Raw genomic sequence first — 144179 nt, forward strand, 5'->3', positions numbered from 1 at the left:
GTGTGGCGACTTGGGTGAAGTTGTTCGGGTGAACAAGATTGGGTGAATGGGTGGACGTGTGGATGGGCGATTGGGTGAGGGCGTGCCATGCACGACGAAACGAAGGATCGTGCCGATGGGAGACTTGGGTAGGGTGTGTCGTGCACAACGAAACGGTGAAGTGTTGGAGTTGTGAACGGAGGTGTGACTCGTGCGGAGGCACCTGTGTGTGGCAACTTGGTTACGACAAGGCACACCCAAGTTGGGCAAATAACAAGATCGTCTGATGAGGTGAACGAAGGGTTGGTGAGTCATGCGGCAACCGTGTGGAGGCACCGACGAGCTGGGCAATCGAGTTTGCCGAAGTTGGAAAATTGGCTAAGTGTAAATTTGGGGTTTCCCAAGATTTAACTTTTATTTATAAAAGAAGATTATATATATTGATTTGGGTAGACTCATATTGCAGGGAGTTGCCTTCCCTTTATACTGTTGTGCATTTCTCTTGTATAATTTTGTTTATGAGAATGTTATGGGCTTTCAATGTATAAAGGACAAAGATAATACTTGGTAATGAAAAATAAACAAAGTATGTAATGTTAGGCGTAGTCTACAATTGGAAGTATTGGTGAAAATAAAGCGATTGGTAGTGCTACACCTCACTATAGTGCGGTTGGAAGAGTACCACCAGTGTAGGGGCGTGACAGCTGGGGTGGGGCAGAGGGCGAGGTGATTCCTAGAATCACCCTGCCACCCTGGTGGGCTGTTGTGCCGTCGAGGTGGGGTGGAGGCTGTCTGCAGCCCTCCACCCCACCCCGATGGCCCATCGGCCCGCGGGGTTGGCACGGTGATTCCTGGAATCACCTCGCCACCCGCGTGGGCCGCAGGGCCACCGTGGTGGGGAATTTCCACACCACCCTCGCAGGCCGTGGGGCTGTAGGTGGGGATGGACCATAGGGTGGGGCAGAGGCTATCCACAACCCTTCGCCCCACCTCGGCTACCCAATGGCTTGCACCGGTGCTAGGGTGCCCTCTGCCCCACCCTGGCGGCCCAACAACCCGTGGGGGTGGTGGGGTTATTCTGGGGTAATAGAATTTAAATGTATTTTAGATCCCATTATTTTATATTTATGGTCATTACTAAAACATGTTGAATTTATACTTAGGAAAGAAAAATGTTATTCTACCAAAAACATTAGTGTGTTTTTTTCCTCATAAACAACTATTTTTTTGCACATAAAAATTTGGTTTTACTAACATTTTTTAAAAATGTTGAAAATTGACCCTAAAAAAAAACCCATCGTTCCAGTATCAACATTTTTCGTTTTCATGGTGTTTTTTGCACGAAAATTTCATTTTCACTGCCATGTTTAAAACTGTTCAAAATTGACTCTAAAAAAAAACCATCTTTCCAGTATACACACTTTTTGTTTTTAGCACTATTTTTGATGTTTTTTCAGGGTTTTTTGGCCAGAGTTCCCATTTCAAAGTTTACATTGTTTTTAGCCCATTATGGTCTTCATGCGCTTCTCCGATGAAGACCAATATAGGGCATAGAGGGATGCCAACTATCACTACAAGATATCCATCTCCCACAATGAGCACGAGCTATGAGGAATGCCCATCATCTCCTGTAGAATTCCTTCTCCACACACAAGTCTAGGGCTCCACAAACTGCTCATGGTTTCTCAAACCCTTAACACCACTACCATTATGTCTTACTCAGCCACCACTAGCCTATCCGACCACCACTGGATGGAAGCCACCACCCCCAAGTTCTCAGGCCTCTAACTAAAGGATGTCACTACACCCTATCACAGCAAGCCACTACTTGCCTCACTGAAGGCCCCAACCTTCAAGCTCCCCTATGGACCCAATTTCATAATGTTTCATACTAGATCCACTTCTCTTTGCAATCAAACACTTGTGAGCCTCATATCTTCCATTTTCATACTGGATTCATAATAAACAATATTCTCATATATCAAACTCTAAATACATTCCCTCGAACACAATCTCTGCAATACAAACTCAATTAATGCATCAATTCACATAATCAACATGTGGCATCAAACTCAAACCCCAAAACAACATACAATAACTAACATAATCTAGTATCCATACACAACACATCGAATTATGCTACAACAATAAAATCTCTAATGGAACCCCTGCAACACAAACATATCGACAATTTGAATTTTGATCCATAATATCTATTGCATCAACTACAACAACAATTTCATCTCCAAATTAGCACAATTGACATCAATACAATCTATAACACAAGAATGTTAGACATCTAAACACACTACATCTCCATCATCTTCTAACATATGCTCCTATTCAGATCTCTGATCTACATTCTATCTCTACATTCTTGTAGCTTACTCTCTCATTCTATCTAACCCCTTCTATTGCACACTCTGGCCTTTTTATCAATGATGAAAGATGCAATCAATACAAAGCACTAATCCTCATTCTCTTGACTTGATCACCTTCTAGAATGTATACCAACTAAAATCGACTCTAGCCACCAAATACCATATGCAAAAACCATAGGAAATGCCCTTGGAATTGATTGGAATGTGCACCCAATTCAGGAAATCCATCTACATGTAGTAACACACCCTATGCATTTAGGACCCACATTATAATGAAGGTAATTGGATCTCTGAATTGCATTAAATGCATATTCTCCTCTTATTCACCCACATTACCCTATTCACCTCCTCTTTGTCCATAACCTTGCTTCAAAACTCCAGAAACTATCAATATTCCTCTGTAAACATATCCAAAACCTATAGAGCCTCTGAAAACATTAGGAACACCTCAACAAAATGTCATAAAACCTCTAATCATCATGAAAACTCCTCCAAACTTGTTGACATCAATGCCAACACAATCAACTCCATGGTTGATTCCTAAGATATACATCCTAGGTTGACACCAATGCCAACACCATGAGGCCAACATGCTCCCACTTTGGCATTGATGTCAACCTAAAAGCACAACACTAATTTGAACTCCATACATCTCCAACTAGCTGGTCTCAATCTTGCTCAAGTGGTTGTGTCACTTTGCCCCTTTGACATTAATGGCAAAGGGAAGACAAGTATGGATGAACTACATGCTAAACACTGCTGATATTAACTTCTACATGGATGAAACCTGATCAACACCTCATGCCAACAAGACACTACCTCATGCCAACAAGACAACACCATGCCAACAAACCAACAAGTCAACACCATGCCTCTATTCTAACACCATGGGCCTCCTTCTTCTACTAGGCTGAACATGCTCCCCCTAAACATGTAATGGGGCTACTAATATATATCCATGCCACTGTAGAAACACTTTTTCTACACTATAATAATCCTCCTTGCCACTTGCAAGAGATTTCTCCTCATGGACCAATACTTCAACCAAATTTGACCCAATGATATACAATGAAAGTAAAAGGCTTCATAGGCCTAATACATGAAAACATGGATGATCTATCATGGCCATACAATACCTCCAAAAAACTAATATATGGTTGAAACACAACTCCTCTCTCATGCATGAACATCACTCATATGACTCAACCAATGGCCCATAAGAAAAACATGATAGTACATGGCTACAATAATGACTCCAATCTCATACATGGATGAAACACATGACATCTACCAACCCAAACATAGCTATAATAGCTCTCATCACTCAAAATAACTCACTTCAACACATGCTTGACATGACCCATGACTCTATCTCTTGACTCTAGAACCAATCCAAGTTGGGAAAATTTTAAGAACCACCCTAAATTTATATGTATAATAAATGGGCTAATCCCCATGATACATAGGAAAAATGGGAGGTGATTTTATCAATAATATAATATGTATATATAATTTTTTTGGTGAATCTCTCACCAGATTATATTATATTGTATAGTGATGGAGAATCTTTCACTGAATTATAAAATCTTGTAAGATCTTGGCAAATCTTTTACTGAATAATAGAACATTGTGAAGTCTTGGCGAATTTTTTGTTAAAGTATGAAACCATATATGATAATGAGAAAACATATTCATTAAACTGTAATATACTAACATACATGTTTGGAAAAAGAAACATAATTTTCTCTTCCTACAAACAATATTCCAAGTTTCAGTGGCCATGTTTGTCAAGGTTCTTACAATACACTCTTTCATATCCTTCTATTAGTTTTGATAATATTCCACAACAAAGTTCTTGTAGGTGTTGATATTGATAACGAGTTCTATTAAGGTAGGAGAGATTAATCTTTTCTCTACAACTTTTGTCAAGCTTCACTTTTTTCAAGTTATCAAATCTCTTTCTTATGCCATAGACTCCAACTGCGAGATAAAAAAAACACATTAAGTTTGTTTACCCCAACATGCCAACAAGTAGCAAGCCCCAACTATATTATATAAGAAAGTATTAGGTATCCCGAGGGCTTGAAGGGGATCTAATTGAAAGAAGTGACCATTGTGAGAATCCTTCCAATCAATATATGAATATATAAATGTAGATTTATTATTATTTTAATTGGGAATCTTCAATTAAATAATAAAATTTAATTACGTCTCTCCCAATCTAAAATGCTTATTAGCATAATTCACTACCCTCATAGGTCTCACATTTTTTAATAGTGTTGTAACATGTAGATTAATTTCTTTTTTGGTGAACAATCTCCACCTTTTAGGAAAATATAGTGCAGTGGCTCCAACCCCTACAGATCATTAGGACAAACTAAGAATAGCACAGAAGATGAAAGGTTTTACAAACCAACTTATTTTTCAAACAAATAATCCAACATTAGTACCTAAACTTTTTTATGGAGATATCATATTGAGAATGCTTGCAAAATGGTGAGAAATCTTCTGTGACGGTGATGCGGAAAGAGTGATAAGGTTTCATTGTTTTGATTTTTTTTTTGTCAAATCAGAAAAAATTAAAAACCAATATTAATGGAGATATTGGTATTTTTTACTAAATTTTGTGAAGTGACTAAATCTAGTGTTAACCATTCACCCTAAGATGTTTTTACAATATAATTTCCTAAGTCTATTTAATATCCATCTTAACTCCACATCTACCACTCTTAGGGGGATGAAATCTATTTATCCCTCTGAGCACTTGGTAGACCTAGAATTAAAATGGATTTAAGATGATAGAATTTCCCCTTTAAATAGTCTATGCTCACATGAATACCATGGTATTACCATGGGTCAATACCATGGGTTATCATAAACCTGGAGCTTAAAAATTACTATTAGTAATTTATAAAAATTACTATTAGTAATTTATAAAAATTAATAAAATTAATAATTGATTTTTTTTTTAACCAAGTTAAAATGTTTAACACACATTAAATTACAACATCCATTTTTACTCATTCCAGGTGAATACCATGTGCCATTTATATTTTTATTAATATTAATATTAGGGTTAATAATGTTTTTTTGCTTGGTATTAATAATAATCTATCCCATGGTATTTGGTCCATAGTATTTTGCCCATAGGTTTCACCTAAATATAACACATTTTTTGAGTGTTTATAAGGTGACTTATGGAGTAAATATAAAAAAATGTTTTATTTGTTTACCATACCTTTTGTTTATTTATATTTTTATTAATTTACCATACGTCTTTTACAAATATGGTATTTGGCCCATAGGATTTACTTAAATAAAACCTCCTTTTTGAGCCTTCATAAATAGAAAGAGGGTTATGGACTAAATATAAAAAGAGGTTTTATTTATTTACCATACAACTAGTTTATTTATATTTTTATTTATTTACCATACCTTTTGAGTAAGTATAAAAAGAGGTTTTATTTATTTTCCATACCTCCACTTTATTTATATTTTTATTTGTTTACACCCTTGCATGTATATAAGATGACTTATGGAGTAAATATAAAAAATGTTTTATTTATTTACCATACCTCTCATTTATTTATATTTTTATTTATAGGATTCACTTGAATAAAACCTATTCTTGAAAATTAGGGCGAATGGAAGGTTGTAACTCCTAATTTCAAGGGCTAAATTTACCTTTTTACCCTCTCCCTTAAAATAAGGTGGGCTATTTGAGGCTATTTGTAAAAATGTACTATGCTACAAAATATTCGCCCACTAAAAATTTGAAACCCCTTAATTTCGCCAAAGGGCGAACATTCGCCCCTAAAATTTTCCATGAATCCAACAATAACAAAATGATGAAAACAACATATTACATGGCTTCACAATGAGAGTACATGGTTGAAAATGATGATTACAATGATATCCAAGTACATGGTTGTTACATCAATGCAATCAAGGTGGTTACATGGCCAAAATAATGTCTCCTCCTAATTCAAGCCAACATCAAATGCTACTGAACTGATGTGTTGAATAAAATTCATGTACATGGGCCATTTCAACGATTTTATAAAAAAGAACATGTAGAAACATATGATTTAAAGTATCACCTTTATCTACACATGAATGAATCGATGATCTTCTTCTATGCATGGGTGTTACATATGATTTTCAACCGATTTTTCAAAGTAAAAAAATACATATGAATGGATGAAAACGTATCCTTTCACTCATGAAAACATATGTAAGGCGCTACCAAAAAATGAGTGAAAAACATATGTAAGGCTGCAACATGTCCATATTTGTGGCATGCATAACATTCTAGGTCATCGATTAAAGGAATAAAGGGGATTTGATTCCTTTGAAATTTGACAGATCTGCCACAATATTTAACCCTAGGAGTGAAAGATATTCTAGTGGTAGATTCTCCTTGAGGTTCTCTTCTCGAATGCTGCTCGATTTTTTGCTTCATTTCTCCTTTTCTACTCTTGTTGCTACTATTGTTTTCTTCCGACCTTTTTGGTCTTGCATTTTTGTTCTTTCGTGCATGTGAGTTGGACTATCTCTTTTGAAAACCTAGACCAGATCTATTCAATGGAGATATTTAGTTTTCAATCAAACTATTCAAGTCCTTCATAGTCTTTTCTTACTTCAATTGATTATTTTTTCTTCAAGCTTCTTTCTCAACTTGACAACTTCACCTTCAAGCTATTCATCTTGAGCCTCCTTTTCTTTTTGCTGACTAGACATAAAATGCTCAATCCTTTTAGCCTCTTGAAGTTGGATCTTCAATCTAACTTCTTCCCTCAACTCATTTTCTTTTTCATAAAAAATATGCATAAACTTATCTTGCTCCCTACATGCAACTACCAGTCTACTAACTTCATTGAATAATTTCTCTTTTACATCCACAGTGGACTCATAATCAACTCTAAGAAGCTTAACATTTTCCTCATCATCACTAAGAAAATTAGCATGACTAGAATAATAAATTCATTAGTATTTGTACCTTAAGATCCATTCTGCTGCAATACTTTTGGTTCTTATTTTCCGATTTCTTATGATTTGTTGAACTTACACTAAGGGGATGAGGCTCTTCTAGCTGAGATATTTTCTTTTAATAATCCTTCTTTTTATTCTTCTCACTCTTCTTCTCAACCTATCCATTGCTGCTGCTATCACCTCCAAACAACACTTGCAGTATGTCCCAAATCTCCTTGGCAGTTTTTAGATCTCCTATTTTCTCCAAGTCTGCATTATGGAGATTCTTATAAACGATGCATCTCGCTCGAGAATTCTATTTCATTAATTTAGGTGAAAATGGATCCTTGCCATATCCTTCACATACCAAACTACAAATGTTACATCCACAAACCAACAATTGAGATTTAACATTCTCATGCCATACTTTGAAATTTGTAGCAGTGGCGACAAATACTCTTGGAGGATTCATTCTGATATTTTTTTTTCAAATTTTTACCAACACTTCTAGGATCTACTCTCTAGTGATTATTCTACAACTAAGAGCCTCACTATGATACCACTTGACATAAATTTGAGGCTCTGATAGTACTTGTTGGAAGATATCAACAATACTTGGGGGGTGAATCAATATTGTGCTCTATGATCAATTTTTACCAATTTTTTCCTTTTATTACACAATAATTGGGTCATCAATCTTTAGTAGCACATCACAATATAAAATCAACCAATAACATAACCATGATCATATAAGAAACACATAAAAGCATATAACCATGAGATCATCAAAGCAGATAAACATAGAAGCAACCAATAATAACATCACACATAAGGGGATACATGACATAAGGTGGAAACCCAAAGGGTAAAAAACACCATCGACAGATAGTGTTTGTCTTCTTCTTATTATTAATATTCAATAATATTATTTACATATGAATCACTAGCCACCACAAGTGTACAAGCCACAAATTGCCAATCACACAAGCCGCTCCTCGCTCCATGCCACTAGTACGAAATTTTTAGGCCACTACTTGCTGAAAACCACCACTTCCTCGACTTTGCGGGCCACTACCCATTGGAAGCCACTAATCCCAATAAGTCTCAATCAACCACCAATGGATTGTCTAACCACCAATGGATGGAATCCACCACTCCCAAGTTTGTAGGCCTCTACCTGAAGGATGTCGCTACACCCTGTCACAACAAGCCACTACTTGCTTCACTGAAGGCCCCAACATTCAAGCTCCTCTGTGGACCATGTTTCATAATGTTTCATACTAGATCCACTTCTCTCTGCAATTAAACACTTGTGAGCCTCATTTCATACATTTTCATATTGGAATCACATCACTAATCCTCATTCTCTTGAATTGATCCCCTTCCAGAATGTTGGCTAACTCAAATCAACTCTAACCAATAAATACCATGTGCAAAAACCATAGGAAGTACCCTTGGAATTGACTAGAATGCACGCCCAATTTGGGAAATCCATCTATAGGTAGTAACACATCCTCTACATTTGAGAACTACATTATAACCTAGGTAAATAGCTCTGTGGAATTCGTTGTAATACATTTTTCCCTCTTATTGACTTGCATTACCATATATTCACCTCCTATTTGCCCATAACCTTGATTCAACACTTCCAAAAATTGTCAATATTCCACTTTAAACATCTCCAGAACCTGTAGATCCTTTGCAAACATTAATAACACCTTAGTAACATGTCATCAAACCTATAATAATCATGACAATTTCTCCAACCTTGTTGACATTATTGGCAACATAATCGACTTCATAGTTGATTCCTTAGGTAGACATCAATGGCAACACTAAAAGGATGTGATTGAAGAATATGATGTGTGAACTAGAATTTGGGATAAAAAGGTTTTATTATAATTTTCTTGACAATGACATGGCTTTGGGGCTCTATCCTTATGGTGAGGGAAAGAATTGTAACACTTGACCCTAGTGTATGGTGGTTATTGTGTGAGTTCTAACTATTTTTTAGTTACTTGAGATGTGCCCTTGCTAATTATTTTGTTGAACTTAATTTAGTAATAGATGTATGTCTGTTTACTTAAGGTGACACAAAGTGAGAAGATACCTTCATATAAATCTATTAGTAAATGGATATTATTGATTATGCCTTTGACTACTACTGGTGATATTGATGAATATTATTGTCTTAGAAGATTTTGGGAGATGATGGCTATCCTTAGTGAATTGTTGATGAAGAAATCTTCACATTGAGCACTGAAATATGTATAGACTTATCTTTTTATTATCATGAAATATACATTCGATGGGATGTGGTGAGTTTTTATTATTTTTTTGTTTATTTATTTAAGTGTGGTTCATAGACCTTGGAGATTGGTGACGTCTACATCCACATAATATTTGTACTTGGAATATCCACCCGAATGGGCCACTTCCTATCGGCTAAATAATAGAGCCTGACCCCGAGGGTGTCAAGAGAATTGAACCCATGACCTCTCAATAACAAAGGTGCTTTAATGACGGGGAATTGATAAATTGAGCTAACCCTGGGGGCTCAGTTTTTTATCATTAATTATTGTTAAACATTTTTATTTTTGGATTACCCTAATCTAGGAATGTTGCTCTTTGTTTTAGTTACTGTTTGGATAGACAATGTGTGCCTTATGATGATAATTCGATGATAGATTTTTGGACTCCTCAATCCATAGATGGTTCCTTATTTTATATTTAATTGCATCTAGGTGCATGTGTGACTTGACAGTTATATTTTTGACAACTTATGGTGAGAAATCCTTACTTGATGTTGTTAAGAAGTTAGACTATAAGGAATGTTTACACACATAGTTAAGATGGTGTTCCTTAATTTTCATGATGATTATATGGTACATGTTTTATACAATTGGAAAAGGACAACCCACTATAGGACTAAAACATTAAAAAATGATAGGGAATTTTCCCAAGTTGAAATGGAGTTCATGTTCAATGAGGTTAACGACTAATCACAGTGATTAAAAATATTTGGGGAAAGGGAAAATACTTGGTAAATGTCTATTAAAATTGCCTAGTATAAAAAGGGATAACAAGAAGATCTAATTCACATTTTACCTTCTTGTCATTTGTAAATCTACTCAAGAGTAATTTCATCCCATGTGGGATCTACTAGGGTAACTAGGAAGGCCAAAGGACAATATTGGGGATCTTTGTTACATTGAGAAATTAGAAAACACATGCCTACCTTTAGAGAGGGGCTAATTGTTGTTGGTAATTGGGAATTTTGTATTGAGAAATCTATTTGTTATTTTTATGTATTTATGGGTACTAATGCTCATTTGTACCTAGTCAATTATTTTATGAGGGCCCTTAGGATTCCATTATTGAGCATTATGCCTAACCAACTAGGGTATTCATTGGGGGATAAGGTAGTAGAAACATATTCACATAAATGCACCGTTATTATGTTACTTGACTAGCTGGAGTGTGCATCAAGGGATTGAGTGGTAGTCATATCCATGTACACTATAACTTGGCGGGGTATGGGAGTGTTGTAATTTAAGTAGATTTTCCACCATGCTATGGATGATTAGTTAGAGGATTGCTATGTTTTCTTGTTATTATAATTGTTTTCGACATCACATGTTTTTCGTTGGTTGATTGTAGAATGAATTGAATTATGATTTTTATTTTAAGATATTGTTCATACTACAATTGTGGATGATATACCTAACTTTGTTAATGGTGGATGTATGATTTGTATGTTTGTGGGTATGCATTCTTGTAAATTTTTTCATTACTAAGATATTGTTGAAAATATTGAGAAGGTTCGTTAATTTGTTTTATAAAGTATTTTTTAATTTATATCTATTTATCTATTTTTGTGTTTACTTATTCGTTTTTAAATAACTGACTTTTAAATTATTGTTTTCATTATTTATTTATTTGTTTATTACATTTAATTGTAATTTATTCAAAGTTTTAATTGTAACTATTAAGACATTTTAAATTTATATGCAACACTGTGCAATTTTTCTTGGACTTGATATAAATGCATTACTATTTCAAATATTCTTTGGAATTAACATAAAATTCATTTAGAACTCTAGGTACATGTGTTTAGAACTTGAAATTCATATTCATAGTTGGAATGTTGGGAAACAAACGTAGACACTATTAGCATACAAGCACTACCTCTTGCATGTATTTTCTCAATGCATTATTTTTTTCCTTGGATTCACTCTTATTTGTGAGAACTATCTAGGGATATTTTTTGATGGGTTGCATAACATCATAAACTAAGCAACCTTATCTAAAATTTAGAATATCACAATACCTTCTTTGTAACTTTTAAGACATTTTAAATTGATATGCATCATTCTGCAATTTTTCTTTGACTTGATATAAATGCATTACTATTTCAAATATTCTTGGGACTTAACATGAAATTAATTTGGAACTCTAGGTACACGCATTTAGAAATTGAACTTCATATTCATTGTTGGAATGTTGGGAAATAAATTTGGATCTATTAGCATAGAAGCACTAGCTCTTGTATGTATTTTATTAATGCAGTGTTTTTTCCTTAGATTCACTTTGATTTGTGCAAACTATCTAGGCATATGTTTTGATGAGTTACATTGCATCATAAACTAAGAAACCTTATCTAGAATTTAGACTATCGCAATACCTTGTTTGGATTAAATTGTGCAAGGCATTTTCCTTGATTTCATGCACATTTTGATCTATCTAGACAAATATTCATGTACTTGATGTGTATAATACAATATCCTAAAACCCACTCAATAGATAACTAGAAGAACATGTTGAGTAAATTCCTTGTTAGAAAAGAGGGTACTCTCAATTGAAGCTAGATCATGCTCATGAAATCATAGGGTAATTAAATTATTAAAATTGTTACTTCATTTTTATTAGATGATGATACCTTCAAGGACACTACATTTAACATGGAAGGATGTTAACCAATAATTTTTATCATTAGAAGTACCTATTGATGATTCATCTATATATATATATATATATATATATATATATATATATATATATAGATATATAATTCACTTTGACTACCTTTATCCAAGATTTCTAAATAGAAGGGGAGAATGCCCATGGAAAGACTATGTTTTAAAATTGTTAGGGGTCTATTTCATAATCTTCCTATCATGCATTGATAATAGAGATGACTAGATAATTTCTTCCGTATTGAACCTCTATTTAAGTAGGACTAGGTGAAGTTAATAAGAATGGAGAGGGTTCCAGAAGTTGGAGCTTCCACATGAAATAAATATCCCTTTATGTAGCTTTCCAAGAAAATTATATTTCACCTTAATCCACATTTAACTTTGCATATATTTAGTTGTGTTGTGTTTTAGCTTCTACAACAACTCTCCTCAATTTCTCTTAGTTTCTTGAGACTGGGAGAATTGAGGGGCCCACCTAGTAGCGACATCTCAGAAGTTACCTTAGAAACCATAAATATAACTTGTAAGTTATGATCAGCTCTTTGATGGTTTGAGATATTGGAGGAATGCTTATGAGTTTGATTAAGACTTGATGGCTAATCCAAAAATAGTGAGGAGCACTAAGCCTTAGTCCAAAAACATAGAGGGACCTTGCAACTATTAAGCCTAGTAAGGTGACCTTTAGGGAAAAGTTTCAACACACGTTTCTTTGTATTTTTTAGGTTTTCAAAGGCAATGTAGAGTCCTCTTGAGCATCATAATAGTGATATAGTACCCCAATGACCGTAAACCCAAAAATATTACCTTGGAGTTTGCCTTGCAACCTAGATTTTATCCTTCTAACTTCCACGTATGCCCTCCTAGACCCCAAGGAAGTGCTATAATGCCCCTCTAAGCCTGAAGGTAGCACTACAACCCCGAGAAAATCTCTTTCTTGAGTATTTATCTCAATTTTTCTTTCCTTTTCAAGCTACCATAATTCCCTCGTCATCATCAAAACAGTGTCATAACACCCTCTTGGGCCTCAAGGCAATGCTACAACCCTTAGACTTGGTCTTTAGGCTAAATTTTCTTCCTCCTTGAGCCTCCTTAGCACTCCACTAAGCCACTTCCAACACTATAACACCTCGTTGAGCCTTATTCAAGTGCTATGGTCTTAAAATCTCTCTCTTGAGCTCATAAGTTTTCCTATTTTCCTCTTTGTGTTGCTCCACTGAGCCTCAATGCTATAATGCACCACTAGGGTTGAACCCAACACTACAAATATATTTTGACCCTCAAGCAATAAACATGAAGAATTTCTCAAGATTTTTTCTCTAATAAAGATTTTTATTGGGTTTTCTTAAGTAAAACACAATCAACAAAAGGTAAAATTCAAATTCAAAAAAATAAATTACTTAAGTAATTAATGCGAAAAGGTCCTGAAAAATATTTAAGAAGAGGCTCATATCAGCCTTTATTCCTCATATCAATTAGATTTCTTGTTATAGAGGTGAAATAACATTATTCGTGAAGTATTGTACCTTAGCTTTCTATTCAACACTAGATTTAGCCAACTCAACCCAAGAATGTGATTTTTTATGCTTACTCAGTTTGTTTGTTTTTTTTTTTTTTTCTTTTTTCTTTTATGGTCATTTTAATGTGGTTATTTAGCCAACATTCATTTTAGTTTCTTGAAATAATATCTTTACTTCATTTTAACCAAGCAAGTGGGGTTTAAGTAAATTTTATTGATCTTTGGGCTATGTCAAGCTTATGCTCTGTTAGTGCCAGTCTTCGCAGCTTGTCACCAGGGATTAACATGAGCTCTTACTAGGTTTGGTTTGGTTAGATGTTTTGCACATAATATTTAGCACAAAACATGTCACAAATGTGTCCATCAGAAGAAGCTTAGAAAAATCTTTCCAATGGTATATCACAGTCCTGTAACCGATTTCTAGATTAGAAGCTATGACCGAAATGAATGAGTGATTCTTGGTTATGCATGTTTTGAGGTCAGTTGCCGCACACAATGAAAAGATTAGTACAAGATCAGTTTCTAAAATAATGGTAAGGAATTTTTCAAAAGTGAAAGAGTTTTTTTCAAATCACATACCCAATAAAAAAACCTCCTTTAGTTTATGCACAGGTGCTACTATGTGGGAGATATACAGTGATATTTGGAGCCTACATTAAAACAAAGCAAAATTTTCATTTATTTCACTATTTTAGTCATTTTAGTGCGGTTCCATTTTACAACAGATGGAAATTAATTTTGCAAAACCCAAGGAGGTTTTTGTTAACCAAAAGACATATAACAAAAAAATCCTTTCAGTTTATTTGTAGGTGTCATGAATTGGGATATGTGACTAGATCTTTACAGCTCATTTTCTCAAATTTAAATTTTTAATGATTTTTAGGTTTAGAGATGATTTGGTGGCACAAATTACGAGCAAATAGAAAATAATTTCCAAAATTTGAGAGAGGGTTTTCTCCAACATGACCTTATATGCAAAAACCTCTTTCAGTTTTGTAACAGGTGCTAAGGTTTAGGAGATACGAGTTCATCTTCAACAATTATTTTCAGAAATTCGGTCCAAGTTTAATGTAACTGATTCTATTTTGAAGAAAATGGTTGAGCTCAATTCCCTTAGTACAAGGATGAGAAAATGTATATATTTTATGAATTTCATAGTGTAGAGGTTGGATTTTGGCAGCAAAGAAGCATTTGGACTATGTAAAGTTTTATTGAATATCATAATAAAGCAGTTTTTGCCCTTTAGCACTGAGATTCATCACTGTGCTTAAATGTTCAATATGTTTTTTCTCTTGTAATTCATTTACACATTATGTTTTTCTCCTTTGTTTCAGAATTATCTAAGTGATATGTTAGGAATTCATCCATAATGATGCTCCTTTCATGATGATTTTGTTGTTAGTTGTAATGGTAGTTTTAGTAGAATTCATCCGTTGTTAGATGCTCTGTTGAGCAACCTTGTTATTCTCTTTCATCTAAAGTTGCTTTTGCAGATCCATCCTTTGTTTGATGCCTACAGGGCAGCGGGATTTATCCCTTATACTTCTCACATTTACAATCTTCACTTGGCTGAACATGGCACTTAATGATGAGCCCCAATTTTTGGTATAATTTGGGCTCATTTGGCCTACTTGTTTTGCTCAAACCATTCACTTTTTACTGCTTATGCATGCATTTCTTAGTTTATTCGTGTTGTTTGTAGGAAGAAGGGTAGACACTTTATCTACGTGATAATGCATTATGATTTCAGGTTTTTGCATTAAAAGGGAGAAAAGACCACGTGAAAAGGAGACAAGGAGACAATGAGGTGGCACTGCTGGTTTTTAGGAGAGGATGTCCACAGGCTTGGGACCCTCCTCGTGATTCCCACCATAGCTCCGAGCTCCAATCCATCTCCCCACCGAGCTTAGAAGCAGCCAGCTGTTCTACAGGAACATCAGTTATAACTGTTCTACAGGAACAACAATTATGACTGTCCTACACGATCAACAGTTTAAACTTCAGTTGGACAGCCGAGCTCCTAAAATCAAGGACACCTATTGGATGATCGTTTTGCATAAGTATGGAGGCCGTAGCCTTTGATAAGTTGTTGAAACTTTCGCATTCCTATTGTAATTTTTGAGCACAGCTCGGTCTTTGTTCCTTTTTGTAAGCCAATTTGGCATGACATCAGATTATGAATAAAGAAGGCAGATTTTGATCTAGTTTTGAGTTTTCTCAAGGAGCTATAGCTCTCAGGTTAGGGCCCAACCTGAGAGCAATAGATCTCCTCAGTGTTGTAATGTGTTTGCATTTCGTTCCAACACTTTGAGTTTGTTTATTTTCACATGCAATTCGAATTCACAGTTTGGTAATTTAGTCATTTTCATGAGCATAGATAGGACTAGTTTATGGTTGAATTGATTTCGGTTGTTTAGTTAGATTAGCAGGTTGATAATACATTGGAGCTCCAACAAAAAGGTTGAGAAGGTCTCCACTGCCATCTCTGTTTGGAGATTGGAGTGCAGCCCATACCAGCCACAAAAATACGCAGTTCTTCACGTTATACATGCTGCAACATAGTCTCGTTTATGATAGATCTTTCCATGCACTTCACTCTTGCACCATACACCTTCATCACTGCTTCATGCACATTCCTCTACATGCTTTATACTGCTGTTCATTGAGTTCAGGTAGCTTAGGTTAATGAATTTTCATCTTGGTGACAGTCATAAGCCATTTGTTTCATTTACACTGCTTTTCATCATTCTATCACCTCCTTCTTCATCTTGATCACGCATACAACCACATTCTTGACCTCTGTTACGCTCTGTTATCTCCCAAACTCCTCCACTCCTCACGTAACTTCGTTCTTTAGACATTTCGTTGTTATCACCTTTCATCCATCAACCCACTTCACACACTCGTTCTCCATCCTACTTCTCCACTCCTGAGCCATCACCAGCCCTATTCCTACCTTACACACCTTCCCCTACCATTCCATCACTCCTCCATCACTTCAAACACCCACGGTAGGTCATCCTGTAGCAATTTGTAGACTTCCTGTAGAAACCCCTGCGTTTCCTGTAGAATCCCCTGCAGACATCCTGTAGGAGGCCACTCACTCGGTTGCTGAGCCTCTGAACGTGAGGAACCTCTGTGGATTGATGCTAAGGATCTCTGGGGACCTCTCCTAGCCTCCCCAACCTTTCCCAAGCTTTCCTTCCTTTCGCATCACATCTGCACAACCAAACCCTAATAAGCACCAAATCACAATCACTCCATCCACTTAAAGAAAAAATACAAAAACATGTCTTTTAAGATGCAAGTAGATTAGATTCATGCATTTTCACTTATTAGAAGTAATGGCATCATTGGTAGAAGTTTCCTTCACATTCTTTGCATCATAGAGGTTAGACTAGTTAAATTAGGGTTTCCTAGGGTTTCCATGTTTTGATTTGCTTTCAGTTCATTTTTGCCAAGTAGATTAGTCTTCTTTGAGCTAGCTTTCGTCCATCATTGATAAAGCTTCTTCTGTGAGCCTATAGAAGTTGGCTTGAGCCCTAGCGGACTTGTGCCAGCTGACCAAGTGACAGCTGCGACAAGAGCTAGTACTTGTGCATACAGCACCGTCGCTTCCAAGTTTGTACGAACTACCGGGTTGATAAAATTAAGAGACAGGAAGCCCCAGGAGTTGTAGCATTATTGCTACAATACTGGAGCTGACCATCTTTTTGGCGTCGTTGCCAGGGAAGTGTTAGAGTATTAGTAATTGTTGCTTTTCTTCTACTTTCTTACTCTTACCTTCTGCTAGTAGTTTACTTCATTTCCATTCTGCAAAAGTAGCATAGACATTTCCTGCTTTCATAGATTAGCATTTCCTGCTTTCATAGATTAGCATTTCCTTTCTGCAATTTCATTTGAGCAAAGTAGATTAGTTCTTTCCTGCTTTCAGTTAATTTTGCATCTTTTATAGTTGGTTTTAGATCAATCTGTCTCAGTTTTGCAGGTACCAAAAGAAAATCAAAGCAAAAGCAAGCAAAAAGAAAAATAAAGTCTTTTCCATTTCATGCCTCGTAGGAACCGAGATAGATCAGGCAAATTCCTACCAAACACCCCCACCACATCACTGAGTCACCCTTCTCTCTTCTTTGGTGACAGTGACCCAGAGGAACCTATAGGTGAACAACCTGAGATATCCAAAGACCCTATAGTAGAAGAAGAGTTAGAGACCAATCCATCTGAAGCTATGGCTGACAATAGAAGAGAAGATGAGAGAATAGAAGGTGCCTTCCCCATCCGAGAGACCAATGGAGAGATGAAAATAAAAAACATTAGCCCCTCCGCCTTACCTCACTTCCATGGGTTAACCACTGAAGATCCAGATACCTTCCTGTTTGAGTTTGCTATCCTTTGTAGAACCTATGACTATACTGAAGATGAGAAAAAGTTGAAACTTTTCACTTCCACTCTCAAGGATGCAGCACTACGCTGGTTCATGGGTTTACCTGGGAATAGTATCACTACTTGGGCTCAGATGCAGCAAGATTTCAACACCAAGTACCGGGATTACTGTAGGTCCAAGGAAACAAAGGGGGAAATCTTTCAGATGTCCATGGGAAATGATGAGTCCTTAGAGGATTATGAGGAGAGGTTCCAACTAAGCTATAAGCGGGCCCGGTGCACACTTGACCCTGAATCCCTCAAGTTGGTCCTACTTCGAGGAGTCCCTGAGGACCTCTTAGATACCCTTCACATGTTAGCTGGGGGGGACATTTACCAACTGCCTTATGAGGACATCAAGACTGTGTTTAGAAACCACTCCAGGGCAGCTCGGAAACGAGGTAGAGGAAATCACCTCTCAACTAGTGTCCCTTTCTCCAAACATGAGCTTGCAAACCAATTAGAAGATATTAAGAGTGAGGTGAGACAAACCATTGCCATGCAGCTTGATACATTCAGGATTCAGCAAAAGAAAGAAGAGGCTGAGAGAGCCTTGGCTGTCTTCTGTCCTAGGTGCACAAGGAGGCACCCTAAGAACGAATGTCCATTGCATTTGGTTGAAGTGTGTTTCGTTTGTGAGGAGGACCATCCCACAAATCAGTGTCCAAACTTACCTGGGTTTAAAGCCATGTACCAAGGGACCGAAGCTCCCACAGAGCCTCTCTATTACCTCAACCAAAGGAGGCCATAAGGATCTAGACCTTATCAGCAGGGGATGCAAGGGGCATCTCAAGCTTATTACAACCCCAACCAGTCAACTCCTATGCCTTCCCTGGGGTCCCCCTGCTCATCCTTCATGGTCCATGCCTCCTCCATGGTCTTATCCACCTCAGTACCCCACTCAACCTACTTCTCATCCATACCACTCACATACCCAGCCACAGCCTCAATGGAATGCACCTCAGTCAGGGTGGAGGCCCCAATACAACACTCCTCCTGCCATTTTGCCTCCACCACCAATGCAACCTCAACCATTACCTCCTGCTCCTCCAAGGCAACCTCAAATGCCTGCTCAACCGAACCCGAACCCCAACAATAGACAGGCCTAGCAAGTATACACTGGGGAAACCTCATGCCCTACCTATGCTGTGGAGATCCAGGAGATCAATCTTAGATCTGGAAAGACTCTTCCAGATCGCCAGCCTCCTCCCCCAGAGGATGAGGAAGACCATCAGGAGAGTGAACCAAGGCCTATTCCACCATTTCCTGAGAGAATAACAGCCACCACACAACCTAACCCAGAAGAAGATGAGCTTTTGGGTGAGCTCAAGCAGTTGTGTGTAAAAATCCCACTTCTCCAAGCCATCAAGGATGTGCCAATATATAATAAGCTGATTAAGGAGAAGTGTTTCAAACACCCAGGCAGACGGAAGAAAGATGCTTCAACTATAAATGTCATAGGACAACTGTCTGACCTTATGCTAGGACAAGTCATCTGCCCAAAGTACCTAGATCCTGGAAGTCCTGTAGTAGATGTTCACATCAATGGCACCATCATACCTCACACCTTGATTGATCTGGGGGCTGCCATTAATGTGATGACCAGGGATACCATGCTTAAACTCAATCTACAGGGTTCCTTGAGGAAGACCTCGACAGTACTGCAATTAGCAGATCGCTCCACCGTGACTCCCGAAGGGATTGTGGAGGATGTCATGGTCTCCATTGATTCTTGGGAATACCCTGCAGACTTCCTGGTTCTGCAACCAAAGGCCAAGCTTACTGGATATCCTCTCATTTTTGGAAGGCCTTGGTTAGCTACTGCAGATGCTTACATAAGTTGTCGGGCAGGAAACATGACCATCAAAAATGGTCCCATGTCCAAGCAGCTAGTCCTATACCCTCCTGCCCAACCTTCTTTAGAGCATGATTTACCACTCTGGTTGGAAGAAGGAGAAGAAGACGAGGTGTACTCAGCACCTCTGTGCACCTTAGATACCACTAGAAAAGACCCTCCAACCGAGGATGACTTGATCGAGACCTTGATCTAGGATCCACCTTCCAGTGCACTACCCTTAGAGGAAGTGGTGGAGGATGCCCAAGCTAGCACCTTAGTGGATCTTTGTACAACCAACCCTATTACTCCCAGAGTCAAGAGTGTGGAGTTCGGCCCTGAGAAAGCATTGAAGATCAGCTCCTCCTTATCTCCTTCTCAGGAAAAGGAGCTGTGTAGTCTGTTGGCCAACCACCTAGATGCTTTTTCTTGGAGCTATAAGGAAATGAAAGGAGTCTATCCTTCGGTCTGTACCCATCATATATACATCAAAGAGGATTGTAAACCGGTTAGGCAACCTCAGAGGAGAATGAATCCAGCCCTTAAGGACATTATCAAGGAAGAATTGCAGAAACTGTTGGATGCCGGATTCATCTACCCCATCTCAGATAGTGAATGGGTGTCCCCTTTAGTGTTGGTTCCCAAGAAGAATGGGAAGTGGAGAATCTGTGTGGATTACCGTGAGCTGAACAAAGCTACCAAGAAGGACCACTTCCCTCTACCTTTCATAGATCAAGTGTTGGATGGACTGGCAGGAAAGAAGTTCTTCTCTTTCCTGGATGGGTTTAGCGGGTACAATCAAATCCAAATCAACCCGGAAGACCAAGATAAGACCACCTTCACCTGTCCTTGGGGTACCTTTGCCTACCGAGTCCTTCCCTTTGGGCTATGCAATGCTCCTGCTACCTTTCAGAGAGCTGTCTTGAGCATCTTCTCGGAGCTGGTCCATGATGCAGTGGAAATATACATGGATGACTTTACTCCATATGGGGCCAACTTCCAGGAAGCATTGTCCAACCTGGGGAAAGTCCTAACCAAATGCACCGAGATGAACTTGTCCCTTAGTCCTGAAAAATGTGAATTCCTAATGACTGAGGGGACCGTGCTAGGCCATACCATTTCTTCCCAAGGATTGCAGGTGGATCCTAACAAAATTGCTCTCATCAAGAGGGTTCCACCTCCTCAAAAGGTAAGGGATGTCCGGAGTTTCTTAGGATTAGCAGGATACTACCGGAGATTCATTAAAGATTTCAGCAAGCTAGCCTCGCCATTGTTTGGTCTGTTGGCAAAAGATGTGGAGTTTAAGTGGACTGACGATTGTCAGAAGAGTTTGAATGAGTTAAAGGACAAGTTGGTGTCAGCACCAATCTTGAGAGGTCCAAACTGGGCCCTACCTTTCCACATCCACACTGATGCCTCGAACAAAGCCATAGGTGCAGCTTTAGGACAAATTGAGCAGAAACTTCCATATGCCATTTACTTTGTTAGCAAAAACTTGTCCAAATCTGAGCTGAATTACACTGTAACCGAGAAGGAATTCTTGGCTGTGGTCCATGCATTGAACAAGTTCCGACATTATATTACCGGTTACCAGACCTTTGTACATACTGACCATGCTGCTATTAGATATTTGATGTATAAACCAGATGTGAATGCTCGTATCATTAGATGGTTACTTTTATTGCAGCAGTTTGATCTAACCATTGTCGATAAACCAGGTAGAGAAAATGTTGTTGCTGACTTCTTGTCTAGATTGGATTTGTCTGCAGATGAAGATGGGACGGTAGATGACCAGATGCCTGATGAGCATCTGTTTGCTATCTCAGTACTCTCTCCATGGTTTACTGATATAGCAAACTACCTTGTTTCAGCTCAGTTCCCCCCGCATCTCTCTTCAAAAGAGAAGAGCAGAATCATAAGAAAAAGTGCCTCATTTACTTGGATTGGGGGCAACCTGTTCAAGCTTGGCCCCGATCAGATCTTAAGGCGTTGTGTAAGGGAGGAGGAAGTCTTTGATATCCTCCTCACTTGTCATGATGGGCATTGTGGAGGGCATTTTGCAGCAAAGAGAACTGCCTTCAAGATCCTGCAGGCAGGCTACTATTGGCCCACACTTCATCAAGATGTCAGAAGATATGTCAGCCAGTGTGACCAATGCCAAAGAATGGGGAAACCAACCCAAAGGGATGAGATGCCTCTCCAACCTCAAGTGAATCTTGAGCCATTTGAGAAGTGGGGCATGGACTTTGTGGGCCCAATCAACCCCTCTTCGAGGCAAAGGACTTACATCATTGTGTGTACTGACTATTTGAAAAAATGGGCAGAGACCAAAGCAATCAAAGCAGCAACAGAAGAAAAGGTGGCCGAGTTCTTAAGAGAGAACATCTTCTACAAGTTTGGCTACCCAAGAGAGCTGGTGACCGATCAAGGGAGCTAGTTCACATCCAACTTAGTTGAAGATCTCCTAGCTCATCACAAGATCAAGCATAGGACTTCCACTCCCTATCATCCTCAAGCAAATGGGCAGGTGGAAGTCACCAATAGAGCATTAGAAGGGATCTTGACCAAAGTGGTGAGCAGCAGCAGAAAAGATTGGGCAGATCGCCTGGTTGAGGCCACATGGGCTTACAACACCACTTGGAAGACCACCACCGGCTTCACACCTTATGAGCTGGTCTATGGGAAGAAAGCTTTGCTATCCATTGAGTTTGAGTATAACACTTTGAGGATGGCAGCTCAGCTGGACCTAGATCTCAGCCATGCACAACAAGAAAGGCTGTTGCAGCTGAATGGACTGGATGAGCACCGCATGCAGGCCCTCCTTCACTCAGAAGTGTTTCAACTTCAGAGGAAGGTGTGGCATGACCAACATCTCCATGACAAGCAATTTCAGCCGAGAGATTGGGCTTTGTTGTATGATTCCAGATACAAAGATTTCAAGGGGAAGTTGAGAACCAGATGGCTAGGACCATATACAGTGGAGAAGTGCCATGACAATGGATCTGTCCTCATTCGAACCATTGATGAGGAATCCATTCCCATGCTTGTCAATGGGCATCGATTGAAGATCTACAGGAGACCTCTCTCAAGACAAGAGTTTATCAAAACTATGGAGAAATCTGTATTGGTCATAGAGAAGGGTTCTGCCTCTGCCTCTGGCACACCCTGAAAGAAGATCTGAAAAAAAAAAAAAAAAAAAATAATAAAAAAAAAATAAAGAGCCTTGGGTGAAAACCTCTTTGAGGCGCCCAAGGCAGGTAGTAGGGGTGAAAACCTCATTGAGGCGCTCCTATTGCTTTTTCAAAAAAAAAAAAAAAAAGAGAAAAGGTTGAAAAAGATCCTTGAGTGAAAACCTCTCTGAGGCGCTCAGGGCAGGTAGCAAGGGTGAAAACCCCTTTGGGGCGCCCCTGTTATCTTTTCAAAAAAAAAAAGAAGAAAAAAGAAAAAATAATAAGCACAATATGAAAATTGCATGCAGGTTGCAGATGTTCTATGGAGGAGAAGAAGCCTCTTCAATCACAGCCAAGGGTCCTTATCATGCTGTCAAGGAACCTCATCAGTACCTCCTCCAAGAGCACCCATGTTTTTCAAGGTATGTGCAATTTTATCATGGTTTGAATCTTCTACAGGAAGTTGCTGTCTTTCTACAGGAAGGCACAGTCTTTGTACAAGAGGGCGCAGTCTTTCTACAGGAAGGCACGGATTTTCTACAGGAAAGTGCAGACTTTCTACAGGAAGGCCGAACTTTCTACAGGAAGCTCTGTGTTCTACAGGAAACTTCCTGTAGAAGTTTGGGATGGCCAAAAATTTGTTTCAAACGGAGATCTAGCGGCTGAGGAATGGGTTGGATGCATGCATGCCACTGATTGGCACCCCTGAACATGGCTGTAACCTTGCTCCACCATCCTCGTCGCCATGCAACCAAGATCCCTGCACCAGCAAACCAGATCAATGAGTTCTCGTGGTAAAGCCATTTGTCAAAGAAAAGCAAGCACCGAGAGCTCATACCACATCCATGTCGAGCATCAGAAGCTCCGGGAGCGTGATCAGAAGATTCCATCCATCGTTGTGCAGCATGCACCAAAGTAGGCGAGACTGTTACAAGGCACCTCGCGGGAATCCTGTAATAGTCAAACCTGCATGAGTGGATACCATTCACAGCACCGCCCTCTGCAAGCAAAACACGGGCGCAGGCAACCAGAGCATCCACTCCATCGCCAGCATCCTGTAACCATGAGCCTCCGGGACTATGTAAGCCGCATGCAGCAGGTAGATCCGCTCCCCGTCATCCAAAAACCAAAAAATCATGTGCAGCCGCGTGCAGGTAAGTGTCTCAACCCTTCCTTCCACCAAATCGCATGAGTATTACTTTGATTTGTTTTGCATGGCGTAGAAATGAATGGTTGAGCAGCCGTATGGCCAGTTGACTGGCCACGTCAGCTAGTTATGGTATAGTCAGATGCTTGGGTGGCAGCCACGACAAAGAAAATATGCAGCACGCACGTGAGGATAGTCCCGTCAACCGAGAAACGAGTTTAACCGAAAAGGGCGGCGGCAGATCTGTGGGAATGAATGCGGCAGCGAGTGAATATGCAGGTGAATGATGGGTGACGTCGCCCAACGGTCCGGCGGGGACAACTCACCCCCCGCGCCACGAGCTGCGCCGATTCAAAATCTAATCGGCTAGATTATGCGCATGTATTCATCAACCTCCACTTCAAAACTCGAGTGGCTCTTCTGATTTTCTCTGCATGTTGATACGCCGAGCTTTCAGCTACCAGAACACCGGTGAAGCACCTCTCGACCGCTGGCCAACTACAGTCCTCCCCGAAGTTTGCACACTGCTCCTACAGGAACAATTTCTACAGGAACGCAGTCCTACAGGAAGCAGTCTCTACAGGAACGCGGTTCTACAGGAAGGTGAAGTCCTCACGTAAGAAAAGGTGGCAGAAAAAGGTAACCCTGAAACTCCTTCCGCAATTGGCTTTCAAAGGTGGCAAGATCATTATTCACAAGTCTGGTCATAAAAATATCGGATTGCTGTGCCTATACTATCGCTTCTACAGGATAGCAGTATAATTAGACTGTGTTTTGTGAATTGTATGCATGCTCTGCCTAAAATAGACCGAATCTCCTTTGCATTTGTCACCTTTAGTCAAAACCCCCATGTTCATCATGCCGGGTGGGTTTATCAGGCGAGAACCCACAGATTCCACCAAATTAAGGAGAAACCCGGCAGTGGTAGAGCTCTTTACCAGAGCACAATGGATGCCTTTTTGTGATAAGCTGCAGGGCTACGATGATGAAGTAGCCGAGGAATTCTTGCAGGCTTTGAAGCCTAAATCCCAGACACTGGCCACAGTAAGCTTCAGAGGTTTAAGCCTCAAACTCACCCCAGAACATATCAGTCGGATCACAGAACTTCCTATGGGTCTGCCGTGGGATAAAGAAGAGCGAAAGCAGAGCCAGCAAGCAAAGAAAGAATTATTTCCACTTGAGGAAGAATTCTCGGAGGATAAAAACGGGGTGAGAAGAACGAGTTTATCACCACCTTGGAATGAAGTCAGTTTGCAAATCATGAAATATATTACTTGTGAAGGCCGGTTCAGCATCGTGTATGCATATCACTTTCGGTTACTCACTGAGTTGAGGCACCGAATTGACCTTCCTATAGAGCAAAAACTGAGCATCCCTCATTATCTCCTGCAGTCCCTAATGGAATGTGCTACAAAGCTAAGAGAGGGCATACCTGATCAGATAGCCCACCATGGGTTAATAAAATTGCTTGTGGAGGATGCACTGCACTCGTATAAAGTTCCCCTCTCCTGGGAGTCATTTAGGAATCTAACACGAGATGGGGACATAAAAATGCTAGTCGAAGATAGTGGATCCTCCAGTAGTGAAGACAAGGAAGCAGTGGCTGAGGAAAAGAAGGACCAAGAAAAAGGTGGCACACCAATCCTGTCAGCAAGGGAAAAGAGGATGAAAGGCAGAATGGACAAAGCAGAGGAGGCCCACGTCAGCCCAAGTACCTCAACAGCACCTGCAACCAAAGCAAAAAGCAAAATTCAGGCAGGTAAGCAAGCAAAGACGGAGACACCTGTACCTACAGGAAAACAGAAGCAGGCTTCTACAGGAAGCCCGAAAATCACTAAGGAACAGACTTCTATAGGAGTCCGGAAACAAAGACACAGGCTTCTACAGGAAGCCCAAAGACTCAAGAAAAGGCTCCTACAGGAAGCCCAAAGCTGCTAAAGGAAAAGGCTCCTACAGGGAGCCCAAAACCGGTCAAGAAAGGGTCTTCTACAGGAAGCCCAAAAGTGCTGAAGGAAAAGGCTTCTACAGGAAGCCCGAAATTGCAGAAACAGGCTTCTACAGGAAGCCCCAAAAAGGTAAAAACCAAAGAAAAGGAGGTGGATATTCTGGCGCGGGAGGCAGCAGCTGTATTAGCTGGCCTCAATACGCCACCTAAGCTGAAAGACAAGAGGAAGAGGGAGACTCCTCTGTACTTTAAGGCTCAGAGAAGTGTTAGGATAAAGACGGGCAAGCCACAGGCCCAATCCAGCAGCCCGATCGTCATCGAAGATACACCTACTTCTCCCAAAGAAAAGTCACCCTCCAAGGTCACAGTCACCTACGAGAAGGGGAGTCCAAAGAAAAATACATGGCAGGAAAAGTTAGAAAAAACTCAGCTACAGGAAGCAGAAAACGTTCTACAGGATACTCTGGCCCGGCTACAGGAAACAGAAAAGAGGGAAGGAGAAGGACCCTCATCACCAAGGGAGGGTGAGGCAGAACTGCCTGAAGAGATAGCAAGAGAACACATACCAGAACCTAGCCCTTCGCCCAACCTGAATTCATATTACACCTTTTTAGAGGCGGGCAAAATCATACCGCAGAAATTCACCGTGCCTCTATTTTTTGAATTAGAGAAAGAAAGAGTCCGTTCCCACACATGGATGCAGATCGCCAAATCAAAGGGTGTGGCAGACATAGGCCCTCTACAGGATCAACTCAGGGAGGTCAGGAGTGAATTCACCATGGCTAAACATGTGGCTAGTTGCCAGCAGGCACTTCTACAGGAAGAAAATCAGAAGTTACGGTTGCAGCTACAAGAACTAAAGGCAGGGGAAGGAACATCCTCCAAGGACATCACAAATGAACAAGAAGGCAAAAAGGAGCTGACCACCAGTCTTGAAGAGCCAATGACACTTCTACAGGAAGCAGAACAACAGACAAGAATTGAAGTGCAAGCCTTAAAGGAACAACTGCAACAAAAGGAAGCACAATTGGCCTGCATGGCTAGTTGGGCCATGGAAGCAATTCAGTGCAGAACGCCCGAAAAATCCTATGGATTGTTTTCAAAAGATCAATGGCTTCATTTCCAAATAAACACCTTGGCCCAAAGAGGTATTGCACACATCGAAAACCCACAACAATTTTCTGAATTATGCACTACTAGTTCGGCAGAAGACAAAGCCAAATTGGCAGAGTTTTACCTCCACAACTTGGCTTTGCCTGATGAAGTCTCATGGGATCCCAACATTGCCTTGGGTGATATGCAATTGATGGCCCCCGCCTCATGGTTAAACCATGAATATCAAAGAGCAGCTGAAGCAAAATCGGTCATGAACCGAGAAGTGATGGAACCACTGTTCATTAGGCCGGAACTAGAGGACCCGGTGGCACTCATCTCAACCCACCAACAGTTGGCTACGGATCCCACAGCTTCCTTGAGTTTTATGGACCAACAAGCCCAGGCCATAGCTCACTTTGAAGACATGGAAAGGTTGTTGGGAGAAAGTGCTGCCCAGGCTTGTGCACGCAGATGGAATACCATGGCCCACAGCTTGAAAATCCGGGAGTACCATACCCCCATCCGGATGCGAGAAGCTTTGGCAAGGGTTGACCTTTACAAGAAGTACATGCAAAGCCTCCAGGCCAGCTGGATTGGCCTTAAACTCAGTCCACCACTATTGCTAGGATTGACTGAAGGAAATACAAAGGAAGATGACAGTCAACAATGGGAAGAGGTAAACAGAAAATCAGGGTTTCACATCTACAGAGAGGACCCTACCACAGAGCCTTGGGATGCAAGAGAAGCAGTGAAAGCAATGAAAGATGAGGACTTGGACTAAGTTGCTCAAGGATGAGCAAATAGTTTAGCTGGGGGGTGATGATGAGCCCCAATTTTTGGTATAATTTGGGCTCATTTGGCCTACTTGTTTTGCTCAAACCATTCACTTTTTACTGCTTATGCATGCATTTCTTAGTTTATTCGTGTTGTTTGTAGGAAGAAGGGTAGACACTTTATCTACGTGACTAATGCATTATGATTTCAGGTTTTTGCACTAAAAGGGAGAAAAGCCCACGTGAAAAGGAGACAAGGAGACAATGAGGTGGCACTGCTGGTTTTTAGGAGAGGATGTCCACAGTCTTGGGACCCTCCTCGTGATTCCCACCATAGCTCCGAGCTCCAATCCATCTCCCCACCGAGCTTAGAAGCAACCAGCTGTTCTACAGGAACAGTAGTTATAACTGTTCTACATGAACAACAATTATGACTGTCCTACAGGATCAGCAGTTTAAACTTCAGTTGGACAGCCGAGCTCCTAAAATCGAGGACACCTGTTGGATGATCGTTTTGCATAAGTATGGAGGCCGTATCCTTTGATAGGTTGTTGAAAATTTCGCATTCCTATTGTAATTTTTGAGCACAGCTCGGTCTTTGTTCCTTTTTGTAAGCCAATTTGGCATGACATCAGATTATGAATAAAGAATGCAGATTTTGATCTAGTTCTGAGTTTTCTCAAGGAGCTATAGCTCTCAGGTTAGGGCCCAACCTGAGAGCAATAGATCTCCTCAGTGTTGTAATGTGTTTGCATTTCGTTCCAGAACTTTGAGTTTGTTTATTTTCACATGCAATTCGAATTCACAGTTTGGTAATTTAGTCATTTTCATGAGCATAGATAGGACTAGTTTATGGTTGAATTGATTTCGGTTGTTTAGTTAGATTAGCAGGTTGATAATACATTGGAGCTCCAGCAAAAAGGTTGAGAAGGTCTCCACTGCCATCTCTGTTTGGAGATTGGAGTGCAGCCCATACCAGCCACAAAAATACGCAGTTCTTCACGTTATACATGCTGCAACATAGTCTCGTTTATGATAGATCTTTCCATGCACTTCACTCTTGCACCATACACCTTCATCACTGCTTCATGCACATTCCTCTACATGCTTTATACTGCTGTTCATTGAGTTCAGGTAGCTTAGGTTAATGAATTTTCATCTTGGTGACAGTCATAAGCCATTTGTTTCATTTACACTGCTTTTCATCATTCTATCACCTCCTTCTTCATCTTGATCACGCATACAACCACATTCTTGACCTCTGTTATGCTCTGTTATCTCCCAAACTCCACTCCTCACATAACTTCGTTCTTTAGACATTCCGTTGCTATCACCTTTCATCCATCAACCCACTTCACACACTCGTTCTCCATCCTACTTCTCCACTCCTGAGCCATCACCAGCCCTATTCCTACCTTACACACCTTCCCCTACCATTCCATCACTCCTCCATCACTTCAAACACCCACGGTAGGTCATCCTGTAGCAATTTGTAGACTTCCTATAGAAACCCCTGCGTTTCCTGTAGAATCCCCTACAGACATCCTGTAGGAGGCCACTCACTTGGTTGCTGCGCCTCTGAACGTGAGGAACCTCTGTGGATTGATGCTAAGGATCTCTGGGGACCTCTCCTAGCCTCCCCAACCTTTCCCAAGCTTTCCTTCCTTCCGCATCACATCTGCACAACCAAACCCTAATAAGCCCCAAATCACAATCACTCCATCCACTTAAAGAAAAAACACAAAAACATGTCTTTTAAGATGCAAGTAGATTAGATTCATGCATTTTCACTTATTAGAAGTAATGGCATCATTGGTAGAAGTTTCCTTCATATTCTTTGCATCATAGAGGTTAGACTAGTTAAATTAGGGTTTCCTAGGGTTTCCATGTTTTGATTTGCTTTCAGTTCATTTTTGCCAAGTAGATTAGTCTTCTTTGAGCTAGCTTTCGTCCATCATTGATAAAGCTTCTTCTGTGAGCCTACAGAAGTTGGCTTGAGCCCTAGCGGACTTGTGCCAGCTGACCAAGTGACAACTGCGACAAGAGCTAGTACTTGTGCATACAGCACCGTCGCTTCCAAGTTTGTACGAACTACCGGGTTGATAAAATTAAGAGACAGGAAGCCCCAGGAGTTGTAGCATTATTGCTAAAATACTGGAGCTCACCACTTAATTTTCCCCAGGTTTGTCGACAGAAACTAACATCGATTCCATAGTCGAAATCATCCTTTCTCTTGTTGTTTTGACCCAAAAAAAATCCAATAAAATCCTCTAAGATACTATACCTAGCCTAAAGTCCATATTTTATTCAGTCATCTTGACTGAAATTCACAAGGAGAGAGCCCTCTCCCAACCTAGTAGGGCTAGCTACCAGGTTAAGCTTGGTTTGTGGTTATCCTAGGATTGCCTCCCTTCAGCTTGAGGTTGATCTAGGCTCTAACATGCTCTTCAACCATTTCCATCAAGTGACTTAGTGCACACTTGTACCATATCATACAACTCATTAAAAGAGAGGAAAACCATTAGCTTGACCCTAACAAAAATATTGGAGTGTAGTAAAGGCCATTTGACCCCCAAAATAACTACCTCACTATCTATTCTTACTCAATTTGACCTAGAGATACATCCAAGCTATCTGATAATTGATTTTTTGTTTCTACAATGGTTTTCCTACAAGGCTCTAGTTTCTGAAACATTAATGAATAAAAGCTTGATAATTTATCTAGGTCTGAGTTCTGGGACACTCCATGTTTTATCGACAAATTCACCACATATAAATGGTCAAAGATATATAGGCTATTCCAAAGAGATAATTTTCCTATAGATGACCTATATTCAAAAATATACAAGGCACATAAGAGATCCTAGTTTCTTAAAGTGGCTACCTAGTCATTTATGTTCCCATGTGCTAAAGTTGTAGAATGGCTGGTGAAACATGTAGAAATTGAAGAAGCCACAACCAATGATAGTGATGGGAAGCCCATTCCTTCTTTCAACACCTTTGAAATCAAAATGTATTATAAGCTTCCCAAGAAATAAGTGTGTTTAGATAGAGGTTGGCTAAAAAAATTCAAAAATTTTCCCAGAGAAATGCTTGAGACATGGTGGACCAATAGGGATATTTTTAGTACCTGGGAAAAAAATAATATCCAGTGAATATGATGAAGATCTCATTTTAGTTAGTGGATGCCATGCTATGTTGGATGTATGGTAGTTCTAATGTTGATACCTTCCTTGAAGGTTGGGCCCCACTCATGTACATTATAGTAGTGAAAAAATGTTTTTAAACTGGGTACACAACTTATCTCTAAGGGACAATATTGCATAGGATAAAAAGCCCAAGAAAGGCCAACAACCTCAATTTTTCATGGCCGATTATCTCCTAGACATAGTCTATGCCAAGGTAGAATTTGCAACCATGAATTGGAGATGGAAAATTCACAAGAAGTTGATACATATTTACTGCAAGATACTCTTAGAGGTATTATGTATAGTATTATGGATAATTTTTTCAAGATTTTCTGGTGCCCTTGTATGAGGATTTGTTCAATGAGACTTCCCCATGTATGTCAAAAAGAGACAAATAGGTAGTTCCCTCAATTAATGACTGGTTTGTGGACTAAGCTAGCACTTACATCAGAGTCCTTGGAACAACCAAACCTCCCCATACACTACTCAAATTTGTAACTGATAGAGTAGTGATTCGAGAATTAGTTTATGATGTTTAAACAGGGGTAGGTGGATCTCTCTCACAAACCAATAACATCCCTAGCTCCAAATTGCTTTCCACATAAGATCATATGAGTTTAAATGCATCAAGAGAGATAAAGAACTTTTTTATGCTTTGATTATTTCCCATTTTGGGAACCTAATGTTCCATAGGTATGATCTATGATCCACAATGAAAGATCATTGCAGGTCATGTAAGTGCAGGTGGGAGCACAAGTCAAAAATTTGGGAAGAGGAATAAAAGGAGAATAATGATTTAGAATTTGTATAATTCGTCTCAAGAATAAGCTACAATCCTACCCAAAAAAGGAGAAAAGGCTCAGGAAAAGATAAAAACATTGGCCCAAGAGAAAGAAATTCAACAAGTAATATCCTGAAAGGATCACAAGGAAAAGATGGAGCAAGAACATGAGGTAACAGATGTAACATAGGATGCTACCAAAGTATCTCACGTGCTTAAACAAAAAGAGGAGGAGGGGGAGGAAATTGTTGGAATTCATAATTATACTTGGGGTTGAATAATATAATGACATTTTTTTACTTATTTAAGCCAATACATCATAAAAAAACATCAAACTCATAAACTAAACAATTAGTACAATATATACATGGGAATCCGTATGGGAAAAAAACTAAGAAACTTCTTTATATGAAATATCTTGTAGGCACCAACCTATTGTTACATCAATCCATTTTTCTACTTTGTGGGAACCAGCCTATAGGAGAAACCATTCCCCTCTACTTCTTTGTAGGCACCAACATACAAGAGACACTAATCTCTTCTACTATTTTATAGGCACCAACTTACAGGAGACAATAATCCCCTTCTCTACAAGATTTGTAGGCACCAACCTACAACAAACACCAATCCCTACTACTGCAAATATTCATAAGCACCAACCTACTTCCTTGCTTCTTCACAATGTATATTAGTTTCTTTTGATTTCACCAAGATTTCTTGATGATTCTTTCTTCACCAACTCTATTTGTTGCTTATGCCTTCACCAGGTCCAGCAACTTCTTCTTCCTTCACCAAGTATATTTCTCCCAAAACTTGTTTCTTTTGGGTTTTTTTGAAGAATGAATTTTCATAACATACCATGTATCAAATTTTTCAAATCTAGTTTAGACATTTTTATCACAGGTACCTAGAGATATTTTCACTATATCATCCAAATTTCACAGTTTGAAACATCTCAAAAAGAAAGTTATAGAAAAAATGACAAGCTAAATTGTTTGAAGCATGTTCCATGAGCATTAATGAAAAACAACTTCCTCAAATTATATCTCCAAAATTGTAGAAAAATAGGGTTTGAAATTTCTATCACAAGTGCCTAGATATCTCTTCTCTATCTCCTCCAAATTTAATATTCTAAAACATCATAGAAAGTAAGATATAGTGAAAATACCAAGTTGACCTATTTGAAGATAATTTCAAGAGCATTACAAAATCCTAAATTACTTAGAGAATATCTCTAAAATTGTAGCAAACCAAGGTCTATAATTTGAACGACAAGTACATGATGATCTTCTATCTATATCTTCAAAGTTTCATGGTCTAAAACATCCCAGAACAAAAGTTATTGAGGAAATTCTAAGCTAGCCTATTTGAAAAAGATATCAGGAGTATTCATGAAGCCTAAATTTCTTAGACGATATCTCCAAAATTATAGCACATCAAGGTTTTTAATTTGAATTACAGGTACATGGCTATCTTCTATCTATATCCTGCAAGTTTCATAATCTGAAACATTCCAAAATAAACGTTATAGTGAGAATTCCAGGCTAACCTATTTCAAGAATATCCCAAGAGAATTTGAACTATAGGTACATGACTATATTCTATATGTATCCTCCATTTTTCATAGTCAAAAACATCCAAAAATAAAAGCTATAGTGAGAATTCCAGGCTAACCTATTTGAAAAAGATCCCAGGAGCATTTAGGAAGCCTAACTTCCTTAGACCATAGCTCCAAAATTATAGTGAACCAATGTTTGATATTTTAACCACAGGTACATAAATATTTTTTTTTTAATATCTCCTCCAATTTTCATGATATCAAACATCACATATAAAATTATATAGCAAACAATGGCAAGATGACTCATTCACCCCATAAATCACATTCATGATTCCACCTTTAAACGCTAAGAATCACCCCAAAATTTATTCCTCAACTCCTCTTGCAACCTCAGATCTATTCTTCTATGGATTCATCTTAAAATTAACTCATATTCCCCTTATTTATAGTGTTTTTACATTCATATATGGGGTTAACTTGTAAAACTGGTTGGGTTAGCCTGCTTGTACTTTGAATGGGTCATCTTGATGAAATATTTCATATCTCCTCATTCATATGGAGTTAGGGGGAGTGAAATATGCCATTGGAAAGATACCTGAATATATTTCCAACCATATATATTATTCTTACAATTGAGCTATATAATCAGAGTAAAAATGTATTGAAAGATACGATAGAAAATTGGGGCATCAAAGGCCAAAAATAATATTTCGAATAATTTTCATTTTCTAGTCTTTAACTTAGACATAGGGAGATTCCCTTGTATTTGAAACCAATGAATAAAATATTTCCAGCAATTTCCCCTTTTGTCATTTATGGAAACCCAAAGTGAATTTTCCAATAATACTATAGCACTCTCCCTATGTGAAATTCCCCTTGTTCTTGTAAATTCTCCCCCTTTAGCTTCAATGGAAAAGGGATTCTCCCCCTAAACTTTTTCTTCTCCTTATTTTCAACTCTTCTTAGGTATGCAACTTTTCTTAGTGTTTGTAACCATTCCTCTATTTGTAACTTCTCTTAGTGACTGCAACTACTCCCCCTATCTGCTGTGCATGACAACAATGGAAAAGGGGTGATTTCCATGAACTTGTGCTTCTACTCATCTGTAACTCTTCTTTTGTATGAAATGTTTCTTAATGTCTATAACTATTCCTCTATTTGCACTTCTCTTAGTGACTACAAATACTCCCCCTATTTTCTATGCATATTATCCCCCTCAAAGGGCTATTTTTACTTATGGATGTAATTTCACCCCCTGAGATCTTAACAATAAAACACTTACTTCCTCTAATTGCTTAATTCTTTTTTATTGAAACTAGGATACCCCCTATCAATAATATGTCATTTTATAGGAAACATTTCTTCTTATGTTCTTTCGAGACAACTCCTCCTGCGATTGTGTTGTATATGAACAACACTTTTATATTTTATAGAGCACCTTGTGAACAAAATTTGGATACTACTCCATTTATTGAGAAAACTAAGGACAAGTCAATCATACCCTCTCTCTAAGATACTCAAAATATTCTCTGGGTAGTGGTTTGGTAAATATTTTCAATCTATTATTTTGAAGAAATGTATTCTAACTTGACATTCCAATCAACTACCTATTCTCTGCAAAAGTGATGTTTGATGGGGATGTACTTGGTATTTGAACTTAAAAAATGATTCTTTGTCATATTTATAACACTTGTGTTATCACAGATAATAGTAATAGGTTGATCATTATTTACCTTCATATCTTGCAAAATTTGTTTCATCCAAGGAACTTGAATACAATATGTTTCTACTGCAATGTGTTCTACTTCAACTATAGATAGGGAGACAAAAGTCTGTGTCTTGCTCAACCAAGAAACCAAAAAATTTCTGAAGTAAAATGATCCTATAATTATGCTTTTATTATCATCCACACTACCTACCCAGTTAGTATCTGTATATGCTATTAGAGTGAAGCCTTTGATTCTTGAATACCATAGGCCAATGTCCAGGGTGGATTTCAAATATCTAAATATTCTTTTCACAACTAGCAAATGATTTTATTTTGGAGCATATTGTAACCTTCCAACCAAACTAATGGCTGGAAAAATGTTTTGTCTTTGTGCTTTTTAATAGAGTGGTTTTCCAATCATTGATCTGCACATGGTTTTATTTGCATCAATGTATTCATCCTATTTTCTCAACTTGCATCCTGTGGCTATGAGTTTTGAACAATGCACAATTCTCCATGCCAAATTCTTTATTATTTCCTTTAGATACTTTTATTGAGAGATGAATATTCCTTTGTCTAGTTAAGTCACTTGTAATCCTATGAAGAATGATAGTTCTCCTAGCATGGACATCTCAAACTCATTTTGAATTTATGCTAGAAACTTTTGAATCATTAGATTAATATCACTTCCAAAAATAATTGCATCTACATATACCACAATAATCAACAAATTTCATTATCATTTTTTATATAGATATTATTGTTTGCTGCTCCTCTTTCAAAACCTTGTTGTTAGCTATTTTTCAAGTTTTGAGTACCAAGCCCTAGGAGATTTCTTTAGACAATACACTAATTTCTTCAATATCCAAACATCATTTTCATTTATTGACAACTTAAATCCTTTTGGTTGTTCAACATATACTTCTTCCTCTAAAACACATTTTAGGAAGGATGATTTGACATCTATTTGATAAACTTTTACCTTTTTGAAACAAGAAAATACCAAAAACATTTTGATGGCTTCAATTATAGCTATAGGAGCAAAGGTTTCTTCAGAATCCACCCCTTCCACTTGAGCATACCCTTTGTAGACTAATCTAGCTTTATTACTCGCTACCTGTCCAACCTCATTTAGTTCATTCTTGGAGATCCACCTAGTCACAATTACATTCTTATATTTGGGGTATAACAACAATTTCCCATGCATACTTTTTATTTATTTGTTCTAACTCTTACTTTATAGGATTAACACAATGCTTATCTTTATAGTCTTTGTAAAAGTTCTTGGTTTCTATAGTGGAAAATTAAGAAAAATTTACATGCCTCAATGTGCTTGTCAATTACCTTCTGCTTTGAATCCCCAAATCCTTATTACCAAGGATTTGGTTTTCTGGGTGAATTTTATCAACATGTCTTAAGGGAGTCTTTTGATGTGGATTTTCTATCTCTTGTTCCTTTTCCTCTTGCTTTCTTTTTATTCATGTTCTTGTTGCTCTTCTAATTCATCCTCTTAGGGCTCTTCGCTGATTAGATCATTTGATCTGTCATGTTTCTCCAGTCTAACTATCATAAGAGATGCCCCATCTATTCTCACATTAATGCATTGAAATATTTTGAAAAGTATTTTATTATAGAATTTATAGCCTTATAGTTGGAGGAATAACCAAGCAGAATTCCTCCATCTACTTCAGATTGAAACTTTCCCAACTTGTTCTCCTTTCTTTTGATATACAATTTACTTATAGATGTTTTGAAATGTATTATGGAAGTTGGTATGCCATGACATATTTCATAGGGTTCTTTTATCTATTTACTCTAATATGATCCATATTAAGAATATTGACAAATATTTGAACTACTTCTCCTGAAAAATTATTTGGCACTTTTGACTCATCAAGCAATGCTCTATACATTTCTTGAACATTCCCTTTTAGTATTTAGCCACACCATTTTTCTAATGAGTTCTAGCTATTGAGAATTAAATTTTTATCCCGTGTTTCTCACAAAAGTCATTGAATTCATTGGATATGAATTATCCTCCTGTATATGATCTTAAGCATTTAATCTTCAAGTCCATCTCATTTTCAACCATTTATTTGAAGATCTTGAAATTATTTGTTATGCCCCTATACTACTAGTGTAACCCCTTATTGTTATTAATACAACCCACTTATTATATTATGTACCCATGTAGTGCCCATATTGTTACTATTGTGCCACATAGAAGCCCACTATTGTTATTATTGTGCCCTTACATTATTATTGTTATGTCGGCTCTGATTATGTTATGATCCCTTAGACTCCTATATATAGAAAGGAGGTCTTTTCAATTGTATCATCCAAGAATTGTTCATTTGTGTAATGTAAAGGAGGTTTCCCCCTCGAAGAGGCTGAATTTTAAGGCGTTGATCTCTCTTTTCTATCTTTTTGTGAACTGGTTTCATAACATTTGGTATTAGAGCTTTGGATTCTAGGGTTTCGCTGCTCCAAATAGGTCATCGTGGCATTTTCGCTATAACTCTTTTCTGCAACGTTTCAGAAGTGAAAAAAAACCATTTGAGACAAAATCATACTAAACCTTGGGTCCGAATTTCAGAGCTTTTCGCGATATATTTGTAGAGATATGATCTGAGGAAGTTGGTCTTTTTGCAGACTCCTGAATTACATTCCAAACAGGTGGCCTCGGGAAAATCTTCATAAATTTCTCGCTGAGTATCGGATTGAAGTTTCGTAAGAAGGTATAGAAAGAGGACGAACTGTAGTTTCTTTATATATTTTTTAGAGCCAAAGGTCGAAACAGGGACACATGGCATGTCGTACAAGTTTGCTCTACTAAACTAGTCTATAATCAGGTCACTGTGGGAGATTTGGCATAACTCTTCCTTGGAGAATCCAATTTGGATCAAACTGGTGGCATTGGAAAGAGAACACAGAGGGCTAATACATATCGCAATTTTAGAACTGGAAGATCTGAAATTAAAGATTTATAGTCATTTCAAGATCGAGCTCCTAAAATCAAGAAAAGGCGATATGAGGAAGTTTGATGGCAATGATCCAGTAAATTGGATACTACAGATGGAGAAATATTTTGATCTGCATGGTGTACCACTGTTACAAAAGGTATGTATTGCATCTTCATATTTAGAACCGGATCAATTTTTATGGTATAAAGGGCTTTGTTCTCGTAAACAACTTGTTACGTGGTCAATTTTCACGAAGGAAATGATAACACATTATGAGGATACAAAGAGCACCACCTTCTTTAGAGCAACACCACAACAATTGGAAAGAATAAAAGGGATTTGTTACAAAATGGAAAGTATAATTACGGCAACAAGGAAGCATACCCCTCACAACTATAAAGATGGAAGTGTTGTTTCTCCCAGCCTTCCACAACCTACAAGGGTTACACCACAAAAATTGGAAGAAAAAAGAGAAAAAGGGCTTTGTTACAATTGTGATAGCAAATGCACTAAAGGTCATAAGTGTGCTGAGAAGAAATTATTTTACATAGAATATGAAGAGGAGGAAGAAAAGGATTAAGAAACATCAAAAGAAGAGGATATATGCCAGGACCCCACCCTAGAGAAAGAAGAAATGAATCAGACCATATCTTGTAAAGCACTGGCAAGAATTACCACTCCTCAAACTTTCAAGATAGAAGGACATATCAAGAAGAAAAAGATGCAAGAAGTGAAAGATCACATCGAGAAAGAAGAAATGAATCCAACCATATCTTGTAATTCATTGGTTGAAATTACCACTCCTCCAACTATCAAGATAGAAGGACATATCAAGAAGAAAAATGTTCAAGAAGTGAAAGATCACATCGAGCATCAAGAAATGAATCCGACCATATCTTGTAAAGGATTGGAAGAAATTACCACTCCTCAAACTCTAGAGATAGAAGGACATATCAATAAGAAAAAGGTTCAAGCAGAGAAAGATCACATCGAGCATCAACAACAAGTTCTCCAACTTTTAAAGGATAACGCCACTTCGGCGCAAAATCAAACAAAACAACAGGTAGATCAACATCGTAGTGAAAAATGTTTTGATGTAGGTGATTGGGTATTTTTACTGCTACATCTCAAGCAAGCTATTTATGAGAAGGAAATGTTGGCAATACTACATGCACTTAAAAAATGGTGACCTTACCGAATGGGAAGTCTCTTCAAGGATGAGGATGTGGAAGCATTATTTTGTGCTATTTCTATTATCCAACCAGATTGGATAAATGAAGAAGGATAAAGAAGTATGGCCACTTATTCAAAAGTTTCAAAAGATCCCAATTCAAACAATATTTCCAGAAATTGAAGAGGAAGGAAAAATCATATTGGAACCTGGAGTAGTCACAGAAACAAGAACCTGATAGCTACAAAATTGATCAATTTCAAAGTATCTCATCAAGTGGAAGAACTTACCCACTAAAGATTCCACATGGGAGGACAAGAATTTTATACAGAAGCATCAAGAACTACTCAAGCGTTGAGGACAATGCTTTTTGAAGGAGAGGGGAAAATTAGGCCCCTATATTACTAGTGTAACCCCTTATTGTTATTAGTACAACCCACTTATTATATTGATGTACCCATGTAGTGCCCATATTGTTACTATTGTGCCACATAGAAGCCCACTATTGTTATTATTTTGCCCTTACATTATTATTGTTATGTCGACTCTAATTATGTTATGACCCCTTAGACTCCTATATATAGAAAGGAGGTCTTTTCATTTGTATCATCCAAGAATTTTTCATTTGTGTAATGTAAAGAAGGTTTCCCCCTTGAAGAGGTTGAATTCTAAGGCGTTGATCTCTCTTTTATATCTTTTTGTGAGCTGGTTTCATAACATTATTTCAGTTATCAAACCAATCCATGTCATTCAAGTATAATCATCAATCAAGAGCATGCAACATCTTTCATCTCTTCGAGTATGAGGTCTCACAGGTCCACAAAGATCTATATGAATAAGTTATAAAGGTGTTGATGTTGAATGCTCCTTTGTATTGAATTGAACTTGCTATTGCTTTCCAAATTGACATGAATTTAAAATGATATTCTTTGTTTTTGAATTTTTGGCATATTTTAATAACCATGGTGAAAATTTCATGTAATAAAAGTTAATAAAGACAAAATAAGACCAGATTAAGGGACACTTATTCCAAGCTGAATGTTGGGCAAAGATATCCTAGTGGGCATCACTGGAAGTGTGTTTTGGCCAAGGAAAATTGGCAAAGGCTGAGGCAAAGGCATTAAAAGGAAAAAAGGCATTTTTGACACATTTTTTATATGAAAATAATAGATATTAGGAGAAAATTAAGGTGAAAGGTCACAGGTTGCATGTGAGAAGGAAATTGAAGGAAAATAATGGAAAATGAAGAAAATAGAGGCCTCATTAATAAAAGGGCTTCTAAGGATCAGTGTGAAAGCTTTTGCTAATGTTTTTTCAGTTCAAGTTTGGAGCTCTCTCATTATTGTCTCCCTCTCACTCTTGGTCACTTAGAGTTTTCTTGGAGCACTCTAGCTTTGGATCAAGGAAGGAAAAGCAAGGAAAGGAAAGGAAAGGAAAGGAAAGCAAGGATCAAGGAAAGGAAAGAAGGATCAAACAACTTTAGCAAGAATAATTGCAGGTAACCTTTTGTATGTATGATTTCCTAGCTAGTTTGGCCATGCATGGTTTTGCATGTCAGTGTGTGGTTCTCTTGTTGTCAGTGACATGGTTTTGCCAGGTTATGACAATGGTTTTCAGCCTAGCCTTTCCTTTTTCTAGATGTCATGGTGTTGAGATGCTTATTTCGGTTTCAAGCTTTTGTTTTTTGGATGGATTTTGGAATCTGGGGCAGAGGTGGTCTCAAGGTTCATTCCCAAAGGCCTAGGAATCCCTTGACCAGTTTTGGTGGGATACATGATAAAACCTGAGGGAATAGTCTCAGTTTAGGTCCTAGCAATCTAGGTTTGGATTGCGGTACATCCTGAGAGACTGTTCTTGGTTTAGGGCCTAGTGATCTAGGATTGGATTGTGGTAAAGCTTGAGAGACAAGGAGATAGAAAATTACTCAGGATAGTGATGGATTCCGGATGGCATTCCAAGTTTAGTTCGGTTGTGATCGGATTACCAATTTTGATGTGATCATGGTTTGGTGAGGGTGGAGGTGGTTTAAACTCTAGATTTCCTTGGTTATTCTATGAGATCCCACATTCATGCTTGAAATATGGCATAGGGGTAGCTTGCTGAAAGAGAGATTTGGTTCACCCATGTCTATGGTCAAGTGGTACGTGGAAGTACTGAACCTGGTCGGATTTTCCTATGAACAATAAAATCCAAGTTCTCTTACTTTTGTACTTGTTTATATGTGGATTTAATGGCTATCATATCTCTGACATTTATATGGTTTTATGTTGGTTATAAGCTTGGTTAAATGACTAGTTCATGTCATGGTTATTTCATGTATTTACTTGTAATTATTAAATGGATGGATGCAAGACCTAATTGATGGTATGATAGTTTAGTGGAGAAGGAGGTGATCCTTTTGGTTATGTTTCATAAGTTCTTTCAGTCATTTATGCTATGTCTAGTATGCTAGACATGTAGGTTGCATTGATGCCAAGTGTTTGACAAAATGTCAGTCCTGGGTGGGGATGCTCAGGCCAAATCCTCAAGTTGATTTTAAGTATTCAATATTGTTACACTACAACAAAACCCTATGATTAGCATCCCTTTTTGCTTCCTTTTTTGTGTCTAGAGCCCATTTTGGTGCTATTTGTGTCCATTTATCAAATATGGTGCAAAATTTGATGCAAAGTTTGCACCGATTTTTGCACCAAGTCTTACATCAAGTTTAGCACCAAGTATTGTAATAGGTTTTGCACCAGATTTTACATGAAGTTTTACTATAGGTTTTATGCCAAGTTTTGTGCTATTCTTTGCACCATGTTTTGCATCGAGTTTGGCACCTAATTTTGTTTCACCAACTTTTTTATCCTCTATTGCATCCACTTTTTTCGCCTACACTTGCACCAACTTTTGCATCATCTTTTGCATCCTCTTTTGCATAATTTTTTAAATCAATTTTTTGCATCCATTTTTGTATATTTTTTACATCCCCTTTGTGCTAAGTTTTGCATCGAGGTTTGTGTCTATTTCTGCATCTAATTTTGCATCTACTTTTGTTGCATTGACTTTTACATCTTGTTTTGCATCCATATTTACATCCTCTTTTTCATCTGTTATTGTGTCCACTATTGCATCTATTTTTCTTGTGCCATAATTTGCACCTAGTTTAACACCTCCCTTTGCAACTTTTTTGTTTCTAAATTTGCATCCACGATTGCATCCTCATATACATCTAGGTTTTCATTGACTTTTACATCTATTTTTGTATCCCTTTTTATATCCACTTTTGTGTCAAGATTTGCATCAGGTTTTGTGTCTCATATTGCATCTACTTTTGCATCAACTTTTGCATCCTATTTTACATCTATTGTTGCATTGTTGGGTCCCTATAATACTAGTGATTACCCCATTACTATTGTAGTTATACCCTTATTTATATTGTTGTGCCCCTATTACCCCCATATTGTTATTTATGTGCCCCTTAGAATCCCTCTATTGTTATTTTTGTGGCTTTATATTATTATTGTTAGGTCGGCTGGATTATATTGTGACTCCTTAGACTCCTATATATAGAAAGGACGTTTTGTCATTTGTATCATCCAAGAATTGTTCATTTATGTAATGTAAAGGAGGTTGCCCCCTCGAAGAGGCTGAATTCTAAGGCGTTGATCTTTCTTTTCTATCTTTTCTTGAGCTAGTTTCATAACATTTGGTATCAGAGCTTTGGATTCTAGGGTTTCGCTGCTCCAAACAGGTCATCGTGGAATTTTCGCTATAACGTTTTTTCTGTGACGTTTCAGAAGTTGCAAAAAAAACCCATTTGAGAAGACATCGTGCTGAACCTTGGGTCTGAATTTCAGTGCATTTTGCGAGATATTTTCAGAGATATGATCTGAGGAAGTTGGTCTTTTCGTAGACTCCTGAATTACATTCAAAACAGGTGTCCTGGGGAAAATCGTCATAACTTTCTCTCTAAGCATCGGATTGAAATTTTGTAAGAAGGTACAGAAAGAGGACAGACTTTAGTTTTCTTGTATATATTTTTCAGAGTCAAAGGTTGGAACAGTGACATGTGGCACTTCATACAAGTTCGCTCTACTGAACTAGTCTATAATCAGGTCACTGCGGGAGATTGTGCATAACTCTTTCTTGGAGAATCCAATTTGGATCAGACTAGTGGCATTGGAAAGAGGACATAGAAGGCTACTACAGGTCACAATTTCAGAACTGGATGATTCGAAATTACAGAGATACATCAGATTCAATATCAGGCTTCTACAAAGTAAAAAAAGGTGTGTAGTTTTTTTTTAAATTTTTGCATAAGCTTGGTTTGAAGGAATTCAAAGGGCATAGTAAAGAATTATTATCGGTAACTGATGCCCCGAGGAAAGAAAATGCAAACACCTAGTAAGGAACCTGAAAGCTCTAGCATGACTCATGAAGAAGAGGAAGAAATGCTACATGATATATCAAAATTACAAGAACAAGTGCAACAAATGTCACGCTCACAAAAGCTAACAGATGCTAAGATAAATGGCGTGGAATCTAAGATAAATGGTGTGGAATCTAAGATAAATGGCATGGAAGCTAAGATGGATGATCTGAAGATAGATTTGAGGACAGATTTGAAGACAGACATGGCAGATTTGAAGACAGATTTGACAAATTTTCTACAAGAAATACTTACTAATGGTGAAAAGGTTGTAAAGGAAACTCATGATGTGAACAAAAGAAATGTTAATCATGATTCCATAGACTCTAATGTTGGATCGAAGACCCACAATATTCCAAAAATCGATATGAGGAAGTTTGATGGCAAGGATCCCGCCACATGGATATTACAGATGGAGCAATTCTTCGATCTCAATAATGTGCAAAACACACAAAAGGTACGTATGGCAACTTTATATTTGGAACCAAATCAGTTTGTATGGTATCAATGGCTTTGCTCTCGTAAACAATTTATCACTTGGGCAATTTTTATGGAAGAATTGATAGCACATTATGAGGATACAAAAAGCAACACTTTTTTTAGCCAATTGATAAGTCTCAAACAAAAGGGTTCAATAATGGAGCACATTGAGGAGTTCCAAAAATTGAACATAAGGGTAAAAGATATTCCAGAGGAGCATAGGATTGATGTGTTCATAGGGTCTTTAAAGGATAATATCCAACATGATGTGCGCCTTTGGGAACCTGATTCATTAGAGAAGGCATTCAGGTTAGCAAGAAAAATGGAAAGCAAAATTATGGCAACTAGGAAGCATACCATTCACAACTATAAAGACGGAAGTGTTGTTGCCCATAGTCTTCCACCTACAAGGTTGACACCACAACAATTGGAAGAAAAAAGAGCAAAAGGGCTTTGTTACAATTGTGATAGCAAATACACAAAAGGTCATAAGTGTGCTGAGAAGAAATTATTCTACATAGATTGTGAAGAGGAAGAAGAAAAGGAGCAAGAAAGGTCAAAAGAAGAGGATATATTCCAGGAACAAAGCCTAGATGAAGAACAAATAAATCCGACCATATCTTGTAATGCATTGGCGGGAATTACCACTCCTCAAACCATCAAGATAGAAGGACAAATCAAGAAGAAAAAGGTAATAGTGTTGATTGATTCAGGAAGCACCCACAATTTTATTCATTGTAGGGTAGCAAAAGAATTGAATTGCTTCCTATATCCAGCACCAGAGTGTCAAGTGATGATTGCAAATGGAGGAACAATAAATTGTTCTGGAAAGTGCCATAATATCAAGCTATCCATGGGAGAATATGTATTGACTAGCCCAATGCTTTCCATTCCAATGGGAGGTGCTGATGTTGTACTAGGAGTCCAATGGCTACAATCCTTGGGTACAATAGCTTTTAATTTTCAAGAACTTTTCATGAAATTTTCTGTGGAAGGAAAGGAAGTTGAATTAAGGGGTATTGCAGGGAAACCAGGAAAGATAATCAGCTCTAATGGCATGACAAAGCTTCTAAAAAAGGAGCAAAGAGGTGTAATTGCACAATTATGTTCGCTAGATGTTTCCACATTGAAATCATCTATTTCTCCAGATCTCCAAAAAGTCCTGGACAATCATTCCAAGGTATTTGAGACTCCAAAAGGTCTCCCACCTATGCGTGATCATGATCATGCTATTCATCTGATTCCAGGAAGTGTTCCTCCAAACATCAGGCCGTACAGATATCCATATGTCCAAAAAAGTGAAATTGAACGTATGGTTGCAGAAATGCTAGAGGCTGGTATAATTCAACCGAGTCAAAGTTCTTTCTCAGCTCCAGTAGTATTGGTGCACAAGAAGGATGGATCATGGCGCATGTGTCCAGATTATAGGGAGCTCAACAAGCTCACTATTAAAGATAAGTTCCCCATTCCTGTCATTGATGAATTACTGGATGAATTGCATGGATCAATTTACTTCACCAAGTTGGATCTTCGTTCGGGATATCATCAAATCAGAATGAAGATTGAAGACATTTCGAAAACGGCATTTAGAACTCATGAGGGTCATTATGAATTTTTGGTCATGCCTTTTGGCCTTACCAATGCACCTTCAACATTTCAAGGTTTGATGAATTCAATTTTCAAACCATTCCTTAGAAAATTTGTGTTGGTATTTTTTGATGATATACTAATCTACAGCAAGTCTTGGAAGGATCATGTTGAACATGTTGACAAGGTGCTACAACTATTGGAGGAGAAACAATTATATGCAAAAAGATCCAAATGTTTCTTTGGAGTCCAGGAGGTGGAATATTTGGGTCATATTGTATCTCATGAAGGAGTTAAGGTAGACCCTAGCAAAATTAAAGCCATTAAGGAATGGAAAATCCCCACATCCATAAAGCATCTGCGAGGATTTCTTGGGTTGACAGGGTATTATCGCAAGTTCGTTAAGAATTATGGGAGAATAGCAGCACCTCTAACAACATTATTGAAGAAAGATTCATTTTCATGGACTCCGGAAGCAACAAAGGCCTTTAAACATCTTAAAGAGGCAATGTGCCAAGCACCGGTCTTAGCTACACCGGACTTCACAAAAACCTTTATTGTGGAATGTGATGCTTCAGGAAATGGAATTGGTGTTGTTCTAATGCAAGATGTGATCCAGGTGGATATTGGTGGCCACCTGCCAGGTCCACTTGGACCCCCACCATTGTCTTTCTCAGCATTTTCAGTTTCCTTAATTGTAGCACAGTTTACTATTTTTAGCAGTTTTTCGGGTCCTGAACTTCCGGAGCCGTTTTGAGGCCCTAAACGACGTTTTTTTGGAATTCTGGGGCAACCGAGCCCTATTGTTGCCTCCCAAAGTGGTAGTAATCGGATAGATCTTTCTAACGAGCTATCGTACGCGTCAAACGGAGATCGTATGCCAAAGTTACGACCCCGGGAAATTGATGTACCAATTTACCCAAACGGGGCCCACAATTTGGCGTTTCATCTTCTAGGGTTAGGTTTCGGTATGTGAAGGGTTTTCCATTGTTTCTCAACAATAAATAGGCCTTCGAGCCTCATTGTAATACAGTTCAGAACAGTTCAGAGGCATGTAGCTATCACATCTCTTCTCAGAGATAAGCTACCATCGCCCTAGCTAGTTTATTGCCATTTCTGTTTGTAAGCATATGTCAGTATTTTCCATTAATGAAATGAAGTATTATTTCCGCTGCATCTTTGTGTATATGGTTATCTCTGTAATTTGTTGCGTTCCTGCTTAAATCTGGATCAGTGGTATCAGAGCGGTCTGTTTTTTCTCTGTTTTTCTTTGCATGTCCCCAACAAGGTCGGGATATAAGGAGTTAGGGCTTGAACTGGTTGAACCTTTGCAAGACCAGCCTCGCAAATCCCGACGGCCTCCCATGGCGGACGAGAAGAAAGACGAGGGGGCAGGAGATCCCATCAAAATCTTGCTCGAAGAAGCGCTCGAGCGACAACGGAAACGCCACACCCTTTAAGGTACAAGTTAATTTTGAAATCCCCATATTCGAGGGTCAGATAGACGCCGATGCCGTAGATAAATGGTTAAATCTGCTAGAGGGTTATTTTTCTGTTCATGAATTTTCGAGTCGGGAAAAGATTGTTTTTGCTCTTCTCAAAGCAGCCCCCCACGTCAAGGACTGGTGGGAAACCTACTGCGAGCAGAAGGATGAAAGTACTGGCTCACTATTTTCAGCCGCACCCACCTGGGATTCGTTCCGGGATGCCATCAAGGAGCAGTACTACCCTGTCGGAAGCTATGAGGATGAATACATAAAGTGGACCACGCTGCGGCAGGGAAGGGACCAAGATGTGCCGGAGTTCACCAATCTTTTCCATACCCTTCGCACAAAGTTGGGTATCAAGGATTCGGAGCAACATTTGATACTCAAATACCGTGGCTGCCTGCACAAGTACATCCAGGAAGAAATACAGTTCCTAAACATCCCCTCGCTCGGCGCAGCATACCGGTATGCCGTCAAAGTCGAGCAGAAGTTTAAACAAAAGAAGCGAGACTTTGGATCTGCGAATCCAAAGCAGGGGAAAGGTGCCCCTAAACCACAGAACAAAGGACAAAGCCAAGGCGGGACAGCCCAAGACAACCAGCTGAAGCTGCAAGAAAAGAGCAACGCCGCGAAGCCGAGAAAGGACACTGGAAAATGGTGCGAGTTCCATAAGAGCTCCACTCACAACACAAGTGAGTGTCGGGCCAAACAGTCACTGGTGGCTGAGCTAAAGGTTTCAGAATCAGATGCATGTTCCGACTCTGAGTCAGAACCCGATAAGGGGTATGAAAAAGGGAAGCAGATCATTGATGCGGATCCCAGCGCCACTGTTGCTACCGCAAAGATCCAGAAAAATGAACCCGAAGATCCAGAGGAGGAGGAGCGTCTCTTCCACTCCCAGATGTGGGTCAAGGGCTCCCCGATACAGTTCATTGTTGATAGCGGGAGTCAAAAGAACCTCATTTCGGCAGAGGTCGTGAAGCGGTTGGGCTTACCGACCACAGCACATCCACAACCATACACCATTGGGTGGCTTTACCAAGGGCGAGATCTTCGCGTGAGCCAGCAGTGTCGCCTTCCATACAACATCAAGCCCTTCACGGATGAGGTATTGTGTGACATTGCTCCCCTTGAAGTTTGTGATGTATTACTAGGACAACCATACTTGTGGAAGCGACATGCTGTGTATGAATCAAGGCCCCGTGCTGTTATTATTACATTGGGAAATAAGTTGTTCAGGATACCAAGGTACCACCACCTGCCGCCATCTCTTTGATTACTGCAAAACAATGCAGTAAGATCATTTCCAAAACCAGGAAATTTGTTTTCCTGATGATACGCCCTCAAGGGAAGAAGAAGACAGTGGCCGCGGCCTCCAAACGAGGTCCCTCTGCACGGCAGCTACAAATGGACAAGATTGTGGAGGAGTACAAAGACATCTTCACCTCCCCGGCAGGGGTTCCTCTGCACTGTCAAGTCAAGCACTCCATTGATCTGACCCCAGGTGCGCCGCTACCCAATGGACCAATTTATCGGCGCTCCGTTCTGGAGAACAATGAAATCAAGAGGCAGATTCAGGAGCTCCTACAGAAAGGTCACATCCGTCCGAGTTCTTCGCCCTGTGGGAGCCCGATAGTGTTGGTACAGAAGAAGGATGGGACGTGGAGACTCTGTATTGACTATCGGGCGCTGAACAAGATCACTGTCCGTAATAGGTACCCGATCCCGCGGATTGATGACCTCCTAGACCAACTAAAGGGGGCGAAATATTTCAGCAAGATCGATCTGAAGTCAGGATATCACCAGGTACCAATTGAACCCTCAGATGTGTGGAAGACTGCCTTCAAATCCAAGGAGGGCCTCTTCGAATGGTTGGTCATGCCTTTCGGATTGACGAATGCTCCTGCAACCTTTATGAGGCTAATGGATGACATCTTGCGGCCATTCACCAACTCCTTTGTAGTAGTATACTTGGATGACATTCTGATCTTCAGCCAGAGTTGGGAAGAGCACCTCCACCACATCCGACAGGTTCTCCAAACACTGCGGCAACACAAGCTATGTGCCAATTTGGAGAAATGCACTTTTGGCATGACCGAGGTCAGTATCTGGGATACATCATTGATGAACAGGGGGTGCATGTCGATCCAGCCAAGGTCCAAGTCATTCGGGATTGGCCCTCTCCAACCACTCTAACAGAGCTCCGCAGCTTTCTAGGTCTTGCCAACTTCTACCGCAGGTTTGTGTTGGGATTTTCTCATATTTCTTGGCCCTTGAGTCAAGTCACCAAGGGCGGGGCGAAAGCAAAATTCTTTTGGTCTGAATCTCAACAGAAGGCATTCAGGGAGTTGAAGGATCGCCTCTGCACGGCACCAGTGCTCGCGTTACCAGATTTACAACAACCATTTGAGGTCGAGACAGATGCCTCTGACTATGCTATTGGGGCAGTCCTTACTCAACATGGACATCCAGTGGCATATCACAGTGAAACACTTTCAGACACAGTCCGGAAGTACCCCACTTATGATAAAGAGATGTATTCCATTGTACAGGCCTGCCGACAATGGAAGCATTACATTTTGGGGAAGGAAACGGTCATCCACACAGACCACCGACCTCTGCAATTCATACAGACCCAAGGGAAATTGCAGAATGATCGCCATCAGAAGTGGTCTACATACCTGCAACAGTTTCACTTGAATATCAAGTATAAAAAGGGCAGCACCAATAATGTTGCAGATTGCCTCAGTCGACCACCGATCATGGCGCTAACCACCGTGCTCAACTCTTGCGGGCACGAGACTTCTGATTGGCCACTTCTCTACAAAAGCGACCCAGAATTCGGCCACACATACCAGACACTCTTGGAGGGTCGGCAGGTTGCAGATTTTCACCTCCAGGATGCCCTATTATGCCACCTCGGTCACCTTTGTGTTCCTTCAAGCGAGCGTGCCAAGATGATTTGGGAAGCACACTACAGTCGGGCTGCTGGGCATTTCGGGGTCGAGAAAACAGTGGCAGTACTGCAAAACTATTTCTATTGGCCGAATCTTCGACAGGATGTTGGGAAGTACATCCGATCATGTACTGCCTGTGCCATTGCCAAACCGACCATTAAGAAGCAAGGCCTCTATACCCCGTTGCCTACCCCTAGTCGACCTTGGGAATCCATCTCCATGGATTACATGTCAGGCCTTCCTTCCACTAAGCATGGAAATGACTGTGTTTTTGTGGTCGTCGACAGGTTCTCAAAGATGGCCATTATGATGGCCTGCAAGAAGAATATCACAGCAGAAGCCACTGCTAAACTCTTCTTTGAACGAGTGTGGGTGCACTTTGGGATCCCACAGTCTATCATCTCAGATCGGGACAGTCGGTTTCTCAGCACATTTTGGTCCAGTCTCTGGTCAATGCTGGACACCAAACTCACGAAGTCCACAGCCTTCCATCCTCAAACTGATGGCCAGACAGAGGTTGTCAACAGGATGATTGTGCACATTCTGCGCATGTATAACTCAAAGCATCCACGCACATGGGACGAGAGCCTCCCCTATGTTCAGCACAGCTACAACCGAGCTCTTCACAGCTCCACTGGCCATAGCCCTTTTCAGGTGGGTTTAGGATTCCAGCCACTATGCCCCATTGATGTGGCCATGCCACTTGCAGCTACTCACATGAATTCAGCTCATGTCCAGTCCGAAACAGATAAGGCCACCAGCTTCATTGAGCGCATCCAACATATTCGCCAGCAGGTCCATGACATTCTTGAGAAATCAAATGCCAAGTACAAGCAGCGACATGATCAACACCGGGTGCCACACAAGTTTCAGGTGGGCGACAAAGTCTGGTTGCATTTGCAAAAGGAACGCCTTACTGGAGCCTATCGGAAATTGAGACCACTTCGATATGGTCCTTACAGTGTACACCATTACTAAGGCTATGGGAGACAATGCATTTGAGCTCAGCATTCCCCCATTCCTTGGCCTGCACCCAGTGTTCAATGTGGACCGCCTTCGGCCATACTTTCCACCATTGCTAGACACATCCGACATTGCAGAACAGCTCAAACCCACAGAATTAAATCCAGATTGCATGGAACAAGCTGCAACTGATCGGATCATGGACACACAGATCAAGAACACTCGCCAACAGTATATCCAACTGTATCGAGTTGTCAAAGCAGGCCAACTCCTTCAGCAGGGCAAGTGGCTCACCAGGGAACAAGTTCAGCAGAGGTTTCCTCATCTCATGGAGGAGCTCAACGCAATGGGGACCATTGCTTCCTAAGGGGGGAGGAATGATCCAGGTGGATATTGGTGGCCACCTGCCAGGTCCACCTGGACCCCCACCATTGTCCTTCTCAGCATTTTCAGTTTCCTTAATTGTAGCACAGTTTACTATTTTTAGCAGTTTTTCGGGTCCTGAACTTCCGGAGCCGTTTTGAGGCCCTAAACGACGTTTTTTTTGGAATTCTGGGGCAACCAAGCCCTATGTTGCCTCCCAAAGTGGTATTACTCGGATAGATCTTTCTAACGAGCTATCGTACGCGTCAAACGGAGATCGTATGCCAAAGTTACGACCCCGGGAAATTGATGTACCAATTTACCCAAACGGGCCCACAATTTGGCGTTTCATCTTCTAGGGTTAGGTTTCGGTATGTGAAGGGTTTTCCATTGTTTCTCAACAATAAATAGGCCTTCGAGCCTCATTGTAATACAGTTCAGAACAGTTCAGAGGCATGTAGCCATCACATCTCTTCTCAGAGATAAGCTACCATCGCCCTAGCTAGTTTATTTCCATTTCTGTTTGTAAGCATATGTCAGTATTTTCCATTAATGAAATGAAGTATTATTTCCACTGCATCTTTGTGTATATGGTTATCTCTGTAATTTGTTGCGTTCCTGCTTTAAATCTGGATCAAGATGAAAGACCCATTGCTTTTGAAAGTCGTCCAATCAAGGGAAAGTTTTTAAGCAAAGCTATTTATGAGAAGGAAATGTTGGCAATACTCCATGCACTTAAGAAGTGGCGACCCTACCTAATGGGAAGACACTTCAAGGTAAAAACGGATCATGATAGCCTTAAATACTTTTTAGAACAAAGATTATCCTCTGAAGAGCAACAAAAGTGGGTCACAAATATGTTGGGTTATGACTTTGAAATCATCCACAAAAAAGGGAAGCAAAATGTGGTGGCAGATGCACTCTCAAGAAAGGATGAGGATGGAAGCATTGTTGTGTGCCATTTCTATTATCCAACCAGATTGGATAAACGAAGCAAAGGAGGAATGGAAGAATGACGAAGAAGTGTGGGCACTTATTCGAAAGCTACAACAAGATTCCAGTACTTCTGATACATTTAGTTGGCAAAATGATTCGCTATGGTACAAAGATCGCTTATACCTCTGTAAGAATTCCCAGCTAAAACAAAAGATTCTTATGGAATTGCACACTTCTCCCTTAGGAGGGCACTCAGGATTTTTAAAAACTTACCACAGGGTTAAGAAGGAATTTTTTTGGGATGGCCTTAAATCAGATATTCAAAATTTTGTGGCGGAATGTTTGGTTTGCCAACAAAATAAAGTTGAAACAATTAAGACACCGGGTCTATTACAACCTTTATCCATTCCAAGCCAACGTTGGGAGGAGGTTTCAATGGATTTTATCACAGGTTTACCCAAGTCTGAGGGAAAGAGTGTCATCATGGTGGTAGTTGACAGACTTACCAAGTATGCACACTTTTGTGCATTATCACATCCATTTAAAGCCAGTACAATTTCTACTGCATTTATGGAAACAGTTCAAAAGCTACATGGAAATCCAAAGATTATTGTAAGTGACAGAGATCCCATTTTCACTGGAAATTTTTGGACAGAATTATTTTCTTGTCTTGGTACTCAGTTAGCTCATAGCTCATCTTATCATCCTCAATCTGATGGGCAAACTGAGATAGTAAACAAATGTTTGGAAGGATATCTTCGTTGCTTTGTATCTGATAAACAGACACAATGGGTCAAATGGTTGCCTCTGGCTGAATGGTGGTATAACACTTCCTTCCATACAACAACAAAAATGACCCCATTTATGGAACTTTATGGGTACCAACCACCATCAATCACATCATATTTAAGAGAAAATTCTAAGGTTCAAGCAGTGGAACATCACATCGAACATCAACAACAAGTCCTCCAACTCTTAAAGGATAACCTCGTGTTGGCACAAAATAGAATGAAACAACAGGCAGATCAACATCGCAGTGAAAGAAGTTTTGATGTAGGTGATTGGGTATTCCTACGGCTACAACCATATAAGCAAATGTCCCTAAAGCAAGCTAAGAAGGATAATAAATTATCACCAAAGTATTATGGTCCGTACAAGGTGTTGGAAAAGATTGGTACTATGGCATACAAATTGGAGCTTCCTGCAGCTTCTCGATTGCACCCAGTTTTCCATGTTTCATGCTTAAAGAAGGTTATAGGCGACAAGCTCCCAGTTCAAACAATATTGCCAGAACTTGACGAGGAAGGAAAAATTATATTGGAACCGGAAGCAGTCACAGAAACAAGAACTCGACAGCTACGAAATCGATCAATTTCAGAGTATCTTATCAAGTGGAAGAACTTATCGGCTGAAGATTCCACATGGGAGGATGAAAATTTTATGCAGAAGTATCCAAAATTGCTCAAGCGTTGAGGACAACACTTTTTTGAAGGAGAGGGGCATGTTGGGTCCCTATAATACTAGTGATTACCCCATTACTATTGTAGTTATACCCTTATTTATATTGTTGTGCCCCTATTACCCCCATATTGTTATTTATGTGCCCCTTAGAATCCCTCTATTGTTATTTTTGTGGCTTTACATTATTATTGTTAGGTCGGCTGGATTATATTGTGACTCCTTAGACTCCTATATATAGAAAGGAGGTTTTGTCATTTGTATCATCCAAGAATTGTTCATTTATGTAATGTAAAGGAGGTTGCCCCCTCGAAGACGCTGAATTCTAAGGCGTTGATATTTCTTTTCTATCTTTTCTTGAGCTGGTTTCATAACATGCACCCATGTTTATGCCCACTTTTACATCCATTTTTGCATCTTATTATGCATCTGCATTTGCTTCTTTTTTTCATCTATCATTACATCCACTTTTGTTGTGACACAATTTGTGCCATGTTTTGTACTTACTGTTGTACCCACATTTTCTTCCAATTTTGCATCCATCTTCGCATTCTCTTTTGCATAAAATATTGCATCTATTTTTGCATCCACTTTTGTGTTGGGTTTTGCTTCTCATTTTGTATATTCTTTTGCATGTACTTCCATTGCATCCATTTTTGCATCCAATTTTGTTTCTCCTATTGCACCCGTGTTTGCATCCACTTTTACATCCCTTATGGAATCTCGTCTTGCATCTAAGTTTGCATCTTTTTTTTTGTGTCTATTATTACATCCACTTTCTCATCCACTTTTGTTGTGCTATGATTTGTGCCATATCTTATGCCTATCATTGCAACCCACATTTTCTTCCACTATTGCATCCACATTTGCATCCTCTTTTCTGTCCAAGTTTGCATCAAATAATTTTTTATGTTTTTTGCATCCCATTTTGAATCTACTTTTACATCCACTTTTGATTCATCCAATTTTGTAACTAATTTTGTGTCCACTATTGCACCCATGTTTGGCCCATGTTTACATCCCTTCTTGTATCCAAGCTTTCCTCCTTTTTTCATTCAAGTTTGTGTCATTTTTTGTTTACATTCATTGTTGTATCCACATTTGTTTCACCACAATTCATGCTAAGTTTTATGCCTACTATTGTTCCCATGTTTTCTTCCACCTTTTCATCCATGTTTGAATCCTATTTTGCGTTCAAGTTTGCATCTACTTTTTCATCCACTTTTGTGTCAATTTTTCTGTCTTTTTTTGCATGTACTTATGTTGTGTCCACTCTTCATCTAGTTTTACATCTATTTTTACCCCCATTTTTTTGTTCACTTTTGCATCTCTTTTCTAACACACATCATATTTTTTACATTGATGATATTTCTTATGACATTGAAAATTATGAACAACTGATGACAATGTCAATAATTATGATGATGATGATAATGAAGATGATGACGATGACATGAATTGTGATTCTTATGATAATGATGATAAAGACGATGGGGGTTACAATGACAATGATGATGACGATGCTAATGACCTTGGCCATTATTCCCAATTTTTAAATGTTGTCATGGTCATAATCATAATAATTATCTTTGGCGTCATCTTCCAAGTCATCATCATCTGATCATCATTATCGTTATTTTCATCTTGGTCGTCATCAACAACAATAATGACATGAATGATGATTATGATGTTCATGATGAAGATTACAACAATTATGATAAAAATTATATTAGTTATGATGATGAGGATGATGAAAATTATAATGACGATGATAATGGTAGTGATGATGATGATCATCGATCATCTCTTAAAAAATAATGTTGTTATTTCTCTTGCATATATCATGTGTCCTAGCAACCCTTTTCGAGCACTCGTAACATTTTTTTGGTTGATGATATTTCTTATGATACCTATAATTATGAACAATTGATGAAAATGTCCATAATCATGATGATGATGATGATGATGACATGAATGGTGATCATGATGATAATGAAATGATGACAATAATGATGATCATGATGGTGGTGATAATGGTGATAATGAAGATGATGATCCTCCCTCTAAACTAGGGAGGTTCTCATAATGAGACAAAAAAGTACTCTCAAGTTGAAATATTCATATAAGAAGGGATCTATATTGATAAGCATCAATGATGATTTACATCATCATAGCCAACATTGTCAAAATAGCAAGGCCTTGACTAACAAGTTTATCTCTCCATTAGATCAGAGCACAATGTTGGGAGGCATAAATTTGGACACCACTACCTCTCTAGGTACTTACCCCACCAGGATGTTCACTAGGTATGTCCTCACATGATCATTTCCTAATCCACTATCATAATGTTTGATACCAGGAAATGTCAATCGTCATGACTATTCTTATCTTGTATTAATGTACTTGACTTATGGCGGTTAGTCCTAGTCAAAGTACAAATTCTCAAAGAATATTGGTCCCAGATGTTTATCCAATCCACCATTCTCCCTAATGGTTTCTTTACTAGGCTTACGACTATTAGTCTTGGCCATAGTACATGACACATGGATAATATCGTGTCTACCCTCCCTTTCAACTAGAGAGGAGACATCCACAAGCATAAGATTTTCTCAAGAATAACCATCATTTTCATAGAGAATAACATCATTAATTTTTTTTCATCACATGACGCCTTTATGATTAAGCATTCATATATTTGTGGCAAAATACTTCCCCTTTTCTCATTTGTCATGAAATAAAATAAAAAACTAAAAGCCAAAATCATTAAATATACACTATAATGATTTATCTAAGTCTAAAATCTAAGATTCAAGTGAAAATTCATGTAAATGTTATATCTATGAGTTGTGCCAAACTTATGAAAACCTTATTCCCTAAGTCCTAGATATAACAAAAAGAAAAAGAAAGAAAAATAAGGCTTAATGAATGGTAACTCATGTATTCACTCCCTCTTTGGAAAATATATGAATATATACACTCCTAGTCACACTTGATCACATGTTTGTGATGGTTAAATCATGAAGTCCACTTTTACCCTTGCATTTTCACTTCATCATTTAAGCAACTAATTGAGGATCTAGGGAATGTTTGTTGCCTAAGGGTTTCATGTCTACTCTTGGTTTACTTATGTCACACTACTGTCAATTTATGTGATAGAGTGAAATACATAAGTTTGTGGAGTTATTAGAATAGTGTATTAAGTTAGTCACCACACACACATGTATTACATGTCATTGATCCACATGTGTGGGTTGGAGACTCATTGCTTGACAACTTTAATGAAGACTACTTTATGGCTTTAATGGTATAGCTTACAAAATATCTTGTTAAACATTGTGATTTATCCTTTCTTTTCTTTGAGACACTTGATAATATTGAAGTCACTCCCAACAATCCATGGAGATGGGGAGTATAAATTACTTGTGCTAGAAATAGAATTGAGAAATAGAGGTTTTCCATTTGTGATATTGGAGTCATAGACTTTGGATACATGGTAGCAGTCCTCGATGTCAATGAACTAAAATTTTACTGTCATAATGCGAAAAGAGGTAAACATATTGGTAACCTTGATGTCTTAATCATTTCAAATAATAACCATTCCACCCAAGTATCTCTAAGAATCAATCACTACTACTTGTAAATTCCTCCCCCATTTGCTAATTATATGAGGTAGAACCTCACTTAATATTTTTGTTTCTTATATCAACATTATTGATGGGTGCTTTGTGTACCATTTTTCTTTTAGGAGTCTTTGTTTTCCTTTACTATTGAGGCCCCTCATGTTCCATGAGACTATTTTCATTGAGAATTTACACAGAAAGGAAGTATAATGTGACTAAAAAAAACATGTCTCAAGATTTAAGTGCTTGGACAATTCCACTTCATGACTCCTATATTTCCTTAACTTGGGACCGAATGGTGAACTTGATGGCCTTAAGGGAAATTGATCAATGAAAATCTAAAAAAGAGGTGACTTTTGAGTTTATCACATACAATTTAATATACCAGCAAAAATATCCATAACAATTTCATCAATCAATAAATCATTAAAAAAATATCCAAAACAATTTCATCAAGCAATGAATCATTGCATTATAAAATACAATCTATAAACTTTTTGGGAACGTTTTGCTAAACCATGCTCAAAAACCAACATATTTAATATTAATATTTAACAATAATATGGACAATAACACATTTTGATAAATTAAATAACATATTATCAAGCCTAAAAAATATCACTAACAAAAAACTATAAAGCATGCAACTAATGGAAGTGACCACTCAAGGCCACCATAAGACAATTAATCTATTAAGACCAAGATTAATGGGGATAAAGATCTACAAAGGACAAAGGCAAACCTATTTTAACTTTATTGTTTTATTAGGTTCAAGATGAAAATTTCAAGATATAATGAAGAACATAATTAGTTTTATTGCATTAAGAAAACCCAAGCACATTCTATAACTTAGCAAGGAAGAGATGTATAATACCCATCTCAGCGACACAACACATGGAATCAAGTTACTTTTTTTATATATAATTTAAACTCCTATCATAAAATCACAAATTTAGCATGAATGGAATGTTTAAAATCCATTTTTATAAAAACAAAACATATTTTTTCTTATAGAAAAAAAATACCAAAAAAAAATATACTTTTTTAGAAAATTAAAAAAATACTAAAATTAAATATATATTAAAAAAAACTAAAACATCTAGAATTTGAATTTGACACTCTTGTTCACTTTAGGAAACTCATATGGTGGAATGTGATCTCTTTATCCTCATCTTTAGCTTTTTCCTAAAAAAAATGCATACAAAAGTGGGAAAGAGCCATAAAGCATGGGGAAGCTTTTTCCTAAGCAAAAAAACATCCAAAAAGTGGAAAAGGCCATTTTTATATGAGGAAACATTATTCACCCAAAATATTTTACCCAAATTGAACTAATGAGGAATTTGGGAAATCTTCATAACCTTCACTTTCCTATATATTGGAGGCTTGGCCATTGAGAAAATGATGGGAATCCTTGTATTGTCATGCTGCTGAGATCTATCTTGAGAGGGAGAGTTTTGGAGTTAGGAGTTGGGGGAGGTGCTGCTACAACTACATCTCATTGTTGTAACTTTCCTCCAACTCCTTTATTAATATGGATCAGTTGTTCTTCCTTCCATATGTTTCTATTCATTCTTTACTTATTCTATTTAACTAATGAATGTATAGGATTTTGGTTTATATTTATTTATTCAATAATATTTATATGTTTCTGATAGTTTCGATTATCAAGATATTATGTTGTGAAGGTTGCTTTATTCTCTCTCTTATGTGTAGGACCAAGATTTGGAGCTAGCTAGGAGCACTTCCTAGCTATACTAATAACTCCAAGAAGACCTGCATGCGAGGACTCACAAGAATTCCTTCTATTTTTCTTAATCTATACTCTACATCTTGATCTACTAAGAATCTTGAGCCTTAGACCAACCTTTCTCTTAATTGGTCTGTCCTAGGTTTCTGGGATAAACTGAGGGGGTTTTATGTTCATCTAACCGTGTATTAAATCCTACAACAAAATGATATTTAGAAACTTTAATATATTTCACTATGTAAATGAAATTAATAAAATGAACCCATAGAGAGGGTCGTTAATGGAAATAAAAGTAAAACTCTAAACAAGAAGCCAAAAGTGGATGTAACCATGGATGTAAAATTGGGAGTAGAATTGGATGTTAAACTAGCCATCAAAACAAGATGCAAACAATGACACAAAAAGGGTTTTAAAGTAAAATTGAAAAAGGGTGCAACACTAGACACAAAGAAGGGAAAAAAATAGGGCATATGAAAGGATACCAAATTGGGTGCAAACAAGGATGCAAAAATGGACACCAAAATGAGGATGCAAAGAATGGTGTAAAATTAGGATGCAAAATTGGGTGCAAAAAGGATGTAAGAAAAGACACAAAACAAGATGAAAAATGGGACTAAAAAAGGGTGAAACCAAGGATGTCAAAAATGATGCATAACTAGATGAAAATTCAAACTAAAATCTAGGTGCAAAATGAGATGCAAATGTGGACACAAAATGTGGCAGAAAAAAGGATGCAAATTTGGATGCCAAAAAAGATGCAAAATTAGATACCAAAAAGGATGCAAAATTGGACATAAAAAATGGTGCAAAATTAGACACAAAAGAAAAAAAAATGGTGCAAAAATGGGCATAAAAATGGCTCAAATTTGGATGCAAATTGAGATGCAACATTGGATGTAAAATGAGGTACAAAAAATCATTCAAAACTTGGTGCAAAAACAAATGCAAAAGTAGACGAAAAAAATGGCTCAAAATTGAACGTAACAATGGACACAAATGGGATGCAAAGGTGGATGCAACACATGGTTGAACATAGGATGCAAATTTAGATGCTCAAAATGATGCAAAATTGGATGCAATAAATGGTGTTAAAAATGATGCTAAATTGGAGGCAACAAATGATGCAAAATTAGATGAAAAATATGGTGCAAAATAGGATGCAAAAAAGGGAGATAAATGAAACACAAAAGTGGATGAAAAAGATGGTGCAAAAATGCATGCAAAATTTGGCACTAAATTAGATTCAACATATGGTGTAAAATTGGATGGAAAAAATGGTGTAAAAAAAGGCAGAAAAATTGACGCAAAAATAGATGTAAAAATAAGTACAAAGTTAGAAGCAAAAAATGGCATAAGACCGTATGCAAAAATTGGCACAAACTGGATGTAAAAAAAGGCACTAAATCAGATGCCAAATATGGTATAAAACTCGATGCAAATTATGACACAAAACTAGAAGCAAAGAATGACACAAAGGAGGAAGCAAAAAATGATGCAAAAATAGATACAAAAAATGGCACAAAACTAGAAGCAAAACCTATTGTAAAACCAAATGAAAATCTTGGTGCAAAATATGATGGAAAATTTGGTGTATAAAAAGATGCAAAATTTGGTGCAAAAAAGGATGCTTTAAAAATTGTACAATAGAGCTAGATTTAGCACCAAGCTACTCATCCCAATTGAGAAAAAAATGCACTAAAATCTGGTGCTAAATCTAGCGCAAATTGCCTATTTTGTTGTAGTGTTATCATGTCTTTTAATGATTATGAAGGTTGTAACAAGTTCTAGGCATAGGGTGGGATTTTGGGCTAGAAAAGTGGCTCAAATCTCGGGGTCATTGGCACTGGTCTGCTAAGGAAAGTCCACGGTTGCTGGCACTGAGGCATATGAGAGCAAATTTGAGTTACTGGTCAGTGTCTTTCTTATAGCATGACATTGTCTTTGGGTTAAAATGCTTAAATAATTAGTGGGGCTTAGGGATAGGCTATCTAAGTAGCTGACATGTCTCATGAGGGTGTTTTTCTGATGGAGATGGGTTTGTTTGATATGTTCCATCGATTCCATTTCCTTAAGGTCACCTAGGAGATTGAATCCCTTAGTAACCTCTCTCATCACATGTTTTCCCAACTAGCTAGTTGCTTGGGTGGATCTGGGAGGAGGGGGTGTTACAGATTGGTATCAGAGCATGGTTGTGCTCTCCTTGGGTGAAATGCATGTATGTCTCTTACACTTGCATTCCATGTGCTTGTTGCATTGCATCATGTTGATAATGATTGTAGTAAGGTTGTCATGAGGAGCTTGATGTGATTCGTGGGATGCATTGTTGGAAGTTTATGACTAGTTGCATATGGTTATATGTCACTTACATGTTGATTACATGAAACTTGAATACATCCTTGTATGCTCGGTTGCATTATTGAATTCTTTGATTACATGTATCAATCTTGTAGGTTGCTTACAAGAATTGATCACTTATGCTCGACTACATGCTTTCATACATATATTTAGTTGATTAGGAATTTCTTATGCATGTTGATAGTTGCATGTGGCAATGTGTACAATGGAGTAATGGTTGTTGTCATGCATGAGGTCAGAACTTGAATTGTTGATATGGCCTTGCATTGATAACTTGACCCTAGCTAGAAGGGAGTTTATGCGTTGATACATTTATTTGAAATATGTCTATATGCTATTATGATTATGTTATACATGTATCACATTGATTTGATGATCTTGCAGACAAGGTGTCCTCCTTGACTTATGCTAAGGTACATTGGTTTATTTTGATTTGGTTTAACTGACATAGTATGCCTTGTAGGAAAGAGATCAGATGGCTAGCAAGGTGGTAGACTACATAGAATCTCCCTATGAATCAGATGGGCAATGTGGTGTGGGGCACTCTTCTGACCTCATAGACACATTGAGAAGCTTTAAAGAAGAAATAAGGAGTTTCAAAGTAGACAATTAAAAAATCATGCAGGCATAAGAGAAACAAGCGGAGGTGAATGTGATACTACTTCAGATTTTGTCATATTTGCACCGTTAGGGACCACTTCGCATTAGCCATGGACTGAGGACATAACTAATGGGGCATATGGAAGTATGTCTCCTAGTAGACACAGGTCAAATAGATATGACATGATCAAATATGGAAGGTTGTTGGACACTCCAGATAGGAGAGGTGATTGACACAGGTACTATTCCAGTTCTGGAGCTGATAGACATCGTGATCATCATGATCATCATCGTCAAGATCCTTATAGGAGGAGTGATAGGGGATACTTTCCAGATGAGTTTCAGAAGGTAAAGTCACCAAACTTTGATGGATAGATGAAGAAATCACAGGATGCAGAAGCATAATTTCTTGGTATGAATAAATTCTTTTAATTGCATGATTATTTAGAAAACATGAAAGCAAAGATAACCACTTTTAGTCTCAAAGGTAAAGTAGATCATATTTGGTGGGAAGATGTGAAGAATGTCAAAGGTATACATGAAGAGGATTTGACTTGGCATGCATTTGAAAGGCTCTTTAAGATGAAGTACTTGTCAAAAAGGTACTATGATGACAAAACTAAGGATTTTTATGAGTTGCAGATGGGTTCTATGATAGATTATGAGTATACTAGCAGATATTTGGAGTTGTTGAGATATGTGCCTTACCTCAGGGAGGACAAGGCCAAGGTTTAGAGATTCATCAATGGACTTCTAGTTGCATACAGAGACCAGATTGAGTTCAATGAACCTAGATCGTTGGAGGAGGCCATCCGAAAGTTGAATCATTGTTATGAGTAGTCGAAGTGCAAAGTTGAGCTCAAGAATGACTTAAAAGGAAATGAAAAGGCTAAGTAACATGGAAAACAAAGAGAGGAAGGCCTCAAGGTGAAAGTGAGAAAGAAAATGTAGTTCCTTACAAGAAATTCAATACAACTGATAAAGGACGTGGAGAGTAGCACGCTAGAGGTGGTGGTAGGGAACCATTGTAGTGTTGGATATGTGGTAAGGATCATCGTAAGAGGAATTGTCCATAGTATCAGAGTGGTGGTAGACCCCAAAGCTACAATGGTCAAGAGGCACATACAGTTGGTGATGTTGGTCATAACATTCCTCAAATATATGCTGCTATGGACAACATGCATGAAGATCATTAGGCATCGATCATTGAGATGGATGATAAGATTTTTGATCAAGTCGTTTCTATTTTCATTGATCCTAGATCTAACTATAATTATATTAATCTTGACCTAGTGTATAAGTGTGGTTTGAGAAAATAAGCGCATGTAGAATCTTGGTTGGTATAGTTGGCTATAGGTACGAAGAAGAGAGTTCACCATTGGGTGAGAGCTTGTGCATTTGAGTTAAATGGTATGCCTACAAAAACACATTTGAATGTATTACCATTGGGTTCGTATAATATGATTTTGGGTATGGGTTGGATATACCTTCACAAAACCAAAGTGGATTGCTTCAACAAGGCCATTGAGTGTGTGGATGATAGTTGGGAAAAGAGGACTTTGTAGGGGAAGAATAATCCTACATCAGTGAGGATGGTTACTGCTATGCGGGCTAAGCATAGTTGCAGAAAATGTTGTGTGATGTTTGCAGTACACATTTCTAGTGACAAGGGCAAGGAGGTTGAGGATGAAAACATGTTAAGTAGATACCTAGTTTTGTAGTAGTTTCAAGATGTATTTCTTGAGGACATTACAGAGTTTCCACCTCATAGGGAGGTATAATTTTCTATTGAATTGGTGCTAGGGGTAGCCCCAACATCAAAAGCACCTTATAGGATGATCACACTTGAGTTGGTTGAGTTAAAGTTGCAATTGAAGGAAATGTTGGACAAGGGGTACATTAGGCTGAGTGTATCACCTTGAGGTGCATTAGTGTTGTTCGTGAAGAAGAAATATGGTACTCTTAGATTCAAGAATAGGTACCATTTGCTGAGGATTGATGATTTATTTGATTAGTTGAAGGGAGAAATATTGTTATATAAGATGGACTTGATATTAGGATACCACCAGGTATGCATCAAGGAAGAGGATATCTTCAATACTGTGTTCAGGACCAGGTATGGGCATTACAAGTTTTTTTTTGTTCCATTCAATTTGACTAATGCTCCGACTACATTTATGTGTTTGATGGATGATGTGTTGTGTCCTTATCTGGACAAGTTTGTTATTGTATTCATTGATGACATGTTGGTATATTCTAAGAATGAGGAAGAACATGCTGAGAAGAACATGTTGAGCATCTAGCATTAGTGTTAAGGTTGCTAAGAGAGCATCAATTGTATGCCAAACTTAGCTAGTGCAATTTCTTTCAGATCGAGGTACATTGTTTGGGGCGTGTTGTCTCCAAGGATGGCATAGTAGTGGATCCAAAAAAGATAAGGGCTATCATGGAGTGGGCAAATCCTAAGAATGTGGATGAGGCGAGATCATTTATGGGATTGGAAGGTTACTACATGAGGTTGATTAGGAACTTCTCACGCATTGCATATCATATCACATCATTGCAACAGAAAGGTAAGAAGTTTGAATGGACAGAAGAATGTGATGCTAGTTTTGAGCAACTTAAGTAGTTGTTGACACATGAAACAATGCTAAAGATTGCAGATCTGGTCAAGGAGTTTGTAGTGTGTACAAATGCTTGCAAGAGAGGACTTGTTGGATTTCTCATGCAAGAATGCTACGTAGTGTGTTAAGAGTCATGAAAATTGAATGAGCATGAGTAGAACTATCCAATGCATGATCTTGAGTTAACAACAATTATACATGCATTGAAGATGTGGAGGCACTATCCTCTTGGAAAGAGGTTTACAATGATCAGTGATCACAATGGGTTGAGATATTTGTTTGATCAACCAAATCTAAATTTCGGGCAAGCTAGATGGTTGGCTACCCTTAGTGAGTTTGACTTTGAGATCAGATACATCAAAGGGAAGGAGAACTGGGTTGCGGATGCCCTTAGTAGGAAGGCACAAGTGAATCATATATTAGCTATGAGCTCTTATGGGACAGAGTTACATGATAGGATCTTGCAGGCAGGACAACGAATGCCAAATACATGGAGATTATACATAGGTTACAATAGAGCACAGGTGCAGGTACAGGTACAGGTATAGGTGTAGGTACAGGTGATCAGGATGCAAACTATCATCTCATGGTAGATGGTTTAGTGAGATTTATAGACATGATCTATGTGCCGAATTGTAGTGAGATCAATATGCTTATATTGAGGGAATTTCATGCTAATCCATACTCGGGTCACCCAAGATATCATAAGATATTGATGGTGATGAATAAGTTCTACTATTGGCCGAATCTAAAGAAGGAAGTGGCAAAATTCATGGCTATATGTTTAGATTGTCAGTAGGTCAAGGCAGGATGTAAGCATCCAAGTGGTTTACTATAGCATATAATGATTCTAGAATGGAAATGGGAGGTCATTTCCATGGATTTCATCACAGGTCTTCCAAGGACAGTAAAGAAACATGACTCTATTATGGTCGTGGTTGACAGATTGAGCAAGGTAGCTCACTTCATTCCAGTAAAGACTACATATTCAACTAGTGAGGTAGCACAAGTGTTCATTAGAGAGATAGTGAGACTGCATGGTGTTCCAAAGAATATTGTGTCAGACAAGGATGCAAAGTTCACTTCCAAGTTTTGGAAGGAGCTATTTGCAGGCTTGGGTATAGAGTTGGCCTTGGAGTATATGTTGAGGATGTACATGATGCACCAACAAAAGAAATGGGAGGAGTATCTTCCATTGGTTGAGTTCGCATACAACAATGGTTATAAGGAGTCATTGAAGATGAGTCCTTTCGAGGCATTGTATGGAGGAAGTTGTAACACTCCCATCAGTTGGAGTGATCTAGTAAACAAGGTACTTAATGGACCAGACATGTGTTGGAAATAATACTGAGAGGGGGGTGAATCAGTGTTATGTGATCAATAATTTTTCTTTTCTCAAATAGATTTACATACGCTACTTCTGTAAAGTGAACTAGCATGTACACTCAACTATGATTAGAGAAACCAATGTACACCTAGATAACTTATGATTTAGACAATTTATCATGTGTTGATATTTAACTAGTGCATTAGTAACTTATTAAACATAACAGTAAAAACAAAATAAACCATCACATATAAGCAACACACATGAACACCAAGATTTAAAGTGGAAACCCAAGGTGGGTGAAAACCACCTGCTGCTGTCATCTCTGCCTTCTTTTAATAATAAGAAAATATGTTTACAATCTTGTACTAGTCAATGTGATTACTAGTACATAGGCACCAACCTACAGAAGGCTATGACCTTCTCTCTTCCTCCAGGGACCACATTTCATAAATTTTTAGACTGGCTACTCTTGGTACACAACAATACACATGAAGGCCTCATTTCATCAAATTTTCATATTGGACCCATCAGGAACTTTGAAACTTAAGCTGCATCAACCAACAATCAATTAATCTGAACAATCAAATCACTGTCACTAGAACACTGTGCTGAACCCAGAAACCTATATCATCATTCAAAACCATCTGCAACCTCAAAAAATCATGCATCATAATGTATATGCTATGTTGTAGTATTTTTTGGTTTTGGTAAGTTAGAATCAATTAGTCAAAAAAATGAAATATTTAAAAAAAAAATGTTAAGCTACGATATGGACAAAAAAAAATACTGAATAAAAATGTTAGGAAATATCTTGATAACATGTCCATATCAAAGAAAATGTTAGAATAGATGCCCTAAAAATGAACAAAAAAATAAAATGTTAGGTTAGAGAGAAAAACAAAAAGCAATAAACTCTGAAAGTGTGCAAGTCCAAGTGCCACTACTTCTACTTTATGAAAAATAATGGTTGTGTGCATCTTTCATAAATGCCACAACCCATGATAGTCAAATAGTTTAATCTTGACTAGTTCATGCTTTAAATTTCATGTTTATAGTTAGAGAATAAAGATATAGCCAAACTGTTTAATCTTGGCAGATTAGTAGTTAGGTAGAGAATAATAAAGAGCTCATTAGTTTAATCTGAGCCCTTGGATGTTATAAGGTTAGAATTATATAGTTTTCTTTTCAAAAGAAAAAGGAAAGAAAAGGGTCTGCTAGCCTAAATGCACCCAATTAAGTGAAGAGAAAACGTTAAGGTAAGTAAATGGGTAGGTAGAAGAAAAGTTGTAGAAGTACATTTACCATGCTTGATCATATGTTTTAGTGTGCAGGAGCAGTTATGAAAGTGAAAAGATGTTCACAAGTTGATCTGGTTAACTTTCCCTTATTCATTTCATTCCCCACTACATCCTTACTAATTTCCTCATCATCCCATCATTTCTTAAGCAAACACCCTTTTCCCTTCATTTTCACCCTTTCCCTTGGTTTCACACATTTCCCTAGCAAATTACCCTCCAAACTCATTCTCCTACCCAAAAACCCCTTTTCCCTAGTGTGAAACCCATTCCCCTTTGAAAATATTAATTTCCCTTGTGATTTCCCTAAAAACCCATAAAAAAACCTTTACCCTAAGTATAAATTCCCCCTTTGCTTTATCTAATTAAAAACCCGCCACAGTTAACCTTGGTCCCACTCCATAAATCCATCGCAATGTGTTTAAAACCCGCTTTATTCATTAAAATAATTACAAGTCCTTTGTAATTATTCTCCGGGCCTACTAATCTCCGCGCCTACTCCCTCCGTGCATCTCAACCGCGCGATAGCCATCTGATCACCTGCTCCCAAATCTAACAATCCACAACCATATCACGCGCTCCCGATCTCCGGTCTTTAAAGGCTTGAGAGCACATGAGATTCATGGTTTTTCTCAGGCCCCTTGTGGTTATGTGTCATTCCCACATTAACTCGCGTGCCCTCGGATAAAAACAACCCCACAGCCAAAAGCGGTGTGATGAGCCTCTGAAACGGCTCCCCCGTGTACGCTAAAACCATCCACTGTTCACTTTGTGCCAAATTTTAAAAAGTTAACCGTTTACCCGTTTAAATGCGAAAACCCTCACTTTCGCTCTTTTCGTCCATTTACACAGTAAAACCTGTATAACCCTCATGCGCCACCCTAAGCCTCTGCAATCGATTTAACCACTCTTTACCTCCCAAAAACGCTCCAGAATCCATTCAAAAACCTTTCAACTCAAATGAAACCATTATGGCCATCCAACACATATTTCATTAAAATTGGAAATTTTTTATTACAAAGACATCATTATAATTGACTATTTTGGTTATTTTGAAATTCTAGCTCCACTATTTAATTCCAAATTTAATGAAATAAATGTTCTCCCTGTCAACCTATGTTTTTCTTAACAATTGTTGTATTTTGTAGGTGATTAGAAGAAGACCAAGAGACTGGATAAATGGTTTTTATACCAGTTAAAAACCTATTTGTTCCAGATTCTCGAGAAATGAATTCAAATGATTTTCCTGTAAAAATAGAAATCAGGTCTAAACTAAAGACAAAGCAGAAGAAATCATTTACACATTAAATGTTAAAACAAACATTTTACATAGTTAAAAGATAAAAACATGATCAATATCCAAACTACTTGATGTTGAGACATAAAAAACTAAATGATTTACTATTGAAATACACAGTAAAAACTTGAAATGTACAGTAAACGTAAAAAGGCACAATAAAGGTTATTGATAGGTCAACAAGTTCAAAGAGTATCAAATGAAAGTGTATCAGATAAAAGGTCATAAGTGAATATGAATTCCAGTGCGAAGATCAAACAGACATGCAACTTAAAGGGAAAAATATCAAAGACCAAAGCCAACAGAACCTAAATAACAGGGACAGCAAGCAACAATTCAATAGCTATCTCTATCTTCTTGCATGAAGATATTTCCTTTTCCTAGAATAAATCCTTAAAGAATTTAGGATATTTTCTTAGTTCTACTATTATATAAATAAATCCCTTCTCGAGTTATTAAGGGTTCATTGTTCACCACTGAACTAGGTTGACCATTGAAAGGGAGTTCACCCTTGAAGAAGCATTTATAAACATTTGATGTACTAGCTTTTCTGGACCCTTAATACAAAGCAAAGGATTCTGAATTCAGTTTTACATAGTTTGTGTTTCTTGTAAGTTTTTCCAGTATTACACATTATGTTTTTCTTCATATTCTTATGTCTTACAGAGATACCTAAGTAGGAATAATTGTGTCTCAATCTATTCCTATAAGCTTCTGAAGTGATAATCATTAAAGAGAATGGATTAATGATCTGTTTGTTTAATTAATTCCCTTTGAATAAATAAATCATTAGCATCTTGTTATAAGCATAAGCATATTCTTTTGAACCTTTTGAACATTGGTCAGAGGTTTTCATACTTATGATTGTTTAATTTTTTGTCTGAAAATTATAATAATCATATTATTTTTTGTTTCTGCTCACCACTATTCAAGCTTTATCATTGTGTGAAGTTTTATAGCAACCCTCTACTTTGGGATTAATATTATTCAAAAGGTTAGGCATTATAGTGTTATATCTATTTCATTCATTTGTAAAACCCCAAAACAATTATCTTAGATGCTTTGGCATTGATAATTGACCACTATTATCTCAGAGGTACAACATCAGTCTAGCACTGTTGTCGGGGATTCGAATTCCATTAAGTTTTCCTGGGACAACGATATTCATTCTATTCCTTTAAGGTGATTAAAGGTCTAGAAAGGTTAAAATATTTCACCTCGCGAATCCACTAGCCCAAATTGGCACCTTTTAAGCACACCATATCTCATTCAGAATCTCACTTAGTTAACCCTCTGTTAGATCCCAAAATTGGCACCTTTGAAGCACACAATATCTCATTCAGAATCTCACTTAGTTAACCCTCTGTTAGATCCCGAAAAAAATTATGAGAAAAGCCAGTTCTAAAAGGAGACAACAACCATCTTCTTCTTCCTCTTCTGCCTTGGAGTCTAAAAAGTTAGTATCATTTGATCCTTTTAGTAATATTCCATCTGATCTCGATTTGACACAAATACCTCCTAGGGTTTCTAAACTATTAGATAGGGGAGTTGATTTAGATTCATCTTTCCTCATTCATTCCTTTGAAAAGCATCCAAAACCCCCACTACCACCAGGATCACCTAAAAAAGTCTGACTTGTGTGTTCATTTACCTGAATATGAATCCGTAGATTTCATATCCCCTACCACTTATTCATTTCCTTCCACTTCTGAACGACTTGAAGCTTCTACTTCTGAACAACCTAAAGAGACCATCACTGTATATTCAAATCCACTCTTTGAACCAAAAGAGGGTATTCCTTCACAGGTTCCAAAAGTTAGTTCTTAAGACTCCTTTAAAGTTATTCTGGAGATCCCCTCCTTCTCCACCTCCACATAGTCACACACCCCCTCAATCACCTTGTTTTTCCTCTTTTTCATCTTCTTCTTCTTCATCCACACAAAAACCTCATACACCACCTTCTACTATGGAATTCCAACCTATTTTACAGGCTAGATATGCAGCTTTAGTCTTACCTACTAACCTCGATGCATTCCCAACTGGGTATTTGAAATACCTTCCTAGGTATAATGGACAAACTGGTCCCATAGTTGTGGACCATGTTCAAGCTTTTCTAGACTTTGTAGACAATATGAATATCGAACAAGAAAATGTTTACATGAGATTGTTTGTACAATCATTTGAAGGAAATGTAAGAATCTGGTTTAGGCAGTTACCTATAAATTCTATTAGAAATTAGGAAGATCTTACAAACATATTTAAAAACCAATGGGGTGTAAAGAAAGATCCTCTTTACTTTTTGACTGAGTTGAATAACTTAAAAGAAACTTTGGTGAACCTATATCAAATTTTATCAAAAGGTTTAATAAACTTTATCATAAGATGCCCCCTAATTGTAAACCCCCTGTAGCAGCAACTAAGTCTAGGTTTTCTAAAGCCTTTGACGATGAATTTTCTGTAATGCTAAGAGAGAGAACTTCAAGAAATCTTGAAGATATGCAAACAAACACTATAGAGGTGGAAGAAAATAGGGCTACTTCAATTTCCTTGAAAGCTAAAGAGGAAAAGGCTCAAAGAAAACTCAAATCTATTCAAGAAGCCTCTAGTTCCTCTAGTTCTTCTAAGACTAAAACTAAAGATTCTAAAATAGATGAAATAACTTCTCTTCTTAGAAATCTATCTAATAGAATTTCCAAGATTGAGACTCAACCTAGGATAGTTCAACAAACAATTAATAGACCCCAAAATCAAAATTAAGGTCAGTATAGTAGGAATCCACAATTACAAATTCTTCATAGACCTAGTAATGATCAACAGGTTCCTACTCCTCTACTGATATATGACTAGAAACATGATGAAAATACTATGGATATCACTAAAGATATCAATAACATGGATACTTATTTTGATCAAATAGTTATTATTCCTCTCTCACAACAAAATCAGGTTCAAGAAGATCAAGAATCCTCATAGGTTTCTAAATACCATGCTTTCTCTGAATTTTTAATTGCAGAGTTGAACAAGAGATATGATCTTAGGCCTAGACCTGGCCCTGGAAGACCTCCTAAGGAGACTCCAATAATTGAACTTCGTACCAACACTGTTGAAACTCAAAAAATTGTTATTCGACCATTAAACCAGTCAACTAATACTGCTCAAAATGGTAAGAATGCTTTGACCAAATTTAATGTTGAAAAAGAGTTAGAAAGAGTAAAAATCCCAATTCCGCTTTCAGAACTTTCTAAAAAACCTGGGTATAAAAATCAAGTCTCCAAATGGATATAGAACACATTGGTTGATGATGAAAGTGATATCATTATTCTGCAAGATGAAAAACCAGCAGTTGTCTTTGGTCATAGTTCAAATATGATAGATGAAATAGTGCCTCCTTTCTATGTAACTCTTAAGACAAATGATTCCATGTTATATAATTGTATGCTTGATTCTGGAGCATTACATAACCTCATGCCAAAAACTATCATGGACCATTTGAAACTTGACATAACTAGATCCTATCATGACTTATACACCCTTGATTCTAAAAGGGTGCCCTGCTTAGGATTGATTAAGGATTTAGTAGTCACCCTTGCCCAAATTCTAGTGAAAAGTGTAGTGCTTGATATAGTTGCCACATATATCCCTCCCAAATTTGGAATGCTCCTTTCTAGGTCTTGTTGTGCCAAATTAGGGGGAACTCTTCAAATGGATATGTCTTATACCACTATTCTAGTTTATGGGGGAGAACAACTAAGGTTATATAGAGAGGTAAGATTTGTGCACACTGTTTGTGCACACTGTTTATACGGATTTTGGTTTCTTTCAACTCTCTTCAAACAAAATACATGAAACTCAAGTTAAAATAGAATATGTGATTGAAAGTCCTGAACCAAATCAAAATGATATATGGAAACTATTTTTTGATGGTTCTTGTGCAAAATATGGAGCAAGAGCTGGGGTAGTTTTAATTTCACCAGAAAAATAAAATATCACCCAATCATGCAAACTCGACTTTGAAGTTACCAATAATGTGGTTGAATATGAAGCTTTCCTTTTAGGAATGCAATTAGCCAAAAGCTTAAAGGTTTAAAACTTAAGTGTTTTTACTGATTCAGAACTTATTGTCAAACAAGTGAGAAATATTTGCCAGACTAAGCATCCTAGACTTAGGTCTAATAGAAATGAAGTTTGGGATTCAGTTGAAAACTTCTTTGATGCTTTTAATTTGACTTATATTCCAAGAAATCATATTATTCATGCAGATGCCTTAGCTGTTTCTGCTAGTTCATTTAAAATCCCTAATCAAAGCAATTTACTCTATAAAATACAAGTCAAGTACAGACCATCCATCCCACACAATATAAAACACTGGCAGATATTTGAAGATGATGAACATTTGAAATATTTTTTGTAGGTTATAGATGATTTTTTAGTTCTACAAATTGATGAAGATAGAACAAAAATAGATGAAAATACAGATGGAAATGATGCTTCAAATTTCAATTCAAAAATTTTTGATCATGACATTATTCAATTGTCTGACAATTTTATTCCCAAAGGCCTCATTCCTTTAGAAAAATTGTTTGATCAAAATGATGTCCTCAGAAACCCTCAGTCCATTTCTTCATAAGACAACATAGAAGAAATCAATATTGGAACAAATGATGATATTAAAAAAATCAAAATATGTGCCTCTCTAGATCCTGAGATCAAAGCTCAATATCTTAAGTTCAAAATTATAAGGATGTTTTTGCATGGACCTATGTTGATCTAAAAGCCTATGACACTTCATTAATACAACATAACATTCCTTTAAAGCCAAAAGCAGTTCCTTATCAACATAAACTTAGGATGATCAATCCAGCTCTTCTACCAACTGTAGAGAAGGAAATTAAGAAGATGATAGATGCCCAGATCATCCTCCCTCTTAGATATTCTAATTGGGTTGCAAAATTAGTTCCTGTTAGAAAGAAGAATGGAGAAATTAGACTTAGTGTGGACTTTAGAAATTTTAACAAAGTATCATTAAAAGATAACTATCCTTTGCACAAAATGGATTAGTTACTTCAAATGGCTTCAGGAGCACAAATAATTTCTATGCTTGATGGTTTTTCAGGCTATAATCAGGTAAAGGTTGATTCAATAGACAGAGAGAAGATAAATTTTACTACACCTTGGGGTACATTCATGTATGCTAGGATGCCATTTGGCTTAACCAATGCTAGAGAAACATTTCAGAGAGCAATGGATGTAGCTTTTGTGGGCCATGTAAATAAATTTGTAGTTATTTATCTTGATGACATAACTGTTTTTTCTAAATCTGATCAGAAACATATAAAGCACTTGATGAAGGTTTTTGACAGGTGTAGAAAATTCAGAATATCATTAAATCCTAAAAAGTCTATGTTTGCTATCAAAGAAGGAAAACTACTAGGCCATATAATTTCAAAAGGAGTAGTGATTGATCCCAAGCGTGTGTCTACCATTGAAACATTGACCTTACCTAGAAACAAGAAGGAGATTCAAACTTTTCTAGGCAATATTAATTTTTTAAGGAGATTCATCCCAAACTATGTTGAGATTGTAAAAGATATAATTGACATGCTTCAAAAAGATCATGAAGTTAAATGGATAGTCTCTTCCAGGAATTCCTTTGATCAGATCAAGAATGCTATCTCTGAAGCTCCCACTTTGGCCAGCCTTGATTACACTAAACCATTCAGTATCTTTTCCTTTTCCTCATAAACAACCCTTGCTGTTGTTCTACTACAAAAGAGTGAAGATTCCCATCACCAACCCATAACCTTTTTCAGTAAGGTTATGAGAGATGTTGAGCTTAAGTATGACATAATTGAGAAGTAAGCCTATGCCCTTATTCAAGCCCTAAAATCATTTAGGATGTATGTCCTACATTCTCCTATTACTTCTTATGTTCCTAACAGTGTTGTGAAAATTGTTTTAACTCAACCAGGCACTGATGGAAAGAGAGGTATATGGATCACTCAAATACTGGAGTTTGATCTAACTATAAAAACTACAAAGCTAGTAAAAGGCCAAGGATTAGCTAAGCTTCTAGCTGAATCCAACTGTAAAGTGCTCAGAATCAATTCTGTTTTAGAGATACAGGGGAAGAATCCACAAGAACCTTCTCAAACTTCAGAGAAGAAGAATACACAAGAACCTTCTATCCTGGCAGAAGGAGAGAATCCACAAGAACCTTCCCTTCATCCTGAAGAAAATAATCCATAAGAACCTTTACCTTTAGATCAGATCAGCCCTGTATACATTGATGACAAATTTTTGTTGTCAGACTGGTACCAAGACATTGTAAATTTCTTGATCCATTTTGAATGTCGAGCTTCATTCTCCAAAATCCAGTATAAAACTCTCAAAATCGAAGTAGTCAAGTATTGTATCATAATGCAAATTTGTACTGGAAGGATCCACTAAATATTTTGTTATTATGTTTAACAGAATTAGAAACTGAAGGAATCATTGACTAGTTTCATATAGGATTTTGTGGAGGACATTATGCTTGGAGAGAAACATCATATAAGATATTAAGGGGAGGATTTTATTTGCAAACATTTTTCCTACAAGTAGGATCAAAGGTCAAAGGTTTTGTTCCTTGTTAAATGTTTGCTAGTAAGCAAAAACTAGCATCTCTTCCACTGGTTCCATCAATAGTCTCAGAACCTTTTAGCCAATGGGGATTAGATTTTATTGGAGAGATTCATCCTACTTCAAGTAATCGGCATAGGTGGATCCTCACTACAATAGACTACTTCACTAAATTGGTGGAAGCAATCCCAATGAGAAATGTCATTGATTCAGTAGTAATCAAATTTATTAAAGAGAACATCTTATCTAGATTTGGTTGCCCAACTCAAATTGTCACTAATAATGCAGAAAATTTTTCTGGTGTTAAAATGATTGAGTTTTGCCAAAAATATCATATTCTGTTACATCATTCAACTCCATATTACCCACAAGGTAATGGCCTTGCAGAATCCTCCAATAAAAGTCTAGTAAAAGTAATAAAAAAGACTTTAGAAAATCATAAAAAGAGCCGGGACTCTCATTTAATTTATGCAATATGAGAAAACAAAATTACTCCAAAGAGATCTACTGGAAAATCCCCTTTCCAATTAGTTTATGGGAAAGATGCAATCTTCCCTGCCAAATTGGCCTTCCCTCTTTTGAAATTACTACATGATTCACCAGATGAACCTGATGATTTTTCAAGGAGAATAAATCAGATTATTGAACTAAATAAAAACATAGATGAAGTTCAATACAAATTGAAAAAGTATCAGAGTAAGATGAAGAGCCAGTTTGACAAAAGAGCTAGGGAAAGGGACTCCAAGGAAGGTGACCTAGTTCTAAGATGGGATTCAAGGAGAGAAGAGAAGGGAAAACATGGCAAGTTTGAAAACCTGTGGTTTGGACCTTTAGTAAGTACTAAAGTGAAGGGAAACAACACTTTTTTGCTACAAAATCTTGAGGGGCTATATTCCACTTATCCTGTGAATGGAAGGTTTCTCAAACATTAGATTCAGTACCGAGAAGTTGAAGTAGTTTCATTACTACTAATGTAAAAACTCTGGTTTCTTTTACTTTTCAAGATGTCAGTGTGATTTTTTATAGCAAAAGACTCCATAGCCTAAGGAGAAGGCACATGGATCTGCGGGTTCTCTGCATTCTACAGGAGAAAGCAGCCCACAGTTGGAGCCAATGTTGTAGCATTTTTTTGGTTTTGGTAAGTTAGAATCAATTAGTCAAAAAATGAAAATATTTAAAAAAAAATGTTAAGCTAGGATATGGACAAAAAGAATACTAAATAAAAATGTTAGGAAATATCTTGATAACATGTCCATATCAAAGAAAATGTTAGAATATATGCCCTAAAAACTGAAGGCAAAAATAAAATGTTAGGTTAGAGAGAAAAACAAAAAGCAATAAAATTTGAAAGTGTGCAAGTACAAGTGCCACTACTTTTACTTTAAACAAAATAATGGTTGTGTGCAGCTTGTCATAAATGCCACAACCCATGATAGTCAAATAGTTTAATCTTGACTAGTTCATGCTTTAAATTTCATGTTTATAGTTAGAGAATAAAGATCTAGCCAAACTGTTTAATCTTGGCAGATCAGTAGTTAGGTAGAGAATAATAAGGAGCTCATTAGTTTAATCTGAGCCCTTGGATGTTATAAGGTTAGAATTAGATAGTTTTCTTTTCAAAAGAAAAAGGAAAGAAAAGGGTCTGCTAGCCTAAATTCACCCAATTAAGTGAAGAGAAAATGTTAGGGTAAGTAAATGGGTAGGTAGAGAAAAGTTGCAGAAGTACATTTACCATGCTTGATCATGTGTTTTAATGTGCAGGAGCAATTATGAAAGTGAAAAGATGTTCACAAGTTGATCTGGTTAACTTCCCCTCATTCATTTCATTCCCCACTACATCCTTACTAATTTCCTCATCATACCATCATTTCTTAAGCAAACACCCTTTTCCCTTCATTTTCACCCTTTCCCTTGGTTTCACACATTTCCCTATCAAATTACCATCCAAATTCATTCTCCTACCCAAAAAACCCTTTTGCCCTAGTGTGAAACCCATTCCCCTTTGAAAATATTAATTTCCCTTGTGATTTCCCTTAAAACCCATAAAAAAACCCTTTACGCTAAGTATAAATTCCCCCTTTTCTTTATCTAATTAAAAACCCACCACAGTTAACCTTGGTCCCACTCCATAAATCCATTGCAATGTGTTTAAAACCCACTTTATTCATTAAAATAATTACAAGTCCTTTGTAATTATTCTCTGGGCCTGCTAATCTCTGTGCCTGCACCCTCTGTGCATCGTGACTGCGCGATAGCTAGCTGATCACCTGCTCCCAGATCTAACAATCCACAACCATATCACAAGCTCCCTATCTCTGGTCTTTAAAGGCTCGAGAGCACATGAGATTCATGGTTTTTCTCGGGACCCTTGTGGTTACGTGTCATTCCCACTTTAACTCGCGTGCCCTTGGAGGAAAACCACCCCACGACCAAAAGTGGTGCGATGAGCCTCCAAAACTGCCCCCCCATGTACAATAAAACCCGGCACTGTTCACTTTGTGCCAAATTTTAAAAAGTTAACCGTTTACCAATTTAAATGTGAAAACCCTCACTTTCGCTCTTTTTGTCCATTTACACAGTAAAACCTATATAATCCTCTTGTTCCACCCTAAGCCTTTGCAACAGATTTAACCATTGTTTACCTCTTGAAAACGCTTCGGACTCCACCCACAAACCTTTCAACTCAAATGAAACCATTATGGCCCTCCCTGTCAACTTGTGTTTTTCTTAGCAATTGTTGTACTTTGCAAGTGATTAGTAGAAGACCAAGAGACTGGATAAACGATTTTTATACTAGTTAAAAACCTGTTTGTTCCAAATTATTGAGAAATGAGTTCAAATGATTTTCCTGTACAGACAGAAATCATGTCTAAACTAAAGACATAGCAGAAGAAATCGTTAACACAGTAAATGTTAAAACAAACAATTTACATAGTTAAAAGACAAACAAATGATCAATATCCAAACTACCTGATGTTGAGACATAAAAAACTAAATGATTTACTATTGAAATACACAGTAAAAACTTGAAATGTATAATAAATGTAAAAATTAAAAGTAAAGGTTATTGTCAGGTCAACAAGGTCAAAGAGTATCAGATGAAAAGTCATAAGTGAATATTACTTCTAGCACGAAGATCAAATATACATGCAACTTAAAGGGCAAAATATCAAAGACCAAAGCCAACAGAACCTAAATAATAGGAACAACAAGCAGCAGTTCAATAGTTGTCTCTATCTTCTTGCATGAATATATTTCCTTTTCCTAGAATAAATCCTTAAACAATTTAGGATATTTTCTTAGTTATACTATTGTATAAATAACTCTTTTCTAGAATTATTAAGGGTTCATTGTTCACCATTGAACCTGGTTGACCATTGAAAGAGAGTTCACCCTTGAAGAAGCATTTGTCAACATTTTATGTACTAGCTTTTCTGGACCCTTAATACAAAGCAAAGGATTCTGAATTTAGTTTTACATAGTTTGTGTTTCCTATAAGTTTTTCCAGTATTACACATTATGTTTTTCTTCATATTATTATGTCTTACAGAGATACCTAGGTAGGAATAGTTGTGTCTCACTCTATTCCTATAAGCTTCTGAAGTGATAATAATTAAAGAGAATGGATTAATGAACTGTCTGTTTAATTAATTCCCTCTTAATCAATAAATCATCAACATCTTGTTGTAAGCATACGCTTATTCTCTTGAACCTTCTGAACATCGGTCAGAGGTTTTCATACTTATGATTGTTTAATTTTCTGTCTAAAAATTATAATAATCATATTATATTTTGTTTCTGCTCACCACTATTCAAGCTTTATCAATATGTAAAGTTTTATAGCAGCCCTATATTTTGGGATTAATAGTATTCAAAAGGTTAGGCATTACAGTATATATGTTTCATTCATTGGTCCTCCAAACTTCTGGCATTGATAGCTGACCACTATTATCTTAGAGGTACAACACGCTAATTTACTTAACCCAACCTACGTGTATACGCTACTTCTTGTAATCAAACCTACGTATACCTTCAATACTAGTGAAACATAAAATTTTTGAATCAAGTCTGTCCCAACTAGCAGTAAGCTGACCATCCACTGTCTATTTACAAAGCTTTACACAGGCAGTAGAAGAGATCACCCTTCTCACTTATTCAATCAATCAATTAGATATGAAACTCCTTATGCATTCAGTTTTACATTTAGACCTAAGCAGAATTCATTAACGGACATCAGTAAAACAACAGAATTGATTAGATAGACCAGTCAAATTTGAAGAAGAGGCTTTTCTTTTGTATACACTATTTTGAAGAGTAGAACTTGCGTGTACACGTGATTTTGTAGAGATGAACCAGCGTAAAGATCTGCAAATATTAACTAATAACTTCATTGCATTTCCAGAATTCAGACAAACCCAGATCATGACATTTAAAGAATAAAACAGGTGTACATAATCATATCTAGCCCAGCCAATATTTGATCATTCAATAATAATTCATTTCAGGTCTCATGATCCTAATCCAACATTGAATTCAAGGTGCACAAAGTATTTCAGATCAAATCACAAACATAGCCCCTGCAACATAAAATATACTTCAGATAGAAGTATGATCCAAATGGAAAATGGCATCAACTCATGGTATTCATCCACCCATGGAATTTACCCATGGTATTGTAAGTGGCATCCACACATGGTATTCATTCATTCATGGTATTTGCCCATGGTATTGTGACATCCACCCATGGTATTCATTCACCCATGTAATTGATCCGTGCTATTGTATTTGAAAAATACTATAAGTAACAAGTCACATTTTGTAAAAGGACAGATTGTTCGCCACAATGTAGCCTTTACAATTATTATTGGTTTTAATAGAAATTTTCTTTGTGGTTTTGTTTATTGGGCATTCTTCTCTTTTTCCTCTGGCATCTAGCGAGTACAACCGCTTCCCCTTTGCCAAATCCTAGAGCATGGTAACCCCGTCTTTGCCGCCGCTGGCGCAAAGTGAACCGTCGGGTGAAACGACAGCTGTGTTCACATAGCCTCCATGTCCGACAAGCGTATTCATGAGCTTACACTTTGTTAAATTCCATACCTTTACCATGCGGTCCCATGAGCACGACATGATTGTTGGGGGGAAAAGTATCTAATGCAGAATGCCTCTATCCCTACTCTGAAGGTGATAGTACTCCAGCAACAACTGAATGCAAAGCTATTCAAAGTTTCTTCTTTATGAGATGAGAGAGGGAAGAAAAGGATGATCTACTAACCATTATCTTGCGCTAATAGTCGATCCAGTCTTCACTCCTTGCCGCTTGCTCCTAGCTCCTTATCCTTTCACCGGGCCAGCTACCCACAGATCCTGTAAAAGCACAAGGAAAGGAAACTACAACAAGCATACATCCATAATCGATTATAGGATTAGCATAAATCAAATATACAAGCATCTATTCATCATAAACACATGCATATAGAAGAACCTCAAATACTTTATTGATAATAGAAGTAAAGTTCTGAGAGAGTTACAACCACAATGGGCCCAATCCAGCAACACCTCCCAGCTGAAAGAAATCTCCTCTTCACCTCCTTTAAGCAAACACCCAATAGCTCTAATCACAAACCAACAGCACTTCCTTACTTGCACAAAATTCCAGCCTCCTTAGACCTCATGAGAGAGCTCTATATATAGGTTTTTGGAGAAAGGATGAGTCATCTTGAGACTGGCCTGAAGCTGACTTGTGTCCTCTCCCACTTTAGTTAATCTTCAGTTATTGAGTCCACTTGGAGAATCTTGCTTCCACTTGGAGATCAAGACCCTCTTACTCATCACTAGGTGAATTCCTTGACCCAAGTGTCAGTTTGGAAGCTTCCTGGGCAGTTGACACCTTGCAGAATGACTGTGCCACTTGGCCAATCTCGCCCAGCGCAGGTAGCCTTCATTGGTTTTGACCTTCAGTGCAGGTACAAGGAGGAGCAGTTGACATTCAGCGCAGATGCTCAGTGGAGCAGCTGACATGATCCAGAAATGGCCTATTTTTGAGTGTTTTTGAGTGGAGAACTGATTTTCAGTGCTGTGGTTTGCTGACCTTGTTCCTCTAGGGGTAAGAACAACATGTTTAGGGACTTTGGATCCCTCAGATTATTGACATTTCATGCTCCATGCTGATAGGCAAAAAAATGTCTATAACAGTTGCCCCCTAAAGTATGAGGTCGTTTATCGGGTGAAATGCTTTATTAGGAGGATTCGAAGTTCATTCAATCGGCTGGGAGGTGCCCTGCAATAAAAATACAATACAATACATTATTTTTCATTCTGCTTTCATGATCTAGCTGAGGCGGGCATTCCCATGCTCAGCTTTATAAATTCATTTTGGTACATATAACAGACGACCGTCTGATGATAGACTGATAATTCTCTGCTGAAATTATCATCCTTTGAGTAGGATGATCATCTGCTGTAATGATGTACATATCAAATGTCTTTATATCCTGAATATATATCGTAGCCCGGATGGATGAAACTAGATCCGGGGTCTTCAATCTCGTTCGATCTTCACTCTAAGTACAAGTCGATCCATGTGAGAATTGCGTTGAAGTCGAACATGGAAAGACATCGCTTGATTACCGGTCAATAATGTAAACTGTTAACAAGCGCGAGAGGAATCGCCAATAATGACAATGACCCTCAAGGTACTGCAGTACAATTCACGTGGGGTGAATAAAGGACTTGGCATCGAACACCATGCAAAATCTTCTGGTCGAAGGTCATTGATGTATACCTGTCGCTGGAAGTGAGAAACTTGCCATTGAGGCATGCAAGCTTCAAAGTACTGGGGGGGGTGTTCCTAGATCAACTTCTTGGATAATGAGCTGAAGTCGACAAGAAGCGATCCGTCAAAGGAGGGCATTAATGAATCCCACATCAGTGACACGGAACGGAGCTAATGACTTTAGTGGAGGTGAAAACAAACTGTGAGATATGATTCAGGGTGACGATCATGGGTGGATGAAGGATAATGTATGGCAGTGGATGGGACACGGTTGACTCTTTCTGAACACATCTCTTGAACATATAACGACACTAATGTGATGGACCGGTAGCATTACCCCAAATACGGATGGTTTGGCGAGGACCATGGTGATGAGACCGGTGAATGAAACAACCCAACCCGATGTGGTACGGAGGACAAAGTGTCATGTTCAAGAGTGACTTGCTACCATCAAAGCTTTGAGGTTCTCCCAATTTTTCCCCAGTCATTTCTGACCAGTACCTCTTTATTTTTGTCAAGCTTGAGGAGGATAACATATGCTTGTTCTATAACCTGCCCTTCGGGCAAGCCCATCGCTATGTTTTAACGAGCCTAGCGATAGGGAAACTCGTTCTCGTCTAAAGACAAGTTTGTCGCTAATTAATCATTTTAACGAGTCTAGCGACAAAGACAACTCGGTCCTTTTCATTTTTAGAGAGTCTGAAAAGGTACAAAAAGTTAACTCCATAATTCCTTTTTCGTCATCTAATCCCTTAAGTTCGAAAAAGTATAAAAAAATACAAAAGGGATGAATTTTCGATAGTTTTAACGAGCCGAACAAAACAAGCGCTCGACCTTTTTGTGCAATAATCCCTCAGGTCCAAAAAGATTAAAATCTAGAGGAGGGATAGCTCTTCCGGTCCTTTTAACGAGCTGGAAGGCCAAAACTCGGCAATCTTTTCATTTTTTACGAGTCAGTTGAAAAGAGCCTAAAGAAGACTCGTCTTTTGAGGAACGAGTGATAAATAGGGATAGCAGCAGATTCCAGGTACGGGTTGGAATTTTCCAATCACGACAGTGTCACAAGGATGGCTAAGTGAAATCACTCTTCGCAGCTGTTCCTCAAAAAGGGTAAACAATCATATGGAGGTGAACGATAGGCCAAATGGAATGGAGGTGGCAGGTGCAAAACACGACCAAGGCTTTTATGGCTAATAAATTTACGATCACAATGGTTATTTACCGGTTCTGGGTTTCATTTTTTAAAGAGCTTGAATGCACCAAAACACTGCTCAAAAGCTTATGTTTATTTTTTTAACGAGCATGAACTATGACGCTAAAACTGCTTGGATCTTGCGTTTATTTTTTAACGAGCATGAACTTTATGCTAAAACTGCTCGTCATACCAGTCATAGGATAAGAAATGTCTTCCTGCAAGATTCCAATTTTTATAGAGCTTGCACGTCACATAAGCTATGCTCTTTGGCAAGTTTTGACCTTTGCCCCTCATCCTTTCTTTATGCAAGTTCGGAAACGACTAACCCAAAAAGCAGATAAATAACCGCTCTTTGCTTGCACTCCAAAAGGTTTGCATGCCCCCAGGTATAAAGTACAATTTCAAGGCTGCCCCTACTTATCCGATAAAACATTTGTTTTAAAGGGTGAGGCTTGCCTCTTTCTGGTTACCCAAAGAATGGTTTTATTTGCTGCTGCAAATGAAACTCTTTCTTCGGCGATGTCTATAATTAGGTTACTCAAATATGGTTACTACTTGTTGCAGCAAAGGGATCCCCTTCTTTGGAGGCTGCCCCTACTTATCCTCTAAAACATTAGTTTTAATGGGTGAGGCTTGCCTTTTACCCAAAGATGGTTACCATTTGCTGCCGCAATAGAATCTCTTTCCTTGGTAGCCTACCTTTTTAGACAAAGATGAATGACCTTTGTCAGACAAGTAACCTTATCAAAAGAATCCTGTTCTAGAACAACCCCTCTTCCATCCACGGACGGGGTACGGACTAGTCATATTCTTTCGCGAAAATTCTACTTTATACCCAAGGTTTCCTCTGCTCGAAGCAGACCAGGATGCATGCCCCCTAGGTTCCAGTTATATCCTTCCGAATCACTCGCATTCATCGGGAAGGAGGACTGGGGGTGGAGACATTTCTTGGGTGAATAGACCATTGAGGATTGGTATTTGACTATTTGCGATGCGTGATCCCGGAAATGAAAGTTGGTCTACGAGCTTGACCACCCTTCCTTCGTGTGGAAAACACATTACTCTAAAGAGTGAGGAGACTATAGCTCCCATGCAATATATATAGTCACGTCCAAGGAGTAGGTTATAATCCAAGGGTCCTTGAACGACCATCACGTTCATATTAACGGTCTTCCCTTTCAATGTAACAGGCACATTGGGGAGGATCCCTAATGGTCGACTGGTTCCTTTATCAAAACCCGAGAGATTTCTCATCTCAGGCAAAAGCGTCGGGGAATCCAGTGCTTTCCAAGCAACAGAGGAAAGGATACTCACAGATGCCCCTTCATCAATGATAGTTCCAGCCATCACCATTCTATAAATTTGGACTATGATTCTGAATGGTATACTGGCTGGTAACCGGGGTCTGCCCAGTTGGTTCCAATCAAAGGACACAACCAGGTTGCTTGGTGGTGGGACCGAATATACGGCCGGATACAATACTGATGATGTTCCTTCCTGCGATAAAGGAATGGGCGCATTGCCTTGATGCTCATCAGAATCTGTGTTGATGAAAAGAATCTGGATGGTGTCATCCTTATTCTCTTCCGTGAGGGTGTCGTTTGAAGATGGATCTTCAGTGACGGTGTCATTTGAGGATGAAACTTCTGAAGGAAGAACCGGGTCAACTGCCGTATCGACCTTTAGACTTTCGTCTGGTCTGGATTCAGTAGGTTCATTTCCAATGACTGACGCTTCAGCTGACCACTTGAGCGGGCCAGCTGTATTTTCAACCAACGAAGGACTTGGCACGAGTTTTTTGTATCCAGGAGGAAGTACTACCGGAGAAACCGGACGATCTTCCAAAACTCTCTTCGCTTCGTCTAAGAAGGGACAACGGTGGATGGCGTGACCGCCTTCACACAGTCTGCAGGGGGATCTCGCTCCCCCTCTTTGTCTTGAACCTTCACTTTCGCTGGTTGACGGTAAGCAATCAACATGGCTATCAGAGATTGATGCTCCCGAATTGTGCAAATGAGGTGACCAGTCCCTTAGTATCCGGGGAATACAGGGACAATCTCTATGGAAGTGGTCTCCTCTACATATGACACATGGCGATTTAGGCCCGGTCTGTGCTGTGTGTGGGTTTTTGTCAGATGTCTTTTGCTTGCCCCCAGTCGCCTTAGGCTCCTTCTTCTTCTTCTCTTTCTTCTTCTTTTCCTTCTTCTCCGTGGGAGCTTGGCTTTTGCCAGCCCTACCTTTTGAAGATGAAGGATTGGAGGAAGGGTTAGAGGAAGTAGAAGGCTGGTGGGATGCTCTAGACTCATCTAACTGTTGACTCGACTGCTCAGGAACCATGGTGTTCTGAACTACACTAGTTGAGAATAGCCAAACAGGCAGGCCAATTGTCAGTCCTGGAAGCGACAATGTGGCCATGTGGGGCGCACCAACTTCTCCCCAAGAGGAGAATGGACTAGGACTTCCATCATGTGGAGTTGCTTGGTTGGGGCGTTCCATGTTCTCAACTTTAAGATCAACGCGGGAATAGGAGGTGATTATGTTCCGTTTAAAATAAATTTTATAACGACGCTTAGACACAACTTGCTTTTTCACTTTTTAAGAGTCAAGAAAAAGCTCAAGATGACTCTAGTCTCCTTCGATGTTTTAACGAGCCCGAAGTGACAAATGCTCGGATGGACTTTTTCAGTTATAGAGTTTGAAAAAGGCCAAAAGAAACTGCTCTGGAGATCTAGGCAGAGGGTGTGCCAAACCTTTCGCAAAACCATAGAATACGTTTTACGGTACGAGTGGTCGATCTTCGTGAATGCTGTGTTCACTGCATTGCGATCAGTAGGGCGGCCGACACGGTTTCCTATGGATAAAGGCCTTGATCCTATAGGCGTCTCCCAATATATACGCGACGGTACGTGGGAGCACAAGTCCGTATTAGTGCCACCGACTCTCAGGAGGAATCACCCACCTTCGTTGAGATCGACAGTCACTATGTTTAACGACGCCGGAACACGTCTCTAGCTTAGACCTCTAGATGTTTGCGTTATGTTTCAATGCGTTGTTATGTAAATTCAATTTATTTTAAGGTTGATCTTGTTTAGCAGTTTGCCTTTATGGATCACCACGAGATGTATAGAAACACTCCTGAATGCAATCTAAGATGATAAGCAAGCTTTTCAATCTTTCAACTTTGAAAACCTTAACTACTGAGGGAGAAGGAAGATAACACCTTTTCACACAGATCATAGAGCACACACTAATGCACTTTCCTAAATCAACATGCAAACTGTCATAATGTACATGCACAATGCAAGTATTTCTTTTCTCTTTCTTAATGTTTGATGAAATACAGAAAGAAAGCTGTTGTATAACTTTGAATTCAATTTCAAGCGAAAGCAAACAAGTTCGTCCAAAATCGAAAGACACCTTACGATTTACTTGTTTCGACACTTAGAAATATGTAAATTCAAACCATATAACGAAAGCGACAAACTCAATCAGCTATGAACAGCAAATAAGCTAACTCTTAAGATCAGAAACGACACTTAATCACAGGTCTAGATCTAAGAGGTCAATGCAAGACTGGTTCACTTTTGTTATGGGAAACTGTAAATGATGTAAGAAATACAAAAGAACAAATACAGTTTCTTTATACAACTGAGGCGGAATAATGACAAAGGAAGATGGTTTCAGATAGGCCTACTGACTAGCAGCAAACAACAAAAACAACAGTGAAAACAAATCAAGACACAGCAGGAAACTCTAGGAACTCAAGCCAAGACTGGTCCAGCACAGGTGTAACACTACCTGTTTGACCTTCAGCGCAGGTAGCCCCTTCGGGAACTGCGCTGAAATGCAGACTGCTAGTGTACAGCCTGCAATGAAGAACGAGACTTTCGTCCGTCTTGGTTTCCGGGTCACAGATTGCTAAAAAATTCACAGTTTTTGCTCAAATCAGAAGCTATCAGTCAAGGACACACTAAGGGATGTAAAGGAGGATGAAAAGCTATCACTAAGAGCTTATTAGAGTCCTTGTGGATAAGCTTTTCAAATCATAAACTTGCTCAGAAACTGAGCCAGAGTAGCTGCCCTCTACTTTGTGTTTGATGGATTCAAACACAGTTCGATTTGGTACTCTCCTTGTTTATGAAATGAATAGCAAGAAACACAACAAACTAACAAGATACGATCCCCAGTATGGTCGCCATTTTGTTGGGGGGAAAAGTATCTAATGCAGAATGCCTCTATCCCTACTCTGAAGGTGATAGTACTCCAGCAACAACTGAATGCAAAGCTATTCAAAGTTTCTTCTTTATGAGATGAGAGAGGGAAGAAAAGGATGATCTACTAACTGTTATCATGCGCTAATAGTCGATCCAGTCTTCACTCCTTGCCGCTTGCTCCTAGCTCCTTATCCTTTCACCGGGCCAGCTACACACAGATCCTGTAAAAGCACAAGGAAAGGAAACTACAACAAGCATACATCCATAATCGATTATAGGATTAGCATAAATCAAATATACAAGCATCTATTCATCATAAACACATGCATATAGAAGAACCTCAAATACTTTATTGATAATAGAAGTAAAGTTCTGAGAGAGTTACAACCACAATGGGCCCAATCCAGCAACACCTCCCAGCTGAAAGAAATCTCCTCTTCACCTCCTTTAAGCAAACACCCAATAGCTCTAATCACAAACCAACAACACTTCCTTACTTGCACAAAATTCCAGCCTCCTTAGACCTCATGAGAGAGCTCTATATATAGGTTTTTGGAGAAAGGATGAGTCATCTTGAGACTGGCCTGAAGCTGACTTGTGTCCTCTCCAACTTTAGTTAATCTTCAGTTCTTGAGTCCACTTGGAGAATCTTGCTTCCACTTGGAGATCAAGACCCTCTTACTCATCACTAGGCGAATTCCTTGACCCAAGTGTCAGTTTGGAAGCTTCCTGGGCAGTTGACACCTTGCAGAATGACTGTGCCACTTGGCCAATCTCGCCCAGCGCAGGTAGCCTTCATTGGTTTTGACCTTCAGCGCAGGTACAAGGAGGAGCAGTTGACATTCAGCGCAGATGCTCAGTGGAGCAGCTGACATGATCCAGAAATGGCCTGTTTTTGAGTGGAGAACTGATTTTCAGTGCTGTGGTTTGCTGACCTTGTTCCTCTAGGGGTAAGAACAACATGTTTAGGGACTTTGGATCCCTCAGATTATTGACATTTCATGCTCCATGCTGATAGGCACAAAAATGTCTATAACAGTTGCCCCCTAAAGTATGAGGTCGTTTATCGGGTGAAATGCTTTATTAGGAGGATCCGAAGTTCATTCAATCGGCTGAGAGGTGCCCTGCAATAAAAATACAATACAATACATTATTTTTCATTCTGCTTTCATGATCTAGCTGAGGCGGGCATTCCCATGCTCAGCTTTATAAATTCATTTTGGTACATATAACAGACGACCGTCTGATGATAGACTGATAATTCTCTGCTGAAATTATCATCCTTTGAGTAGGATGATCATCTGTTGTAATGATGTACATATCAAATGTCTTTATATCCCGAATATATATCGCAGCCCGGATGGATGAAACTAGATCCGGGGTCTTCAATCTCGTTCGATCTTCACTCTAAGTACAAGTCGATCCATGTGAGAATTGCGTTGAAGTCGAACATGGAAAGACATCGCTTGATTACCGGTCAATAATGTAAACCGTTAACAAGCGCGAGAGGAATCACCAATAATGACAATGACCCTCAAGGTACTGCAGTACAATTCACGTGGTGTGAATAAAGGACTTGGCGTCGAACACCACGCAAAATCTTCTGGTCGAAGGTCATTGATGTATACCTGTCGCCGGAAGTGAGAAACTTGCCATTGAGGCATGCAAGCTTCAAAGTACTGGGGGGGGTGTTCCTAGATCAACTTCTTGGATAATGAGCTGAAGTCGACAAGAAGCGATCCGTCAAAGGAGGGATTTAATGAATCCCACATCAGTGACACGGAACGGAGCTAATGACTTTAGTGGAGGTGAAAACAAACTGTGAGATATGATTCAGGGTGGAGATCATGGGTGGATGAAGGATAATGTATGGCAGTGGATGGGACACGGTTGACTCTTTCTGAACACATCTCTTGAACATATAACGACACTAATGTGATGGATCGGTAGCATTACCCCAAATACGGATGGTTTGGCGAGGACCATGGTGATGAGACCGGTGAATGAAACAACCCAACCCGATGTGGTACGGAGGACAAAGTGTCATGTTCAAGAGTGACTTGCTACCATCAAAGCTTTGAGGTTCTCCCAATTTTTCCCCAGTCATTTCTGACCAGTACCTCTTTATTTTTGTCAAGATTGAGGAGGATAAAATATGCTTGTTCTATAACCTGCCCTTCGGGCAAGCCCATCGCTATGTTTTAACGAGCCTAGCGATAGGGAAACTCGTTCTCGTCTAAAGACAAGTTTGTCGCTAATTAATCATTTTAACGAGTCTAGCGACAAAGACAACTCGGTCCTTTTCATTTTTAGAGAGTCTGAAAAGGTACAGAAAGTTAACTCCAGAATTCCTTTTTCGTCATCTAATCCCTTAAGTCCGAAAAAGTATAAAACAATACAAAAGGGATGAATTTTCGATAGTTTTAACGAGCCGAACAAAACAAGCGCTCGACCTTTTTGTGCAATAATCCCTCAGGTCCAAAAAGATTAAAATCTAGAGGAGGGATAGCTCTTCCGGTCCTTTTAACGAGCTGGAAGGCCAAAACTCGGCAATCTTTTCAATTTTTACGAGTCAGTTGAAAAGAGCCTAAAGAAGACTCGTCTTTTGAGGAACGAGTGATAAACAGGGATAGCAGCAGATTCCAGGTACGGGTTGGAATTTTCCAATCACGGCAGTGTCACAAGGATGGCTAAGTGAAATCACTCTTCGCAGCTGTTCCTCAAAAAGGGTAAACAATCATATGGAGGTGAACGATAGGCCAAATGGAATGGAGGTGGCAGGTGCAAAACACAACCAAGGCTTTTATGGCTAATAAATTTACGATCACAATGGTTATTTACCGGTTCCGGGTTTCATTTTTTAAAGAGCTTGAATGCACCAAAACACTGCTCAAAAGCTTATGTTTATTTTTTTAACGAGCATGAACTATGACACTAAAACTGCTCGGATCTTGCGTTTATTTTTTAACGAGCATGAACTTTATGCTAAAACTGCTCGTCATACCAGTCATAGGATAAGAAATGTCTTCCTGCAAGATTCCAATTTTTATAGAGCTTGCACGTCACATAAGCTATGCTCTTTGGCAAGTTTTGACCTTTGCCCCTCATCCTTTCTTTATGCAAGTTCGGAAACGACTAACCCAAAAAGCAGATAAATAACCGCTCTTTGCTTGCACTCCAAAAGGTTTGCATGCCCCCAGGTATAAAGTACAATTTCAAGGCTGCCCCTACTTATCCGATAAAACATTTGTTTTAAAGGGTGAGGCTTGCCTCTTTCTGGTTACCCAAAGAATGGTTTTATTTGCTGCCGCAAATGAAACTCTTTCTTCGGCGATGTCTATCATTAGGTTACTCAAAGATGGTTACTACTTGTTGCAGCAAAGGGATCCCCTTCTTTGGAGGCTGCCCCTACTTATCCTCTAAAACATTAGTTTTAATGGGTGAGGCTTGCCTTTTACCCAAAGACGGTTACCATTTGCTGTCGCAATAGAATCTCTTTCCTTGGTAGCCTACCTTTTTAGACAAAGATGAATGACCTTTGTCAGACAAGTAACCTTATCAAAAGAATCCTGTTCTAGAACAACCCCTCTTCCATCCATGGACGGGGTACGGACTAGTCATATTCTTTCGCGGAAATTCTACTTTATACCCAAGGTTTTCTCTGCCCGAAGCAGACCAGGATGCATGCCCCCTAGGTTCCAGTTCTATCCTTCCGAATCACTCGCATTCATCGGGAAGGAGGACTGTGGGTGGAGACATTTCTTGGGTGAATAGACTATTGAGGATTGGTATTTGACTATTTGCGATGCGTGATCCCGGAAATGAAAGTTGGTCTACGAGCTTGACCACCCTTCCTTCGTGTGGAAAACACATTACTCTAAAGAGTGAGGAGACTATAGCTCCCATGCAATATATATAGTCACGTCCAAGGAGTAGGTTATAATCCAAGGGTCCTTGAACGACCATCACGTTCATATTAACGGTCTTCCCTTTCAATGTAACAGGCACATTGGGGAGGATCCCTAATGGTCGACTGGTTCCTTTATCAAAACCCGAGAGATTTCTCATCTCAGGCAAAAGCGCCGGGGAACCCAGTGCTTTCCAAGAAACAGAGGAAAGGATACTCACAGATGCCCCTTCATCAATGATAGTTCCAGCCATCACCATTCTATAAATTTGGACTATGATTCTGAATGGTATACTGGCTGGTAACCGGGGTCTGCCCAGTTGGTTCCAATCAAAGGACACAACCAGGTTGCTTAGTGGTGGGACCGAATATACGGCCGGATACAATCCTGATGATGTTCCTTCCTGCGATAAAGGAATGGGCGCATTGCCCTGATGCTCATCAGAATCTGTGTTGACGAAAAGAATCTGGATGGTGTCATCCTTATTCTCTTCCGTGAGGGTGTCGTTTGAAGATGGATCTTCAGTGACGGTGTCATTTGAGGATGAAACTTCTGAAGGAAGAACCGGGTCAACTTCCGTATCGACCTTTAGACTTTCGTCTGGTCTGGATTCAGTAGGTTCATTTCCAATGACTGACGCTTCAGCTGACCACTTGAGCGGGCCAGCTGTATTTTCAACCAACAAAGGACTTGGCACGAGTTTTTTGTATCCAGGAGGAAGTACTACCGGAGAAACCGGACGATCTTCCAAAACTCTCTTCGCTTCGTCTAAGAAGGGACAACGGTGGATGGCGTGACCGCCTTCACACAGTCTGCAGGGGGATCTCGCTCCCCCTCTTTGTCTTGAACCTTCACTTTCGCTGGTTGACGGTAAGCAATCAACATGGCTATCAGAGGTTGATGCTCCCGAATTGTGCAAACGAGGTGACCAGTCCCTTAGTATCCGGGGAATACAGGGACAATATCTATGGAAGTGGTCTCCTCTACATATGACACATGGCGATTTAGGCCCGGTCTGTGCTGTGTGTGGGTTTTTGTCAGATGTCTTTTGCTTGCCCCCAGTCGCCTTAGGCTCCTTCTTCTTCTTCTCTTTCTTCTTCTTTTCCTTCTTCTCCGTGGGAGCTTGGCTTTTGCCAGCCCTACCTTTTGAAGATAAAGGATTGGAGGAAGGGTTATAGGAAGTAGAAGGCTGGTGGGATGCTCTAGACTCTTCTAACTGTTGACTCGACTGCTCAGGAACCATGGTGTTCTGAACTACACTAGTTGAGAATAGCCAAACAGGCAGGCCAATTGTCAATCCTGGAAGCGACAATGTGGCCATGTGGGGCGCACCAACTTCTCCCCAAGAGGAGAATGGACTAGGACTTCCATCATGTGGAGTTGCTTGGTTGGGGCGTTCCATGTTCTCAACTTTAAGATCAACGCGGGAATAGGAGGTGATTATGTTCCGTTTAAAATAAATTTTATAACGACGCTTAGACACAACTTGCTTTTTCACTTTTTAAGAGTCGAGAAAAAGCTAAAGATGACTCTAGTCTCCTTCGATGTTTTAACGAGCCCGAAGTGACAAATGCTCGGATGGACTTTTTCAGTTATAGAGTTTGAAAAAGGCCAAAAGAAACTGCTCTGGAGATCTAGGCAGAGGGTGTGCCAAACCTTTCGCAAAACCACAGAATACGTTTTACGGTACGAGTGGTCGATCTTCGTGAATGCTGTGTTCACTGCATTGCGATCAGTAGGGCGGCCGACACGATTTCCTATGGATAAAGGCTTTGATCCTATAGGGGTCTCCCAATATATACGCGACGGTACGTGGGAGCACAAGTCCGTATTAGTGCCACCGACTCTCAGGAGGAATCACCCACCTTCGTCGAGATCGACAGTCACTATGTTTAACGACGCCGGAACACGTCTCTAGCTTAGACCTCTAGATGTTTGCGTTATGTTTCAATGCGTTGTTATGTAAATTCAATTTATTTTAAGGTTGATCTTGTTTAGCAGTTTGCCTTTATGGATCACCACGAGATGTATAGAAACACTCCTGAATGCAATCTAAGATGATAAGCAAGCTTTTCAATCTTTCAACTTTGAAAACCTTAACTACTGAGGGAGAAGGAAGATAACACCTTTTCACACAGATCATAGAGCACACACTAATGCACTTTCCTAAATCAACATGCAAACTGTCATAATGTACATGCACAATGCAAGTATTTCTTTTCTCTTTCTTAATGTTTGATGAAATACAGAAAGAAAGTTGTTGTATAACTTTGAATTCAATTTCAAGCGAAAGCAAACAAGTTCGTCCAAAATCGAAAGACACCTTACGATTTACTTGTTTCGACACTTAGAAATATGTAAATTCAAACCATATAACGAAAGCGACAAACTCAATCAGCTATGAACAACAAATAAGCTAACTCTTAAGATCAGAAACGACACTTAATCACAGGTCTAGATCTAAGAGGTCAATGCAAGACTGGTTCACTTTCGTTATGGGAAACTGTAAATGACGTAAGAAATACAAAAGAACAAATACAGTTTCTTTATACAACTGAGGCGGAATAATGACAAAGGAAGATGGTTTCAGATAGGCCTACTGACTGGCAGCAAACAACAAAAACAACAGTGAAAACAAATCAAGACACAGCAGGAAACTCTAGGAACTCAAGCCAAGACTGGTCCAGCGCAGGTGTAACACTGCCTGTTTGACCTTCAGCGTAGGTAGCCCCTTCGGGAACTGCGCTGAAATGCAAACTGCTAGTGTACAGCCTGCAATGAAGAACGAGACTTTCGTCCGTCTTGGTTTCCGGGTCACAGATTGCTCAAAAATTCACAGTTTTTGCTCAAATCAGAAGCTATCAGTCAAGGACACACTAAGGGATGTAAAGGAGGATGAAAAGCTATCACTAAGAGCTTATTAGAGTCCTTGTGGATCAGCTTTTCAAATCATAAACTTGCTCAGAAACTGAGCCAGAGTAGCTGCCCTCTACTTTGTGTTTGATGGATTCAAACACAGTTCGATTTGGTACTCTCCTTGTTTATGAAATGAATAGCAAGAAACACAACAAACTAACAAGATACGATCCCCAGTATGGTCGCCATTTTGTTGGGGGGAAAAGTATCTAATGCAGAATGCCTCTATCCCTACTCTGAAGGTGATAGTACTCCAGCAACAACTGAATGCAAAGCTATTCAAAGTTTCTTCTTTATGAGATGAGAGAGGGAAGAAAAGGATGATCTACTAACCATTATCTTGCGCTAATAGTCGATCCAGTCTTCACTCCTTGCCGCTTGCTCCTTGGTTTGGGACACCATACTTCTCGGGTTCCTTGGTTTGGTTCCAGAGGAGGATCAACTTGTCACGGGATGAAGAGACGATCATGTTCGAGTTGTCAATCAGGGTCACGATGGCCGTCACCGCGTCGGTGTGGCCCTCCATTTTGCCGCACAAAACCAGTGCTTCCGCCATGGCTGCTCAGACTCTGGTCGCACTACTGGGTTTTCTAGTGGTATCAGAGTAGGTTATGATCCATGGGAATGAGGGTTTGATGCATATTTCAATTTCAAATTTTGCAGCAATATTCAACAAACTTCAGACATGTGCTACATCCTCCACAGAGCATTTTCTTGGGCCAAGTGGGAAGAACTTTTCTTTTTTCATTTTTTTGCAAGAATGTTTTTGGGCGGTGAGTTTGCAGATCAGATCTGAAACATTTGGTACAAAATTTACAAAATCAAATACTAGATCTGGATTCCTTTTGAAAAAATACCAAAATTCCAAAAAAAAAATCAGCTGAATCAGAGTCCGGATGAGGGAGATATCGCTAATTTAAAATAAGCTATGTTGCATAATTTTTTTCTGACGACAACTAGTGGACGACGAATCTCCTATCATTTTTTAAAGTTTTTGGTGCAGAATTTCAGAAAATGGATTGTATATCTGAGCTCCTCTTGAAAAATCACCCAATTTCAAAAAAAAATGGGTTGAATCGGAGTTCGGATGTGGGAGATATCGTTGAATTAAAATCAACTACTTTTTCATAACTTTTGTGACGACGGAAAAATTGCAGGGTGAATATGAAATTCTGGAGTGTTCAGATAAGGATTTCGATCACAAGGGAAGATGCAAAATGGTCCTTCTGTTTCCAAAAATAGGTTATGATAAATATTTTGAGTTATATTGACTGAGTTATGTCCATTTTAATTCTGGAGCAACATTCGGAGCGGGTTCTCGTTGGAAACGTGCCCTCCCACCCAACTTTAGTAGGCACCTGCTTCACATTCATGAGTTTTACCATAGCAGCATTCAGCTTGGTTTATTTGGAGATGTGCCCTCCCACCCCAGGCTATGTAGGCATCTACTACTTCATCAACAACCAACATCACGGTTATGGGTCAACCACACAAAATCCTTGGCATCGAAGTCCATTTGCTAGGACGCACAGTGTTAGTATCACAGTTGGTCACAAGCATTACAGGGTATATCTATCCTCGGATCTTCATTTGTCATGGTTATGGGTCATCCACAAACCCACACTTCATCGAAGTCCATTTGCTAGGCCACACACTGTCAGTATCACAGTTGGTCACAAGCATTACAGGGTATCTCTATCCTCGGATCTTTGTTCATCATGGTTATGGGTCATCCGCAAACCCACACTTCATCGAAGTCCATTTGCTAGGCCACACACTATCAGAACCACAGTTGGTCACAAGCATTACAGGGTATCTCTATCCTCGGATCTTCGTTCATCATGGTTATGGGTTAACCACATAAAACCCTTATCTTCAGTGGCTCTTCATATTCAACAAAGGCTTTGCAAGGGGGAACTTTATGCAATGGGGACCATTTCTTCTTAAGGAGGAAGGAATGATCTGAATGGAAAATGGAATCAACTCATGGTATTCATCCACCCATATTATTCATCCACCCATGGAATTTACCCATGGTATTGTAAGTGGCATCCACCCATGGTATTCATTCACTCATGGTATTTGCCCATGGTATTGTGACATCCACCCATGGTATTCATTCACCCATGGAATTGACCCGTGGTATTGTAACTGAAAAATACTATAAGTAACAAGTCACATTTTGTAAAAGGACAGATTGTCCGCCACAATGTAGCCTTTACAGTTATTATTGGTTTTAATAAAAATTTTCTTTGTGGTTTTGTTTATTGGTCATTCTCCTCTTTTTCTTCTGGCAATTCAAGTTTTTAGATCTTGGGGGTCTCTCCTCCCAAGATCCATTTCAATCTTTCAGATCTTGAGGGCCTTCCCCCCAAGAATACGCTCGTCAGACACAGAGGCTATGTGAACACGACCACTGTTCAGTGGTTTAGTGAATATATTACCAACCTGTTCTTTGGAGGGAACATACTCCAATTTGACCTTTTGTTCAAGCACTTGTTCTTGTAGAAAATGGTACTTGATGGGTATGTGCTTGGTCTTGGAGTGCGTGACTGGATTTTTTGAAATACTGATGGCACTTGTATTATCACATAGAATGGAGATGGGTGGAGTACATGTGATCTGAATGTCTTTCAATGTTTACATCATCCAAAGTAGTTGTGTGCAACAAGATGCAACAAACACATATTTTGCTTCAGCTGTAGATAAGGAAATTGAACTTTGTTTCTTGCTGAACCACAACACTAACGCAGAACCCATATAGAATGCACTTCCACTAGTGCTCTTTTGATCATCAAAACTTCTAGCCCAATCTGCATCTGTATATTCATGAAGAGTAAGCTCTGTATCTTTAGGATACCATAGTCCAAAGTCTTGAGTCCCTTGAAGATACTTGAAGATTCCTTTGACTGCCTAGATATGTGATTCCCTTGGATTTTCTTGGAACCTTCCGACAATTCCTACTGCATGCATGATGTCGAGTCTGGTACCTGTTAGATAAAGCAGACTTCCAATCATAGAACTCTAAGTTGGTTGGTTTACTTCTGGCGATTCATCATTAGAGTTGAGACTGCATCCTATTACAATTGGAGTACATACTGGTTTAGAATCTTCCATTCCGTACTTCTTCAAGATTTTCTTGAGATATTTGGTTTGTGAAAGAAAGATACCATCTTTTGTTTGCTGAACTTGTAGACCAAGAAAATAAGTAAGTTCACCAAGTAAGGACATTTAAAATTCTTGCTGCATTACTAAAGAAAAATTCTGACTCACGGATTCTTCATTGCTACCAAAAATGATATCATCAACATAAACAACAATAATTAGCAATTTATCATTTTCAATCTTTGGGTATAAATTTCTATCTGCAGAACCTTTTGTGGAACCTTGTTGTTGTAGATATTTGTCAAGGTGGTAATACCAAGCCCTTGGGACCTATTTCAGACCATAGAGAGCCTTTTTGAGCTTGAATACGAGTTTTGCATCATTTACAAGAATGAATCCTTTTGGTTGTTCAATATAAACTTCTTCTTCTAAATATCCATTAAGGAAGGTTGATTTTACATCCATTTGATATACATTGAATTTTCGAAAACTAGAAAGAGCAAGAAACATTCTTTTGGCTTCAAGTCTGGAAACAGGTGCAAAAGTTTCTTCAAAATCTATACCTTCCTGTTGAGCATACCCTTTACAAACAAGTCTGGCCCTGTTTCTAATAACTTCTCCATTTTCATTCAGCTTGTTCTTAAATATCCTTTTGTTCGTATAATATTTTTATCATGAGGTTTAGGAACTAATTCCCAAGTATCATTCTTTTCAATTTGGTCAAGTTCTTAATTCATGGCCTTGACCCAACATTCATCTTTTCAGGCTTCATTTACATTTTGAGGTTCGGTGGAGGATAGTAATGCTAGATAGCTTGAGGTCCCTGTAAGAGTTCTTCTTGTCTGTATACTAGCCCCTTTTTCTCCTAGAATTTGAGATTCTAGATGATTCTTCTGAACATACCTAGATGGAGTCTTTTCCCTATCTGTTGTATCTTCTTCTTCTAGTGCTTCATTGGTTTCTTTTTCTATATCATTTTGATTTGATGCAGGAAAGCATTCCCCAACTTCCTCACTATCATATTTCTTTGTTGATTTCATCTGTTCTAGATTTCTCCATGCTTCATCAACTACAACATCAATGTCTTCAACAATTTTTTGAAGTCTTTTATTATAACATTTGTATCCTTTACTTCTAGAAGAATAAAAAATAAGAATACCTTCATCTGCTCTAGGTTCAAACTTACGAAGTTTTTCATCAGTGCTTTTAATGAAACATTTGCTTCCAAAAACTCTAAAGTGTTTTACAGTAGGAGGCTTATCATACCAAAGTTCATGTGGAGTTTGATTGCTATTTACCTGAACATTCGCTTTGTTGAGAATAGTCATGACAAAAAATGCAGCTTCACCCCAGAAGGTTGCAAGAGTTCCAGATTCATCTAGCATAGCTCGAGCCATTTGTTGACCTGTTCTATTCATCCATTCTACCACACCATTTTGCTGAGGAGTTCTTGTAGTGGAAAATTTCCTTTTTATTCCATGTTGTTCACAAAAGTCAAAGAATTCATATGATATGAATTCTCCCCCTCGATGAGATCTGAGACATTTGATTTTTCGATCTAATTCATTTTCAACTAAAGCTTTGAAGGCTTTAAACTTTTCAAATGCTTCATCTTTATGTTTTAAAAGACCTATCCAACACATCCTTGAAAAATCATCGATAAACAAAATAAAGTATTCTTCTCCACGAGGTGACTTTTTCCTTGTTGGTCCACATAAATTAGTATGGATGAGTTCAAGAGGCTTACTTGCTAACCCTTCCTTTTCAATGAAGTCAACTATAGTTTTCTTACCAACTTGACATGGTTTGCATATGACATTTTTTGGGATGCTGATATCTAGAAGATCACGAATTGCCTTGAGCTTGCATGATTTTCTTATTTGAGAAAATCTTAGATGTCCCAATCTTCTATGCCACAGCCAATTTTCATCTATTTTGCTTAAATAGCATTGTTTTTATCCTCCTTTGAGTATGTATAAGTTGTTTGGAGTTCTTGTACCTTTGATCACAGTCTTTCCTGTATCAATTTCACAAACAACGTATCTATTTGATCGAAAGACCACTTCATTTCCTTGGTCACACATTTGACTGACACTCAATATGTTATGCTTTAAACCATATACATACATGACATTTCCAGCTTTAACCTTTTCTTTCAAGAAAACAAAAAATTACCTTTAATGAAAGCTAGAGTGTCATTTCCAAATGAGACATTCTTTTCCTTTTCTAAAGCATTATATGAATGAAGTTTCTCTTGATCACTTGTCATGTGTTTGGAGCATCCACTATCGATGTACCACTAATTTTCTTGTCCTTCTGCATACAAAGTTATACCACATCTTTCTAATTGAGATTCCTTCTGTTAGTGTCAGTCTTTCCAGCCTTCCTCCAGTGATCAAATATGCTCTTACAAAGTGGTCTCAGAGTGTCAAGGTCAAATTTTGTCATTTCAAAGAGTTTTCAAGCAAAATTTGGTCACTAGGCATTAGGTCTAGGGTTTGCTCCCACTCTTTTCAAAGTTGCCCAAGTGCCCATTTATGTCGCTATTCAGCTGAGTCTATCATCATTCATAGGGTTGTCATTATCATCTCAGTGTCTAATGAGTCATTTTACACCTTGTTCATGCTTCAGTTGCGCCTAGGTAAGGTCATTTCCCTCTCCTAGGGTTTTGAAGGCGATTTCTCGTGGACGGTCAAATAATTAGCGAAACTTGTATCCATATGTTCATACACCTTCCCCTATCCTTCATGTAACTTATCAAAAGCTTCCCATCACTGAGATCCCCCAAAATCCTCATTTTTGCACAAACCCTAGTTTCTAGCTACAACCTGGCAATTTTCTAGGTTGGGCCTGTGTTTTTCCCTTTTGGACCCCTTCCCCTCACTCAATCTCTGAGATTCCACTTTCCCCTGCTTCCTAACATCCCTCCCTACTTCCAAAAATTTCCCCAAGAATTTAGAATCCCCTTATCCCCTTCATTTCGCTTCATTCGACAAAATTCCTTGTTTCACACATCGGGATAAGTTTCACTCAAAAGATTTTTTAGAGAAATAAAAGATGAATTTTGGAAAACTGAGAGAGGTTTTTGTCCACAACAGGCCAAGGAAGAAAAACCTCCTTCACGTTTTTCACAGGTGTCATGGTTTTAGAGAAATGTCAAAATTACAATCGCTAGATCCAAGGAGGTTGGCCAAGGCACTAAAACGACGGAAAAGGCCTGATCCAATCCAAATTTTGGCCAAAGACTCTTTGACTGAGCATGGTACTTGATTGGGGACTCCCAGCCAAAATTTCAAGAAATTTGGAGTAAATTTTGTCAATTGTGAATTTTTTGTGCCATACACAGGTTTTCCTCCCCAACGGGTCGCGCGCCGCGCGTGACCTTTTCGTTGGGCAACTCCTTTTTGGGAAAACTCAGCATTTTTGGATTTTTCATGCAAAGATACACTTGCTCAGCAATTGCCAAGAAATTTCACCAAGTTTTGGGCCTCCAGAAAGTCAGAAAACAAGCAAAAAATGACTTTCTGCCACCTTTTTGACACACAGGAAGCAGTCTTCGGAGATTGCAATTTTGGAGGGGCAAATGGCCACCAAATTCAGAAATTCGACTTGGGTTGGAAAGTAGACATCCAGAACTTTCCAAAAATCCCACTTTTTCCTCATTTGGACACCTGGAAGTGCCTCAAAAGCAGCTCCAAAGTAGCGCGACCTGTTTAGGATCAGGGCGTGACCTGTTGGGAAAGTTTGCCAATTTTTCATCTACAGCTCAGGAATTCGCCCAGCTTTGACCAGTTTTGACTTGTGATGGGATTTTTCACCCTCTTTGATGTAATTAATGTATTTTCATGTTGACATGACACTTATTTACCTATTCTAGAAGATTCATTCATGAAATAGCAAACATTTAATGAATGAATTGGTTTCCTAGCTTATAGAGGCAAGTTGTTTTGACTGCCTAGATTTTAGTGCTCAGTTTAGAATTGGTTGAAACAGCTCCTAGAAGGATGAGATCGACCCCTAGAGGCAAGGAAAGGTGTTAGATTGCCTATATTATGTATTTTCTTAGTCATTTTCAGGGGTTGGAGAGGTTGGACTCTTGAGGGAGAAAGCTTCTATTGTATTACTCATTGTATCTTTGCAATTTTGGCAAAGGAAGAAATACCAGGGTTTCGCAGTCCTTTTTGGGATTCCTATGGTTACATGTATTGATGGTGTGTTTCTCTTTGTAATTGTAAGTTTTTTATGTGAATCATCTTCTTACTTTTCCTTCTACAAATTAGGCAAATGAAGTGTTAAAGTAGAATTCATGATTGCCATACTCTGCTTTTAAGTTTGCTTAATATTTATGTTTTCACCTGTCTAAAGAGAACCCTTGAAGTTTTCTTGCTCTCTTTAGCTCCTCATTGGTCATTCCTATCCATTCAATTAATTCAAAGGCATCAGTACAGTCTCCTACCTTGCCCCAAAGAACCCCCTGCAAAAACTGTGTCCAATCCCCGCACCCAAAATTGTCTTTCCCCAACTTTCCACCAAAACCCTAAAAATCCCAAATCAAACCTTTTATTAGTTTACTAGCCTAAAATCAGTGTTTCCTCATTGGTTATCTCGCCCGTTGAAGATCCCTACTGAGATAGACCAGAGAGAGCCCTCTCCTGCCCCGTAGGGTTAGCTACGAGGCTAAGTGGTTTGATGTTGCCTTGGAGTTTACCTTTCTCAGCCTGAGGTGAAATTTCAAGCGCTAACACCTTCCTTCCCCATATCTTGGGATTTAATGCAATTTTCTCCTTTTGAAATGTTGGCCAAAATTTTCTCATGCATTCAGATTCTTCATGACCAAAGTTGTTACAAATCGAGCATTCTATTTCATTTTCAAGAGGAGAAAAGTTATTATAGGAAATTTTCTTGATTCCTGTTGCACTTCTTTGATTTCATGCTTCTCTAGTCATGATGGTTTTGTAAGCAACACATTGAGCAACCTTGTGTCCAAATTTATGACATGAAAAAAATTGCCCATTAAAGAAGTTTATGTGATCATAGAATCTTTTGACATTGTTTACCTGTTGGTTGCGGCTTCTACTGATATTCATCCTTGGATTAAATTGAGTATGATTTACCTGATGAGTATTTTTAGGCCTTTGCTGATGATTGACATATTGTTCACTCGTCTTTGTTGCATCAAGATAGCTTCTGGTGGAGGTTGACGACTTCTATGATTGAGATGATTCTTTAGTATATCCAAGACATGTCTTTATCAGAGGAGAAAACTGAACTTTGATAATTTCATTTAAAGTTTTTGATCCTTTAGAAAACCTAATATTGAGAGATTTTGTCTTCTCAAGATCTTTTCTTGGACCCACAATTTCACATTCTAGATTTTCATTATGTTTTTCTCTTTCAACAAGTTGGTGTGTCAAGGTATCTATGATCATATTCTTTTCTTCTAAACAAATTTTTAGTTTAGTGATTTCTTCAAGAAAATCTTCCTCTTCTAATGCATCCAGAAAATCATCATTGTCATAGGCCATGAGAAGTCTATAATCTTGTTTAGTTTCATCTTCATCACTATTGGATAAATCATCACTATCTTCATGCGTATAATAACTCCTTATATTCACAACCTGTTTTCTATTGCCTTTTGCATATTCCTTCCTTTTTCATATTTATCTTTATGAGGACATTTGACAGCATAGTGACCAACTCTACCACAGGCAAAGAATTTGAAATGTAGCTTACCTCTGAATCTTCTAGAACCCCGTTGAAGCTTCTTGACAAAATTTACCTCATCTTCTTCTTCTGAAATGTGTCTTGATTCATGGTGCTCTTCCTTTTCTTTTCCCTTTACTGATGCTTTAAATGTGGCTTCTCTCATATTTGATGGACCTCCTTTTCTCATTTCAAAGGTAGTTAGGATTCCATGGAGTTGAGTCACTATAATAGTTTGAAGATCTTGTTTTTCTTCTATGGCAGACACTTTTGACTCAAATTTAGAAGACAAAGATCTCAAAATTTTCTCCACTAATGTAACTTCATTTATCTCTTCACCTAGATTCTTCATACAATTAACAATCTCATCTATACGTAAGAAGTAACTAGCAACACTCTCATCACTATGCATCTTAAGAGTTTCATACTGAATTATGAGAGTTTGAAGCTTAGCACGTTTTACCTGAGAGTCTCCTTCGTAGCTTTGAATGATTTTGTCCCATATTTCTTTGGTTGTCTTGAGTTGCATGACTTTGACAAATTCTGATTAAAATGACTTCCCAATAATATGTTTACAACTTTGACATTGGTTTCATATAACTTCTTACCTGCAGAGTCTGTAGTATTTGTTGCTGGAAATTGATATCCTCCTTCTACAATTTCCCAAACATTTGCTCCACGCGATTGTAGATACTAAGTTGCTCCCATTGAAGATTGGTGGTCTGATGGATCCCATGCCTTCATGATTATTCATCCTGAAAGATCTTCCTTCAATTGATCAAGCTTCTTCAAAAGGACCTGGCTCTGATTCCAACTATTGGAAATAATACTGAGAGGGGGGTTAATTAGTATTATCTGATCAATACTTTTTATTTTCTCAAACATATTTATATATGCTACTTCTGTAAAGTGAACTAGCATGTACAGTCAACTATGATTAGAAAACCAATGTACACCCAGATAACTTGTGATTTAGGCAATTTATCATGTGCTGATCTTTAATTATTGCATTAGTAACTTATTAAACATAGTAAAACCATAATAAACCATCACACATAAGCAACACACATGAACACCAATATTTAAGGTGGAAACCCAATGTGGGTGAAAACCACCTACTGTTGTCGTCTCTGTCTTATTTTAATAATAAGAAAATTTGTTTACAATCTTGTACTGGTGTAGACTCATACAAGTACACAGGAACCCACCTATAGAATGCTACAACTTTATCTCGTTTTCCGGCTTCTACTGGAAGGGAGCTACAACCCCCTAGCTCTTGTACTAGCCAATGTGATTACTAGTACGTAGGCGTCAGCCTACAGAAGTTTATGACCTTCTCTATTCCTCTAGGGACCACATTTCATAAATTTTCAGAATGGATTCTTCTGGTACACAACAATACACATGAAGGCCTCATTTCATCAAATTTTCATACTGGACCCATCAGGAACTTTGAAACTTAAACTGCATCAACCAAAAATCAGTTAATCTAAACAATCAGATCACTGCCACCGAAACACTGTGAAGAACCCAGAAACCTGCATCATCATTTAGAATCATCTGCAACCTCAAAAAGTCATGCATTAGAATGTATACTCTACTTTACTAAACCCAACTTGTGTGTATACGCTACTTCTTGTAATCAAACCTGCGTATACCTTCAAGACTACTGAAACATAAAATTTCTGAATCAAGTCTGTACGAACTAGCAGTAAGCTGACCATCTATTGTTTATTTACAGAGCTTTACACAGGTCATAGCAGAGATCACCCTTCTCACTTATTCAATCAATCAATCAGATACTAAAATCCTTATGTATTTAGTTTTACATTCAGATCTAAGACGACTTCATTGAAATACATCAGTAAAACAACAAAATTGATCAGATAGACCAGTTAGATCTAAATAAGAGGCTTTTCTTTTGTATATGCTATTTTGAAGAGTAGAACCTACATGTACATGCGATTTTGTAGAGACAAACCAACATGCAAATCTGCAAATATTAACTCATAACTTCGCTACAATTTCGGACTTCAGACAAACCTAGATCACACCATTTAAAGAATAAAATAGGTGTACATAATCAAATCTAGCCCAACCAATATCAGATCATTCAATAATAATTCATTTCAGGTCTCATGATCCTGATCCAACATTGAATTCAAGGTGCACAAAGTATTTCAGATCAAATCACAAACATAGCCCCTACAACATAAAATATACTTCAGATAGAAGTATTCCTTAGAAACCCATACACTTGCACACTTGGCCTTATGATCTTCTCCTCCTTATATAGCTTTAGGCCCTTTGTCAATACCTTGGACCAAAACCACTTAGGACCAATACCTTGGACCAAATACCTAGGGTCAATACCTCAGATCACATACCTCAGGCCAAATACCTTGGACCAATACCTTGGACCCAAAATACCTTGGACCAAATACCTCGGACCAAAACCTTGGTTTTCTAGCATGTACGCTCTTTTTCTCCTGTGGGAGTGCATGTATATGTATACACTCTTTTTTCTATGGACCAGCGTGTATACACTGTTTTGACTAAGTGGACTTATGTATACTTCTTAAACTACTTTTCATCAGCCTTTTACTTTACCCTTAGTTCCATCTTCCTCTTCTTTTGTACCACTGCCCTGTTACCTATGAATATACATGTTGTACTATGAGTTGCCTTTTACCAAAACTAAATTGACCTATGAGTGAGTTGGCATCAAGAACAATACTTGTATCATAATGCCAACAACATGTTGGAAGATATGGAGTAGGAAATGCAGGTTATAAAGAAGAATCTAAAGGAAAAACATGATATATGAAAGATTTATTCGGATTAGCACAGGGTATTCAAGGATTTTCAGGTTGGGGAGCATGTTTGTTTGTGCATCTTTGAGGATTGGTTCATGTGGCAAGTTGGGAAAATAGTATTTTGGGCCTTTTGAGATCCTTGAGAGGATTGAACTAGAGGCATATCACTTGCACTGCCACCAACAGTGAAAGTCCATGATTTTTTCCATATTTCATTGCTGAAGAAGTAAATAAAGGATGTTGATCATGTTATTGATTGGTCTGTATTATAGGTGGAGCAAGAATGAGAGTTCTTGCTGGAGCATCAAAACATATTGCAGCAGAAGCATCTCATGCTCAAGAACAGAGCCATAGAGAAAGTTAAAGTGTAGTGGAAGCACTTTGGACCTGAAGAAGCTACATGGGAGATGGCAGATCAGATGTGAGCCTTGTATCCTTCATTGTTTTACGGTTGAGGAAAATTAGTCTTGTTCTGATGTTGGTATATCTTTGGCACATGTTTTGGTATATGTATATGGATGTAAATACCACCATGAGCTAATTTATAAAGATCCAATAAGCAGTATTGGGCATCATATTATTATGGTTGTTATATTGTCATGATGTTTTTCTTTTGAGTAGGTCTTTCATTGTAAATACTACAACGAGCTAAGTTATAAAGCTCCATGGGAAGTATGTTTTCTTTTTAATAGTTTTTCTTAGGTCATGGTGTGGTTTAACACTGAGGATGGTGTTCCCCAAGGGGGAGGGTTCTGTAACAACCTTGGTGAAAAGTTCATGTAATAAAAGTTAATAAAGGAAAAATAAGACCACAATTAAGGGTACTTATTCCAAGATTAATATCAGGCAAAGAAATCCTAGTGGGCATCACTTGCTGTGTGTTTTGGATAAGGAAAATTAGCAAAGGCTAATGAAAAGGCATTAAAAGGAAAAAAGGCATTCTTGGCACATTTATTTATGAAAATAATGGAAATTAGGAGAAAAGTAAGGTAGAAGGTCACAGGTTGCATGTGAGGAGTAAATTGAAGGAAAATAATGGAACATGAAGAAAATAGAGGCCTCATTAATAAAAATGCTTCCAAGGATCAATGGGAAATATTTTTCTAACTTTTTGTCAGTTCAAGTTTGGAGCTCTCTCATTATTCTTTCTCTCTCTCTTACTCTTGGTCACTTAGAGTTTTCTTGGGGCACTCTATCTTTGGATCAAGGAAGGAAAAGCAAGGAAAGGGAAGGAAAGGAAAGGAAAGAAAGGATAAAGGAAATGAAATCAGGATCAAGTACCTTCAGTAGGAATACTTGTAGGTAATCGTTTGGATGTGTGATTTCCCAGCTAGTTTGGACTTGCATGACTTTGCATGTTGGTGTATGGTTCTCTTCCTGTCAGCGACATGGTTTTTTTGGGTTATGACAGTGGTTTTGAGCCTAGCCTTGCCTTTTTATGGATTCCATGGTGTTGGTATGTTTATTTCGGTCTTGAGCTTTGGTTTTCTAGATGGATTTTGGAATCCGGGGCGGAGGTGGTCTCAAGGTTCATTCCTAAAGACCTAGGAATCCCTTGACTAGTTTTGGCGGGATACATGGTAAAGCATGAGGGATAAGTCTCGGTTTAGGGCATAGTGATCTAGGTTTAGATTGCAGTAAAGCCCAAGAGATTGGTCTCAATTTAGGGACTAGTGATCTAGGATTGGATTGTGGTAAATATTGAGAGACAAGGAGATAGAAACTTTCTCAAGGATAGTGATGGATTCTAAATGAAATTCCAAGTTTGGTTCGGTTGTGATCAGAGCACCAGTTTTGGTGTGATCATGGTTTGGTGAGGGTGGAGGTGGTTTAACCTCTAGATTCCATTGGTTATTTTTGGATTTATTTTTTTTATGAGATTCCACATTCATGCTTGGAATATGGCATGGGGGTGACTGGCTAAAAGAGAGATTTGGTTTAGCCATGTCTATGGTCAGGTGGCATGTGGAAGTCCCGAACCTGGTTGGATTTGCCTATGATTAATAAAAGCTAAGTTATCTTACTTTTGTACTTGTTTATATGTGGATTTAATGGTTGTCATGTCTCTGATATTTATATGGTTTTATGTTGGTTATAGGCATGGTTACATGATTGGTTCATGTCATGGTTATTTCATGTTTTTACTTGTAATTTTTAGATGGATGGATGCAATACATAATTGATGGTATGATAGTTCAATGGAGAGGGAGGTGATCCTTCTAGTTGTGTTTCGTAATTTCTTTTAGACATTTATTCTCTGTCTTGTATTCTAGACCTATAGGTGGCATTGATGCCAAGTGATTGAAAAAATGTCAGTCTTGGGTGGGGATGCTCAGGCCTAATCCTAAGGTTAATTTTGAGTGTTCAGTGTTGTTATCATGTCTTTGAATGATTAGAAAGGTTGTAACAAGTTCTGGGCTAGAAAAGTGGCTCAAATATCAGGGTCATTGGCACAAATCTATTGAGAAAAGGCCATAGTCACTAGCACAGAGGCCTTTGAGAGAGACTTTGAGTTGTTGGTCACTATCTTGCCTATGGCATGAGAGCGGCTCTGTGTTAAAAGGATTAAATCATCAATGCGACTCAGGGATAAGCTCTTTGAGTGGCTGACATGTCTCTTGTTGATGTGGATGGGTTTGTTTGATATGTTCTGTCGATTCCATTTCCTTAATGTCACCTAAAAGATTGAATCCCTTAGTAACTTATCTCATCACATGTTTGCTCGACTGGCTAGTTTCTTGGGTGTACCTAGCAGGAGGCGGTGTTACACATATTTTATACAACATCCTTTATGCTTAGCTTGACAAGTTGATCAAAATTGAGATGACCTAGTCTTCCATGCCATAATAAGATATAATCCATTTTTCCCATGCTACAATGTTTTTTTACTCCATCTAATGCATATACATTGCTTGAGGTTCTAATCATCTTCAAAACAATTTTACCTGAATCTGCCTTTTTTACTTCATATCCATCTGAATGAAATATGACCTTATATCCTTAGTTACATATTTGGCTAACACTTAAGAGATTATATTTAAGACCATAAACATATAGTACATTTTGAGCTTTGGTCTTTCCCTTGTCTAAAATAATTGTCCCTTTCCCATTATCCCTACTGGAGAATTATTACCAAAGGTAACACTTCCTCCTTTGTCTTTCCTTAGAGATAGAAAGTTTTTCTTATCTCCATACATATGATTTGAGAAACCACTACCAATATACCATTTATTTCCTGGGTTTTGAGCATATAACACAAATCCACACTCTCCTTGTCTTTGTTGCTTCTTTTTCTAAATCTTTATGGGTTCTTCTTGCTTGTTTTGCTTGAGAGGTGTTATTGGACTACTTTTACATTCTCTTGATTTGTGACCATATTTGTAGCATTTGTAACATTTAACATAATCCAATGTAGGAGAAAATGAATTGTGACCACCTTCATATGAATTTCTATATTTTTTGCCTTCATAGTTATTCATTAGGGTCTTATAAGATCCTCTGCGTCTATTTCTATATAGTCATTTCTTACATAGGATCTACAATATATTTCCTTGTAGCTAAAATTGTTTCATGAAAAGAAATGGCCATAAAATAAATTTTGATACATGGATATTATGAGCCTTCTTGGTGGAGCAATTCTTTTGAATCCATTTCTAGTTCTCAGATGGCCCTTTACTTCCTTGTCAAGTGCTACCATGTTTCATTCGAGGACTAGAGATCTATTGTTCCTATCCTTCTTTCCTATTTCCATTTGTGCTACTGATGGGATTATTTCTCTATTGATACTTAGCTTCAACTTTGACTTTTTTTCCATTGCTTCTTTATCCTTTTAGAAATTTGACATAGTTTTTAGGTTCTTCTTCTTCTTCTTATGTATTTTAGCTTGATTCTCCCTTGAACATCTCATTATATTCTTTAAAACCAATACTTTATTTAATAAAAAAGGAGATTTAGTTACCAGGTGAATTATTCAAGATCTTATAACTTCTTCCAAACTTCAACAAATCAAGTTTCCTTTTCAAGATCATTTCTCAAGGAAACAATCTCAACTCCTAGTTTCTCACAATGGTCTTCCTTTTATCACAATGTCCTTGCTTCTTCTAATTGAGTTTAAGGATGGAAACCATTTTATATGTTTCATCATGATCCTTATTTTCATACTTCTGCAATAACTCCTATATTTTTTATTATTATTGTGAGTCTCTTTATCTCTTCTAAGCTAGCAAAGAGTTTACCTTGAAAACATTTCTTACCTTCTCTCCCTGGTTATCTTTATTTTTGTCATCAATAGTTGAGAATTCATGATTATAAAATAATCTGCATCATCGTTTGCTTCATATTTTTCATATGGACATATAGAAGTAACATGACCTTCATTACCACAACTAAAAGAAAGTGGACGATTACTTTTTCCTTTCCTAGTTCCTTTTGAGATAGATTGCAATGCAACTAATTTCTCTTTCTGATTTGTCAAGGCCATGAGTAGGCATTATTCTTTACCATCATCAGATGAATCTTCATCACTGTCTTCAGATGAGCTGCTTGGAATAAAAACCTTTCTTCTTGAGATATTTTCCATTTTTATGAAATTTTCCTCTATTTCTATGTTCCTTTTCATAATCACAATCTTCTGATTTTCCATACAGACATTTTGAAGCATAATGAACTATTATAACACACTTAAACATTTTAATGACATCTTACCTTCATATTTTCTAGATCTTATTTTCAACCATTTCATGAATTGAGCTTCTTCTTCATTTGATTCAAGGCTGAAGTGATCATATTCCTTGTGTCCTTTTATTTTCTTTGATGTTTTCAAGGCTACTTCCTTTAATTTCGACTTCTCTTTTCATGTTCTCATCTCATATGTAATGAGTATTCCACATAGTTCATCCATCTTCAAGTTTTTTATATCTTTCATTTCTTCAATAGCTAAAACCTTTGGATTAAACCTTAATGAAATAAATCTCAAGAATTTTGGAACAATTTCTTATTCTTTAATATTTTCACCCAATCCTTTAATAGTGTTCACAAATTCATCTACTTGAAGGAAAAAATATGCAATGTCTTCTTCTTCATTCATCTTTAAACTTTCAAATTGTATTCTATGAGTTTGAATTTTAGTCCTTTTCCCCTTTTCATCTCCTTCATAGATGCTTTGAAACTTATGCCAAATTTGTTTGGTAGAGTCACAATGCATTACCTTGACAAATACCAAATTAGAAATACCACTTAAGATGGCCTATATTGCTTTGGAATTATTTACATAAACCGTTTTATTATTTGCATCCGTCGGAGGAATTTTGGGAACTTTATAGCCTTCTAACATAGAATGCCACGTGTCAGCGTCCAAGAGACATTAAATTCATTCTCATCCTTATCTCCCATAAAGTGGATTTTGTTCCATTAGAGGTAGGGGAAATGTTATTCTTGCTAGCCATTTCTCCCTCTAAGATTTACCTTCTAGTGGTTAAACTGCTTTTGAAGGAACCTTCTTTGATACACCATTATATTGAGAGAAGGGGGGGGGGGGGTGTGTGAATCAGATTAATGAAATTGTTTACTTATTTAAATCTAGTTAAACATCATAAAACATAAATCTCATAAACTTAACAAGTAACACAATATATACATGGAAACCCTTATGAGAAAAAACTACAAAACTTATTTATATGAAATATCTTGTAGGAACCAACCTACTGCTACAGGAACCCCTTCTATTGCTTTGTAGACACCAACCTACATGAGACATTGGTCCCCTCTACTTCTTTGTCAGCACCAACCTATAGGATACACTAATATCCTCTACTACTTTGTAGGAACCAACCTATAGGAGACACCAATCCCCTCTACTCCTTCATAGGCATCAACCCACATGAGATACCAATCCCCTTTCTTGTTTTATAAGCACCAACCTACAGGAGACATAAATCCCCTTTGCTACAAGATTTTTAGGCACCAACCTAAAAGAGACACCAATCCCCACTGCTGCTAATATTCGTAGGCATCAACCTACTTTCTTTATTCTTCATAATGGATGTTAGTTGCTTATTCTTTTACCAAGTCTTCTTGCTACTTCGTCTTCAATAGATTTATTAGTTTCTCCTGTCTTCAATAGGGCTACCTATTGCTTCTTCCTTCACCGTGTCTACTTCTCCCAAAATTTATTTCTCTTGGATTTCTTCTAATAACAAATTTTCACAACATGTAACGTATCCAATTTTGCAAATATTCTTTGAATTTTTTTACCATAGGTACCTAGAGATCTCTTCTCCATCTCATCCAAATTTCACAGTCTGAAAAATATCAAAAAGAAATTTGTAGAAAAAATGAAAAGCTAACCTATTTGAAGCATGTTTCATGAGAATTTAAGAAAACTAACTTTATTAAATAATATCTTCAAAATTGTAGTAGAAATAGGGTATGAAATTTCTACCACAGGTACATATAAATCTCTTCTCTATCTCTCCAAATTTGAGATTCTAAAACATCATAAAAATAAATATATAATGAAAATACCAAGCTGACATGTTTGAATAAAATTTCAAGAGAATTCAATATGTTGATTTGTGTAGATTGGGAGGTACTCCCACAACCCCTAAGGTACTAGGTTTGTGAAGAGTTGACCCATAAACGTGGTTTGTGATCAATGTGCCCAAGTAGTGGGTTTTGTACCCAAAGTTGTGGGCGCAAGACTATGAGTATAAATTAATAAATTATTCATTGATATCATGTGGGGCACTCTTAAAGGGATAAGGGGCATCTAAGGCTTCAATGATGTGGAAAATATTAAATGGAAATAATTTTATCTCATTTTAGTTGGATTTTGGAAATATAATTCAAGTTGGCTTGGACTAAAGTTCACAATCCTTGGTGAAGGATGACACCACCTAAGACACTATAAGAAGAGATGAGATTGAGACCATTTGAGCAATCATCCAAGAAAACATTCTCATGTGATTTCTATCTAAAAGGGAGAGTGGCCATCTGAGGTAGCGACAAGCCTTAAAGGAGGGACAAGTGGAGCATGGGTGGTATCTTCATGTATTCTATGGATGACGTGTATGCCTAGCTATGTGGACATGGGAAGTATGAAATTTACGTGACCTTGTGTAGGCTTGTTTGTGTTGGATTGGAGGTGTTTTATCTATGGTTTGTGCCATATATTAGGGCTATTTTTGAGTATGCACATCCAATCCAAAGTCTTCCCCAAAATATATTGAAGTTTTCTCAATATCTGTCCACACAAAGGAAGGACGAGATGATGGATTGGTTGGATGAAAGTCTAGTATGAACCTATGATTACGACCACAAAATTTTAGTGTTCTTATGTAGGGTTTATGTGGATGGTTTGGACCTAAAAGAGGGCCGAATTCTAGAGAATTATGGATAGAGGAGTTCAAATGAGACAACAATGTGTAGGGACAGTATGTGGAAGCAAGAAAAGGGTTGTTATGAAGTGAAAATGTGAACATAATTGTTGGAGAAGTGTTGAAGGTGATGAGGCGTATTGAAGTCTGCCTAATAAGGTTTTGATAGTATGACTAGCCCTAAGTTCCATAACATTTGATGTGTCAAATTCACAAGTGTGTGGGCCTCCAAGTATGCCCTGGAACAGTCAATTTGAAGTGTTCAAAGGGATTGTGTGAGGGATGTTTTTTGTTCACTATGTTCAGTGGAATGATCTAACAAATTCATAATGAAAGGGATCCTGGTAGAAGACCTTATGTGCAATGAAATTAGTGCAATGAGTCATTGCAAGAAGGAACATTATATAACTCATAAACAAAGATCCTTGGAGAAGCTAGGAGAATGTTAGGGGTTGTGTATTGAAATCCTTAAGTACATGGACTTAGGTGGAGTTGAGACATTGTTATAGAGCATATGTTGAAGCCACTAAGAGAAAGCATCTTGGAGGAGTAAGAGGGTTTCTAGAGGGAAGATATTTGAGCCTGAGATCATTCACCTTTGGAGCAACTAAGGGATTGATAGAGGCAGTTTGGGTGGCTGAAGATGCAATCATTACGAATTTGCATAAGTACTTTTGAGTAATAGAAGATGTGGCAGAGGACTTGCTAGATGTTCAAGGTATGTGGACCGAAAGTGTTGAGTTGAGAACTCCTTCAAAAAGTAAGTCAAGTGTATCTTGTTCAAGGGTATATTAGTGATCATACATTATTGATCTCACACCCTGTTTTTTCTTGTATCAGGGATAATTGTAAGGGTCGTGATCCCTAGAATGGAGCCCTATGTTTGTTGTATTAAAGTTGTAATATAACAAGTTTTGGGTTGAAAAATTGTCTTGTGTACTACATTGATTCACTACTTTACATTTTCATTGTGAAAAGTCATTAGAGAAATTTTCAGGTCTCAAATGGGCCTCCTAAGGAATATTATAAAATAATAGTGGAAAAAATAAAATAAGATTAGATTACATCATCAAATTTTAGAAGGAAAAAATAAAAAACTACTTTTTCAACTCTCCGCATGGTTTTACTCAAATTTTGAGTTGGAGCACCCATTGGATGTAAAATATAACTCCTCATCCAAGGAGTACCCATGTTTCATACTTTCAACGGACCCCATCACACAAAAAAAGAGAAAAACATGAAAAAATGTGATTGCAATCATGCTTCCTATGTATTTCTCATTTTTCATGTAGTAGGGTCTATCAAAAGTATGCAACATGGGTACTCCTTGGATGATGAATTAAATTTCACATCCAATGAGTGCGACTGATCAAAATTTGAATAAAACCATAGGGAGATAAGTTAAAAATAAGAGTTGAAAAAGTAGTTTTTTTATTTTTTAATATTTTTAATTTTTTACTTCAAAAATGGTGAATCACCCCCCATGGTTGACATCATCATCTGGAATCATATTGGTTCTTATAAAGCTGATTTTGGTTGTAAATTTTTGTTTGAGGCCCATTTTAGACCTCAAAATTTCTCTAATATGCTTGTGTTGTGGCATTTTGGTGTGTTTGTGATCATGTTTTAGACATAGACTTGATTCTGAAGTGCCAAGGAAAAATAAACATGGTATCAAAGCTACTTTGAAGGGATAGTTGAATTAGAGTGTGCACAACAAAGTAAATTAAGATGGAGTTGAGAAATTGCCTAAAACATGGAGCAGAAGGTTCAATTAAGAACATGGAAATGTGGTCTTGGCCGGCTAGGTGACGATATAGGCTAGGAGTTTTGGTGGATTGGTGGAGAACCTAGTGAGCAACAATTCATTGTGTGGAAGGTTGTAGATCATGGACTTCTGATGCCAAAGAAACCCTTGTTTGGAATTCTCAATGGTTTCTTTGGCATGAACTAGTTAGCTTAGTGTGAAGGACGAGATGATGGTAGTCTAGTATCGTCATTGCGTCTTGAAGTTTCACATTTAAGATTGGATCCTTGTGCACATGAGGTATTTGACCCAGGAGGATGAGATCACTTGCCGAGTTGAGTTGCAGAGGTCTACATGAGACCCAGTGTTTGACCACATCTTAGATTGACCTTGGAAGGACACAATTTCAGTAGTACCTTGAGCCAGTGGAGGTTGTGTAGACTCAGAGGGAGTATTCCATATGTAAGTTTGAATCTTTATGTTCTAATGATATTGAGGTGGAGATACTACCAAGAATAGTGTGTTTCATTCTATAGGGTATGCTACAGTGGTGAACAATAGTGATTGGATTAGTGTCGCCAAGGATTCAAAGATACTTGCAAGTGGTGGAAGTACCTCCTTTGCTAAGAGGGAGTGTTTACTTGTGTAGCTTGGGAGGCACTCCCACAATCCATGGGGTACAAGGTTTGTGAGGAGTTGGCCCACAAAAGTGGTTTGTGGGAAATGTACCCAAGTAGTGGGTTTTTAACCCAAAGTTGTGGGCACAAGAGCAAGAAGAGAAATTAATAATTTATTCGTTAAGAGCATGTGGGGCACCCTTGAAGGGCTAAGGGGCATGTAAGGCTTCAATTATATGGTGAAAATAAAATGGAAATAATTTTATCTCTTATGTTAGTTAGGTTTTGGAAGGATAACTCAAGTTGGCTTGGGCTAAAGGTTAGAACCCTTGGTGAAGGATGACACCATCTACTACACTATAAGTAGAGATGAAATTTAGACCATTTGAGAAATCATCAAATCAATAATTCTCATGTAATTTCTGTAAAAAATGGAGAGTGAATATCTAAGGTATCCACAAGACTTAAGGGAGGGACAAATGGAGCATGTGTGGTCTATTCATGTCTACTATGGTGACCAAGTATGCCCAACTGTGAGGATAGGGTAAGTCTGAAATTTATATGCCCTTGTGTAGGCTTGTTTGTGCTGGATTCGAGGTGTTTTCTCTATGGCTCGTGCCCTATATTAGGGTTGTTTCTGAGCATGTACAACGAGGCCAAAGTATTTCCTAAAATCTATTAAAGTTTTCTTAAGATCTGTCCGCACAAAGGAAGGAAAAGACCCTGGATTGGTTGGATGAAATATTGGCTTAAACCTATGATTAGGGTCACAAAATTACAGTGCTCCTGCATAGGGTTTATGTGGATGGTCTGAACCTAAAATAGGGATGACTAATAGAGTAGTTTGTAAAGAGGAGTGTGAGTTAGAGAAAAATGTGTATGGTGGTATGGTGAAACAAGAAAAGGGATTTTATGAGGTGAAAATGTGGACATAATCATTGGAGAAGTGTTGAAGGTGATGTGAAGTATTGAAGTTTGTCCAATAAGGTTTTGGACAGTGTAATTATCCCTAAGTTCCGTGACATTTGATGTGTAAAATTCATAAGTGTGTGGGCTTCTAAGTGTGCCCTAGATCAATCAACTTGAAGTGTTCAAAGTGACTATGTGAGGGCTATTTCGTGTGCCCTATGTTTAGTAGATTGATGTGAAAAATTCATAGTGAGAGGGATGCTTGTAGAGGACCTTATGTGAAGTGAAATTAGTGAAACAAGTCATTACAAGAAGGTATATTATATAGCTCATGAACATAGATCCTTGGAGAAACTAGGAGATTGCTAGCAACTATGCATTAAAAACCTTAAGTGCACTGACTTAGGTGGAGCTGAGTCATTGTTAGAGGGAAGATGTTGAAGTCCCTAAGAGTAGGAATTTTGGATGAGAAAGAGGGTTGTTAGAGGAAATATCTATGAGCCTACGATCAGTCACCTTTGGAGCAACTAAGGGATTGATAAAGGCAATTTGAGTGGCTGAAGATGCAAGAAATCTAAATTTGTAGAAGTACTTGTGAGCAATAGAAGAGGTGGAAAAGTTCCTACTAGGTGTTAAAGGTATGTGGATTGAAAGGGTTAATTAAGTTGATTTCTCCTTCAAAAAGTAAGTCAAGTGTATCTTGTTCAAGGGTATATTGATCATCATGCATTTTTGGTCTCATGCCCTAGTTGTTCTTGTATCAGGGGTGATTGTAAGGGCCATAATCCATGGTATGGGAGCCCTATGATTGTTGTACTAAAGTTGTAATATAATAAGTTTTGGGTTGAAATTTTTTCTTGTGTACTACATCGATTCACTGTTATACATTTTTCGTTGTGCTATGTGCTTTTGTTGTGACATTTTGGTGTGTTTGTGATCATGTTTTAGACATAAACCTGATTCTGAAGTGTCAAGGAAAAATCTACACAAGAAGCATAACTTCCTTAGAGCATATATCCAAAATTATAGTGAATCGGGGTCTGTAATTTGAAACACAGGTATATGATGATATTAAATCTATATGTTCCAAGTTCCAAAGTCTGAAACCTTCCAAAAAAAAGTTATAGAGAAAATTCCAAGCTAACATGTTTGAAGAAAAGTCTAGGAGAATTCAAGGAGCTTAAATTCCTTAGACTGTATCTCCAAAATTATGTGCATCAAGGTCTATAATTTTAACCAAAAGTAGATGATGTTATTCTATTAGTTATATCCTCCAAGTTTCATGGTTTGAAACATCCTAGAACAAAATTTATAGTGAAAATGCCAAGCTATCCTATTTGAAGAAGATCTAAGAGCATTTAGGAAGCCCAACTTCCTTAGACTAGATCTTCAAAATTATAGAGAATCAATGTATGATATTGTAACCATAAGTATAAGTAGATATTTTCCATATCTCCTCAATTTTTCATAGTCTGAAACATTACATACAAAGAGATATAACAAAAATTCCAATATCACTTGTTCACTTCATAAATCACATTTTCGGTTTCAACTTTAGATTCCAAGAATTAACCCAAAATTTATTCCTCAACTCCTCTTGCAACCTCATATCTATTGTTCTATTAATTCATGTTAAAATGAATTCATATTCCCTTTATATAGTATTTGTATGTTCACTTATGGGGTTGACTTGTAAAACTTGTTGGTCATCTTGCATGTAATTTGGATGGGTCATCCTACTGAAATATTTCATTTCTCCTCATTCCTATGGAGTTATAGGTAGTTCCATATACCATTGGAAAGGTCTCAAAATAATATTTACAACCATCTATATTATTCTCCCATTTGAGCTAGGTAATTAGAGTAAAAATTCATTTAAATATAAGGTATTCAAATGGGGCATAAAAAGTCCAAAAATAGTATTTCCAGCAATCTTCATTTTCCAATATTTATATTGAACATAGGTAGGTTTCTCCTATATTTGACATCAATGAAAAAAATATTTCCAACAATAGGTAATTGAAGTAACCCAGGGGGGCCTGGGAGCAAGAAAATAAGAAATAATTAGCTTGAAAGGAGCATGAGGAAAAGCATAAGTAAGAAATAAAAGATGAAGAAAGAGTAAAATGGGGAGGAAGTGACGAGAGAGAGGTAGAAGAGAAGGAGATTTGAAGGATGCATACAATATGAAGAAATCATACGAGCTGAAGAAGAAAGAAAAAGATAAGAAGAAGAGTAGAAACGAATATAGAGTCAAGTAGCAACCAAAGCCAAGGAAGAAGCCCTCTGTGCTCAACAATAAGAACCATAATTGAAAGATCAACATGATTTAGGTAATATGGATATTGATTAGGATTGGAAGTAGTTCCAAAAATCACAGGAGGCCACCTACTCATCACATAAATGGGCATCATGTTGGCCAAGAGGAACAAGGTGGTGAAATTGAATAATTTTAGGTTTGATCATAACTTGAACATGATCGTAGATCATCTGAAGAAGATATATGTCATGCCACATTTTTCACTAGTAAATATCACCACTAGAGACCCTTAGTATTATAAGAATTTTTTTTCAAGAATAATAATATCAAGGAGAATTTTGCTGATGCGTTTCGAACCAACTAGTGTGGTTCATCGTCAAGACAAGATGAAGAATCAGATCATAGTGATGGGTTGAATAAATGGAAAAATCATTCCAACAACTAAAAATATGGCTATAAATGGCTACCTTTGACTGGGTTGAAAACATGGGAAGAATTAATTGAATCAAATTTTAAATAATTTTATAAGTCAAATGTATTAGTATTATTCTAACTTTAAAAAAAATGGCTACACTGGGACAATTCATATTTTAATTAGAATTTGAGTAATTAAATATATAAATAAAACCCTAGATACCTAAACTAGCATATGAATAGGCTAAGAATTAGGAGAAAATAATATCCCTAGGAAATGAAATAAGTTAAAATATGTAAATATTTATATAAAAATAGATAAAGATAAATATATGGATGAAAAATTATATCACCTTTCATGAAAAGAGGTTAGGGATGAAAGTCAAAATGAGGGAAATCAATTCGAATTATAAAGCTTAAGAAAATCGACTAACTAATAGATTCCTATAATATATAAAATATTAAATAAAAAAAGGAAAGGGACACAAAAAGGAAAGAAAAAATATAAGGGGGGAGAAAACATAAGAAAACAAGAACCAAGGAAAAAGGGTAAAAACAGGAAAAGACTAACCGATATACCATGAAGGAGAAAAACTAAGAGGAAAGGGTTGGGATCCAAAAACTACTAATTTTCTACCTGTCATCCCTATTCAGATTACTCGACCTCCTCTCAATTTCAATGGCTTCCCTAAACCTACGGCGATGGAAATGAGGAATTTTCGCAATAACCTTAGCCTCCCCAATGCATATATGATGATTTTTCTTCTCACTATGTTCAGCCAAGGCTGAAGAGTGGGTTCTCCCATGCTTGATGTCAATTGCATGCTCCTTAATCCTTTGATTTATAGACCGGTCAGTGTCACCAATGTATGAGGTTCAACAATAACATGGGATAACATAGGCACCTTTCGTATCCATTGGGTTCACTGGGTATTTAACATATTTTAAGCAATTTTTGATGGTGATGAGGGGTCTAAAGGTTGAGGTAACATTATGCTTCCTCAAGATTCTTTCAGTCTTGTCTATGGCCCCTTGGATGAAAGGGAGATGTACACATGAAATACGATCACCAAGGTCTTTCTTGGCCTTAGGATCCATGCTAGCTTTGAGGAAAGCTTTAAGAACTTGGTCTTCACTAGAAATCCTTAGAGCATGAGTAGCTAACGTATTGAGAACACCTAGCTTTAGAGCAGGGAAATGATGGCATTTGGCATGAAGATAATGCTCTGTGTGATTTTTCTTCCGAAACACCTGGGGGGAGAATGAGCCATCATCTTTCCTGGAAATGAGGAAATCAAGGAAATTTAGGTAATCGTTAACCTCTTGCTCCATGGTAAACTTTATGGAGTTACACTGATTATTAAGATGCTAGAAAAATATATCCAACTTTGTAGGACCATGTGACCAAATGGCATAGGTGTCATCCACAAATATTTTCCAAATCCTGGGCTTAAATCGAGCTGAGGCCAAAGCTTTGGATTCAAAGTCTTCTATAAGAAAATTAGCAACATGTTGTAGCGGATACAACCACCCTCCAAAAATTTGGCTAGCGCCCAATTTTAGAGCCTCCCTTGAGAGTTTCACTTGATGATTGCACACACTCAGGTCCACTCTGTGAGCCCATGCGTGTCTTTGCATCTACCTTGCTTGTTCATTTCATCCAAGTTTTTTCATGTTGGTATTAAAGTCAAGCTTGCAACCATGTTTTGGTCATGCTCAAGGTCTTTGCTTCATGTGTGCATGTTGTGTTCACTGTGAAAGCATCTTTTGCACTCGCACATGGAGTCACACTCACTATCGCACAAGTGTCATCACAATCGATCAACAATCAATCAAAAGTGTTGCACTTGTCGCTCACACCATCGGTCATTCATGTCGAGCATCTGTGTATCAATGGTTTGGGTCATCTCATTGTCAAGTCATGTTGGTGTGTGTTTGCAAGATCACATGTGCATCTTTCTCTCATTCACACACTTAGTCATTTTTCTAAAGTTTTGATGACCGGACTCCCCTCTAATAGTGGGACCATCAACCCGTCAATGACTCGATTGACTGTCACTGAGAACAATGTAGAAGCACCAATTAAGTCAATTCAAGATGCGCTTCCTGCAAGCAATTCAATCAACCTTCACGTTGGCCACCCGGAGAGTTGGACTTGACAACCACCCTGGGAGTGACACCCCTAAAAAATTATGTATAGGCCACTAACCTTACCTACTCTGCTGACTAGAGAAATTGCATAGACAGGACAAATAGAAACTAGTGCCCATCCATGTCTCCCTAAGAAAATTGCGTAGTTTTCCCAGTCAGTCCTCCTAACAATCGACCGGTTACTCATCTAGAAAATTGTGTAGTTCTCATGGGCAAGCCCTCTGCTATCCAGTAGTCCACTCAGCTCATAAATTATGCAAAGACGATTAGCAGGCCGACCTCCTAGCCTCAGTGCAGTTTCTCTTGCTAGTAGCTCCTAGAAGCAGGCTGTTATTTCCCTCTAGGAATTGCACAGTTTTGGCTCCTAGGCTCCCGGCTAGTTCCTCCAAAAAACTAGGTAATTTCTGCCTACTCATCCTCCATGCAACCCGACCTGTTACTCCAGAAAATTGCGTAAATTTTGCTGTCAAGCCCTTTCTACCCGTTCATTCTAGAAAATGTGCAGATTCTGTTTGCCTTGCCTTCTTGTAGCCCGAATTGTCCCTCCCAAAATTTTCACAGTTTCTCCTTCTAACCGAACTAGACCTCATGGACAGTAACTATCGACATGGATTTCCCATCTTCATCACCCAGTGACTCTTGCGTAGTTTTCATTAGTAGTGCCTAGATCTATCATCCTACCTCACAACCTTGTTTCCTCTCCCGATCACATGCATTCGAAATGATCGTGTGTTATGGTAGACTAGGAGTTTTTTGGATTTGATGGTGTCTCATCATGAGTGACTGCAAGTAGATGTACACCAACAAACATGGTGTGATAATGAATGGGATGAACAAAGGGAGCACGTGCAAAAGGACAGGTTCACTAATGGATGAATGAAAAATGCATGCGAAGATATGTGCTCGCGAATGGATGATCATGCAAAGATGTGTTCGCGGAAAAACGAATGAGCAAACATGAAAGATGTGCTCATGGAGGGATGGATGGAAGAACATGCACCTTTAGCGAACATATGAGCTTGTCAAGCCTTCCAACATATAAGAAAGGAGAAACATGCCACAACAACATCAAGTGAACCAACGACCATTGCAGACTCCGTGAAATTTGCCATGCAGAGGTGAACTTGTGACACACCATGAAGACATCCATCATCCAGCAACACTGTAGCTTAACATGCACTCCAGTAGTAGGATGAATATACCAACGCTGTTATGTCAAGTCATGTCATGAGTCATGTTGTCGACATATCCACTGTGGGCCATGTTGTCAAATAAATGTAATGTAACTTGGAAGTCCAAGAGACCCACTCGTTTTACAAAGAGTCATGTAAAGTAAAAAGTCATGGAATTCAAATAGTCATGAGGGTAGTCAAACAGCCATATGGGTCAGTTTCACCCTTGGCTATAAATAACCCCTCATTTGTACATGCAAAGGAATTTTCACCTCAGCTCCTCCCACATAGCCAAGAGAATTTGTAATATTTTCTTTGAGGAGTAAGTAGATGCTCCAACACCCCGCACATAGGGTTAGGGATGTATGGTGTAACGATGTGTCTTGGAACTTTTTCTTAATTCAAAAGCCTGCTATAGGCCAACACGTTTTCTCACATGTATTGTAATTGTTGTAAGACTAATCTTGAACACTTGTAATGCATGTTTATTTAACCTATGTTGAGCACTTGAACTTATTTCACTTCTTGTAATACATAATCTTTTAATGAAAATGTGTTTTATATGTTGTTAGCGTTGTCTCGCCCTTGGTGGCTACCCCTCAGAAAACAGACAAAACTTTCACATAAAACTTTATGTAACAACCGTTACACTCATGTGGACTCATCCACTGAGTGTTGTACATGTTATCTTCCCTTGTGTGTTGTGACTGCCGTATCTGTGTGGACTGCTCCTATGGAAGTTGTGCACATCCTGTTGTGTTGTGTGTTCCTAGCTAAGTTGGGACTTCATCCAAACCAACTTGGGACTCACTCCCACCCTCTCCCTCTACAGTGAAAGAACCATTGACACAAGTAACACTATCAATCACCAGGCATGAGAACCTCACTTCTTGAAGACAAAGCAGACCACTCTCCTGTGCTAACAAGCAATATTTGAGGCAAATCCTTAAGAGAATGGCAACCGGGCCATCATACCAGATGGGACTCCCACACCAAATGGTGTGAGGTCTAGTTGGGACATCATACCGGGGTGATCCCTGAATGTTGGCAAGTCTAGCACCGTCAACACTTATGGTGCTAGAAGGAGGGAAACTAGTTGTATATGGCGGATCATCCCTTCACACTCATTCATCAACCATCTAGTCAAGGTAGTAACTTGTAATCCCTCTCACCTACGAGTGACTCTGCAGTTGGTTACTCCTCACCTCCTAGGATTTAACATGAGATTCTATATCAGCACCTTCGCTCCATCTGTCCCATCATTCGCCAGTTCACAAAAGCAATCAGACTAATCCCACGCATACAACATCTTCCATACATATCAAGAAAGCCAAAAGGAACTCCAACAATAGTTGATGTATCATCGGTGGAAGAAACAGTCCTTGCTATACTTGAAGGTTTGGTAGAAGCTATTGAAGATGAAGAGGAACCTTTGGTCTTCTAGCAAGGTGAACAAGACACTCTTATGATCTTGGTATCAAACTCCGGTACGTAAGGCAGAGGGGAATGCAGTGAAGGAGGCAGAGGCAGAGACAAACCGATGGACTCAGAGCCGAAACCATCAGATTATGAGAGAAAGGAGGAGGACGAAGAAGAATAATAAATGGCTGACCCAAATCTTGAATGGATGACTCAGGGACCATTGGCTCTCCCGGTTGTTCTACACAAGATGTCGAAGCAAGCAGAGAGAATGAACATCAAGTTCAACCCTGACAACATAGTGAAGGCAGAAGACCACTTGGACAACCTCTACCTATAGCTATAGACCCTTGAGGTACAGTATGATGATGTAGCATGTAGATTATTCCCATGTACCTTGCACGGGCGCGTAGCTGCATGGTATCACAACCTTCCACCAAACTCTATATTGAACTGGGGTGCATTCAAACAAATGTTCCTTGAAAACTTTGCTAATGAAAAGACCCTAGCCATGCCACTCAAAGAATTGGGAAGCCTCAAGTTGGAGGGAAAATAAAAAGTAAAAGACTTCAATAAGAGGTTTACACACATATTGAACAAGTTTGCAGCAGACATTAAACCTTATGACTCCATCAATGTTGATTACTACACGTCTGCACGACCAACTAGCATTGCACAGTTTGTCAAGCGAGATGCGAAACCAACACTCTTAGAAAGTTGCGAAGAGGCTATTGTTGTTGAGAAAGACCTGCGCATGATTGGAGTTATCAAGGATGATGAACTAGAAAAGGACTCTAAAGATGTGAGCAGGAAATCCCAAGTGATGGCGAGAAAGGGTAGAGACAAGGAAGAAACTAAAATTGAAACCGTCACTCACCTCATCAAGAACTTGACAACAAAAGTGTCTGAGATTAAACAATGGAAAATGGACACATCTGCAAGCAGCCATCTACCTAGGTAGAGATAGATAAGCAGCTCATCAAGTGATAATTGGTTTGCTTCCAAAACTATGTAGAAGCTTGTGTTCCAGGTCGAACAGTGTGCAGATCCTAAGTTCTGTTCCTTCCATGAAGAACATCATCCCAAGAACTCTTGTTCGAACTCAAAGCGTTTTGCAAGCTATTTGGGTAGTCATATACTTGATGTGGAAAGCAATATGGACAAGCATCCAAAATACACTGATGATGACGAAGAGGTTGCATCTGATGAAGCATCAAGTTCTAGGCATGTGGTGAACGCATATTAGTGCTCGTAAGTAATGAAAAATACGAACACTGAGAAGCAGCCCCAAAAGAAAAATGATTGCAACAATATTAGGAGTAAAGGGGCTTCACCCAAACTTGGGGAAATGTAAGATAAGATGAGATTGCTGATGAGGAAGGCAAACCCACTGGCCTCCCCAAAGAAGAAAACACAAAACAAGTTTGGGAAGATAGCGGCAGACAAGAGTACATCCATGAGCAGCAAGTTGCAAAACACTCTGTTAGACAACATGAACATCCATCCTACCTAGGAAATCTCGGTAAGTCTACCACCTCTGGACTACAACATTGTTGATAACATGAATAAAACTCGGGTGAACATCAATTTGTTCGAGTTGGCTAAGATCTAGAGTCGGCAAGATCTCCTGCTGCGTGCATTGGGATAGACAACAATGGACAACTCAGCCTCTACCAGCAAGGGAACAAGCACACCTCCCAGATCACTCTCCACTATGCTCAATACACTCTGGATGGAAAACGAGAACTCAGGTTGCTGTCCATTCTTGCTATCTTTTGAAATTTTCTATTGCAATGTTCACAACAGTTGGGTTGATTCTGGCGTGATAGCCAATGTCATGTCGCTCTCCATTGCAAAAAAGATCAATGCACAATGGAGCGAGACATCAATGTGAATCATCCAACTTGATCGAACATCGGTACCTGCCATTGGTGAACTACGAGACGTGATCATCTGACTATCTCTTGACGGTCGAGTCCACCAATGCATTAACATAGTGGTTGTGGACATACCAAAAGCATACGATCTACTACTCAGTAGAGACTGGTCCAGAAAGCTAGACAAATATTTTGCTATAGACTGGCCTCACATGTGGCTTCCATAGAAGGGCAGGTGAAACCAAATCTAGGTGTTGTTTGAGAAGTACATGAAGCGTAATGTCACTCTTATTAATTGCAAGAATGAACTGTTGGCCTTCGCAGAACTCATGTTTGGAAACTGCCTCCTTGAAACAACATTGGGGTGTTATCCTGCACGGCTAGCTCCAACCCCACCAGAGACGTAGTTGGGACTCCTTCCTTGCCCAACTGATGGTAATGAAACATGTACAGTGCACTCTATCAATAGTAGCAGTAGCAGTGGCAACAGTAGCAGCAACAGTACTAGCATGCCAAACGGTCTGTGTACATACAAGCCATGGGCCATCTATTTTGATGAATCAAAGACACATGATGGCTCAAGGAATGGGTGTATCACAATCACCCAATACAATAGAAAATGCATAATTTCAAGCTGCTTGAAGTTCGAGTGCACAAAAAATGTTGCTGAATATGAAGCACTCCTGTTGAGCTTACAAAGAACCATCAACCTCAACACAGTCGCACTCCAAGTGATACTGCACCCGCAAAAAATGTTGAGCTTTCAAGGACATAACAATTGATGAAGGTAAGCACGAGCAACCCTTGAAAAATATAGCTGAGGGAAAGAAAGGAAACCTCATTCCCAAGGGTGGGGTTTCCCTCAACAAGCTCTATGGGTTGTAGAACTTCTGTCAAGGGCCAAGAAATAGCGGAACCCAAAAGACCTCCACTACGAAAGAACAAAGAAACCTGGGAACCAATCATGATCTGAAGATAGCCAATCTCGGTACTAGCTACACACCACAGCAGTGACAAGTCTTTGACCGCTTGATCAAACGATATCAGGATGTTTCTACATGAGTAGATGATGGCTTGAGTACACACTACATGTGAGCAATTCAACACGGGATTCCAGGTAAAGGGGGAGACAAGCCATTGCAACAAAGGCTAGGTAAAACACATATGTTTTTTTAACTCCTTATACAAAAAAATTGACTAAAATTTTGGATGATTGGATTACTTACAAAGTTCGTCATCATAATTGGGTTTCTAATTTAAATTCTGCACGTAAGAAATCTAGGAAAATCCGCTTATGCATTGATTTCAGAAATTTGAACCGCTCCCAGAATAAAAACAACTACGTCATGCCATCATCTGAGCCTGTGTTGCACATAGTATCTGAAACAATGTTGTTGTCCTCACTTAAAGGTCTTTTGGAATACCATCAGGTTCCGATAGTGGAACCCGGTGGACTTATACTGGTCCATGATAAACTTGGCATAAGTACATGCTATCTGCAATCACTTGATGGGAGGGTTGATAACTTTCCTGTCAACGACCAAGATCTCAAGCATCACTCACAGGAGGCAGGGCTACGCCCAGTGCCATGTACATAGTTTGCTTTCTTCTTATTGTTTTCATTTCATTTTCTTTGCTTATTATCTTTGTTTTTACTTTGTTTTTCTTCTTACTATTTTTGTTTACATTTGTTTGGTTTGTTTGATATATTACTATTTTTGTTTTTGGAAATAAGTGTTACCAACCACTACGTTTTGGCTTTTGAATAGAGCATGTGGCTGAAACTTGAAGAGACTTGTGACATTGTAGCACTTGGCTAGTCTTATGTTCGTCTTCTCTGTGCTTGGTTATAACATTTGGCCGATGAAGTCTTGATGGAAAATATGAAACATATGCAAGGGAAGTTTTGGTCCAACCATGAACTTGTGTCCACACTAGGAAGCCCCACGCCTGTACTCGGCCTTTTGCCTTCTGTGTTCAAGCTCGTCCAACTAGTAGAAATGTAGAAGGGGAAAATCTAAATGAACAAACCTATGTTAGAGGTCTTACATGCTTCTCTAAAGGAACAACCTCTTCTACTTTCAATAAGTCGGGATCCCTGTTTCACCCCAAAAATAAATAAGCACGTATGTACAGTTCTCTTCAAAAATACAAAGGCGTAAGAAGAGAAAGGCTTCATGCATATAGAGGTGAAGCATGAAACTCCACTGGGGTACTGAGCAGACTCGTTGGAAGTGGAGCAATGTGTGTGTTCCTACATGACTCCGCCAGGGTACTATCCAGGCCTGCTGGTAGTGGAGAAACACCTAAGATGAAAACTTATACTCTGAAAATTTTCAACTCGCGAGCTAAACTACCCTTCCTCGATTCGAAACACTATGATCAAGTTGAACTTTTAATTATGTTTGACTGAGTTGGAAAAAGGCGAACCATGTATGTCCATGGGGTAAGTGAGAAAACTGGAGTAACCCGCACAGTGATTCAATACTCCCCAAGAGACCGAGGCCCTATGCTATCAATGAACCAAAACATAGAAGCTGGAATTCTACTAGTGTGTCTCCAAGTGTTGTAGCAGCTACAACCACCCTCCAAAATTTTGGCTTGCACCCAATTTCGGAGCCTCCCTCAAGAGTTTCACTTAATGATTGCACACACTCAGGTCAATTCTATGAGCTTGTGTGAGTCTTTGCATCTGCCTTGCTTGTTCATTTCATGTAAGTTTTTGCATGTTGGTATCGAAGTCATGCTTGCGACCATGCTTTGGTCATGCTCAAAGGTCTTCATTTCGCGTGTTTTCTATGAAAGCATCTGTCGCACTTGCACATTGAGTCACACTTATTGTCGTACAAGCATCATCACAATCAATCAATGATCAATCACAAGTGTTGTGCTTATTGCTCACACCGTCGATCAGTCATGTCGAGCATGTGTGTCTGGATGGTTTGGGTCATCTTGTTGTCAAGTCATGTTGGTGTGTGTTTGCAATATCACATGCACATCTTTCACTCATTCACACACTTAGTTATTTTGCTGAATTTTCGATGACCAGACCCCCCTCTAAGAGCCGGACCATCACCTCGCCATCGACTCAATCGACTATCACCAAGAACAATTACCCACAAGAAATTAAATCAACCTTCATGTTGTCCACTCAGAGAGTTAGACATGGAAGCCACCCCAAGACTGACTCCCCTCAAAAATTGTGTAGAGATTGCTGACCTTACCTGCTCTACTGACTGAAGAAATTGTGCAGGCAAGCCAGACAGACACTAGTGCCCATCCTTGTCTCCCTCAGAAAATTACGCAATTTTCCCAGTTAGTCCTCCCAATAGTTGATCGACTACTCATCTAGAAGATTGTGCAGTTCTCATGAGCAGGCCCTCTATTGCCCATAAATCTGTTGAACTCAGAAATTGCACAGATATGATCAACAGTTTGGCGTCCCAGCCTCAGTGTAGTTTTTGTCACTAGCATCTCCCAGCAGCAGACTGCTAGTTCCCTCTAGGAATTGCATAGTTTCTGTTGCCAGTGACCAAGAAGCTAGCCGCCAGTTCCCTCCAAGAATTGCATAGTTTTGGCTGCCAGGTTCCTATCCATTTCCTCCAAAAAACTGTACAATTTTTCCCTCTTGATCCTCCATGTAGCCCATCTTGTTCAAATTGCACAAATTTTGATATCAAGCCCTTCCTGCCCGCTCATTCCAGAAAATGAACATATTTTGTCTACCTTGCCTTCCAGCTGAGCTAGACCTCCCAAAATTTGTGTAGTTTTTCCTTCCAGCTGAGCCATACCTTGTGGACAGTCACTATCGACTTGGATTTCCCATCTTCATCACCCAATGACTCTTTCATAGTTCTCATCAGCAGAGCTCAGAGCCATCATCCTGCTTCACAACCTTACTACCTCTCCTGGTCACCTACATCCGAAATGATCATGTGTCATGGTAGGCTAGGAGGTTTTTGGATTCGATGTCGTCTCGTCATGAGTGACTGTAGGTACAAGTACACCAACAAAGATGGTGCGACGACGAATGGGATGAACGATGGGAGAACATGCAGAAGGATAGGTTCACCAACAAACGAACGAATGATGCATGTGAACGGATGTGCTTGAAAATGGATGATCATGCAAAGATGTGTTCACGGACAGATGGATGAGCAAACATGAAATATTTTCTCACGGACGGATGGATGGATGAACATGCACCTTTCGCAAATAGATGAGCCTGTCAAGAATTCCAACATACAAGCAAGGAGTAACATGCCAAAGCAACATCAAGCGAACCAACAACCATCGAAGACTCTATGCACTTTGCCATGCAGAGGTGAAGCTGTGACACACCATGAAGACATCCATCACCCAGTAGCACTGCAGCTCGATATGCACTCCCGCAGCAGCATGAATGTACCAACACTGTCATGTCAAGTCATGTCATGAGTCATGTTGTCCACATCTCCACTGTGGGACATGTTGTCAAATCAATGTAATGTAACGTGGAAGTTTAAGAGACCCACTTGTTGTACAAAGAGTCATGTAAAGTAAAAAAGTCATGGAATTCAAACTATCATGAGTGTAGTCGAACAACCACAAGGGTTAGTTTCAACCTTGGCTACAAATAACCTGTCATTTGTACATGCAAAGAAATTTTCATCGTGGCTCCTTTGAAATAGCCAAGAGAGCCTATAATATTTTCTTTTAGGAGTAAGTAGTGGCTCCAACGCCTCACGCATGAGGTTAGTGGTGTATGGTGTAACGATGTGTCTTGGAACTTTTGTTTAATTCAGAAGCCTGCTATAGGCCAGCATGATTTCTGACATGTATTGTAACTATTGTAAGACTAATCTTGAACACTTGTAATGCATGTTGCTTTAACCTGTGTTGAACACTTGAACTTATTTCACTTGTCCTAATACATAATCTTTTAATGAAAATGTGTTGTATATGTTATTAACGTTGTCTCGCTTTTGGTGGCTACCCCCCAGACATAAGAAAAACATTTCACATAAAACTTGTTGTAACAATTGTTACACTCATGCAGACTCATCCATTGAGTGTTGTGCATATTATCTTTCCTTGTGTGTTGTGACTGCCACATCTATGTGCACTGTTCCTCTAGAAGTTGTGCACATGCTATTGTGTTGTGTGTTCCTAGCCTATTTGGGACTTCATCCCAGCCAACTTGGGATTCACTCCCACCCTCTCCCTCTACAGTGAAGGAACCATTGACACAAGTAACACTAGCACCAAGCACGTGAACCTCACTTCTCGAAGACAAAGTAGACCACTCTCCTGTGCTGACAAGCAAGAGTTGAGGCAAATCATTAAGACAATGGAAACCAGGCCATCATACTGGATGGGACTCCCACACCAATTGGTGTGAGGTTTAGTTGGGACTTCATATCGGGGTGATCCCATGAATGTTGGCGGGTCTAGCACCGTCAACACAACAATAGGGGATAGGGGGGAGCCCATGGCCACACCATAAGTTTTTTCATAGAATTCACCTTCAAGAAAGAAGAAAAGTAGAAATAAGGTAGATCTCAACTAATTTGGTTGTGTTGAGATCAATAAACCGATAGATGACCTCAATGGCCTTTTTAATGGGGATGTTAGTGTAAAGGGAAACTACATCAAAACTAACAAGATTGTCTCCAGGATCAAATTTCATGTCCCTTAACTCATTGAAAAATGACGAGGAGTTTTTGACAAAGGACTTTGGAAGGCCAACAAGGGGCTTAAGCTTCATGGCTAATATTTAGCTAGAAGGTAGGTTGGCCCACCTATGGTGTTGACAATGGGTCTAAGGGGGGCCCCCTCCTTATATATTTTTGGAAGCCCATAGATCCTAGGAGTGATAGGACTACTCTAGATAAGCTTGTGGCTAAAGGAACCAATAGTGCTACTAGACAAAAGAAAGGATCCCCTTTCCTTAGCATCGGTAGGCACACCATTATCTCAAGCCACTAAGAGAAATGCGCGGGATATATTAAAGTATATGAAGAGGAAAGTGAACAAATAGATGAGGGGAAGTAGGTCCAATTACTGAAAGTAGAGGCTAATACAATTAAACAGGTATTAAGGTGGAGGACTACAAGGCCTGTGCCTCAAAGATACACTAGTCCTACAAGTCTTTTGTCTTATGAGTGTACAATTTCCTACAAATATGCAGGAAATTTCATCTAGGATATTAACACTTTGGAAGCTAGCCAAGGAAAGAAGCATTTATCTAAAAGAGTCATGAATTCTATTAATCAACTAGAACAATGACTCAAAGGATATCTTCACGCCATGGACAAAGTTCCCATAATCAACAAACATGAATTGGTGTATGTTTCTATCATTGTTAACCAATATCTAAAAATATACGAGATACTAGAGAGACATAATTCGATTAGTGGCATAATATCAACAACATCACTCAATTGGGGCTCAAGGAGGGGTCAATCTAAGTAGAGAGGTAAGTACAAAATTAGAGGAAACATTGAATACAAATTAATTTTATTTTAGTGTCTTCACTAGTAAGCTCATTACAGAAAATTTGAAGTAGCATCTTGTTGGTCTTGTTAAGAAACAAACAATCCTAAACTCTTTCCTTGTTTCATTAAAGAAGGACATGCTTATTCTATCCCAAAACACCTTAGAGTATCATGTAGTCATGGGAAGCTTTATACCCAATAGAATTAAGATGATTGTGTCATATTATGAAGTTTGGGTGGCTTATTGTCAAGACATCATGAACCTCCGAATTGAAGATTCAATCATATTGTCTTTAAATAGGTCAAGAAAGCAATTCAAGACTCCAATATTGAAGAAAAGATAAAAAAGAAGCTCCTCCCAATAGAATAAATAACACCTAGAATCTACAGTCTCCCTAAGATACATAAAAATGGAGTTCCCTTAAGGACTATTGTTAATACCATTGTTTCCCCCACTTATGGATTAGCCAAATATGTAGCTAGAAAATTAAGCCCCTTGATTGGCCATACTGACTCCTTCCTAACAGACTATATGACTTTTCCAAAATAATCAAAGATGAGAGATTGGACAAGGATGACATAATATCTAGTTTTGATGTTGTTTCATTATTTACCAAGATTCCCTTAGAGAATGCTATTGAAGTTCTATATGAAGCAACAAACCTTGATACTATGAAACTTGTAGAAGTTTGCTTCCACTCAACATTCTTTAGCTTCCAGGGAGAATATTATGAGAAAGTAACAAATGTTGCAATGGGATCCCCCCTTTCTCCTATTGTAGCAAATCTATACATGGAAAAATTTGAGCAGAAAGCAATGAACTCCTACCTGTTAAAACCTAAAAGATGGAAAAGGTATGTTGATGATACTAATGTGAAATGACAACATGGCAAAGAAAAACTTAATAAATTCCTAGATCATCTTAATGGTATATCGAAGGACATAAAATTCACTATGGAACTATAGGAAAACATTAGTATTCTTTTCCTAGATGTATTAATTACTAGAAATAATGATGGAACCCTTAGACATTGAGTTTTCAGGAAAAAAAAAGACACATACTGATAGTTATCTTCATGCAGACTCCCATCATTACCCAACTCAGTAATTTGGAGTTCTAAATACCTTGGCATTAAGAGTTGTTAGAATATCAGATAAGGATCACTTGGAGTAGGAGTTGTGCCACCTCAGTAAGGTCTTCAAGGAGATTGGTTACAAGAATAAGGGCATCACTAAGGCCATAAAGAAAGCTAAAGAAAAGATAAACAACTTACATAGATCTACTAGTCTACAACCTTCTAGCAGAAGAGCACACCTTCCATACATTCACGGTGTGACTGATAAAATAACTAAAGTTTTCAGAAGAAGGAATATTGGTTCAATATTCAGGCCATTTGAAACAATAAGGTAGGAAATGAAATTTTAAGGATAAAATTGATCAAAATCGGTTAAAGGGAGTCTACATGATCAACTTTTCTTGTGGAAACATTTACATAGGTGAAATGGAAATATCATTCAAAACAAGAATTAAGGAGCAATTGTGCTAGCATTATAAATCTAAGATCTCGCACATCTGCTCTTGCTCTCAATCAGGATGGAGGCCTTGAGGTAAGTAGGAGTTGGCTCCCTGTGCTCTCTCAACTTTAAGGTTTGTTCCCTCCCCCTACTAACAATATATTAATTAAGTTAGGATTAGTTAACTAATACAATATATTAATTAATTAACTAAGTAATGATTAATTAATTAAATAACTATATTAATTAACTGATTAAGTAACCAATTAATTACTTAATTAACTATATTACTTAATTAATTAATTTACATTATTAATTAAATAATTAATGATATTAATTATTTAATTTGGTGATTACAACATTAATTAATTAATGATATTAATTAAGTAATTACTTACTAATATATTAAGTAATTCTAATTAATTAATTTTAATCAACTATATTAATCCTTTAATATTAATTATTATTCTTCTATTTTTAATTATTTAATAATAATAGTCAATTAATATTGATATTAATTAATTAAAATATTAATTATTTAATATTATTATATTAATATACATTATTAATCTAATAATATTTAATAATAATTAATTATTAGTTATTTACCTCTATTATATTGATTAATTCTATTTTTTTAACTTTTTGGATTTCCTGTCATTTTTTTTCTTCTATCCATTTATTTACGCCTCTTCTCTTATCCTTTCGCTCATCAATATTTCTCCTGATGATGGGTCCTAGTCTAGACTCAAAACATCGAGTAAAAATGAATATTGTGGATAAATCTCCGGAAACCTATTCCTCAAATTCAAATCACCACAAAAATTTGCAAACAAGAATTGTAATAGTTGTCAACATCATCTTTGAGAGTAGTAAAGAATTTTATTTTATCGTATTTGTAAACCATTAGAAGATGAAGAGTTGTAACTGACCATAAATAATTTTAGTAGTCACAAAGGGTAGTTTCTAATTAAGTCTATAAATATTGCAAAACTCCTAGTATGAAGGGTTTTGAACTTTTGAATTTATGGAAATCCTTGTAGACTAGGGCTAGGATGCTGGTGCTTTTGTATTCAATGCTATAGTATTGAGAAGCCTTAAAGGCCATTGCTGAAGCCATATTTCTACATGAATTGTGTATTTGTTTTAGAATATTCTTGAACAAGTTCATTTATGTATGTGTTTTATACGTAGTATTTTTTCAGGCCGTGGACTAATATATGTAATATATAGCCTCTTCATGCATGTTTACTGTTTTTCTTCTACAACATTCATTAATGAACACTTATTTGATTATAAAGCTAACTATGTGGAATTGTTCTATTAATTTAAGCATCCATTATTGTCTTGGCTATCAACTAATTGTTTCCTTGACTACGCATTTGTGTGTTTATTTTTTCATTACTTCCTAATTCTTACCTATATTTTGGTAAAGCTTGATATCTTAGATTATTTCCTTTTTGAATTTATATATTTCTAGCTTAGTATCTACATTCCTTAGCTATGACAATCATCCATATCTCACAACATTCTTAAAACCAAGCATGGTTACTAGACCAGAATCTAGATGGGTCTCTAACCCCAAATAATGCGAGATATACTTGGGACCTCATATTAGAGAAAAACCCTTAGCAATTATTGTTAGGTAATTTATCCCTATAAATAGCTAAATTTTCACTAGAAGGAGGGTGTCAAATTGCATAGCTAGTATAATTCATTTTACTTACCAATTGAGCATTGTCGATGAACAAAACCCTACCCAAAAACCCCTTATCCATACTAAACATATTGAGAGAGAAGTTAGCTTCAAAGATCTTTTCTATGAACCTAAAAATGTAGATCGCTCATAATGATCTTTGTATCATGTCTCTCCTATAGAAGTAAACACCCTCAGGTGTATTACTCAGGCTTATGCTAAACAATTGGAAGAATTCCTATAGCTCCCCATCCCCCCAGAAAAAACAAAACTAGAAGGTCAATCATCAAGGATAATGTCATAGTTGACCTTGTTGAAGATTTGATTGATTATGCTCTTGTGGGTATCTTTGTTTGTTTTTGTCAAATAACCTTGACTCCTTTTGGTTCTCTTCCCTCTACATGCACATTATCTGATACTGATGCTGAAATTAGTCATGTTGCTATCCATATTCCTATGTAGATCCAAAATATGAATTAGATTAGGAAGGAATTCCGTTTATAATGGCAGGTCAACCCTAGACTAGATTGATATCATAGGGATCTCTCAACCTTTTAGGTAGCATGCTTGATCTTCCTAATTGACAAGAAAGGATCCTTCCCGAGTTTGATCCTAATAAAGTTGTTTCACCTATATACCATATGCTTTTTTTATTATTTGGATTTACATATGATGAATGTAAAATATGGAGATGTAGTCTATATATATTTTCCATACACTTCCTATAACAAAACCTCTATGTGGTACTACAATCTACTTGTCGCTTCCATAACTAGTTGGGACTCCTTTGAGAGGATTTTTTTCAACAAATTTAATGAAGAGGAATCACCTACCACTATTTTGGAAGAAATGATTGAAATTAAGATGGAAAATAAAGAGAAGTTTAAGGCATTTAATCAATGCTTCACCACATTTCTGAACAAGATTCCCATTAACTTTCACCCTACTAATCCATCAACTATAGAGTATTACACTTCACCTGTTATCACCAGAAACTATAGTCCATGTATATGACAATTGTCCATAAATTTTGAAGAGTCTTGTGGTCTTGTAAATAGCTTTGTTAACTTGTGTCAATTTCAAATTTTGAAAATGCAAGAGTTATGAATGAAATTCGTGTAAAGACAAGGGCATTGGTCATCTTTCATCATAGTTAGTTATGTCATGTCTTGTCAAAAGTACTTGCGCAGTTTCGCAGCGCGGGTGTCATGTCTTAGGTACTTGCGCAGTTTCGCAGCGCGGGTATGATTGGTCAAGTCTGTTGCTCAAATCTGTTTGCGCGTTTTCGTAGCGGCTTGTTTGTTAGCGATTTCGTAGCGCATTCCCTTAAATTTGAACTGCCCGCGCTACGAAATCGGGGTTTCGGGTTTTTATGCAGCGTTTTTCCTTAACTGTCTAATCCGAGAGGTGATGAGTCACGTGTCCGGTCATGATTGTTTCCTCACACCATTTGTCTGTCATGATTCGTCATTACTTTGCCATCAGGTTTGATCTCATTGAGTTAGGTGTCAGTTTGGGGGACGTTATAGAAAGTGGTCGTGTCATAATACGTTTTTCATAACAAATGAATGTCTTCTGCTTGATGAAAGCTTGAGCTTTATCCTAAATAGACTTCTGCAAGCGAGCCTGATTTCTACAGCGTAAAATCTGTTATTGTGCTGCAAACCATTGTCATTCCCTCGTGAAGAATTGTGTTAAGAAATATGGAGAAAAAAGAGCATCGTTCAGGGAGATGTGTGAGAACAGAACCGGAGGGATTAGATGTAACCCTCAGGGATGAGGAAATAGCAAAGGCATTCAGAGCTACTGGTTGTTGGCGGTTTTGTGAAAAGCTCAAAGGTGGACATGCAGAAGTTACCAAGGCATTTGCAGTGAATTTTACGGGATTAAATTCAAAAGTGGCCATGCTGGAGTTCCCGGTTTCACCTGAAGTTATTTCTAAAGTCACAGAAATCCCAAGAGGTGGTCAAGAGTGGTTCAAGAATTTCAAGTTTGATATGGGTCCGTGTAAGGAGTTCTTAAAGGCACCATATGTGAATGAAGATCTCTCCAGAGCTGTCCCAAGGAGTTATCTTAAGGAGAATTATGCTACATTATTGTCATGCATTCAGAAGTATTTGACGTGTGAAGGCCGATACAACAAAGTTTACTCATATCATTTCAAGCTGTTGCTACACTTTACTGGTAAGAGCTCCATAGACATACCCTTTTACTTATTCAGGAGTATTTCTAAGATGTGTGATAAAATTCAGTTGAAGAAGGAAGCCTATGAAACTTCTCTTTTCCATCATGGTCTGGTTAAATTACTGGTGTTGGATAGCCTACATAAAATTGGTAAGGACTGGGACTCGTTTGTATTCATGGCCGGTTTCCCTAGTAAAACGAGCCTAACTCCTTTACCTGTAAGAGAAAAAGAAGATAGGAGTGACGGTACTACTTTGGCTGAGTTAAGAAGAGAAATAACAGACCATAGCAAGTCCAAAGCTAAAACAAAGAAGCCAGAGAGGCCTGTAACAGACAAAGACACACCTGGAGCTAAAACAAAGAAGACTCCTAAGTTAGCAGTTGAAAAAGCTCCTGAAGCATCAACAATCAAAACTTCAAAGTCATCCAAAGTATCTGAAAAGGAAGCTTCTAAGTTATCTCTTAAAGAAACACCAGAATCATCTAAACAGAAGACTCACAAAGGAAAAGATGAATTTGAGTCTAATAAAGTGGAAAGGGTTTCAAGAGTAAGAACTAGAGGACAGCTAAATAAAGAAAAGGGAAAATTAGCTCCTGTGGAAGAAAGTCCTGTGTCTAGGGGTAGTTTAAATGATTTGTTGGAAGCTATTGAATTAGAACAAGAGCACCCAATTCAAGTTGAACCCCTTGAAATTGAACAAGATCAATTGGTATCACCAATGCATATTGATTTAACACTGTCTTCTCCTGAAAGTTCAAAGAAGTCAAAGGCTTCTAAAAAATTAAAGTTTGAAGAACCAGGGGTAGAGTATGCTTTTAAACCCCGTAGACCAATGACTAGGAGGCAAATGAAGGAAGCAGAAAAGGTTCAAAAAGAGAAAGTCTCTTCAGACTTGCCTAGGACAGAGGCACTTGAAATTTTCTCTGAAATGGTCCAAGCAGCTAAAAATAAGAGTAAGGACAAAAAGGTGGTTATAAGTCCAAGTGGCAATATGGTTGCCATCAAAAAACAAGCTGGAGTAAGTAAGGAGATACCTCAGGTCTCAAATGTTTTTAAAGAGAAGGCAGTCAGGTATACCAATTATAGGAAAGCTGTGTTGAAAGGTAAAGCAAGAATGATCAGTCAAGCTAGTTCGGTGTCTGATGCCTATGTATGGACAGTACCAGCTTTAAAACAAGCAAAAACTATGAAACAAGTGAACATAAGTCTGAAAGCAGAGAATAAGAAGTTGAAGAAGGAGGTCATCAGTCTGAGAGAAAAGCTAGACAAGCTAGCTAAATGATTCAAGAAGGATTGTGTATTCTCAAATTTTGATATATTTTGGGTCATTATCTTGTCAAAAGTTTTTGAGACTTTTTGTGTCTTTTTGCTGGTATAGAATGATTGAAGAATTATAAATTTGAAGTGATACTGTTTGAGGCTCATAAAATTGATTTTAATGACCTACAGCAGTTTCGTAGCGCGCTACGAAACTGCTGTAGATGACTGGTTATGATTAAAGCTTGAAATGGAATGCTGAGGTCAGCATATATTTTAACAAATGGTCAAATACTAAGCCTGGGGAGTTTAGAAGATCAGTCAGATACTTTGTTAAAGAGGCCAAGGGTAAATATTAAAAAAATGGGCGAAGTTTTGTTTTTTGCTAAAAAGTCACTTTATCTCCGAGAATTTAGGGTTTGGATAGAGCTGCTGAGGTGTAAGATAATCCACTTGTCTGGCTCTGGGATGGCTGGTTCATGAATTCTTTTTAATCAGACGAGGTTATCCGAGGTGTAAGAGGCTCAAATATGGATCATTAATATGTGGACACCGAGGGGGACAATGACCAAGAATATAGGCTTCATTTTCTTTTCGGTTATGTGAATCATCTCTGCATCAGGAATCCGAAGCTGTATATACATTGAACATGCTTCTAGTTTGGATATGGTTGTTATGGCAATGATACAGGTGGTGAGCTTTGAAGAACATAGCAGGGTATACAAGGAAGGAGACTTAAAGGGCCAGTATGATGGAATCCCCTGTTTTCGTACCATCATAACTTTTGTAATTAATCAGTTGGTTTATGTCATGGTTAAGGTCATTTATGTAAAAACACGAGCTCCCTTCATGCTCGTTGAGGAGCCTCGTACAGTAGTTTTTGATAGGCTATATATAGGAAGAATTGATATGTAAAAAAGGTTGGATACTTAATAGAAAAAGTGTGTTGTTTTGGGCCACTGTAAGATCTTTTTTGACAGTAATAGTAAAACAGAGTTATACTCTTCTCAAGATTCTCGAAGGATTGTCACGGTCAAATGAAGTGATGATGTGTTATACCTTATGTTATTTTATGGTTTTGTTGTATGCAATCACTCAGAATTCATACTTATATGCTCTGACTTCCTGTGTATACAGCAAGCTATGTGTGGTGGGATATGTTTGACTTGTAATGCTAAGAGCCTTGATTTCTATGAGTTCACTGTGTTTTTCTTGTTTACTTGATATTATAGACTCCATAGCCCAATGAGATATCTTTTGGTGTGTTTCCAACCAGTTATGCTTACATTAAATCTATTGTACAAGAGTTAGCCCTCTTATCAACATTCAAAATCAATAACCTTTTCTTGAGAGAGCCCTCTCAGGCTAGGGAGGCTAATCCTTAGTCAAAAGCTTGGTCTGAAATAGTTACACAGAGTCTGCCTGATCAGCAGCCCTTCAGTTGTGATTTTGTGATAACATTTTGGTGCGTCTGCCGGGAGCTAAAGATTGAATTTCTGAAGGTAGCAGGAGTTCAAATGATTTTCGAGGCTGCATTCTACCTTGGTGACTCCATTTGTTGTGTTAAAGTTTAAAGGTGGCTTCGAAAGGAAGGTATACAAGGAGTAACCCTGATCCAAATCCACCTAGTCCTGTGGAAAATCCGAATATCATCTCAAGAAGTAAACAAAGATTCTCTGACATACCAGGTACTTCAAGTATTTCAAAGTCATTATTTACTGAGTTTTCTAGAAGTCTTGAGAACAAACTTGTGGATGATAAGGTTCAAGAGGTCATATTAAGGTCTGAAAATGAAGAAGAAGTAATAGGCATTATCTTGGATTTACAGAGGAGAGGTATTGATACCTCCTCTTTAATTTCACAAAAAGATAAAGAGGAGTTTTGGGAAATTGTTTCTTCTGAGCTTTTGTTAGAAAAAGAAGATTTAAAACAGCTCAAGGAGCTTGATCCTTTTGAGATTCTGCTTAACTCAAACCTTGGGTTACCTCTCCCAAATTGGAGCTCTTTTGTTGGTGGGTTACAAAGTCCTAATAGTCCTTTTCGTACTCATATTTTGTCCTCAGCTTCTGCAAGTCCAAACAGTCCTCAACTCACATCTCATACTAGTCCTGGTCATAGCATACCTATTGTTGCTGTTCCTCCTTTCATCATGGCTGTACCTGCAAGGTATGCGCCTTTAGCCCTTCCTGCTGTTTTGCATGACTTACCAAACAAATATGCTTCTAAGATTCCAACCTGGGGAGGGGATGAAGACATTACAGCTGAAGAGCATGTGGATAGATTCAATGACTTTATTGATAGGTATGAAGTAGATGATGAAGATGTCAAATTGAGATTATTTGCTCAGTCCTTTATTGGGGAAGTTAGGAAATGGTTCAAGGCTTTGGGAGCTGGTAGTATTCATAGTTGGATTGAGTTTGAAGATAGTTTTTTGAGAAAATGGGGAAATAGGACTAATCCAGTACAAGCCCTCACTGAGTATAATAATTTGAGAAGAGCCCCAGATGAGACTATTCAAAACTTTTCTAAGAGGTTCAATAAGATTTATAATTCCATTCCAGCTCACTTAAAACCTCCTGGAGCTCTAGCCCAACTAAGATATGCTGAGTCCTTTGAATCTGATTTTTCTCTCTTACTCAGAGAAAGAGAGTCTGCTACATTGGCTGATATGCAAAATGATGCTATCAAGGTTGAAGTAAATATACTTGCTGCTAAAAAGTCTAAGATGGCTAAGACCAAAATTAAGGAAGAGGAGAGGCCCTCTACTTCAGCCCAAGATGAAAGATTTGAAACCATGATGAAGACTATGGAAAAGTTAATGGACCAATTAGCACTTGGGAATACTGCTGCTCCTCAAGTGCAACAAGAACCTCGGTTCAGAAATCCCCAGTTTAGAAGGCCACAAAATCAACAAAGGCCAAGGGAAAATAGAAATCAGCCAGCTGATCCTCCTGTAAGACCTCCATTTCAGCAAAATATGGTGGATGGTGAGGAAGAGGCTGAGGAACCGGAAGAAGCTATTCATTGTCTTGGTGAAGAAGATTCAGAAATCTTTTTAACAAAAGAAGAACATGATGAGTCTAGTCAACAGAAAGTTGAAGAAGAACCTTCAGATTTCCTAAAGGGTTATCAGCATGCCATATTTGAAATTCAGAAGCAATATAACCTCAGAAACCGAGATGTCCCCATTACAGCAAATAAGGGTCAGCCTAAGAAGAATGTTCCAAAAGCAGCGGAAGACAAAAAAGAAAAGCCAAAACAAGCTGAAGGAAAAGGTGATGCTCCTATTGAAAAGAAAGAGAATCAAGCTCTTGTTCTTCCTAAGGAAGTTGAGAAGTCTACTCCAGGATTCAATATAGAAAATGAGATTTCTAAAATTAAAATATCAGTCCCATTTAATGAACTTTTGAAAGTGAACAAGTATAGAAGCAAGATTGTGGAAATGCTTAATTCTCCCCCGGGAGGAGCTGATATTTTAAATTTACAAGAAGACAATCCTATCATTTGTTTGGGTCCAAGGCTGGAAGATGAGCAGAATGATGAATTTCCTCCTTTTTATATAAGCATCGATATACATGAAATGACTCTTCATAATGCCATGTTGGACTCAGGAGCATCTCATAATCTTATGCCCAAAGTCATTATGGAAAGGTTAGGATTGGAAGTGACCAGACCTTATAAAGATTTATTTTCTTTCGATTCTAAGAGGGTGCATTGTATTGGGTTGATTAAGGATGTTGTTGTGGCTCTTACACAAATCCCAGCCAAAACCACTGTCATGGATATTGTTGTGGCTGATGTTCCACCTAAATTTGGAATATTACTTTCACGATCATGGGCAGCTAAAATTAAGGGTACTATGCAAATGGATTTGACTTATGCTACTATTCCAGTATTTGGGGAGCAGAGAAGGTTATACCGGGAAACAAGGATGGCATACATGGTGAGTAGTAAGGATAAACCACAGAATTTTCCTATCTATTCTTGTGATACAGGCTTGGGATCAGCCATTCTGTTTAATGAATCAGTGGGAGAGGAATCACAGAAAGAAAAAGCAGAAAATCAGTGTGAAGAGTTGCAGCAAAGTAATGAAGAAGACATTGCTGGTTGCTGGTCTTTGTATTTTGATGGAGCAGCAGGGAAAGAAGGAGCTGGCGCTGGAATTTGGATCATGAGTCCAGCTGATGAGAGTAAGTTTCTGTCTTATAAACTCAATTTTGATTGCACAAATAACATGGCCGAGTATGAGTCCTTGGTTTTAGGCCTAGAAAGTTTGATTGAGTTCAAGGCAAAAAACATTGTTGTTTATGGGGACTCTGAGCTAGTTATAAAACAAGTTCAAGGTGTTTATCAAACAAAAGATGCAAGAATGAGAGCTTATAGGAATTTGGTGTTAGAATTGTTGGAAAAGTTTCAATCATACACTTTCAATGTCATAACCAGAGAGCAGAATTCCATGGCAGATTCTCTTGCTGTAGCAGCTAGCCTTTTTGTCATTCCTAAACATGCTTCTGACAGTTATGCAGTCAAAGTTCGCCATAGGCCAGTGATCCCTGACAATATCCTAAATTGGCAAGTATTTGAAGATGATCAGCAGGTGAAAAGTTTCTTAGAATTGAAAGGAGAGTTTGAGAATTGTCAAATTGACCAGCAAAACATGCTAGTGGAAACAAAAGAAAAGTCTGAGGTGTTGCAGCTGCAAAATAACCTCATTCCTAAGGGTCTGATTCCACTTGAGAAACTTTTTGATCAGAATGATGTTTTTAAGGC

Source organism: Pinus tabuliformis, chromosome 8 (assembly GCF_031772625.1).
Source record: "Pinus tabuliformis cultivar Carrire ecotype Pingquan chromosome 8, CPIR1, whole genome shotgun sequence".
NCBI lineage: Eukaryota > Viridiplantae > Streptophyta > Pinopsida > Pinales > Pinaceae > Pinus > Pinus tabuliformis.